This window comes from Rhinatrema bivittatum, chromosome 2 (assembly GCF_901001135.1).
Source record: "Rhinatrema bivittatum chromosome 2, aRhiBiv1.1, whole genome shotgun sequence".
In the NCBI taxonomy this organism is placed as follows: domain Eukaryota; kingdom Metazoa; phylum Chordata; class Amphibia; order Gymnophiona; family Rhinatrematidae; genus Rhinatrema; species Rhinatrema bivittatum.
In genome coordinates, this window is record NC_042616.1 from 655655182 (window position 1) to 655799360 (window position 144179).

At 43.2% G+C, this 144179-nt stretch overlaps 1 protein-coding gene and 1 long non-coding RNA gene across 2 annotated transcripts; one reads left to right on the plus strand and one right to left on the minus strand.

Moving 5' to 3' along the window:
• The first annotated feature begins 36742 nt into the window (after window positions 1-36742).
• LOC115086251 lies at window positions 36743-37924 on the plus strand. The gene is made up of 2 exons (XR_003855187.1): window positions 36743-37187; window positions 37471-37924. It is a non-coding gene; the product is annotated as an uncharacterized LOC115086251 (long non-coding RNA).
• A 7376-nt stretch (window positions 37925-45300) lies between these two features.
• Window positions 45301-119938, minus strand: ARMC1 (armadillo repeat containing 1). The gene is made up of 7 exons (XM_029591387.1): window positions 119589-119938; window positions 93483-93684; window positions 91866-91957; window positions 70588-70777; window positions 58842-58958; window positions 58678-58752; window positions 45301-47485 (listed from the first exon to the last, which is right to left on the minus strand). The coding sequence occupies exons 2-7, from the start codon at window positions 93642-93644 to the stop codon at window positions 47294-47296; spliced, it is 828 nt and encodes a 275-aa protein (XP_029447247.1). The 5' UTR covers window positions 93645-93684; window positions 119589-119938; the 3' UTR covers window positions 45301-47293.
• Window positions 119939-144179: the final 24241 nt, after the last annotated feature.

Genomic DNA, 144179 nt, shown 5'->3' on the forward strand with positions numbered 1-144179 from the left:
TCAGGTTAGTGTGGGGGGAGGGGCACATTTATTTAAAAAAAACAAACCCAAACCCATCCCAACCCTTCAAATTTAGTTGATTACAAACCCCCCCCCCCCCACCCTCCTGACCCCCCCAAAACTTGCCTAAAAATCCTTGGTGGTCCAGTGGGGGTCCCGGGAGCAATCTCCTGCTTTCAAGCCGTCGGCTGCCAGTAAACAAAATGGCGCCGGTGGCCCTTTGCCCTTACCATGTGACAGGGGCTATCGGTGCCATTGGTCGGCCCCTGTCACATGGTAGGAGCAATGGACAGCCGGCACCATCTTAGAAAATGGAACGGTGGCCCATTGCTCCTTCCATGTGACAGGGGCTGACCAATGGCACCAGTAGTTCCTGTCACATGGTAAGGGCAAAGGGCCACCGGCACCATTTTGTTTACTGGCAGCCAACGGCCAGAGAGTGGGAGATCGCTCTTGGGACCCCTGCTGTACCACAAGGGACTTTAGGAAAGTTTTGGGGGGTCGGGAGGGTGGGGGGGTTGTAATTAACTAAATTTGAAGGGTTGGGGTGAGTTGTTTTTTTTCAGCGAAAATTGCTGAGAAAAAAGAAACGACCCATTGGAAAACGAAGTTTTCCATGGGTCGCCCGACCCGTAGTCCAACCCAGCAGAAAAAAACGAAGCACATCCCTAATAATTATTTATGTATTTTTAATGACTTATTGTATTTTCACTGCTTCACTGCAGAGGAAAGAGCGAGTCCAATTAAGTACATTGCGAGCCACCCTCCACCGTGTACCCTGAAATCTATCCATGCCACCATTTTAACTCTTCCCTCTACGCTTACCCCATGACCCTCCAGCAGCTGGAAAATATCAATGTACTTACACTGCCTGATCTTCTTGCGGAGCGACTTCGGTACATCCACAACTCGGACAGGCTAACTAACGCAGGTGCACCCCTCAACTGACCCTGTTCCCCTGCCTGGTTTTTCTTACCAGAACCTATTAAGGAAGGGCTAGAAGAGGTAGAAGAGGAGGAAGATGAAGAGAAAGAAGAATCATAAGAACTGGACTTGGAACGCTTCTTTTTAAGCCGTGATTTCTCACATTTTCTGGAAACCGAGGAACCAGGATCTGCTGCCTCTGCAACCCCTCCCTGAGACACCCCCGCCTGTGCTGCCACACTAGGAACCCCAGCCCTGGATGGAACCTGAGCCCCAATCTGCACCAGACCTGAGCCCCCACCAATGACATCATACTCACCAGGTTGTCCGCTGCCCGCATTCATCCCAGGGGTGTTCGAAGCTCGGAAACAGCCGGTAGTACCCAGTACACTGAGGGTTGAAAACTGAGAGCCGCTAGCAGGACCCGTCTCACTGGGGTTTGGATCTCAGATGCTGCTGGGACCACAGTGGGTACACAATGGAGGGTGGCTCGCAATGTACTTAATTGGACTCACTCATTCCTCCACTTGGCTAGTGTGGTGGGTCATCGTGACCCGGCTCAGTATGGCCCCAGGCTGGCATATGCAGATGCTATTCTGGTGGCCAGTTGGGTTTATGAGGGTTGGTCGTGGCTCAATTATGATGAGCATTTTAGGGACCAGATGGAGGAGAACAAATTTATGACTTGGGGCAGTAGAGATGTCGGTTTGTGGTTGACACAGATGTATGCCAAGGTAGGGTCTTCCGGAGGAGGTGATGGTAGTGGAATGTTTGGCGCGTCTAGTGGGCAGCCCTTTTGGACCGGAAACTGGTCCAAAAGGGCCGCCCTTTTGGACCCGGAAACTGGATGTGGTCACCACCGCCGAGACCCTATCATTTCACCAATCCTCCTGTCGCGAAGATCCAGGGCCATCGACCGCTTCTCTGGCATGATAAGCCTGTGAAGAAGAAGGAGCAGCAGCAACCAAAGCCCTGGGAGATGCCATGACTGCCGGACCTCCTGTAGGACCCCTGGAGAAGAAAGGCCACTGACGAGGTCCCATAGCAAAAGATGGCGATGTCGGAACCCCTCGCCAGGAACCGAGAACTCCACCCCAGGGGGACATCGATGCAGGCTGCATCCCTCCAAACCTCCCCTGGGGACACCCATACCAAGTGGGAGGAAATCCCTCGCCCCATGGCTGAAGAAAAGAACCCCAGTTGTCCCTGGAGCCCCAGAGATAATCAGGTGCCACCCCCCCATGCGCCCGGCCAGTCACCGCCCAAATCCTTCCCTGAACCGGAACTGGGATCACACATCCCAGAAAAACACTTCCCCCTGTGTCCAGAAGGGGCCCACCAAAAACTTGCCCAAACCTCGGAGTCTCTGAGGGTCCTGAGCTCAATCCCCCAGCCCCCCCCCCCTGACCCCCTGGGCCCAGCATTCCCTCCAGGCTCCAACCCCCTTTGCACAGGCAAAATAACGTTTTCCTGTGCTGCACTTCTCCCAGCTTCAGCACCGAACAGCTCCGAGTGCAAAGCTGTAACCGGCACAGCAGCAGGGGAAGACAGAAACTTTGTGAAGGCCAAGAGCAGGAACTCCCGGCAATCGCGTGAGTAGGAGGTGGAGGGCCGCAGCTAGGCAGCGTCTCGGGACCCGGGGAAACTGTGGCGTCCCCGACTTCCTCCGACTCGCAGCGGCTTTAACGCTGCGTCCTGGAACGCAAAGCCCGCCCCTTATTCCCTGCAACTTCCAAACGCCTCGAGGCCCCTCCCCACCCAAGCCGGCCGCTTCGAAACATGGCACGGCCGAGCTGGCCCCGACCTCCTCGTCGCTGCCGCGATGCTCACTTGGAGCCATCACTGACGCTTCCTCTCCCAGCATCGCTGCTTCTTTGGATGCCATCTCAGCGCCGTGGAGCAGGCCGAAAGTGAAGAAGCAGGAGCGGGATCTTGCAGCGTCTGGCACGACCGCAGGCAAGTATCAGAATGCCGCTGGTCGCACCACGGACATCCCACGACTCCTCCCACTCCCATCTACCCCTGACAGAGAGGAACCAATGGTTCCCCAGAAGCAAAAGGTTTGAATTAAACCTCAAGCCCCCCCCCCCCCCCGTCCTACTCACTGCATAAGCCAACAAATATTGGCGGCAGTAGCTCCCCTCTCCTCCAGTCCCCTTTGTCCCATTGGCTTGCCAGGAGGGAGCCTGGCACCATATTACATCGGCCAGGCAGGTATGGGACCTGCCTGACCTTACAGAAAATAGAAACCAGAAAATTAAGCAAAATAGGTTAGTCAGAGATGCTATACAGAATGTAAGACATTAAGAACAAAAGGCAGCCCCTCATCATTACCTGCTTCACTGTCCTCCCTACAAAAATAGCAGGAAAAAAATCCCAGGAATTATCAAATGGATTCTCATGGAACTGGAAACAGAACTAATAAATAATAGAACTTTCAGCCTTATAGTTGTAAGGAAATGAAGAAACAGAGAAAAATAAAAGCAACACAAAATAGTTCCAAAAAAGGCACAAGTGATGCCATTAGAAAAGCACAGGAAATCCATTAAGGAGGTAAGCTCTAATCCCTTTCCCCTCATCCCCAACACTTTTTTATATAACAAAAAGAGAAATAAGATGAGAATTGAAAGAACACCTTTTGGCAGTTAAACTCCATGGACTCATTTACGTACAAATGGACAAGCAGGGCAGCCATGCTACTTTATTCATTGGCTCACTGATGGCGTGCTTGATAAACTTTGGAATTACATTTCTATACTACCATCTAGTGTTATATTCAAGAACGACATGCAAGTATGAGCATCAGTGGCAAATCTATTTCTTTTTCAATATGGATTAGAGATGAATTTTAGCTTTGGTTAAGGCATTGCAAGTTTTGAAAGCGTCTTGAAACATTTTTAGACATATTTGAAGAGTTCCTAAGTGACCTTAATATTATATGTAAGTCTTTTCCATGTGCAATGTTTCAGAATACATCACTTCTGTTTTTTTCTAAGTTACTTTGGAGCTGGTTTTATTGCTTTGTTTTATGATTTACAAAATACTGTATGATGAATAGGGTAACTCAGCAGATGCTTTCAATTTGTGCTGATTTTACTGTTGCTTTATGCAAGATATAGAAATTTACCTTATATGGCACATACAGGATTCAACAAAGCAGCACTTTGTAATCAGCAAAGTTTTTTATTAATTTGTATGGCTTTGTTTAAAACTGGGTAAATCTATCGAAGACAGTGGGGGGGTCACACAAACACATATATGTGCAGATAGCCTCAGTTACTGCACTGAGTGGATCTTTGATGGACCAGTGCATAAACCTCAGATTTAATTTGATTAGATAGCCTTGATTACACATTCATGGACAGACAGGGTCTGTCACATTGACTTGCAACCTTGGTCTCATAATTACACACACATAAATCTATTAAATAAGTACACATATTGATATAGATATACGCACACAGTATTCCCCTAAGGGGGTCTTTTGACCCCCCTTCAGCACCTTTACCTTATCCTCTACCTTTCATAGCTCCAATCTCCTTTCTTAGCTTTCACAGAGCTGGGCCCAGCCTCCTGACCCCAAAGATGGAAGTTCAGGGAGATGGCAGCTTTTTTCACAAAGGCATGCCCGATATCATGTTCCCACAAATGAAAGATCAGAGAAGTAGCAGTAATTGTGGCAGTGCCAGGTTAAATCTCCCAGTTATGCAGATGAAGGATCATTGTATTACTCCTGCCTTCACCTACTGGAAATAGGACCTTAACAACAACTCAGCTATTCTTCTTCTATAAACCTGACAGTTCAGCCCAGCCTCCTACACTGCTCCTCTCTTCTTTAAGAAGGGATGGGAACCCTACTCCTAGTTCCTACTATCATAGCTGTCTGCTTCTAGCTTCTCTTCCTCTCAGTGCCACCAGTCCACTTCCCTGCTACACAAAAAATGTGATCTTGAGCACGCATAAATTATCTTGTTTAGTTTGGAGCAAGGTCTAACACTGCTGGAGCACCTTCATCCAGATTAACAATGTTTCAGTTAAGTAACTCCAGAAAAAGTGAAAGGTATTCTTTTAAAAATGAAACTGGTTATCTGTATAAATGACCCACAAAACAAGAAGGGAGGTGATCTATGAAAGCCGTATTGGTTTCAACAAACAAGATAGATGCCAAATGTCCTTTGTCAACATTTATTGGAGACGAAAAAGTGCCTGACTCAGGTCAAGTTTCGCCACTACCCAAGTGGCTGCCTCAGGGGCTATGATAAAATACATAGATATTAATACGTATATATTTATGCACATACTTACAAAATTAAAAACATAAATAAGGTACATACCTTTACATATATAAATTACTGAATAAAACAACATAATGAGTAAAAAAACATGAACAATAATTGCAAATAAAGTTGTGACACCACATTTAAAAAGCAAATAAAAACAATAACCTTCAATAGATAAAAAATGTAAATAAACCAGCTATCTCGGTGAGCAGGATACACAACTAAAATACTGAATAAAACAGACAAAAAAAAGGGGAAGGTTGCTAATATTGAGCAAGGAACTTTTATAATGGCTATATACATGATATTATAAAAATTAAATTGAAATGCACACATAATACATAAGTAAACCAACAAAGACCCTTAAACCAAAGGTGAAAAAAGAACAAGAAGGCTGCTGAATGTTCATAAGATTACCTGACTTGTTCAAGGATCTGAATCTACAAATATCGTTCAGTTTGCAGTTTTGAAGAGCATCAATCAATTCCTATCTGTAATGGATAATTCAATGTGTATGACTGTAAGTATTATATTTATCAAAATGTATTAATTCTATGTGTATTTTTGTCAATCCGATGTAATTTAACACAGTAGCTTCATTGTCCATTATATCTTATGATGAATAAATACTGCATGCACCGAGCAAGGCTCTCTAGCATGCTATGCTATTGTCAGTCTAACAGCATGTATAAACTCAATTCAAGGTAAGTATTTAAAATCAAAATATATTTATTGGTATAGCTTTATAAAACTAATACTCATACTTCTTTTTTTTTTTAAATCATGAAAATTATATCACAAATTGGTGCCCGATATTAAAGATATGCTGGAAGCGCGATCGCTATAAATAAATGCAGTCTCAAATCTCTAACGGGATATTTAAACATCTTACCGAAGAGAACATCGAAATTAAAAAGATTCTTACCCATTCGATAAAGCCCAGCAGTGTAGTCTCCACTCTTAACATATATTTATGCTCGCTTCTTTCCTATGATTTAAAAGGGAAAAAGGTGCCAAAACCAAGGGAGGCGTGTCCACAAAAATCTCAATACTAAAAAAAGGCAATATTTTAAATTCTAGTTTGTGATTGACAGTATGAAAAAATGTGGCATGTAAAAAATACCCAAATAAATAAAAAATTCACCTTTTTTTTTAAACTTAGACAACTTGTAAAGGTATCTGTCACTCACCAAAATGGGTGTGTCTAAGGAAAATTAGGAAATAATAATACTGTTATTGACAGTGTGAAAAAAATACTGAGTGAAACTTGGCCAACTAAGTGAAGAGATTCGCTGTTTGTTTGTTTTTTTTTTTTTAATTAAAACATACAAAAGGTGCCTATTAATCACAAAAAGGGGCGTGTCTAAAAAAAAAGTGAAAGGTATTCTTTTAAAAATGAAACTGGTTATCTATATAAATGATCCAGGCCCTTCATAGTGTCTGAAATCTTTGGATGGTTTGATTCCTCTTTGGATTAATAATAAAATAAATGTTTCCTTACGTGAGAGTGTTTTACCAGCAACTATGAAGGTGGCAGTGGTGTCTCCACTTTTAAAAAAAGCAAAATTGATATCCATAAATCTACTCTAACTATAGAATGGTTTCAAATGTACTTTTTCTTAGTAAAATCATTGAAAAGGTACTTGGCAGCCGTGCGCATGTTATAAAATCTGGGGTTGGCGCGCGCAAGGAGGTGCACACTTGTGCACGCCGAGCCCTAGGGGAGCCCCGATGGCTTTTCTTGTTCCCTCCGAGGCCACTTCGAAATCGGAGCGGCCTCGGAGGGAACTTTCCTTCTGCCCCCCACCTTCCCCTCCCGTCCCCTACCTAACCCACCCCCCAGCCCTACCTAAACCCCCTTAACCTTTGTTCCATAAGTTGCACCTGCCTCTGTGCAGGCGTAGGTTGTGCACGCTGGCCGAATGCCGGTGCGTGATCCCCCAAAACAGCCGCTGTGCCGGAGGCCTAGGTCCTGCCCCTGTCCCGCCCCTGCCCCTTTCACAAAACCCCGGGACATGAGCGTGTCCCGGGGCTTGCGCACGTCGCTGGGCCTATGCAAAATAGGCTCGGCGTGCATAGGACTTTTAAATCTGCCCAATAGATTTTAAATTTGGAAAGACAACTGAGTAACTTTAAAGAGGCACCTAGTGGATCCTGAACCAAGGAGGAGAGATCTAAATTTATAACTACGCAAAAAATATTGAATGATCTTTTGCATAGAAGAGCAAGGAGTAGTCTTTTCTCATTAAAACATTACTTATTTAGGTATGGTAATAAGCCGGGTCGAATGTTAGTGAACTTAGCTAAGGCACAAATAGTCTCCAAATTTGTGGGAAGCCTGATGTCTCCGGAAAAGGGAATTTGCACCAGAGCACTGGAACGGCCATCGACCTCGTTTGTCTATGGCTAAAATAAAGACCACAAAAGGAGGAGGGGGGACTGGGTTTTTCCAACATATAACAATACAACATTGCTTGCAATATGTTGTCAGAGGGAGAGTGGCTGGGAACATGAGAAAAACTATGTTCAAAGATGTAAGGTTTGCACTTCATGCTCGGAAGGACCAATTGCCTGAGCATATATCTAACTCAGTATTGGTGAAGCTGAATCGCTAGGTCTGGAAATATTTGAGGAGATCCTTGGGTCTCATGTGGGAGGTTTCACCATTTCTACCTTTGGTTCGGAATGTGGATTTTCCTCCAAGCAATATAAATGATTTTTATAGAAGTTGCCTTCTGAGGGTAAAGCTTCTATTAAATGTATTTATTTAGATTTTTTTTTTATTTTCCGCTTTTTGCACTTTTTTAACCACTTCAAAGTGGATTACATGCAGCTATTTCCCTATCCCCAAAGGACTTACAATCTAAGGTGGTCATTTTCAAAGTCTTATCTCGTGCGATAAGCCTCTATCGCATGCGAAAAGTCCCTTTTCGCGTGCCATAGCATGCTGGGGGCGGAGTCGGGGTGGCGTCTTCGCTGGCAGAGATAAGTTTAGTAACGTTATCGTCGCCAGTAGCACCACCTTTCACGATGGAGCTATTGGGTGTGAAAGCCGGCAGCGAAAACACCGTGGTGGTGATGCAAGGGCTGCTGGCTTTCGCAGGCCTGCCCCCCGTTTTCACCATTCTGCGATAGAATGGTGAATCCAGGCCTATGTTTGTACCCGAGGTACAAACTTAAAGTAAAGTGACTTGCCCAAGGTCACAAGGAGCAGCAGTGGGACTTGAACCCTGGTCTCCTGGTTCATAGCCCACTGCTCTATTGATTCAGTTTCAAGCAAGGTACATTCCTTTCAATAGTGTATTATTCACCTCCCTATTAGCTCTAGTGATTACTTCTACAAATTTAAAGTTACATAGGAAAAACGGTGCTGAGAAATAGAGTAGTATACACCTCAGGTCCCTTTCAGTGTTTAATCCATCTTTTCCAGAGTAAGAAAGTATCTATGGCTATGCTATATAAATATTTTCATACAATTATATTGTACCCTTTATTGGATGCATTAGCTCATGTTTGGTGCAAGGATTTGAATACTGAAATATCAGATGCTGATATAGCAGCTTGTAATACAATAACTCACACTGCTGTTAATAGAATAACTATGAGAAGTGCATTTTAAAATTGTTAATAGGATTGTCTACTGGCCTCTGAAGGCCTATAAAGCAAACATTTTGACTTCCAGCTCCTGCCTTAAATGTTCAGTTCTAGATGCCACAATTATCCCTGTCTTTGGGATAAGACAGGGATAATTGTGGGGTAAGACTCTAAAAGATTTTTGGAATAAAATTAAAGTTTACATGAACAAGGTCTTAAACATCACCTTTTTCTGATCTTCTTCATTTTGTATATTGGGCCACTTAAAAAAATGTTCTTTTCTTAAGAGATCTCAAAAATTCACCATGATTAAGAACTACATGATTGCAAAGCAGTCCATTTGAAAAAACGACTGGAAAAGCTTGGTCCCAGTCTTTCTGTATGGGAATCATCTATGACTGAATTGTTGCTTGTGAAGCACAGATCTGAGGAGCCTTTGCACTTAAACTCCTTCCAACGCTTCTGAAAAGTGTGGATGCTTTTCCTTGTTTCCTTGTCTGAAGATATAAAAGATAAACTTAAGGATAAGCTAAAATAACGTTTAACCCCTGACTGCATACTTATCAGTTCATCACCTTCCATATATGTCAATTATGTCAACTATTTTTCTTCTTTTCATTTTCACCACCGCTAGTGGAGGTTACTAAAGTCTACTGGAGGTTACTAGAGTCTCCTTTCCCATGGGAAAAGGACTGGGAGGGATTTGGGAAAGTGTATCTGCTGATGTACATCCTGTTATTTTTGTCTGACTGAAAATTCTAATAAGAACATAAGAAATTGCCATGCTGGGACAGACCAAGGGTCCATCAAGCCCAGCATCCTGTTTCCAACAGAGGCCAAAAACCAGGCCACAAGAACCTGGCAATTACCCAAACACTAAGAACAACCCATGCTACTGATGCAATTAATAGCAGTGGCTATTCCCTAAGTATAATTGATTAATAGCCATTAATGGACTTCTCCTCCAAGAACTTATCCAAACCTTTTTTGAACCCAGCTACACTAACTGCACTAACTACCTTCTCTGGCAACAAATTCCAGAGCTTTATTGTGCATTGAGTGAAAAAGAATGTTCTCCGATTAGTCTTAAATGTGTTACTTGCTAACTTCATGGAATGCCCCCTAGTCCTTCTATTATTCGAAAGTGTAAATAACCGAGTCACATCTACTCGTTCAAGACCTCTCATGATCTTAAAGACCTCTATCATATCCCCCCTCAGCCGTCTCTTCTCCAAGCTGAACAGCCCTAACCTCTTCAGCCTTTCCTCATAGGGGAGCTGTTCCATCCCCTTTATCATTTTGGTTGCCCTTCTCTGTACCTTCTCCATCGCAACTATATCTTTTTTGAGATGTGGCAACCAAAATCATTTGTTGTATGTGTTGGACATCACTATTATTGTTACTTATTTCTTGAAAATACAATAAAGAAAATTATTTAAAAAATGGAATCTAACATTGTGTATCTGCATGTAACAGGGTGTCCAATTCTGCCCCTGTGGGTACTTTGTTATTTAGTGGAATGACATTGTAGCCTCAACAGGTCATCCTGCCAGCAGTGTGAGTCAGCGGTCTCCATACATACCCTTCCCCTGTGAAGTCAGTGTACTGTAGGTCTGTTACTGTAGCATATCACTACCCTATGTGAGGGGTCGGTGTGTTGACAAAACTCCTGGTCCAAAGTGACATAGGGGGAGTCATAAATCAGCATTAGCTCAGGGCGACCAAAATGATAAAGGGAATGGAACAGCTCCCCTATGAGGAAAGGCTAAAGAGGTTAGGACTTTTCAGCTTGGAGAAGAGAAGGCTGAGGGGGGATATGATAGAGGTGTTTAAAATCATGAGAGGTCTAGAACGGGTAGATGTGATTCAGTTATTTACTCTTTCGGATAATACAAAGACTAGGGGGCACTCCATGAAGTTAGCATGTGGCACATTTAAAACTAATCAGAGAAAGTTCTTTTTCACTCAACGCATATTTAAACTCTAGAATTTGTTGCCAGAGGATGTGGTTAGTGCAGTTAGTGTAGCTGTGTTTAACAAAGGATTGGATAAGTTCTTGGAGGAGAAGTCCATTACCTGCTATTAATTAAGTTGACAGAAAATAGCCACTGCTGTTACTAGCAACAGTAGCATGGAATAGACTTAGTTTTTGGGTACTTGCCAGATTCTTATGGCCTGGATTGGCCACTGTTGGAAACAGGATGCTGGGCTCGATGGACCCTTGGTTTGACCCAGTATGGCATATTCTTATGTTCTTATGACAAAGGAGCCAGTGATTCTCCTCTTAGTAAGCATCAGAGGGGCCCTATCCCTTCACAGGGAAAAGCTGGTGTCAGTAAGGAGAGGAGTTTAAGTTTTGGAATCCTACTGGTGTTTGGAACCATCACTTCATAGTGACACCAGTGTTTTTCCTTTCACAGAGAAAGCTCAGAGAAGTTTGAAAGAGAGGATTCTAGAAGTTGTTCCTGGAAGGTCAGAAAGATTGGTGACATGTGTAATAGGTGTCAGAGGACAAAAAGCCTGACTAGTTGACTCAGTATTTCCTTTACTGCCCACCAACCAGCATGCCTAGTGAATGGATATTCTAAATAGCAAGGGACATTATGAGTTCACATTATTCATGATGGCACCAGAGTTGTTGGGAAAGTTGTTCTTCATTAAAACAAACCTCCATCTGCTCTGTATCCCTGAGTTTCCATGTGAGTGGCAGGAGGAATGAGGGCATAGCTACAGTGACCCAATGCTAACAGTTTTTGCCCTCAGTACTTTTTTGTGTTGTTGCTTGTTGCTACTCTTGCCACAGCTGCCTAACCCAATGCTCATGCCCTGCCTGTCTCCTGGTTCAGCTCCTTTTTGTGCTGTTGTATCACTGTTGCTTCCCTGCCTCTTTCATGGTTGTTCTGGGGTGCTTTGGCCCCAAAAACAAAAAAAACCAAAAATTTTCTTCTACCCTTGCTGTATTGTTCTGCCACTTTTACTGTTTGACCTGTTGTCTCCATTCTCATGGTGCCTTGGGAAACTTCTGCCACTTTTGGAACCATTTTAATCCTCATTCGATACCTTGTGGTTGTTGTACTTTGGACATTGAAGCATGGGCCCTGGTTGCTGTAAGAGATGGCACCTCCCACAGGGCTCCACCCTGTGGGGACTTGCATCAGTAGGCTAACTAAGGCAGAGATGGACACAGAGAAATAGCTTTATTGTACTGCAACGTAGATGGTAACCCAAGGAACTGGTGATGAGTCCAGCTAGGCGAGGAGAAACCAGATGGCAATGCTCCATCTGTAGGTTGCAGGGTGGAAAAGGCAGTTCCACAGTCTCACCAGGTCCCAAGAGGGAGATTGGTCCAGTAGTGGTCCGCGAAGTGGGGTAGGCCGAGAACCCAAACTCAGATGTAGAGGCCAATAGATCCGGTAGTGGTCTGCGGTGCAGGGTAGGCAGAGGATCTATGGGGAGAGAGAGCTGAGACAGTGCAAACGCAGAACTGGAGTGGCAGTACTCACTCTGATGCTGGTAGTTGTTGTAGGAGAGAAGCCCCGAGCAGCGGAGGTCTCGGACCAACTAGGCCCCCGAGGGATGGGTACCGTAGGCATCCTGGTAAGAGGTAGGCAACCCCAAAGAATAGATAGGAGCAAGGGAAGGCCCCCGAGGAGCGGGTACCTTAGGCATCCCTGTTGGTAGCAGATAACCTCAGAGGGGAAAGAGGAGCGAGGCAAGGCCCCCGTGGAGCGGGTACCTAAGTCATCCTGGAGCGAGCGTACATAGAGCGGGATCATCTGATAATGTGGATAAATCAGCATGGAGGATTCCTTGCTAACTCATCGTAGGATTTGTGAATGGAGTTTAAATACCAGAGCTAGTGACATCAAGCGGTGCGGACGCCCCCGAGGTTCCCACCATGACGTACGTAAAGGACGGGGCTGCATGCGTGCATGCCCTAGGTGACTCCTGGAGAAAGATGACGAACACAATCGCCCATGCTGGACCAGGGACGCCGGAGGGTTCGGTGTGGAGAAGCGGAGGCAGCCATCTTTCCGAAATGGACTGAGTCAGGCAGAAAAAAGGTGAGCAATAGAGGGCGCAGCCATCTGCAACCGACGGGAGCAACAGTACTCCCCTTCCAAGGTCCCCCCTCAGGGGGCTTCGGCTTACTAGGATGAGACTGATGGAAGTGATGGAGCATAACTTTGTCCAGAATATTGGCCATGGGCTCCCAGGAGCTCTCCTCCAGTCCGTATCCCTTTCAGGAGATAAGGTACTCCCATCGTTTACCTCTCTTGCGTACATCCAGGATGTCATCAATGGTATATGCGATATCTTCTTCTGCATCAAGCGGAGTTGGTTTCGGAGCTTTGCTAGAAAATTCAGACAGTACGAGAGGTTTCAGTAGGGCCACATGAAAGGCATTATGAATTTTCATGGATGGTGGTAGCTTCAAACTGTAAGTCAAATTCCCAAGGTGTCGCGGCAAAAGGTCTGATGTACCATGGAGAAAAACATGCAGAGGGCAGCTTTAAGCGGAGGAACTTTGTACTAAGCCATACCTTATCCCCAGGCTGAAATTGAGGAGCCTTCCTGTGGTGAGCATCATAAGTCTTTTTGGCTCTTACTCCCACCTTGAGGAGTGGATCCTTAGTCTGTTTCCACAGTTGTTGCAATTCCACTGTGGTAGCTTGAACTGCTGGAGATGTTACGGAGTGTGGCAGAGGTAACGGAGGTAATGGTTGGCGGCCATACACCACTTGAAAGGGTGTTGATCCTGTGGTAGCAGCTAGATGTGAGTTTAGGGTGAACTCGGCCCAAGGAAATAATTCTGCCCAGTCACTTTGTCTAGTATTCACATATGAGAGTATGAATTGTTTGAGTGTCCTGTTCATTCGCTCTGTTTGGCCGTTGGACTGTGGATGATAGTCCGAGGTCGGATCCAATACGATGTCGAACTTCCGACACAGAGCTCTCCAGACTTTTGCAGTAAACTGGACGCCTTTATCAGACAGAATGTGTTTGGGCATGCCGTGGAAGCGAAAGATGTGCTTTAACGAATAATTTAGCCAGTTCAGCAGTGGATGGTAATCGTGGCAGGGCCACAAAATGTGTCATTTTCGAAAACCGATCAACAGTCACCCAGATCGTATTGTTTCCAGCAGAAGGGAGTAAGTCCACCACAAAGTCGGTCACGATGTGCGTCCAAGGTTCCTCTGGTACAGGCAGAGGTTGGAGGAGACCCCAGAGACGTCAGGCAGGAGGTTTCTGTCTTGCGCAGGTGGTGCAGGAAGCCACGTAGGCTTGGACATCAGTCTTCATGTTAGGCCACCAATAGAAACATTGGAGCATAGCTAAAGTCCGTTCTTGTCCGGGGTGGCCGGCCAGACGGGACTCATGTGCCCACCTTAGTAATTTCTTCCTCATGCTCAGTGGCACCACCGTCTTCCCAGCAGGGACAGTGTGAGTGTCTGCTAACACCACCTTCTCCGGACTGATGATGTGATGAGGCTCATCAGGTACGTCCACAGTAGAGAAAGAGTGCGAAAGAGCATCTGTTCTAACATTCTATTCTGCAGGACGGTATTTCAGTAAAAAAGTCAAAGCGGTTAAAAAACAATGACCACCTTGCTTGCCGGTGATTAAGGCATTGCGCATGTCGTAGATATTCCAAATTTTTATGATCGGTATACACCGTTATTTGGTGCTGCACACCTTCCAGCCATGGACGCCATTCTTCAAAGGCCAATTTTATAGCTAACAATTCTTTATCTCCAATTCCATAATTCTTCTTGGTGGGAGAGAATCATTGTGAGAAGAAAGAGCAGGGATGGAGAACATTGGCATCACTATATTGGCTTAGTACTGCTCCCACGCCAACGTCGGAGGCGTCGACCTCAACAATGAGAGGATGCTGAGAATTGGGATGATGAAGACAAGGCTTGGTTTGGAAGGCTTATTTGAAAAGCTGCAATGGCCTCAGCAGACCATCAAGATGGATCAGCCCCTTTTCTGGTCAAGGCCGTGAGTGGTGCTGTTAGGGTGGAGTAGTGTTTGATGAAGGTACGGTAATAGTTTGTGAAGCCGAGGAAATGGCGTAAGGCTTTTAAGCCAGTGGGTTGAGGCCACTCTTGAATGCTTTTCAGCTTTTGAGGGTCCATCTGGAAGACATTCTTGGAAACAATGTACCCCAGAAATGGCACGACTACTGGTGAAAAGCGCACTTCTCGAGCTTCGCATAAAGGCAATTGTCATGTAGCCTTTATAGTACCTTTATCACATCAGCCTGGTGAGTCTGGCGGTCCTGAGAGAAAATCAGGATGTCATCTAAATATACCACCATGCACTGGTACAGTAAATCTTGCAGAATATCATTCATCATATTCTGAAACTCCACTGGTGCATTGCACAGTCCAAAAAGCATAATTAAGTATTCAAAGTGTCCATCACGGGTGTTAAAAGCTGTCTTCCATTCATCCCCATGATGGATTCGGACCAAGTTGTAGGCCCCTTTTAAGTCCAGCTTAGTAAACACCTTGGCCCCCTGGAGTCTGTCGAACAGCTCGGTTATCAACGGTAGAGGGTAGTGATCCTTGATGGTGATTTCATTGAGACCTCTGTAATTGATACAAGGACGAAGAGATCCATCTTTTTTCCCAACAAAAAAGAACCCCGCGCCAGCCAGGGACTGATAGGGTCTAATGAACCCTTTTTGCAGGTTTTCTTGGATATAAGCAGACATGGCCTCAGTCTCTGTTATTGAGGGGGTATACCCTTCCCTTGGTAGGCTCTGAATTAGGCTTGAAATTTATTGCACAAAGGTCCTGTGTGCAGGTAATACGTCTGCTGCTTGCTTGGAAAAGACATCCTGAAAGAACACATATTGTGGCGGTAGACCAGGTAGTAAGGGAATTGTTGACATGCAGGACAGTGGTGAACAACGATCATGGCAGCCAGGCCCCCACTCAGAGAGCTCCATGGTGGTCCAATTGAACTGAGGTGTGTGTTCCTGTAGCCACGATAGGCCAAGTACCACGGGGTGAATGGCCTTCTCAAGGAGCAGGAAAGAGATGTTTATTTATTTATTTATTTATTTAACACTCTTCTATACCGACCTTCATGAATAAATTCAAATCAAATTGGTTTACATGTAACAAGGGGTAGAACTTAATCAACCATTTAACAAGAGGCGAAAGTTACATATAACAAGGAGGTAGTAACTTGGAGGGCTAAGTTAGCCGGAGGCAAAGGACAGCAAAACTGAATAAACTAAATAACGAAACAAAGAAACAGAGGCAAAATATCAAGCCTAAACTAGGCGGGGCGCCTAGTCAGGTAAGCAGAGTCCTGTCTGGTAGAAAATGGATGGTTTTGAAAGTTAAGGGAAGGCTTGGAGGAAGAGCCAGGTCTTAAGTTTTTTTCGAAAGGTTAGATGGCAAGGTTCTAGCCTGAGGTCTGTGGGCATGTTATTCCAAATGGCTGGACCCTCTGTAGAGAATGCTCATTCTTTGGTGGTTGATAGACGCGTGGATTTCTTTGGGGGGACTTGCAGGGTACCTTTATACGCTTCTCTGATGGGTCTCAGTGTGTAAGGCCCCAGTGTGTGATGTTCTCAGTGTGTAAGGCCCCAGTGCGAAGGCATATAGGTTGCGTGGTATGCAATACCTCCCCTGGAAGTGGTTCTCCATGTATAGAAGACAGAAGTAGAGGGGTAGCTATTGGTGTAGTGGGAATTTGCAGATGGTCTGCAATTCTTTTTAGCATAAAGTTTCCGCCTGCAAATAAGTCCACGACTGCGAGTGTAGATAATTCAATGCCACCAGAGATGAGAGAGACGGGGAGAGATAATGGAGGAGAAGGTGCAGTTAGACCTAGGAGGAGTCCTCCAGCAGATCCTAGGCCTGGCCTTTTCCCGGACAGATAGGACAGGTCTGCACAGCATGGCCAGATTGGCCACAGTACAAACAGAGTGAGCATCTGCGAAAACGTCTCTCTTTAGAAGTCAGGTGACTGCATCCTAACTGCATAGGTTCTTCTTCCTCCTCACTGGGTGCAGAAGATTGGGCTGAAGTCGTGTGCATGGCTCGAGGGCAATTACCTCCTGTAGGGTGCTTCTTGTGACACTTTGCCTCGAGTCCGATCGCATATCTGCGATCAACTCTCCCAGCTAAATCAATGAGAGATTCCAAAGTGTCTGGCAAATCACAAACCGCTAGTTCGTCTTTTATACGAGTGTTGAGGCCCTCTAAAAATATAGCATGTAGACATCCCAAGTCCCAATGAAGCTCAGATGCTAGTGTCTTGAATTCAATAACATAGTCTGGTAAAGACTTAATTCCTTGTTGAAGGTGAAGAAGAGTAGACCCTGCGATGGTCTGACATGCGTAGTCTTGTAAACAGCAGTGGGAAACGAAAAATGCATACAGCACTGGTTAATAAAATCCCTGCACATCTGGGCATCTCCAGAGAAGCATGTAGGAGCTGGTAGTGGTACAGTGGTGTGGACTGCAACCACTTAAGGAGAGGAATCTTTCTCTGGAACCGTCAGCATATTCAATCGGGCGTTCAACTGGTTGAAAGCGGCGGCTAGTGTCTCCAGTGATTTCTGTTGCTCTGTAATCTGCTGGTTCAGGCCAGGAATGGCCTGTAAGGCTATGAGCTGAGCCAGGTCCATGGAGTTAGCAATCTGTTGTACTTTGGACATTGAAGCGTGGGCCCTTGGTCGCTGTAAGAGATGGCACCTCCCACAGGGCTCCACCCTATGGGGACTTGCAATGATAGACTAGCTCAAGGCAGAGATGGACACAGAGAAATAGCTTTATTGTACTGCAACATAGATGGTAAGCCAAGGAACGGGTGATGAGTCCAGCTAGGAGAGAAGAAACCAGATGGCAATGCTCCGTCTGTAGGTTGCAAGGTGGAAAAGGCAGTTCCACAGTCTCACCAGGTCCCAAGAGGGATATGGGTCCGGTAGTGGTCTGCAAAGCGGGGTAGGCCAAGAACCCAAGCTCAGATGTAAAGGCCAATAGATCCGGTAGTGGTCTGTGGTGCAGGGTAGGCCGAAGATCTATGGAGAGAGAGATGAGACAGTGCAAAGGCAGAACTGGAGCGGCAGTACTCACTCTGTGCCTAGGGTGCCGAGACTTAGGGGGCGCTGTGGCAGGCAGCAGAATTTTGAAAGGGCAATAAGTGCCCTTTCAAAATTCTGCCAGCCTTCGACTCGCCTAGATAGAGACCAAGCGCCGAGATTTAGGGGGCGCCACGGCAGGCATCCAGCTCCCAACGCGCCCTGCCTCCCCCCGAGTGTCACCTCCCGATACCCCCCTAGTGGTCCAGCGGAGGTCCCGGGAGTGATCTGCCACTTCCGGGGCCTCGGCTGCCACTAAGCAAAATGGCGCTGGTTACCTTCAGCCCCCTATCATGTGACAGGGGTCAACCAATGGCACCGGTAGCCCCTGTCACATGGTAGGAGCTGAAGGCCACCAGCGCCATTTTGCTTAGTGGCAGCCGAGGCCTCGGGAGCGGCAGATCGCTCCCGGGACCTCCTCTGGACCACTAGGGGGGGTGTCGGGAGGGTGGCACTGGCGGGGAGGCAGAGCGAGTCGGGAGCTGCCAGCCTGCCGCGGCACCTCCTAAGTCTCTGCACTGATCTTCTTTCTGTGAGTGTGTGTGTATGTGAGAAAGGAATCTGCCAGTTTAAAAAAATGAAATATGATAATACATATACCTGAACTTTTGAAAAGTTGGATGAAAGATAAAATTACTAAATTTTAAGCATCCCTCTTCTGAAAAATAAAATTTAACTTAAAGTGGGTAGAGAAAAATACTAAAGCAAAAAAAATTAAAGTATTTAAAATGTTCATCTCAGCAAAATCACAAATTTAAGATATTGATGCTAGGTGGGGTTTGGTTTGTTTTTTTTTAAGCATAATTTAAGCATGAAGACTAGAATAGAATCTGAAATGGTTTTGCTTTTTTTTTTTTTTTTTTTTTTAAGCCTTTAGAAAATGTATATTTTTAAATGACTTAAGACTGGAATCTTCCCATTTAAAAGGGAAGCCGACCAAGGATGTCTATCTCCCACATGAATAATCATACAACTGATAGTTTGAAGAAAGACACTTGCTTTATTGCCTAGAAGCGTAAAACAAGAGAAGCTATACAGTGTGGGTGGCTGTCCCTTGGGAGGACAGAACCTGAAGGAAGAGTGTCATTTCGCCTTTTGATAGGAATGTGGTTTTCTTATTAAACGGTTGGGAGCATCACTTTCACTTTTAGCAAAAGTGAAAAATGCTGCAAGTCTGAAAGCAAGGTGCTTCTGTGAGAGTGTAATATGTATGTGAGACAGGGAGGGTGCTTCTGTATGTGTATGGTGTATATGTGAGTCAGGGATGGTGCTTCTGTGCATCAATGTGTGTGCGCGAGAGAGATGGAGCATGTTTTTGGCTGGCTTATGGCTGTGAGAGAGGGCATGTGTGTGATTGAGCCTGTTTGTAAGTGAGATAGAACATGTGTGTGATTGAAAGCCTGTGTGTAAGTAAGAGAGAGCGAGAGCATGTGTGATTGAGAGAGACTGGCCAGAGAGGTGACGTGTGTATGTGTGAGAAAGGCTGATCAGGGAGATGACTGGTGTGTGTGTGTATGTGTGTGAGAGAGAGAGAGAGAGAGAGAGAGAGAGACTGGTTGGGGAGAGATTGGTGTGAGAGACAGAAACTGGTCCTGAGGGTATGACTGGTGTGTGTGTGAGAGAGAGAAGAGACTGGTTGTGGTCCCTAAGGAAAAGGTCTGTGAGGACAGCTTCAGCAGCTACTGCTGCTTCTGGTATGGCCTGCAAGGGAAAGGAGTAAGAGAACTGCTGGAGAGGGTAAGTAAAGGTGGCTTTTTAAGTTCATTTTTCTTGATTGACTATCATTTTAATTATTGGGTAGTATGTGATGTGTCTGCTGTTTGAAATATTTTATTGGTGTTTGGTAAAGCTTTCAAAATTTGCATGTCTTTAATTATTGGATATTCTATTCATCAGCTGTTTTGAAATTATTTTATTTGTATGATTTTATAATTATGATTAATTATGTAGAACATATAGAAAGACATGATTTAATGGGACACCGTCAACATGGATTTACCCAAGGGAAGTCTTGCCTAACAAATCTGCTTCATTTTTTTGAAGGGGTTAATAAACGTGGATAAATGTGAAGCGGTAGATGTAGTGTATTTGGATTTTCAGAAGGCGTTTGACAAAGTCCCTCATGAGAGGCTTCTACGAAAACTAAAAAGTCATGGGATAGGAGGCGATGTCCTTTCGTGGATTACAAACTGGTTAAAACACAGGAAACAGAGAGTAGGATTAAATGGTCAATATTCTCAGTGGAAAAGGGTAAACAGTGGAGTACCTCAGGGATCTGTATTGGGACCGGTGCTTTTCAATCTAACTAGATAAACGACGCTTGACCGACGTGCCGCAAATGCGCAGTAGAGATCAGCTCTACTGCGCATGTGCGGGCGAGCACGTCGGTCAGGCAGCGTCAGGAAAAAAAAAACATGGCGGCGGTAGCGGCAGCGGGCGGCGGCGGTAGCGGCGGCGGCGGGCGGCGGTAGCGGTGGCGGCGGGCGGCAGCGGCCAGTAGTGAGGGAGGGAGGAGAGAGAGGGAGGGAGGGACGGACTGAGTGGGAGGGAGGGAGTGGGAGGGACGGAGAGAGAGAGTGGGAGGGAGTGACTGAGTGAGAGGGAGGGACTGAGTGAGAGGGAGGGAGGGAGGGAGGGATTGAGTGAGGGGGAGGGACTCGGAGGGAGGGACTGAGTGAGGGGGAGGGACTGGGAGGGAGGGACTGAGTGAGAGGGAGGGGGAGGGAGGGACTGAGTGAGAGGGAGGGACTGAGTGAGAGGGAGGGAGGAGTGGGTGAGTGTGTGGGAGGGAGGTAGGGGGTGGGGAAGAGTGAGGGGAGAGGGAGAATGAGGGAGAGGTGAGAGTCAGGGATGTAAGTGGAAGGGGGAGAGGGAGAATGAGGGAGAGGTGAGAGACAGGGATGTGAGTAAGTGGAAGGGGAAGAGGGAGAATGAGGGAGAGGTGAGAGACAGGGATGTGAGTAAGTGGAAGGGTAAGAAGTTGTGGAGCAGAGAAAAAGGGAGTGGAGGAGGGCTGAGGGGGAGGGGATGGGATTGAGAGAGGGTGGGGAGTGACTGAGGGAAGGGGAGAGAGGTGGGAGTGACTGAGGGAAGGGGAGGGAGGTGAGAGTGAGGGGAAGAAGGCAGTGGGAGACAGAGGGTGAGTAAGACTGAGTGGAGGAAAGGGGAGGAGTGAACGAGGGGAAGGGGGAGAGAGGGAGAAAAAGTGTAGAAGGGTGCTGTGTTAGAAAATGGACTGAAAACAAAATGTAATGTAGCCCGTTTTAACGGGCTTAACGGCTTGTATATATATAAATGATCTGGAAAGGAATACGACGAGTGAGGTTATCAAATTTGCGGATGATACAAAATTATTCAGAGTAGTTAAATCACAGGCAGACTGTGATACATTACAGGAGGACCTTGCAAGACTGGAAGATTGGGCATCCAAATGGCAGATGAAATTTAATGTGGACAAGTGCAAGGTGATGCACATAGGGAAAAATAACCCTTGCTGTAGTTACACGATGTTAGGTTCCATGTTAGGAGCTACCAACCAGGAAAAAGATCTAGGCATCATAGTGGATAATACTTTAAAATCGTCGGCTCAGTGTGCTGCAGCAGTCAAAAAAGCAAATAGAATGTTAGGAATTATTAGGAAGGGAATGGTTAATAGAACGGAAAATGTCATAATGCCTCTGTATCGCTCCATGGTGAGACCACACCTTGAATACTGTGTACAATTCTGGTCGCCGCATCTCAAAAAAGATATAGTTGCGATGGAGAAGGTACAGAGAAGGGCAACCAAAATGATAAAGGGGATGGAACAGCTCCCCTATGAGGAAAGGCTGAAGAGGTTAGGGCTGTTCAGATTGGAGAAGAGATGGCTGAGGGGGGATATGATAGAGGTCTTTAAGATCATGAGAGGTCTTGAACGAGTAGATGTGACTCGGGTATTTACACTTTCGAATAATAGAAGGACTAGGGGGCATTCCATGAAGTTAGCAAGTAACACATTTAAGACTAATTGGAGAAAATTCTTTTTCACTCAACGCACAATAAAGCTCTGGAATTTGTTGCCAGAGAAGGTAGTTAGTGCAGTTAGTGTAGCTGGGTTCAAAAAAGGTTTGGATAAGTTCTTGGAGGAGAAGTCCATTAATGGCTATTAATCAATTATACTTAGGGAATAGCCACTGCTATTAATTGCATCAGTAGCATGGGTTCTTCTTAGTGTTTGGGTAATTGCCAGGTTCTTGTGGCCTGGTTTTTGGCCTCTGTTGGAAACAGGATGCTGGGCTTGATGGACCCTTGGTCTGTCCCAGCATGGCAATTTCTTATGTTCTTATTTTATTGATTTGTTTCACGAGGAATGGTGAAATTTTTGTTTTTCCATTGTTACACTGTATAGAGTCTGGCATGATGCGTTTTACAGTTCAGTTTTTGTCTGCATATTTCTATTTATACTTTATTTGGCTTTATTCTGTATTTGGTGAGGGTTTGTGTTCTGCATGCAAAGACTGAGATGAAGCATTCTTTTAGCATGTGGTTTTCTGTAGGGATCTGTAGTAGCTTGGCCTGTTCTGTTTCCTGATAGGAGGTGTATTGATATTTTAGATTCTGGTGTAATATTTGTGGTATTCTTTTTCATAGGTAGGGTTGTTATTCTTTGAGTGTTGGCAGATAGTACTGTGTTGATACGGGAGGACCATGCCGAAATATATCATAATAGGTATGATGCCATATGAATTCCAAGATGCAAAGTTTTCTTGTTGGCATCACAACAGTGCATGAAATTATCACAATAACTTGTATATTAATTTTACCTCAGAATGTCATTTTTCATGTAAAATATGTTATAAATGCATAATTTAAAATTGTGTATGGGGAGGGGGCGCCAGACTGTAAGGTTTGCCTAGGGTGCCTAATACCCTTGCACCGGCCCTGACCATAGGCGTCCTGGTAATAGGTAGGCAACCCCAAAGAGTAGATAGGAGCAAGGCAAGGCTCCCAAGGAGTGGGTACCTTAGGAGTCCTTGTTGGTAGCAGATAACCTCAGAGGGTAAAGAGGAGTGAGGCAAGGCCCTGTGGAGTGGGTACCTAAGTCATCCTGGAGCGAGCATACACAGAGAGGGAGTGTCTGGTAACATGAAGAGATCAGCATGGAAGATTCCTTGCTAACTCGTCGTAGGATTTGTGAATGGAGTGTAAATACCAGAGCTAGTGACATCATGAGGTGGGGACGCCCCCGAGGTTCCCGCCATGACGCACGTAAAGGACAGGTCTGCGTGCACTCGTGTGCCTTAGGCGACTCCTGGAGAAAGATGGCGAATGCAATCGCTCATGCCAGACCGGGAATGCCAGAGGGTTCAGTGTGGAGAATCGGAGGCAGCCATCTTTCTGAAATGGACTGACTCAGGCAGAAAAAAGTTGAGCAATAGAGGGTGCAGCTGTCTGTGACCGACGGGCGCAACAGTGGTGTTCATGCTACTGTTTGTGCCTTGAACTATTGGTGCCTTGGGGGGTCCTTTTTCTTTTGGTGCTGCTTTCCCCATTTCATGCCTTAGAGTGTTTCTGTTACTGTTTGTTCTTTTTCACCCCTCTCACAATACTTTGAGGTGTTGATACCTTGGATAGGGCTGCTTTGCCCTGTCAGGCTACCTTGGACTATTCATGCCACTCTTGGGAGCCAATATAATAAAACCTGTACTAAATCAGAGTTAAATTTTAGTGCAGGTTTTATTTAAACCACACGATAAAGACAGGGCAACCCACAGGTTGCAGGAAGCTAATAATATGCAAATAAACCTGGAATAAAAAAAAGCATATTAAGCAACTTTTCTCAGTTATTGGCCATTTTGCATGCCATTAACAGAAAATGTGCTCTAAAAAAAATGTTAAAAAATTAACCAGGCAGCTGAGTAGGCTGAAACCCCCCCCCCCCACCCCTTCCCTTCCTCCCACCTTCAAAATTAACTGGTACAGGTTGGCCGAGCAGCAGAACCTCCTCCCTCCCACCTAAATTAACCAACAGTGCCAGCCAAATAGCAGAATCCCCTACCTCCCATCTACCTTCTAAAAAAATTAGACGGACTGAATGGTGGAACCCCCCTCCCTCTCACCTTCAAAATTATTAACCAGGCTGAGTGACAGAACCACCCAGCTTCCTTCAAAATTAATTGAGCTTAGCGGGTCAAACCCACTCCTAACCCATCTGCGTTCATTCAAAAAAATAAAATAATCATGAGCCCTCCAAATCTTCCCTCATCCCCTAAGATCCTCAGCCTGAGAAGATCTTACCTCTTCGGGTAGGATGGCTTCCTCATTGGCTGCTAATTGGTCCCTCTACTGTCAATTGTCAGTGAAAGAATTCTGAAAGGACGTCCTTCTGAAATTTTTCACTGGCAGCTGAGAGTGTAAGTTCAGCAGACAGTGAAGGAGCGAATGAATTATTAGCCTATCAACACATATTAATTTATTTGCTCCTTCACTGTCTACCGATTGGTCCCTCCAATGTCAATGGTCAGTGAAAGGACCAATCCCCTTTCAGAAGGCTGTCCTTTCAGAATTCTTTTACTAACAAAGGGACCATTCTGCGGCCAGTGAGGGAGCAGCTCCACCCTAGGAGGTAAGATCTGCTCAAGCTGGGGTTCCCTGGGGTGTATTGTTTCCCCCATTGATTTTAATAGAAAATGAATGATCAAATGATACTAAAGAACAAATAATTTCTTTGGCCACAAACTCAACAAAACAAATCACTGAGCCAAGCTCTAATGAATGAATGAACCAAACCAAAAACTTTTTTCATTCACATCCCTAATGGCCATGAAGCCAAAAATCATTTGACAACACTTCAAAAAAAAGATTAGAGTGATGTTTTCCTTTTCTTTTTTTGGCCTATAGCACACAGACATAAATCAGAAGAGAAGCAATGAACTCAATACATTTAAGCTATACACACAAAGGCACATATATTTCATTTTTCGTTTCATTTATTAAAAATTTATATATTACCAATGCATAGCCCAAAACAGTTAACAAAATAAACATACATAATAAAAGAACATAAAACAAAACAAATCTACAGACAACATACAGCTGCCTCATAACGAGACAAAAAACATCCATAACTCAGGAAGCCCTGATCACAATGAATGTGCTAAGCAGAACAGATGGGTTTTCAAATTTGCTTTAAATTACTTTATGCAGATGATTACTCTCAGAACCAGAACAGCTATTGAAAATGCAAACTCTCTTATCAGAGACAGTTGAGCCTGGCAAATGGTTGGAATTTCCAATAGCCCTCTTTGTGAAGTGCGCACTGCGCAATGCTCATGTGGGGTTGTAAATACTCAAGAGAGCATTCACCCAATGGCATGAATCCACTGCCAATAATTTGTGCACCAACATTGCAATCTAATAGAAAATCTTTGATTGAATTGGGAGTCAATGTAAATGACAAAGCACAGAAGGGATGTGCTCTCATATTGATCATCCAGTGATAAATCACACTGCTGAATTTTGCAATAACTGTAGTGCTCAAAGTGCTTTAGTTGGGGGGCAAATAAATAGAGCATTATAGTAGTCATTTATAGATATCATTGTTCGAAAGTCAGCCACACTAAGTAGAGACTTCAAGCCGCATGCCAGATAGAGCTTGTAGAAGCCAGCACGTGTAAATACTTTAATTTGCTTCACAAACGTCAAGGCAGAATCTATGATCATGCCAAGACTCTTTACTTGTGAAGATGATTGAATTCTTATATTATCAATTTGAAAAGAGGTGGGACAAATCAGTGGATCTCCATGATGGAGAACCAAACAATCTCTGTCTTTGCAAAGTTCAGAGCCATCTTATTTTGTTGAAGCTTTTGTCTTTCAGCAAAAATGCAACAGGAGATTCTGGGAGAACTCTCCTCCCAATATGAATCAACTTCTACATAAAATTGGATATCATCTGCATACAGCCAGTGCCCCGAACAGAGGCCTGCAGGCAGTCTGTAAACTGGCACCAGGTAGATGTTAAGCAAGGAGGCAGAGTGCTGACCTCTGCGGAACACTGGAGGTAAGAGAATACCATGCAAAGCACTTTTTCCCAATACATTCCTGCTGTTAGTGGTCTGATAAATAGGAATCAAACCAGGCCAGAACAGTACCTGGTACTCTACATTCCCTAAGTCGATACATCAAGATTCATGGTCGACAGTTTTGAAAGCTGTGAATATGTCAAGGGTAACCAAAACATATCTTTTCCCAGCATCCTTACCTCTCTTCAGTTCAACTATGAGGGACAATAATAAAATGTCAGTGCCTAAATGTTTTCTAAACACAAACTGAGCCCAGTCTTACACCTGACAGTCCTGTGGGTTCTTACTAAGAGGGTTGTTCCATTTTCAACAAAGGGGGAACAGAAGTAGTAGAGTGTTGGGTTTATCTTCCCCATGTAGGAAACTAGATGGTAGTATCCCCAGAGTAAATAAACATATGCCACCATTTTAGAAGTGAACTCTAGTTATTCATATTAGGAACAGTACGTCCTTATATTGGCCTCTGTTTGTCTTTATTTCCTAGAGGAAGATCTTTGGACCTTTAAGAATGAGGCCTGGGTATGTGAAAGTAGAAAGGATGCCTTTGCCTATCTTTAAGATGCTTGCTTGGAGCCCTTTTGGTTTAGTTAAAGAAGTTATTCTAGCTTTCCTCTCGCTATTTTTGGTTACCCTTTTCTAAGGTTTTAGTTTTTCTATTTGACTGAGTACCCTATGTTCCAGGGACTTGGTCACAAGTAGGGATGTGAATCGGGCTTCAGACTATTGAAAATATCGTCGATATTTTCAAAATCATCAGAAATCGGGGGCTCCCCCGAAACGATAGGAAAACCCCACGATATTGTTCGTGGGGGTTCTCATCGTTTTGGGGGAGGGCGGGAAAAATGGCACACAAAAATAACCCCTAAACCCATCCCGACCCTTTAAAACTAATCCCTTTGCTTCCCCCACCCTCCTGACCCCGCCAAAAACATTTTACAGGTACCTGGTGGTCCAGTGGGGGTCCCAGGAGCGATCTCCCGCTCCTGGGCCGTCGGCTGCCACTAATCAAAATGGCGCCGATGGCCCTTTGCCCTTACCATGTGACAGGGTATCCGTGCCATTGGCCAGCCCCTGACCCATGGTAGGAGCACTGGATGGCCCGCGCCATTTTTAAAGATGGCGCCGGCCATTGGCAAGCCCCTGACTCATGGAGGTGTCAGGGGCCGGCCAATGGCACGGATACCCTGTCACATGGTAAGGGCAAGGGCCATCGGCGCCATTTTTATTAGTGGCAGCTGATGGCCCAAGAGCGGGAGATCGCTCCCGGGACCCCCACTGGACCACCAGGTACCTGTAAAATGTTTTTGGGGGGGTCGGGAGGGTGGGGGAAGTAAAGGGATTAGTTTTAAAGGGTCGGGGTGGGTTTTTTGTTTATCGGCTCGGGCGCAGCAGATAAACAAAACCGCGATCGGGCCTGATGAAAAAAAACCCACATGTGAATCGGAACCGGAATCCGAACCAATTCCGGTTCTGATTCACATCTCTAGTCACAAGTACCTGGCAAGAATCCAACAATAAACAGATCCCATGATGCTAATGCTCAGTAATAAGTAGTGTCTTTCCCTATGTCAACTTGGTTAATAGTTTATGGACTTCTCCTCTAGGAAATTGTCCAAATCTTTTTTAAACCCAGCTATGCTAACAGCCCTAACCACATCCTCAGGCAATGAATTCCAGAGCTTAATTTTGCGTTGAGTGAAAAAAAAACATTTTACCTGTTTGTTTTAAATGTGATACATGTTAACTTCATGGAGTTTCCCCTAATTTTTGTATTTTCTAAAAAGAGTAAATAACTGATTCACATTTACCCATTCTAGTCTATTCATGATTTTATAGACCTCTATCATATCCCCAATCAGCCATTTCTTCTCCAAGTTGAACAGCCCTAACCTCGTTAACCTTTCCTCATAAAGAAGCTATTCTACCCCCTTTATCATTTTGGTCACCCTTCTCTTTACCTTTTCCAGTGCAACTATATCTTTTTTGAGATGTAACCACCAGAATTGCACACTCTAGGTGTGGTCTCACCATGGAGCAATACATTCTTTTTATTCTCCATTCTTTTTCTAATAATTCCTAACAATATCAATATTTGTATGTATATGCTTCCTTGTTATGCTGCCACCCTGTGTCATCTTACTGATATACTACACAGCTTGAGTTCTCTACATGTTGTAGAGCTCTCTCTCCAGACTGGTTATCTTTTGAATGTTTCTGAGCTTATTATTGGATCTTTCCTGTTTTGCTTATCTTCCTCTTGCTATGCCTTTCTCCTCGTCCTATTAGTCTCTTGCTGCTAGGAATTCCTGATGCTTCTTACTTCCTGTAATTTCCTTCAATTGGAACTAGGCTATCTTCAGGCTAGTAGCTAATCCTGAACCTAGTTCCAAAGAAGCATCACTTTTCACCATTCATATTCTACAGATTCTACTTCTGCTCCAGTTGTTTCTGTTGGACTACTGAGCTTCCAGACAGAACTTATCACAGCTGTGACAGTCTTATCTGTGCATTACTCTTGATGCCTTCTCATTCTGTTAGTGTTGAACTGTTCATCATTCTAATAAATGTCATTTGGTATTCAAGGACTGAGTTTTCTCTAGTATTTGAATTTAGGAATAAGTTTAACTAAGTGCTCAAGCTAAAAGTATCGAGGGATGAGGGCAGTACATCATTAATAGTTTCAAAGAAGAGTCCCAGATGATTCTTCCTTTCTAGATGCTTCACATATCAGATGCCTTTATTTCTAGCAAGATCTTTATATATACACACTGCGAAGGCAGAACAAATTATTTTAATCAGATCAGAGCCAAGAAATAGACTGAAAAGGTTCACATTTATATTTTTCTGAAACATTGAAAAGATAACATCTGAAAGGCTTATAAAATAATGATTTTTTAATGAGGTTCATTATAATCTTGGGGTGTCTCATATCCAATCCTTGAAGTCCACAAACAGGCAAGGGTTTCCAAGTAAACAAAACATGCAAATGAACATTCCAGAAACCAGGACTAGAACCAATTTTATAATCTGTTTGAAAAGTAGGATAAAAGAACATCCAGCCAAAGAGAAGGGTGTGGATTTTCCCCCAATAGCTTGCGTTTAGTGTCATATCTATAAAGATTTTCAGTACATGTGTACTTGCACAGAAATGTATGCTTATATCCTGGAAGGTAGGCTCCATTAGTTCTCCATGGAACTTCCTGCATGTTAATAACTTGATGGTTATCAGATTTCCTTTAAATTGGCTGCTGTTGCAATGGAGGTGGACCCTTGGCCTGGCGCAGAGTTGGTATGACCCTCTGGTTGGACCCAGAGAGCATCTGCTACCTGGAGGCAGAGCTCACAAGGAGATGGAGGCAAGCTGGAGCTTCACCAATAGCAGTCCGGGGTTTCCGCAGGTTGAGCCCTTGGGTACCCGGACCGCCTGGACTTAGGTGGACCTCTGGAGGTCTCCCAGAGAGATGATGGAGTAGACAGGTGAAGATCAGGCTTGGAGAAGTCAGAGTAGTCAGGCAGGCAAAGGTCAGGCTTGGAGAGAACGACGTAGTCGTACAGGCAGAGGTCGGCTTGGAGAGTTCAACATAGTCAGGCAGGCGGAGGTCAGGCTTGGAAAAAATGGTGTAGTCAGACAGGCGGAGGTCAGGCTTGGAGAGGTCAACGATAGGGTGTTCAGGAACTAGGACACAGCCGAGAACCAACAGGAACAGGAAGAACCTTGATGAAACGACAAAGACTGAAGTGAAGACTGAGCCCTATTGTATGGCTGAAGGTGGAGACGCCCAGATGACATCACAGGAAGGACTAGGAGGGCTGGCCCTTTAAATCTGGTGAAGAGACGCAGCCACGCACCTAAGGAGGAAGCAGGAAGGAGTGCAGGACTTTGGATAGTGGCACTGCTGAAGACGCCAAACAGGAGGAGGAGGAGCAGACCGTAGGCCAGGCCCGGATGTGGGAGGCGATTTCCTGCCACACGAGGACGCTAAGAGCGGCTCTCCCTGCCGCGAACCACTGGCGTCTGTGGCCTCCAGGCCGCAAGAAGAGGAGTCTGATTGGTGGCCCCTGCTGCAGGAAATTCCAGTATCAGCGGCCCAGCCGTGAAGGAAGGTAAGATGCTGCCCGTGGATGGGGCCACGGGCAGAAGCACAACAGTACCCCCTCCTCAAGGCCCCCCTCCTGGGGGCTGTGTTGACTACTAGAGTACCGAACAGTCTCATGAACATGTGAATCTGGAGATCGGGGTTCTGCAGGGAGAAGGAAGGACATGGAGATTTCGGATCTCGTCTTCCTTGAAAGCCAGGAGGGATAAAAACTCCTTCATGGCTCGATTATGCCTTTCGATGAGGGCTTTATGTTCAGTCATCTTCTGTCTCAGTTGAGCCTCCAGTTGGTGAAAAACTGCCTTCGGAACATCCATTCGAGGTGAACTGGATCTGGATCTCCTGAGTTTTCTGAGATGGAAAGGCATTGGGCATGGCGGTAGCCACAGTTACAGATGGAGGAGACTCAATTGATTCCCGACAGAATTTGGAACAATGTGGTCCCCACTGGATCAGGTCGGCTGATTCCCAATCAGACAGGCTGATGCTTCATTAGCCATGGTAGGCTCAGAATAACCAGGTTTACTGCAGTGGGTAGAATATAAAAGAAAATAAGTTCAGAGTGGTCTAGACCGATTTTTATAGTAAGGAGTTGGGTAGCTTGGGACACCACTCCTGGGAGGGGGTCCCCATGGACCGAAGAAAGATCCAGTGGAGGAGTTACTGGATATATGGGAATTTGGTATTGGTCCATGAGGATCTGCAGAATGAAATTGGCCCCTTTGCCAGAGTCCACAAGGGCCTGAGTAGCAAAGCTGAAGGAGGACGTCTCCACCAAGGCAGGCAACAGGAACAATGGTGAGGTCGTGGTAAGTCCCAGTGTTATTGTCTCAGGAGCCTCTTGACGCGAGATCGCGTTCCTCTTAGGGCACTGGGGCAACAGATGGCCCGAATTCCCACAGTAGAGACAGAGGCCAAGTTGACAATGACGAGACCATTCCTCATCTGGAAGGCGGGTATAGCCCAGCTGCATTGGTTCTTCAGAGGAGTTCCCAGAAGGCAAGGGGTGATCACCGGAAGGGAGTAAGTCCCTGAGGCGATTCTTCGGGGTAGTGCGGTTCTCCCAAGATCGTTCTTGGAGATGCCTATCAATCTTTCCAGTTAGATCAATAAGGCCTTAAAGGGAGGTAGGGAGTTCTCATACCACCATCTTTTATCCTGGAGGCCAATCCCTCCAGGAAAATAGCATGCAAGCTGTCCCCTTGCCAATTCAGCTCCGTTATATTTGGGCAAATATTCCCTATATTAACTAATTATGGACTTATACTCTGATTAAATAATTTTTCTTTTCTATTTTTGTGGGGTAAAAGCTGAGAGAGGAGGAGAGGGAATTTATTCAATTGAATAATATCAATGTTTATGTTGTCTAACAAGTTAAAGAAATTTCTGACTTATAATTCATGTTTAATAAGATTTTGGGGTTTAAAACTTTTGAAAGTGCTGCCAGATGGGTGCCACTATGTGATTTTTATCATAACCTTATGCATGCTTCCATCAAAACAAATAGGACTGTAACAAGAACTGAAGACTGGACTCAGAGAAAGATTTCTAAAAATGAGGTGAAGCCATATCGGCACATCTTTTATTACAAAAAGAAAAAAATACAGGATAAAATGTATTAGCTATAAAGTAAAACAAAAAAAAAAAGCAACAGAATAAAAAAAACAGGTAAGGACTATTGCTTTAAATAATACAAATTATACAAATGTTTATGCACATGTTAAGGTTATCATTAAAGAGTACAGTTACAAACCATGAAAATGACACTGTATATGTAATGAAGCTATAAATACCCAGAAAGAAAATGATTATTTTCACTTGATAAATTATACTATTGTTCTAGAAATTGATTTGCACATTTGCCTGTGTTCATAATAAAAGCCGTAATGTTTATTTAGTTTCTGTCTTGTGACCAACAATTTAGTGTTACACATCTGCTGTAGATTTAAATATGTATTTTATGCACCATGGACAACCACCTAAAAACTATCATTTAATATACATTACAGTGTTGTAAATCATAATAGCATTGTTTAGCAAAAGGAAATGTTTTTAATAGCACAGCACCAGATATCTTAGAACAAGATTTAATCAACCTTAGGTGTTAATCATGATCAGAAAGCCTAAGGAGAAAGCTTAAAGATCTCAATATAGAGGTTGATATGCAGATGCCAGATAGCCGGATAAGTCATTTATCCGGCTATCTGGTTAGCCGGATAAGTTGTGGGAGGGCATTGGATTGATCGGGGGGGCACTACTTAGCCAGATATGTTATTCAGTTAAGTAGGGATATGCAGCCTAGATGGATAACTTATCTGGTTAAGTTAAATCTGCTCAATAGCAAGCTTATCCACCATCTAAGTAGTGATTTCTTTGGGGATATTCAGCAGCATAGCCATGCTGTTGAATATACCCATCTAAGGCCTGGATTTTCCATTCTCGCAGAGAAGGGTGACTCCCACAGTAACCGGGGACGGGGGGGAGAAGGGGGGGGGCGGGCCTGCGAAAGCCGGCAGCAATCGTACCACCGCGGTGTTATCGCTGCTGGCTTTCGCACCAAAATAGCTCCACCTTGAAAGGTGGTGCTATTGGGCGCGCTACTGGCGGCGCTAAAGTGGCTTACCTTATCGCTGCCAGCGAAGATACTGCCGCTTCCTCCGCTCCCCACCCTGACTCTCCCCGACTCCGCTCCCACTTGCTATCGCACGCGAAAAGTCCCTTTTCACGTGCGATACGGATAGAAAATAACCCCCTAAGTTAGCCGGATTTGTCTATCTGGTTAACTTAGATGACAGGCTAGCTCTTGAATATCTACCCTTCAGTGTTTACTATCTGTAATTGAAGATTATAGCATTTTCTCTCAATTGTCCCCTTCTGTTAACAAAAAAGGATCTCCCAAATTGCAAAATACAGTCTCACACTACGAAAAACAATTTCTAAAAGTCTTTGAAGATTGATTGATTTTACCTCAAACATCCAAAATGCCCTTATACATTTGCTTGCCTTGCTGGGCATCGTTTGCTGCATACAAACAATTACATTTAACCTTAGGCCAGGGGTAGGCAATTCCAGTCCTGGAGGGGCACAAACAGGTCTGGTTTTCAGGTCATTTGCAATAAATATGCATAAGATATATTTGCATACAAGGGAGGCAGTGCATGCATATATATCTCATCCATATTCATTATGGATATCCTGAAAACAAGATTAGTTTGTGGCATTCCAGGACCGGAATTGCCTATCCCTACCTCAGGCCTTAAATCTGGATTTCTGAGAAGAGGGTCAATGAGGTGAGACATGCAGTAGTTATTTGTGAACAACTTTTACACTATGTTACTATTGCACTCTAAAATAAGAGATAGTTTCATGATGCCATTACATTTTCTTTATATTTTCAGGTCAGTCTCTGAGAAAACACACACACATATTCATTTTGTAGTAGAAAATTGCTGGTCACTAGAAAAGCTTATATTTGTGTGCAAAGGTTTTAGCACCCCTGACCAAACTATCAGGCCCTTGGACGTGCGTTTTTCCTTACCCCTTATTCAGTAAGGGGCGGAAAACGTGCGTCCAACCCGCGGCACCTAATAGGGCCATCAACATGCAAATACATGTTGATGGCCCTATTAGGTATTCCCGCGCGATACAGAAAGTAAAATGTGCAGCCAAGCCGCACATTTTACTTTAAGAAATTAGCACCTACCCAAAGGTAGGCGCTAGTTTCTGCCGGCACCGGGAAAGTGCACAGCAAAGCAGTAAAAACTGCTTTTCTGTGCACCCTCCGACTTAATATCATGGTGATATTAAGTCGGAGGTCCCGAAGGGTAAAAAAAAATAAAAAATTTTAAATGGGCCGGCGGCTGTCGAGCCGAAAGCCGGACGCTCAATTTTGCCGGTGTCTGGTTTCCAAGCCTGTGGCTGTCAGCGGGCTCGAGAACCGACGCCAGCAAAATTGAGCGTCAGCTGTCAAACCCGCTGACAGCCGCCGCTCCGGGTCAAAAGGAGGCGCTAGGGACGCGCTAGTGTCCCTAGCACCTCCTTTTGCCCGTTTTTACCGCACCACCTAATTTAAATACAGAATCGCGCGCAGAGGCAAGTGGCCGTCCGTTCATCCACTCTCCCGCGGACTTTACTGAATCGGCCTGTATGTCTCAGTGAATCCCTAACTGAATACAATCCAACACAACCTCTACATTCTACAAAGTTAAATACAATTTTAATGCAAAATTACTATTTGCTGATTTTAACAGACTAAAAATAATAAAACAATGAATATGGCATGCAAAAATTTGGACACCCTTTCAATTGATTATTTCTTTTTTGATAAAGTTGTTAATGAGGCCCAAATATTTGATTTACTCATTAGCCTTCAGTTATTCAAATGAAGACAAATGGCCAGAAGTTGTTCTCTTGGCCATGTGAGCTGAAAAAGGAGATTGCTGCTGCCTACTGCTTCAGTGGAGAGTGAGCGAGAGAGCATGTGTGGGAGACAGCATGTGTGTGTGAGAGAGAGAGAGAGAGAGGGCACTTGTGTGGGAGACAGAGCATGAGAGCATGTGTGTGGGACAATGACCCCACTTCCTCTCTGCCTGCTAATTCATGGCAATTTTAGGCATCTGGAAATCAAATGTTCCCAGGTATGGATAACAGGGAATGTTTTAAAATCCTTATTAGTTTTAATTATTGGGAATTATTCGATGTGTTATTTGAAATATTTTATTGGTATTTGGAAAATTTGTATGTGCGTTTTAAATTATTGAATGATATTGTAAATAAGTGAAAAAAAATACTTGCATTCTGTATGCCTGGTTGAAAGAAATCCCAGATATGCTGCAGTGTTTAAAAACAGGGAAAGACGGGCTGAGAGAGCCAGCTTGTGTTTTTACCTCATCCATGCCTGATTACCTTCTATGGTTCTGAAAGGACAGTAGAAAGCAAGCTTTAGCCACTTCAAAAGTCAGAACAGAAAGGATTCAGTTCCTGTTATTACAGAAGAAGCAGGACTCACTGATCAGCCAGGTCTGCAGGGAAGAGAAAAAAAGAAGTGACATCAGCACAGATCTCCAGTAATGTAAATCACTCTGAGAAAACCAGTGCCAGCCTAGATGTGAACAAGCATTGAGCAATCCCCTTCATATAATTTTTATTTCAAAACGAAGCTTTAAAAAGGTTTTAGAAGATAAAGTTGCCTGATGTTTCACAGGATGCAATTGGAGACAATACAAATCTATGGGAGGTCAAGGAGCTGCACCATTCAGCTGGCACCACAAGGTTCCACGTGTCGATAGTTCCCCTGTGACCGGCTAATTTGCATGGATGCTGATGTAGCTGCAAGAAAGCCTCATGCTTAGTTTTGTTTTTTTTTTGGGGGGGGGGGTTTGTAAAAAGGCCATGGAAAAATCAAGGAGTACTAAACCCGGAATGATTCAACAATGTACCCATAGGTGGCCCAGTTTGTGTGTAAATTTGCCTCCGGTAGGAACTTTCAATTTCCAAACGGCCACACGGGTCCATAAAATAGTCATACGAGAAGGGAACCCGGGTTGCCCTGGGGAACCGGAAGTCCCCAGTGTCTGTCTGTCTGTCTGTAAGGTACCTGAAAAAAAAAAAAGAGAAGGAAAAAAAAATTCTACTGTGGTAGATCGGTTAGACAAATTTCTTTTTGTGATCAAATGCATTATTTCTTTTGATAACTGCTATCTGTGAATTGCAAGCACATGTACCAGGGATTTTTTTAATTGTTTTAAACCCTAATAAGAAGAGTTTTGGTTTACAGATGCTGCACAAGACTACTATACAACTAATTAATTTACAGTGTTAAGTTAAAATACTGATTTGATTGCTGAAGAATGCATTTACTGGTGTTGAAGTTTAGAACTTGATGGCAGTTAAGGGTTAACAGCAGAGATAATTACAGGAGAGAGGAGGGGATCGAGCCAGAGAGAGAAGAGAGAAAGAAGAAAAAAAAAAAAAAAAAAGGACATTGGGCTAGCCTGGGTAATGAAGACAAAGAGAGAGAAAAATTGTTTCGTTTGTTTTAACAGAACATTATTGAAAGTTAGTTGATGGTGTGCGTATGTGAATAAAGATAGAATTGTGGCTGTTTCACAGAAGTTGAAGTTTTTGTAGCTCCGAGTTTCTGCTGATTAAATTTACTCTCCAAGGTCCTTGCTAAAACTGTCTGTAATCTGACAAAGGATTGCTACTTGCAAAGAAATACCAGAACCAAGGGTCCCTTACAAATCATTTAGTGCCTTATGATGCAGGCTATTTTTAAGACATTTTATAGCAGCAAATTAATTGTTACAGTACAAAGTGGAATGGTGGTGCGTCCCACTGCGCGTCAGTACGTAGTGCGTAGGCATTCAATATGGCTGTGCGTTTCATGCTGGCATTGCTAATCAGAAGTTTTAGTTTTCTCATATCTTCTATCCCAGTGTAGTAGAACTTGGGAGAAGTTTCACGAAAGTTCCAGGGTGTCTAGGGAGGGGGTCAGTAGCCCCTTCAGCCGGAATATGCTTGCTCAGCAATGCTTAGAACGCATGTGTAAAAGATAAGAACTGTAAAGTGCTTAAGAGTCTGTTCCTGAAGGGGAGGGGCATGCAGTTGTACTAAGCCGTTGTCTTAGCTGCATCTTGCTGGCAATAAAAGTCTATCTTCACGGATCAGTTGTCTGGGCCTTCTTACTGACGAAAAAGAGACGGTTACAAGTTGACTGTGTTTCATAAGAGTTTAGCACTGTGTTTATCAAAAGTTCTAACTGGATGATATTAATTCTCAGACATCTGCCATCTTAAGGAGGTTATAAATGAATCCAGTAAGAAGTGTTTAAGGATATATTAGCGCTATATGAGGAACTATTTTCTGTTTTGTGACATCATCCAGGGCAGTAATCCTCCTTGTGGGAAAAAAAAAAAAGGCATGTGCAGAAAGAGACTGGTCTTGTGCAGAGGTAGGGGCTTACAGCTGGAGCTCTGCCTTGGAATCAAGGAAAAAGGAGAAAGCCCTGTTTGTTTGAGACAGAAATAGAGGGAACAGAGAAAGAAAATCTATCATTCTTAAAGCCCGAGCAAGTCAAAGACTGGAGGAGATTGTGAAAATAAGAAAATCCACCGTCAAGGTAAGAAAGTAATACAAAGTTTAAAAAAATAATCAAATGAACAGGAACACGAAATTTTATTTACCTGTTCTATTCAGGAGTGATTTACCAGTTAATGTGTTACTGGGGAAACTGTAGTCAAGATTCCAAGCAGAAGGGGAGAATGAAGTCCATGATTGTGGCATTGCTCTAAATCCAGTTAGTCCCAGAGTGAAACTTTTCTGCCAGAGGGGACAAAGGGGGAAAAAGCTGGACTGAACAAGTGAGAAGTGATTTTATCCTATTTTGTCTTCTATATACTTAGATGTAATTCCACTGAAGAAAAATCAATGTTTTGAGCCAGTGTTACTGTTTTGTGAACAGTCAACAGACTTTTAAAGGAGATTCGAAATTCAGACAAAGTCCTCTCTACACAAGGAAGGAGTGGGACATTTTGGAAGAGTGACTGGAAAAATAATTAAAATATTGTCTGTTCCCACAGGAAGATAAAAGACCAATAGTTAAGGACAATTGCTTATCCTTTTATTAGTTAGAATTTCAATAATGGTAGGTTCCTGTTGCACACAATAGGACCACACTGTTAGATTGCCAGAAGATATACGGTGAGAGGCAGATAGTTTCTCTTTTTTATTTTCTTAATGTTAAGCCAATAGGTTGTTCCTACCGTTCCTGGAAGGCGACCAAAGAGAAGAGGACCAGAGACACAAAAATAGGAGTGCTTCGCTCTCAATCAATGCCACAAGCACCTATTTGGAGCATCAGAGACAATACACCCTGCATCCTACAACTGTTTGCACTCTCACAACAGTCTAGGACTGGCCAGATACTAGTCACATTCACTCAAAAAGAAAAGAAATACATAACAGAATTACAGGAAGAAAAATTATACTTATATAAGAAAAAATGTTCAAAGAAACTGCAAGCTAGAGAGCAGTTCAAAGCATCAAGTTCAGAGAATGCATTGGTGTTAAGTAAAATACAGTACAAAGAATAAGAGTGGACAATATTGTGACTTACCTGAATAACTATTTGAATGCATCTTGCTTCTTTTAAGAGAGACTTAAAAGGAAATGCTAATTACCATAGTGACTTAGTTGGTAGAGATTGTTCTGAAAATTATTCTCTCTCAATTACAAAAGATTTAAAGTGAATTGCATTTACCTCTGGTACACAATAGCTGTTGAACCTGGTTTTAACATCATTGCCAGCTGGTTACATTTTTTATATTTGCATTTCATAATTATCACAATAAAGCTTTTATTAATTTTAAATTATTCTTTCCTACATAATATCTTTCTTACTCCCTGCTTCCCCTCCAAACCTCCGGGAGATCCACTGGCTGGGTGGGATTTCCCATTTCTTTTAAATTACCCAGTTGGGAAGAAGGTAATGTGTGGAACCTCTTTAGTTGCAACTCGACCCCAGTACCATTGACCTACCCCACCATCCCTTGGAAACTCAAACCACTGTAGCAGAAGAGAGTCGCCATTTCTACCAGTTGCAACTAAAGGGGTGCTACATTATTCTATTCATTAGTTCTGATTATTTTATTGGTATGGTTTTACTAATTTTATTGTTTTATGCAGAATGGCAATGCTTCTGTTTTTCCATTGTTGCAGTGCATATAGAATTTGGCTTGTTATAGTTTCTAGTTCAGTCTTTGTCTGTACATTTCCATTTATATTTTATGGTCTCTTTATTCAGTATTTGAGGGTCTATCTATGTTTTGCATGTGTCACTGAAGTGAGGTATTCCAATAATATGTAGTTTTTATATAGGGATCTAGAGCAGCTTGGGTGCTTCTGCTTTCCTAAAAGGGGTGTTTTAGGTCTGGGGAAATATTTGCAGCGTTAACTTTCATAAGTAGAGTTGTTGCTGTTTGAGTGCTGGCAGTTAGTGCTGTTTTGATATAGAATGTTTAGTTCATTGTAATTCTGTTTTCTTTTGGCTCTCTGAGGGTCATGCCCAAAACGCATTACAGTAGGCCTAATACCACATGATTCCAAGTGTATCTTGCTTTTTTGCAGGATTTTCTGGTTGGCATCACAGCAGTGTATATAATATACATATTGTAAGATACCTGAGATGACTGTGCTTTGAATGCAATTTTTCATGTAAAAGGTGTTATTATAAATGCATTTTTAATTGTGTATGAGGAGAGTGTTATGGGATTGGGGTGCAAGGCTGTAAGGTTTTCCTAGGGCATCTAATACCCTTGAATTGGCCATGAGCATTGCTGTACAAACATTTAAGAGAGTCTCCCAACTCATGGTGTCATGTGTTGTGTAATTGGTGAGGGCGCAGTTTTTCTACTTGGCCATAGATGCCACATTGCTTGGCTAGGCTCTGACGCTGAGGCAGGAAACAGTGTAGCTGCCTAAGGTTGTCTCTCTCCCTTCGGGAGACCTCCCACTGCTGCCCACCGCCAGCTTCTGCTCCTTAACTGCAGGATCCCTAGTCCTCGGGCCACAGCAAAAAAAAAAAAGTAATAATTCAAGGCTTACAGCCTACCCCTCCCTAATATAAGGAATGTCTCCACCCACAACAACAGGGAGTCAGCCCATCGGGTCCCTGTTAACCTGGTACTTTGCATGCATCCCCCTAACAACCAATGTGAGTAAAAAACATTTTTTTAAAGAAAGTAAATAGGCTGCTGCTACTGCCCCTGCACTTTTTTTTTTTTTGGGGGGGGGGGGGGGAAGTATGTGAGTCATCCAGTCAGATCCTGTGAGTATGTGTCACTATATATGAGTAAGCATGTGTGACTCCATGTGTGAGAAAATGTGTGTGAGACTGAGCGTTTGTGTGTGTCAGCATGTGAAAAAGTGTCAATCAGTGATCGTGTGTGTGCGTGACTGGGTGAATGTACGAGTCACTCAGGTGTATGGCTGAACATGTAAGTGTGTCAGTGAGAGAGTATGTATGTGTTAAATGTGTGTATATGAGAGCAAGATGAGAAAGTCTGTCCACATCCCTCACTCCTGACCATCTCAGGACTTTTGGAATCAAAAGAAAAAGTTCTGAGGCATTTTATTTATATATTAATTTAAGAGTAGGGGATTTTTTTTATCTTTATTGGTTTAATTGTTGGGTGTTTGATGTGTCTGCTGTTTTGAAATATTTTATTGGTGTTTGGGAAAATTTTTGAACATTTTATATGAAATTTTAATCTCTAATGGAGTGTCACCTAGTGCTAGTGCTGTTTGCAAGGGTACTTACCCCTATTTACCCATTATACTCCACGGATGATTTCCATCCCCTTTCCTATACTTTTTCCTTTGTCTTTTTTGAGATGGGGTGACCAGAACTGACACAATACTCAAGATGCGGTCACTCCATGGATCTACACAAAACCATTATGATACTCTCAGTTTTGTTTTCTATTCCTTTCCAAATAATTCTTAACATTGTATTTGTCTTTTTGACAACCGCACACCGAGTTACTGTCCACAAAGACTCCAAGGTCTTTTTCCTGGATGGTGATGCCTAACATGGAACCCAGAATCATGTATTTGTAATAGAGATTATTTTGTCCCTATGTGCATTACTTTGTACTTGTCCTTATTAAATTGCTTCTGTCATTTAGATGCCCAGTCTCCTCTTTTCATGAGATACTTCTGCAGGTCCTCACAATCCACTGCTGTTTTAATGACTCGAAATAATTTTTTTTCATCTTCATATTTAGTCACCTCACTTGCTGCTCCCTTTTCCAGATCATTTATGAATATGCTAAATAGAATAGGTTCCATTACAGACCCCTGAACACTCCACTGATGATATTTCTACATTTGGAAAACTGACCATTTAGTCCTACCCTCTGTTTCCTGTCTTTTATCCAGGTACCAATCTATAGTAGGACACTTCTTCCGATCCCATGACCTCTCAATTTCCTGAGGAGTTTCTTATAAGGGACTTTGTCAAAAGTCTTCTAAAATTAAATACACTGTATCAATTGGCTCACCTTTATCCACATGTTTATTCACATCTTCAAAAAAAATTAGTAAGTTGATAGAGCGAAACTTCCCTTTGCAAAAACCGTGTTTGCAAGGGTATAAGCTGAATAAGCAACTTGGTAATTTATGGAGCGCATGGGGGAGGGGGGGGGGGCTATCATATTAGAAACAAGAGGATGTGCTTGGAATGTGAAGACCTGTTAGAGGAAAATTGATGCACACCTGTCCATTATGGCACAGGACTTGTTTCTAAATGTGCTAAGACTGGCCATCCACCGTGCCATATTCCAACAGTAATAAGGTTGCAGCTCTATGGGGAGGGTCCCGGGGAAGCTGTCGGCTACCCAGGCCCTTTGGTGGGTATCCAAGCTGGATAGAAGGGGGTTTGTTGTTTTAGGGGGGCAGTGCACGGTATCACTGGTTCGTTGCACCTAGACGCTAGAGGCTGTTTGCCATCATAGGCCGCGGGGCCATGGTTTGACAGTAGACCGGATGTCCCCTTCATGTGGGTTGTCGCCTTGCTTTGTGTGTAGTGGGCTGACTGGACCACCTACGGGGAGCGAACGCCTCTCACAAGGATGGGCTTTGCTTGGCAGCAGCGAGCCCTGAAGCCCAGAGGTGATGCACTGCTCACCCGTTGCCAGTTGTTATGGCTCGGGTATGCAGGTCTTTACTGTAACCAATTTATGTAAAAATAAAGTGGCGGCCTATTTACTACAAATTCTTGTTAACTCAGATGTGTCGTTTATTGTGTTCGGCATTAATTCTCCCCTCCCTGAACATGCTAGTGACTAATTGGTCACGGCTGCCCAGGTTATTGAATTCTAAGATTCATATTGTTCCAGATGTGGTGAAGGTCATACAAAGGAAAATTAAACAAATTCTTCTGATACGCCCTCAAAGTGTTACTACTTGGGGGTACGTTTTCTTTAAATTATCCTTGTGCATTATTAAATATCAAGCAGCAAAATGTATCTTTTGATCCTCCTCAGTTTACAGCTTTTTAAGTACTAGACTTGAGACTAGCTGGTTCCATCTCTCGTGACATCTCAATGCCCCTTTGTTTCCAGATATCAAACAATTCCTCAACAATGTTTTGATTTCCATAGAACATTCTCCCTCATTAATTGTAAACTGGTCATAGCAGCAAGTTGTATTATATTTTTTTCTTGATGCATTTTTCTGTGCAAGAATGTATTTGTGTTTATTAACCTTTTAGATGCTGCTCATTGAAGGAATTATTTCCTGATGCCCCTTTTTACATATCTTAGTTAACTAGACCCAAATATAGTATAAATATGGTATAAAAAAATTTGCAAGTAATTAAAAGTATATGAAAAAATGTTCTACTTGTGGAACGTTGGTACCTAAAAGGTTAAACAGATAAATAAAATAAATAAAATGGGCACACCTGAGGAAATGTTCTATTGACCAAGCGCATTCACTAACCCTGCAAAGATTTTGTTTAGGTTCACAAAATATTCTTGAGTTCATATCAAGTCATATCCACCTCTCCTTCATTTTTCTCCCCTTCCTCCTGTTTTGAAATCACAGTGGAGAAAACTGCCCATCTTCTCTTCTCCGCCAAACCCACTACTTGTTCCTATGACCCCATTCCTACCCAGATTTTCAGCTCTATGTACCCTACAATCATCCTTTCCTTCTGTCATATCCTCAGTTTATCACTTTCTATTGCAATCATTCCTGCTGCTTTCAGACATGCTGGGGTCACATCACTCCTCACTGTAACCTACCTGCCCTGCTATCAATTCCATCTCCCCCCTCCTTTTCACATCCAGACTACTCTCTGTTCAACTCTGTCCTGACTTTTCTACAAAGCAGACTGATTTTTTGTGTGCATTTGTATAGCAAGAAGTGCTATAATAGTAGTTAAGATTTCATAGTTTGATTGTAGCTGCGATTCATCAACTTCCTTTCACTAATGATGTGGCACCCTAAGGAATAATTTAGTTTCAAGTTTTTTTGTGAAATATGCGAGATACATGCATTTACACTTTTTGTTTTACACAGCAGACTCACAGGCACATTTCTATTTTGGAAAATCCAGATAGGACAGCTGCTTTTAAAGAACAATCTTTATTAATACTATAGTACAGTACCTGAATGTAATCCACTTTGAAGTGCTGAAAAAAGTGTGAAAAATGGAATATAAATCTAAATAAATAAATGCTCTTGTTCACCAAAAAAGCATCCATAGTATGAATATTTTGATAGCTGGATGCCAGTTTTAAAATATAGAACTGTAGTCCAGATACATAGTATATTTTGCCTTATGCCCAGCACAACAGGAGCAATGCCAACACTGACTTGTCCAATCTTCCTTTCTTTTTTTTTGAAATTTTTTATTTATGCTCTTGCAGAACCAAAGCTATAACAAGCTTACATAGAAAAAAAAAAAAAAACCAGGCAAGTACAGATACAATATGCATATTGCTCTGAATACAGTAGTAGGATAACAGGCCCCATACTCGATCAGTATGGAACAGATTACCTGCCAAGGAACAAATAAACTGTTATTGCACTACCAATTGTCTTGTCATCATTTAAACGTATCAATCAACCTGAAGCTGAGCCTTATTCTCCCTTTTCCCACCTTCCCCCCCCCAACCCCCCCCCCCCCCCCCTTTTCCCTAATGCATACAAACTCAGCTAAATACAAAAAAGGGTCATTGCTGTGTAGTCTTCCACACTCGGTAAGGTTCCCATATAGCAAAAAATTTATTAACTCGATCATGTTGTACAGCAGTAAGATATTCCAACTGATAAACTCTATCTAATCTAGCCAGGACTTGTGATAGAGTTGGCGTCTTCTCAGCCTTCCACCGGAACGCAATTTCACACCGAGTAGCCACAAAAATTTGCAAGGCCAGCCTCCGCTGTTTGTCATGCCCGACCCCCCCCAACCAAGCCTAGTAAACAGCCCCTAGGGTCGAGCGGTATGTCCACCCCCAGGATCTTAGATGAGTACCGGGTCACTTCAGCCCATAGACCCTGAACCGCAGTACATAACCACCACATATGATAGAATGTGCCCTCCTCCCCACACTGACGCCCAATCTTCCTTTCTATTGCACTGAAAGAGGCAGGTGGGCCAGTATGTTGCATATAACTTGGATTCAATGATGCAAATGTTTTAAACAAAAAAACATTCAGAGTACCTTTCAGAGATTTTTGTACGCATGCTAAATTCAGTGTGGGTAATGTATAATAAATTCCAATAAAGAAACCTAATAAAGAATACATTTTAAAAAGGTACTATTACCATGGAGCTGGACTAAATAATCAGTCTTACATTTGGGCAATAGAAAATGGTCAAGAAAGGAGGACAGAGGCTGGGAACAAGATTATCCATTGGCCAGGAGATAAGGAAGATGGCACTGGGAATTTGGAAATTGCCTCAATTTCATTCAGCTTCCTGGATTCATGGTCTGCCCCTCAGTTGCTGGTCTTGATCTTTCCAATTGTTCAGCTTCAGTGAAGGCAGAGCCTGAGGGCTGATCAATCAGTCAATTACATTCTTTAAAGATAAATCTTCAATCAAATTATTTTTAAAAGCAAGAAAATAGAGAAAAGCTAGAAAGCTATAGTATTTACAAATTTATTGAATTTGCACATTTCCAATGATATTAAATGTTAAACGCATTAGAAGCCAAAAAGCATGTTCAGAATAGGCTGATCATTATTGAACTTCTGATGAATCCAGCAGATTCCAGAATGCAGATTAATGTTTTCTCCTATATTGGCTTCCAAGCAAAGGGTCAGTCTTGGTATCAGAATACATTTTAGTTCACTTGCTCACAAACTCTTGGCATGAATGTACAAATTTATGCAGAAAGAACACCAAAACCAGAAGTTAAAGTATACAGAACATAGACATAACAGATACAATTTTAGTTATAATATATTTTATTATACACAAAATTCAAAAACCATTTACAGATGTCTTAACTGTTCTACAAAGCTGTAATATCAGCATGAATGCACACTCCAAGTCTGAATACACAGAAATGTTTACAACGGTTAGTATCTACTGAACCATAAATACCCAAAGAAGTGTAGTTATTTAATAAATTGATGTGCAATATTGCAAACAAATCTTAACACAGAAAAGTAAACTTTGCATTCATGGCTATACACAGGACCTTTTAAAACATTTAATCATGACATTCTAGACAGCCGTAAGAAGAAAACCTTCTTAGCTTTTTTTTTTTTTCAAAGCAATATATGCTTTTTTTACATGCCTGTTTTTTTTTCAAAATATAACTATTAGAAATTAAGTAAAAACACATACAGAAAACATTTGGTGTACAAATGACCTAAACATCCAAAAATAATATGCTTGAAAAGTGAACTCAAAATTGTTTCAAGCCTTTTGCAACAATATTACACAAACAAGCCAGTGTAATTAATGTAAGGGCCAGCGCGTATTCTCCACTGTCAAAAAGGACAGAAAAGCACCTAAGTGAAATTTATCTTAGCTCCCAAATTGTAACAGCTTTAGCAGCTACAGTTAGTAAAACAAATTAGCTTTATAAATTAAGTTTCATTAGCAGAGAAGCCTCAGTGTTAGAGGAATACTATATAGCTATACCACAAAGGTACAACTGAAGAACTGTAGCAGTGTTTTAATACTAATAACTTTATAGAAATGATAGTCCTTACAATTCTAATTTATATATTTTACTGAGGCTTCCATAACAATTCCGTAACAGCAGTAAAAAGGTGGCCAGACCAACACACCTTTACATCAATGCTATTCCCTAATAATGAGGTAAAACCAGCTGGTGTTTTGAGACTGAAACCCAGTATCTACTGCACTTTCATGAAATGAGATTGGTGGAATAAGGCAACATGGAACCACCACGTTGCAACTGAGGCACAAATTTCAGTCAAAATATGGAAGTTTAAGTTCAAATGATGAGTGGAACTACTGCAGAGACATTAAGATTTTCTTTTCTTGTTCAATTTTAAATAAATATTAGTTTTCCTTATTATTAGTAGACTTTTGCAAAGGGTGAATGACTCATAACTACGGCAAATGAAGGCCACTTAAAGCATACAAAATAGCCTTAACCTGGTAATTGGCCTGGCTAAATAGCAGTAGATAGTAACCAGTAATACAAAAACTGTAAGCAATTCAAGATGGTGGCTAGATGCATTCTTCTACAGCCGCTTACTGTCTGTATGAAATAACTTTCTTCCTAATTAATCTCAATTACCTTTAAATCTCCAAGAATTCCAGTGGTTAAGGGAAGAAAAATAAATATATACCTAGGGGCTTAACTCTTTACTTGCTGGTTTATAAAGCTGCCATAGTGGGAATTCTTACATCTTCTTCCATTGGTTTCAATGGAATACAGACATACTATATAGTGAAATTACAAGCTGACGGCCCTGGTAACTTTGAACAACCCAGGGGGGGGACATGCTCAAAAGATTTAATCCAAGGCCTGGTCTGCAGAGATTCTGTTTTTATTAATGTTCTGCTCCAAGAACATACAAGATAAAATTCTGGTATTGTAAACAGAACTTTAAAAAAAAATTCAAAGTAAATACATTTTGTTCTTGGAAATCATACAGGTTTGAAAACTAAACAAAATAATTTGTAAAATGAACCAAGGCAAAAAAAAAAAATAAAAAAAATTAAATCATCTTGATCCATGCTCATCTAGAGCTAATAATGATTGTTTATCTGCTCATAGGTCCTGAGAAAATGTGAAAAACAGGCTGTCTAATGTGCTCCTGACAATGTCTAAATTAAAGCTCGATGTGTATTTCGATTTATTTTTAACTCTTAAGCTGTTGCAAGGGGCTACAGTTATCCTATATCACATTCATTTGCTAGAAAAGTTGTAAAGTCCTGACAGCATAAGAGTTAATTATGGACCCTTATGGAAAAAAAAAACAAAAAACACTTAAGCAAGTCAATAAAAAATATATGAAAAATAAGGAAGCAATTTCATTTCAGGCCTTAATCATTTAAACAGCCTGACAGGCTAAACATTTGATAAAATGTAAAATGCAGCACAAATGTGTGTGTGATCTAAAAAAATGTTCTGCAATCCTTTATTGCAAATTGCACTGGCAGTTTACCACACCACTGGAAAACTGGCCCCCTTTTGGTTTACACAGTCACTTAACCCCCAGGATTGATCACCAGTAGAAAGACCTTGACAGAAAGTTTGTAGCAGTGCTGAACCAGCTGGTGCCACCCTCCTGGTGGGACCCAACACGGGACATGGCTTTATCTTGTTCCTTTGAAGGGCTTTCATCTTCTGGCAAATAATCGGGCAAATCTGTATTCAGTTCAACCTCCACTGGAGTATCTTGGAAAGGAACCAGTAACTAATAAAACAGAGAGAGCCAAAGTTACAAGAAAACAGGAACAAGTGAAATCTCTTACTCTATCTAGAAACAACTAAATACAAACATAAAATCCATGCTGTGGATCACTGCGGATCTACTTTATTTATAAAATAGTTTTAGAAACTTCCATTAACAGCATTTCTTAATCAAGTTGTTTTTGCTATATACAGTGAGATTAAGTTTAGAAGAACATAAATTTAGCTTGGTTCTTCAAAATGTCAATATGCTTATTTATTGGTTCTATTGCTTCAACTATTCTTAGGTCTCCTTTATTTTTGGCCAATTCCTGCCCCTCTCCACAACCCCCCCCCAAAAAAAAAATCCAATATATTTTGCATTTTAACACTTTTTGGTGGAAAGTATAAATACCATTTTATAAAAGCCAAACGCTATTATTAAAATGCTCCTTTCAAAATCCTTTCTTCCATGGTTTGTCCTCTAACAATGCTTTATATGTATAACAAAGTTGTTTCCCTGTAACTGGTATTCTCCATGGACAGGAAAATAATCAGTCACACAGGTGGATGAAGTCATCTGACAGTGCCAAAAATGAAGCATTCGCTAACTTGAGTTAGAAGCCCTTTCTTCTCATGCATGATTGGCACCACACAGCAGTATACCATAAAGCCTCCTCAGCCATATATCAGAGCTTACATTAAAAAAAAAAAAAATTAACTGCAAAGGAAGATGGTAGCATGTACCTGACTGAATATCCTGCTCTCCATGGAGAACACCAGTTACAGGTAAGCAACTTAGTTTTCTCTAGGAATAATCAGTCGCACAACTGGCGGCTCCCAAGTTAAGGGTTGTCTTGAAGTTCCCCTAGCCATATTCTTTGAAACAGTATACAAATAAAAGTAGTTTGGAGGATGGAGATGAACACAATTTTAAGTATTAAAAAGATTTCTTAGTACAGTCTGACCACATTTATTGTCATGTCAAGAGTCAGTATCTAAGCAGTAATGAGAAGCAAATGTATGGACTGAACGCTATGTAGCCACTCAAATCTCTTCAAGGAAGGCATAAGAACATGCCATGCTGGGTCAGACCAAGGGTCCATCAAGCCCAGCATCCTGTTTCCAACAGAGGCCAATCCAGGCTACAAGTACCTGGCAGAGTCAAGGTAGGCTATAGAAACTGCCATGGTTCTTACCTGTGCTTGAACTGTATCTCGTTTTGCTGTACCTAAGCAGGCTCATCTTTAAACTTCTAAAGATAGGTCTGCTTTGGTACAACAAAAGGATACACAGTCCAAAATCCAATTTGCAATTATATGTTTTGTAACTGCTAGTTCTGATCGGTAGGATCAAGAGAGACAAAAAAAACCAGTTACTACTTACCTGATAATTTCCTTTTCTTTAGGACAGTCAGATGAATCCAGAACAAGTGGGTTATGCAGCTCTACCAGCAGATGGAGACGGAGCAAACTGACATCACACTATATATATATATACTCCTGCAGTGACATCAGCCTGTCAGTATTCTCTTCAAAAGCAATTGTGGACAGACTAGAAAAGTTGATTAAACAGATAATCATTTCAATACTCAGCCAACAGGCAACACTGAGCTGAGACAAGAATGTATTAACACTAGTCTAGGGACTGGACTAATGCTTACCAGTAATTCCTGTAACATGCAGGCACATAGGAGGGCCATAATACAACCAACCATTTAGCAGCCAAGGAAGAAAAGATGAATTCATCTGACTGTCCTAAAGAAAAGGAAATTATCAGGTAAGTAGTAAATTTCTTATTTCTTAGCATCCATTCAGATGAATCCAGAACAAGTGGGATGTACCCAAGCTATTCCTGAATAGGGCGGGAAGCTGCCCGTGGTCCAATCAAAACCACATGTGCAAAGGCTGTGTCCTCCCAGGCTTGTACATCCAGACGATAAGGGAGCCAATTTCACTTTCGCTCATGACACTGCCTGAGCCCTGACCTTACTTTGTAACTGCTTCCCAGCATCAACATATGCAGCTGTAACTATCTCCTTAATCCAGCGAGCTATGGTAGCCCACGAGGCTGATTCTTCCTGCCTAGTACCACCGTGAAGGACAAATAAGCAATCAGTCTTCCACAAAATGCTTCGTAACCTCCAGATACCTGACAATATGTCTCTTGACATCCAAGAGTCATCAGACGAAACTCCTCTACATGTCTCTCTGTCCAGAAATGGCAGGATAGGAAAGAAAGAACAGTGTGCAGCTATACCACCCCTGGAGTCACCTGGAGGAATGGTCCTGGCAAGACAAATTAAGAACTAGCTAGTGTGATATTAAATTGCTTGTGTTGGGAAAAATTTTTTATCTGCTTAAAGTAAAATACATTTTTATTTCTTATTTTTTTTAATTTGTATTTTTTTTTAATTTTTATAAATGTATAGGTTTATGGATTTATTTTAAGAGAGGAAAAGACCTCAGCACTGGTTCAGAATTTAAAATGTTTCATTGAGACAACACCAGTTGTTGCAATCATAGGTCTGAAAAAACATCTCCCTCTTGCCTTAATTTGTTTCTTTATTGTTTGTCTTTAAAATGTGTATATTCATTTATCATGGAAAAATATTTCTCCATCTTCATTTTCTATACAGAAATAGTTGCAGGAATTCCTTTGATCCTTTTAAGCACATCCTTTTAATATCATCATGTTATCTCCACAAGTTAACACAAAGCATCAATATGACCGAAGGAAAACAGTCAAAGTTTTTACTTATTTTGTTGTTTCAAAAATTCTTGGAAAACAGTTCTTATTGACGCAATTCAAACAGCTTCTTCAATGTTTAAAAAAACTCACAACTTTTGTGAAGCACCTAGAAGATGGCTGCTCTGTTGGGTCGAGCTTCTATACTTTAATTCGTGGGGGCCATCTCTTCCAAATAAAATCAAATACTTTCCTCTGCCAACTTTTAAGTATAGCGGAAGAAATAAAAATTGGGTGAGAGGAAAATAGATACAATAGCCTTAGGAGCAAAGACATTTTGACAATCACTATCCTCTCTAACCAGAATAGGGACCTCGCCCCCACCGCTCTATCTACAGAATTCACCAAAGGTATATAATTTAAAGTGAATAAATCCTCATTCTTGGTCCTATATGTATACCTAAATATTTTATGGAAGCCTTCACCCATAGAAATGGGAAGCATTTCTTAATCACAGTCTTCTCATCAGCCACTAAATTAATATTGAGAAACTCAGACTTTTGAAAGTTAACCTTAAAGCCAGAAACTCTGCTAAAGGTTTTTAGCTCATCTTCCACTGCAATCAGGGAGGTCCTCGGATTTGTTAAAGTAAATAAAATATCATCTGTGAAAAGAGACAATTTAAAGTGATTAGACCCCAGCTTTACACCCGTAATGAGAGGAGTATTCCGAATTCTAAAGGCAAAGGGTTCTAAATAAAGAGCAAATAAAGGGGACAGTGGGCATTCCTGCCTTGTCCCCCAGCTGATCAAGGATTCCTTCCCATATTCTCCATTGACCTTTGCCCGCAGTGAGTCATAGTCCTAAATAAAAAAAGCTAACATACAAGATCAAACGCCTTTTCAGCATCGAATGAAAGCAGCGCAGAGGGGATTTGCTCCTTATGGACCCACCATATCAGGTCAATAATCTTCCTAACATTATCAGCAGCCATGTGCTGGGGCACAAATCCCACTTGGACTAAATGGACCAATTGTGGTAAGTATTTATTTAATCGCATGACCAACATTCACACCAGGATTTTAAGATCTAAATTTATGAGTGAGATAGGTCTAACACACCCTCACAGGAATGGGTCACTTCCAGGCTTTGAGATCACAGTTATAACTGCTACATTGGATTGTGTCAGAATAGCGTCCCTTGTCGAATACTATTTAATAAAAAAAATAAAAATAAATCAAAGGTTCCGCCAAAATCATGGAGAATTTTTTTTTTTTTTTTTTTTTTTTTTATAATAAGCACTTGATAAGCCATCCAGGCCCGGTGCTTTACCAAGCTTAAGAAGTTTAAAGGTTTGAACTTTCTTTATAGTAATAGGAGCATCCAGCAATTGTTGTTGATTGGCAGAAAGAAAAGGCAGCACCACCGTCTGGAGATAAATTGCAATATCACTATCCGTTATAGAATAATCTTTGCTCTGGAGTGTGGCAAAAAAACTCCATGAAGCATGCTTTTATCTCGGCAGCTTCCGTATGGAATTCCCCTCTTGGATCCTTAATTTTTGATACAATGATCTGAGGAATTCAGTGTTTCAGTTGCCGAGCTAAGAAGCAGCCATCTTTATCGCTGCCTTCATAATGTGCTTGTTTAGCTAGATCCAGGGTGTGAACTAAGGGTTATCATTTAATCTGCCCAATTCGGCTCTGGCCAGTTGTACTGTTATAAACACGCTGGGACTGTGTACACATATGTTGCTGTGAGAAGTGTGAAATTGAATTTAATAAGGCTACACGTTCTCTTTCTCTGGTTCTATTACAAGCTACGGCTCTTGAAATAAAAAGACCCCTTACAACTGCTTTAGAGCATTCCCATATGACCCCCAGAAATAGAATAGCCTGAGAGTTTAACTGAAAGTACTCCTTTAAGTGAACCTCAATTGATGAGACAAAAGCAGTATCTGAGAAGGGATTTGTTTAGTCGCCACTGCCTTGACCTGCGATCTGCTACCGGGTGACTAACGTCAAGTCCTATTGAAGCATGGTCGGACCAGGTAATTGAACCAAGGTCCGCTACCCCAATTCTGGGTAGCAGGGTCCTATCTAGTAAAAAAAAATATATTCGAGAATAGGACGCATGTGGTGCAGAGTTAAAAAGTATACGACTGGGAAGTTGGTGCAAAGTGACAACAAGCATCCATAAGGCCCCTGTCCTCCATAAGGGATAACAAAATCTTTCTTGGGCCGGGCAAGTTTAGAGTATGTTTGTTAGAGCTATCTAAATCGTGCTTAAGTGTGGTGTTAAAATTACCCCCTAAAATAATAAACCCCTCACCATGGAGATTAAGGAGATTGTGAATTTGTAAAAAGAAATGAGACTGACCTTAGCTGGGTGCGTACAAGGAAATAAAGGTAAAGATATCCCCACTAAAACGTAGCTTCACAAGTACATATCTACCTCCCGGGTCTGAAACCTGTAACAGCAAGTCATGCACTCACCAGGCAGAGATAAGAATGCCCATACCGGCATATTTTGCATTTTTCCCACTGGCAGTAAAAATTTATAGAGTAATCCCTAAAATTTAATAAATGTTTGTGGCACTTGCGAAGATACATTTCTGAATAAAGGCAACTGTAGCTTTTTGTGCTTATAAGCTGCTTATGTAAGAGATACTGTTTCCCGAAGATGTTGAGGCCCTTAACATTCATGGATAAGATGCGGATCGAATTGGGTATAAGTATTTAGCAAAGAGAATAACGCCATTGAAGATTGGGAAATATAACTGAGGCTTTCTTCTTAGTATATTTATGTCTTCAAAGTTCTTAACCCCGACAATTGCTAAATCCCACTCACAGGAAAAGAGTAACCCCCCCCCCCCCCCCCCCCAAGATATCCATCCCCCTTCTCTTTTTCGTTTGCCACTTCCACTTGCAAACCCTCTCCATGAATGGGGTGCCCCGTGAAGGAAGATCTGTCCCCAACCCCAATCCCCCCAAGTAAATGATTGCGTATTATCATAAGCTGGAATATAAGAAATAACTGCAAACCCTTCATGCAGGTCCCATCAGACATAGTAAATTCAACTGTCACGATTAATATCTTCAGCTTACAAGTCCTCAAGGCACACTGTTTTGGGATACCACTCCAAACCCTTGCTGAGAGCAGACCCAAAAGCATTACATTTTAGAAGTATTACAGCTACAATCAGCCTTGGTCAGAAAGTTGTGCTCCTGAGTTATCTTGCCTGCGCAGTCTGTGCCTCCCTTGTCCTGCTCGCTGCCATTCTAGGGTCAGATCCACCGCCACCGATTGTGAAGAAGGCAACAACAAAGGTTACCATCAAGACCTGCTTGTTTGAAGGCTTCGGCTGCTTCTTCTAAGTTCTTAATGTGGTATAAAGTTCCCTTAAACTACAATATCAGGGTGAAGGGAAACATCCATCGATATTTAGTATTAGCGGCACAAAGGGCTCCAGTTACCTCCCTCAAATCGTAGAGTTTTTGCAGCGTACTTGGCACAAGGTCACTGTAAATAGACACTTCTTGACCTTTCCACGACCAGCAGTGTTTTTCTTTTGCAGCACTCAGAATAGCTTCTTTTTGTTGGAAGCTGTGTAGATTAATCGCTATGTCCCTGGGCTTGTTGTCCTTGCAAGGGCCTAAGGCCCTGTGCACCCGCTCAATTTTAATAGTAAGATTCGTCTGCAATACTTCTCCATCGGGGTTGCTCTTGTTAGTCAGGATATATTTGCAAAGCTCCACTGCCACTTCGGTACAATTTTGGAAATCCGATGTTTCAGGTATCCCGCGGATCTATTTTCAAGGTCGAGTTTGTCGGCCAGGGTATCAATCTCTGCCATTAAAGTCTTAAGCTGGCCTGCTAGAACAGACAGCGTCGCGGCATGATTCTCCACTCTCGAGTCCATATTATCTACTCAATGTCCCAGGGAGACCAAGTCTTTTTTAATCTCTGTTATTGAGGCTAATAATTCAGATATATGTTGCCTCATACCAGATCGTAGTTCGCTGAACCATTCCCTTAGTTCTGCTCGGGAAGGTAAATCGGCTAGCTCTGGAGTGTGATCCAATGCAACAGGGGAAGCTGGTAACTAGGCTTGCATAGCTTGCTCACTCGGGCCTTCAGTCCCCGAATTGCCCTGCTCACCGATTCCAGTAGCTAATTCTGGCAGTAATTTGCTAAAAGCAAATTGTTTTAGATCTGCAGTTCTTTTTCTAGTAGCCATCGGGAGCTTCCAAGTTGTCGGTGTCTAAGTTCGCCAAGGGAACATAAGAAATTGCCATACTGGGTCAGACCAAGGGTCCATCAAGCCCAGCATCCTGTTTCCAACAGTGGCCAAACCAGGCAACAAGAACCTGGCAAGTACCCAAACACTAAGAAGATCCCATGCTACTGATGCCAGTAATAGCAGAGGTCGTTCCCTAAGTCAACTTGATTAATAGCAGTTAATAGACTTCTCCAAGAATTTATCCAAACCTTTTTTAAACCCAACTACACTAACTGCACTAACCACATCCTCTGGCAACAAATTCCAGAGCTTAATTGTGCGTTGAGTGAAAAAGAATTTTCTCTGATTACATAGAAACAAACATACATAGAAATGACAGCAGAAAAAAGACCAAATGGCCTATCCAGTCTGTCCAGCAAGCTCTCACACTTATTTTCCCATACTTATCTGTTTCACTGACCACCAAGTTCAGGGCCCTTATTGGTACTGTTTGATTCAAATTTCCTGCCACCCCCTGCCTTTGATGCAGAGAGTAATATTGGAGTTGCATCAAAGGTGAATCATAAGGCTTAATGGCTAAGAGTAGTAACCGCCACATCAAGTAAGTTACCCTGATGCTTGTTTACCCAGACTGCACAGATCAATGCCTTGTTGGATGTTGTCTGAATGTAAATCCTCTCTTCCACATTTCCCCTGCCTTTGAAGCAGAGAGCAACGCTGTATATGCATTCAAAGTGAAGTATCATGCTTAATTGATTTAGGGTAGTAACTGCCACAATAAGCATGCTACCCCCATGCTTATTTGTTTACCCAGAGTGTGTAATTCAGTCCTTGTTGGTTGTTGTCTGAATGCAAATCCTCTTTTCCACATTTCCCCTTGCCGTTGAAGCAGAGAGCAATGTTGCATTAACCGTGTGAAGGCTTATTGAGTAAGGGTAGTAATCACCAGGTAGTAGCCACTATTCCAGCAAGCCACCCTCATGGCTCTTTCTCTTCATTTCCATCCTCTAGCCTATATGGATCCATAGTGTTTATAAATTGCCCTAGGTCACAGGGAGCGGCAATGGGGTTTGTAGCTTACTGCTTTAACCATTAGGCTACTCCTTTTATAAAATTGTTTAAATCTTCATTGAATCTTGCTAGCATCATGGATAAAGCTACCACCTATATCACATATTTATCTAATCTAAGTTCTAAATTTAAGAGCCAAAATCTTGGACGCCATGCTGCAGCGCACATAGGGGCAGTTTTTCAAAGGGTTATGCGTGTAAGATACACCCCCGAAAAGCTGCCCCTGCCTGCACTGAGCCTATCTTGCATAGGCTCGTTGGCGCGCACAAGCCCCAGGACGCGCATATGTCCCGGGGCGTGGCCTAAGCCTCCAGGTACAGCGGCCATTTGACATTGTGCCCAGGATTGCGGGCCGGCCATCGACCGGTGTGCGTAAGTTACACCTGCCTCCAGGCAGGCGTAACTTCTTCAAAGGTAACGGGGGGGGGGGTTCTAGGTAGGGCTGGGGGAAGGGAGGAGAAGGTGCAGGGGGGGGGGAGAATGGAGGCAAGCTGCGCGGCTCGGCGCACGCAAGTTGCACAATTGTGCACCCCCTTGCGCACACCGACCCTGGATTTTATAACATGCACGCGCATGTAATAAAAAAATTGGGCGTAGATTTGTTCCGCCGGGTTGCGCGAACAAATTTGCGCCCACACATTATGTTTTAATTGTTTTAAAACTTATTTTAAATGTTTTAAAACTTATTATGGGGCAGTTTTAAAACTGCCCCATAATAAGTTTATTTGGTTAACTACATCTGATAATTAACAGAGTCTAGACATAGGACTTAAATTTCTTCCTTTCTTTTCCAATTTGTCCAAGATTTTCTTAGATCCTGTAACTTTATGCTACCCTTCCAGCTCATTAAACAAATTTAACAGCGCACTGATCACCCCTTCTTTTTTCCTTCTAGAAGCCCATGCTATTAATATACTTATTATCACTGCCTTTAAACAATCCCAAATACTGTAAGGCAGTCCTTCGTCTGTATTGAAAACTTCTAAATACTCCTGAATTTCCGCCTTGGGGATAAATACCTCCAATACTTGAATGTAATCCACTTTGAAGTGTTGAAAAGCGGAATATAAATTTAAATAGAAGGAATTATTCAACCTCTGGCTTCTACGGTGGAGCCCCTATAATTTTACATATATGGGAGCATGCTCTGACCAAATCACGCCTTCTATGTCAGCTGCTAAAGTTTCCCCATTAGTGACATATCCACCAGAAGCAAGTCTGTCCCATAAGGATTAGAATAAAAAGGTATAGTCCCTAGGAGTGAGATTCAAAATATGCCAAATGTCAGAAATATCACAGCTTTCAATTTCCTTCTTAGTTTCCTACCCCAGTTGAATTGTCAAAATTAGGTTTAACTGTCAATTTACAATTTCTACCCCTCCCTCCCAAACTAATAATTCCTTAGTAAAAGGTACAAGTTGTCTATAGTCTGTTTGAAGAAAGTTCCTTGATCCCAATTTGGTGCATATATATTTGGAATGGTAACCATCACTCCTTCAAGTTAACATTCAAAATCTACTGCCCACGCACCATCCCTCTTAACATTTAACACAGTAACCCTACCCCACAGCATTTAATTTTGTATACAATTACAAGCCAGAGCAATCTGAGTAAGAGACCTTCCAGCAGCAACGAGAAGCGGCAGAGCAGCTTAGACCCGACAAATCCAATCCTTGCTAACAAAGTCAGTCAGCAAATGGGCAACCTAAATACCCGGATGTTGAGACATCACTCGAGGGAGATGCCCCCGAGGTTCACGCCAATGTTGGAATAAAGACACGGGTAGCGCACGCGCGCACCCTAGGAAGCCCTCAGGTGAATCATGGCGGAAAGCTTTGCCATAGCCGTTCCAGGGACACCGGAGAGAGCGGCAAATAGATGCGGCGCTTGCCATTTTCCCGAAGCTGGTGGAGAAAGCGAATATTGAGGTGAGGCATGTGGGACGAAGCCGTCTGAGTCCAACGGACCAACACTTCTGCTCCAGAAGGGATGCCATCTCCAGCCACAGGTGAACCGATGGGGTAAAGCTGAACCTGGAGACCATCTGCTGGTTCGGAGAAAGGCGCAAGAAGCACCAGGGATAACTACATGCTCCACAATGCTTAGGACCCATGTTTACCCAAGTAAAATCACAATCCAATTATTGCTGCCCTCTTCCATCCCTACTCCACGCATGTAAGAATATTTGTGCTGCTCAGAAAGTACCTATGGTATCGCAAAACCTGCATGGAGGCTCATTATTGCCCTCCCCACATAAAACGAACACCAACTGAAACAATACAGTAGGCACAAGGAACTTAAGCTAAGAGATGATTTTCCAATAAATTGTTAACCAGACAAGTGAATTTTTCTGCATGACCCTACAGATGAGAGGAGACATATCAGAGTGTGCAGTGCAAAGACAGGATGGAATCATTTGGGACATACTACTTAGCATCATGCCATTCATTAGTGTTACAAAAGATATCAAATTCAGAAGCCCAAATTGCATAAAAGAGTATCCAACTTATTTGTAGTGACTTCTATCTTTAAGAATAGTTGATAGGTTAACAACAGATGCTAATGAAGGCAGTCTAAGCTTCTTTAGATCATTCAGTTTTGGAAGTACCATCTCCAAAGAAATTGTTCTAGGATTGTCATCAATAGGCCTTTACTGGATGTCCAAACAAATGCTTATTTAATAATTGTTTTAAATATGCGGAAACCTAATCACTGGGAGCTTGATCAAAATGGGTAACATTTCACAGAGACCATCAAACAGATGACCATGATTTACCATCCTGCACCAGATTTCAATCTGTGATCTAGAGGTAAAAAGTTCTGTATCCCTGTTCAATACATTGAGTTATAGGGTCACCTCACTTATACTAGTGTAAGAAAAGAAGGATACACTGACATGAGAGAAAAATAAATAGCCTCTCTTGACAGGATATGCCAAGGAGTCTACTATACACCCACTACTGGTTCCTTGGCGTCCCTAAATGTGAAATTTAGTAATATATGTGGCCCACTTATAAGGAAAATAATTACAAAAAAAAAACAAAAAAAAAAACTAGTCTAACATAACATTTACACTCTGAAAATTCTCGATGGCAAGACTGATGGACCTTCTTAATGTACCTTCCGCCCCCTCTCCCCCCACCCAAAAAAAAAAAAAAAAAAAAAAATGAAGAGGCAATACATTGAACACTATAAAAGTTGTCACTAAAGCTTACCTCCTCTCCATTTTCACTTTTTATAACCTGCTGTGCTTTCATAACTTTGGTTGATGCTATCGCTGAAGCCAAAGCCTAAAATAAAATAAAATAAAAATAAAATAAGTTTCTTAGTATGACAACTTGAGAGCCAAGACTGGAATTACACAAGTTGAACAACTTACCTCTGCTTTTAAATCTGACCTAATTCGTACCACACACCTCTGAACTGCCATTTGAAAAGTAAAGCTAATAACACCTTTAATTTTCAATAATGCATCTTCACAAAGGCTTCGTCGGGACTGAAAAATAAACAAAAGAACACCAAAAGTACAGCTAACAGCGATGTTTATGTACATTAAATTAAGCAATTTCCTACAAAATGGTGCTCTCTTTTCATAACAAAAAAGAAATATACCCTTGCTTACATTTTAAAAAATGTTACATGATGGAATCAACGGTGTAATCAGAAGGAAAAAAAGTGAGGGATACAAAGACCATTTGTTCCATCTGATGTGCTTGGTAGTCCCCAATGATTACATTCTGACTGCAGTGCTCCCTGTTTAAGTTGTCACTTATCGGACACCTTGCATCCATACTGACAGAATGCATCAAAGCAGCTGTTGTACCCTTTGGCTATTGTTAGTGGCAGTTTATCGACTTAATGCTTCCACTCTGAAGTCAATGAAAGCCTAATGTTTAGGTTGCAGAAGGATTACTGCACACAAGAGACAGCGCAGGCAATGAAATACTATTTCTGCACGACACTGCACATACACCAAATAACACTCTGTAAACTGGATTGCACAGAGATGACAGCTCGCAGGGTCATCAGCTGGTCCAGATTCTTCATCAGTAAACAATCACAGAAAGAACACAAAACATAGAATTACATTCAGAGAGACTCCAGTGGTAACAGGTCCTAATCTCCAGCCAGATTACTCTATATTTGTGGGATTTTATCTATCATCATTCATTCAACAGCACCTTTCCATGTGAAGACAGTCAGAGCTTCATTAGCAAGTATATAAAATACACTATAATATTCCAGTCCCATGGTTCCCCCCTTCCTCAGGTACACACCATTTCTGACGTTCTCCATTGATTTAGTTATTTGTCACTGCATGAAAGTTATTCAAGCATTCTAAGTTTTTATATATTATCATGTGTGGAATGATTTACCTGTCGATTAGAAGCTGTCAATTCTGCTTGAGTGAAGTTTTACTTATACTGCATTTTTTTTTTTTTAAACATACACTTCAATGAGTTTGGTTCTATATAGCATCTTTCATCAAAAGCAGTATCTCCATATTCTTTACAATTACAGCCCTTCAGAATCATGTATGTAAGCCACCTCCGAAATGAACTTCTTAATAGAACATTCCTTACATCAATTAGCTGTTTGGTAAACATGAATTAAATATGGCAAGGACACCCAGATTACAGCAGAGCATTGATGTTTCAAGAGATTTCCTGTCTCATAGCTCTGGGATTTATTTAAACACAGATCTTGATCGCAGACAGACACATCCAGGCTCATGTGGTCCGTTCACTTTCCCCTACCTGCTTCAATCTTTGGCTTTCCCCCTCCCAAGTAGAATTCTCTGTGCCAATCTCATGCCTTCATGAATTCAAATATTTTTGGTCCCATCACTTGCACTGGGAGGCTGTTACATGCATCCATTATTATTTCTGTAAAGAAATGCTTCCCCTAAATAACTCTCGAGTCTACTCTACTTCTAGCTACATAGAGAATTCAGCCACATAGGCAAGTTAAGGTGACTTGAGTTTTTAATATGCTTTGGAGACAGAATTCAGAAGAGAAAACTAGCTGTGTACACTGTGCTTTATTTATAGGGACGGTAATTTTCAAAAGGGCTTTCGCAGGTAAATTTGTGCTTTACCTGCAGAAATGGCCTTTTAAAAATTGTGCAACTGATATTTGCATAAAATTATGCAGATACCCATGACCCGGGCAGCCGCGACTGTCTGTCGCCAAGGAAGGGGACACAGTAATACGCACCCACATACACAAAATACTATGGAGACCATATATGGAATACATTGGCCACAGCTTTATTACAATAAAACAGTATACCCAAGCCATATCATAGGTAAGCTAGCCGAACGTCCTCCCCTATACAGGTAGCACGTCACCTCCGGCCCCGGGCCTGCCACAACCAAGCAAGGACCTGCCTTCCGATAGGTAATTACAGGGTGTTCCGGTCACCCGCCATGCCCAATCGAAAGGTGTGGGCATCTGGTCTGCCGCCATGCCTGGGCCAGTGGGCCCTGGTGACAGACAGCCCCCCCTCTCATCGAGTCATGCTGTGCAATGTCTCCAACTGGCAACTGCCCTCTCGGCTCGGGTACTCCCACCCAGTTGCAACAAGAGGCATACAGAAAATTTTCTGCTAACATCGAATCTGACTAACCTGCTAACCCTCAGAATAACATAAAAGGCGGGGAGGGTTCCCAGCGAGGCAGCAGCGTTGGAAGCAGGGAACAGAAGGGCTGAAAGCATGGCATGCCGGCCAGATGTTTCCCAGAACGACTGCCCCATGAATTGTCCCAAGTTGCCCAGACACGCCTCCCCCCCCCCCCCCCCCCCCCGCGACTGGGTGCCCCCACTGAGACCTCCCCCCCGCAGGCTTCGAGCCCTGCGCTGGCGGGGGGGAGCGCCGTAGGCATGCTGGCAGCGTCATCGGCCTGCTCCGATGCTGCGTGTACAGCAACGACGCCTGGCACACCGGAAGGGGCCGCACCCCCGGCCCCCCTCCACAGTGCTCCCAGAGCAGCTCCGGGTCATCAGTGGCGCTCGCGTATGCCGCGCCTTTGTAAAGGGGGGGGGGGGGGGGGGAGTCAGGGTAGGATTGGGACAGACGCGCATACTTTTGGATTTTAAAAAGCGTGCGTGTATATAAATTCTCTCTGAAAAACTACACCCACCATACATTGGGTCAAGAGTATTTCCTGATGCGAGATATGACCCCAAGAGAGGCATGGGGAGTGTCCATGGGAACACACAGAAAGTTGAGACGATACCCTCGACGAATAATGAATAGGACTCACTGGTCGAGGTGACAGTCCACAAAGAACCGCAGCCGACCTCCGACAGGAGGATCTAGCGCCAAGGGTATAGCTGATTGGTTTATGCTCCCTCACAGCCATTCAAAACCCTGTAGCGGGGCCCGGCTGGGGTGGCCCCTAGAACTCACACATTGAACATGGGCACAGGAGGCTGGAGGACAAAATTTCCTCTGGCGGTAAAGCACCTCCGCAAGCCCTGTTGCAAGGACTTCCTGGCAGAGGACGGTGGGTCTGATGTACTGGAGTGTCTCATGGTGATCCTTCAACTGAGCCACAGCATCTCCAATTGTGTCACCTTAAAGGTTCTCACCAGTGCATGGGAGGTCCGCGAGCTGCTCCTGGACTTCTGGCCGAAGATCCGAGGCTCGGAGCCAGGCCATCCTGCGGATTTCAATGCCTGCCGCTGCCACCCTAGCAGACATTTCGAACACATAGGTGAACAGTGCATCTTCTTCACTGAGATCACCCAGAGACACCAATGGAGGGCCCCTGCCCAGACCTATAAGTTTGAGCATCGCAGGCAAAGAGGCCCCGAAGAACCCAGAACCGGACCGGGGAACACCGGTCGTGGAACCAAGGGCATCAGCGGCGTCATGGGTGGCACCGGCCCTTCCTCCTCTGAGGAATCCACAATGGGAATTACACCAGACGGAGGAGGCAACTGTGGCCGCCAGGGCATCGATGGACCCCCCCCCCCGGGTACCGGCAGCAGCTGCATTGGGGAGGACGCCAAGATGGACATAGAGGCTCTCCAGCAGCAGCAGTGCCAACACAGAGGGTGCAGGCTCCAGCACTGGCGGCTCAATGCCCTGAAGGCTCAGACCACCGCCAATTGCACCCTACGATCCAACTCCTCATGGAAGTCCATTGAGGAAAAAATGGACGGAGGAGGGGGATGCATCACCAGATTTCCCTCAGAGCCCCGAGGGAGAATGGTGCCCAGCATCGGCATCTGTGGGGAACAACTGGGACTCCCAGGTTTGATGGAGGGTGGCATCTCATCTCCACGGGATAGCTTCGGGGGTATCACAGCCTGCGCTGGTGCCGACCGAAGCCCAGTACCATGCGAGGACGGCAACTGGTGACAATACTTCCTTCGGTGCTCGTCCCAGTCTTTTCCCAGTGCCGAGGAGGATGGAGATGATCCCGATGTCCTGGAACGCAACAAATACCGATGATGGCCAATCCCTGGCCCCTCCCGGGGGAGGGGGGTGGACAACAAAGGTTCGATGTCAATCGGGTGTCCCCGCAGCCTCTTGGAGTCGATACCTCCGACGCCGGAGTCGAAGGTTCAGATTTTTGGAACCAAAGAGTTTTTCCATCTTATCTAAATGGGTGCAATGGCCTTTAGGGATCATCTGGTGGCAAACACCCCCCCCCCCCCCCCGGATGTTGTGCAATGCCCCCAGGCAGAGGATACAAACCTCATGTGGGTCCATGAGGGTCGCGAAAACCCAACAGCATTGCAAAAAATACCAAACTGCCCACTAACTAACTGGTAGGGAGAAGAGGGACCCCGGCGCAGGCAAAGTCAGAACCGACCGAAATTTATTAAAAAAAAAAAAAAAAAAAGACTGATGAAAAGAGCAGAGCTCCACAACCTCGAGACAATAGCTCCGTAGTAAAGAAGAGACTGAAGAGGGACCCCTCATGGACAGTGGCATGCTGTGCATGCTCAGTGTGCCAATCAAAGTTTCTAGAAACTTTAACATAAGTTTCCATACTGGGCTCCATCTGATGATGTCACCCATGTGTGAGGACTAACATTCTGCTTGTCCTAGGAGAAACCAGACTCTGAACACTGGAATTCTGAAGAAACAGCACACACATACACACTCTCACATAGGCTCCCACTCCCACACACTCTCTCTCTCAGGCTCCCATTCTCATATGCTCTCTCTCACATGCAAGCTCTCATGCAGGTTCCTACTCCGCCGCGCATACAGGTTCTCACTCTCACATGCTGTCTTTCACACGCAGGCTCCCATTCCCCCTCACAGATACACACAAGCTCTCACTCTTACATTCTGTCTCACACACAGGTTCACATTCCCACAAACACACAGGCTTCTTACATGCTCTAATGCAGGTTCACACTCTCACAAACAGGCTGCCACTTCAACACATATAAGCTTCCTCACCCACACGGTCTCACTCCCAAATGCTCTCTCTCCCTCTCTCACACATACCCCCCACCAAGGCAGACTCCCATTTATATACCATCCCACCCCACTGCAGGCTCCCATTCACACCAACACCCATCCCATCCCACTGCAGGCTCCCATTCACACCAACACCAACATCCATCCCACCCCACTACAGGCTCCCATTCACAACAACCCCATCCCACCCCAGTCAGGCTCCCATTCACACACACCAGGCAAATTTCCATTCACACAAACACACACCAAGGAAGTCTCCCCATCAGGAGCAGAAGGGGAAGCCCGTTCTGCTGCTCTTCCTCAAGTGCCAGCCTCTGCGCTATACAAAACTCTTGCAGCTAGCACGAGATCAGCATAAAGGAAATGCTAGCCGCAAGAGTTGCCCAGTGGCCCTGCAACAAGGCCTCTCTTCTCGGGCCGCTGGGCCTGAGCTCAAAGTGGGCGGGCCATGGCCCCCCCATGCCTACTCCACTGCTACAAAAAGTCTCCAATCATCTCTTAACCAATAGAGGTTAACCTCTAGTACATAGGGGACAGATCTCCTGCCACAAATTTCAGATTTCCTAAAAGCAGGAGAAACAAGAAGTTTTCCCATTTGTCTGTTTTCCAATCGTAAGGCATAGAAAACCCAGCATAGAAACAGATAGCGAATCTGTTAGTTTTCTGGAGTCTACATGCATGATGTTTAACAGATGTATCATTTCCTGTTCTACTGTTAAATCAGAAAATACACTTATCTACTAAACAATCGCCCAATTCTCATTAAGCATGCTAGATTTTACAGTGTAAAATTTAGGTAACCTAGCCTTCCTTCAGTCTTAGGGGTTGATAATTTTGTTATTTTTATTCATGCTTTCTTCCCTTTCCAAATAAAATTGGCAACCATTCAATTTAACAGATGACAATCTTTACGTTTTAGTCTTAGTGGTAACATCATCTCAGGATCACAACAAAACACGGCTGACAAGAAATCTTCCACCACTGTAAAAATAGAAACCTTATTTTCACTAGGTAAAATCCATATTGGTTTCCTCCATTCCAAAGCAGTATTGCCTACTTTGAGGAAGATATTTAACAATCTCAGAACAGTCTTTGCTGAGGGGCACTTCTGAGCAGCGACCAAGATGGCTGCTTGATCCAGCTGCTCTACAAGATCTTACTTGAATATGCTACTCAGCCCTGGTTACCTTGGCATGAGTCTTCAAATTTTTGAATCTACATGTGCCTGGCTATGTCTGGGATCAAACCTGGGAAAATCGAGGCTGCCTTTGTAGCAGCTGCCGTTATGAAACGCTCTATGCAGGACCCACCCATCTCCAGACAAGTCAGCCTCTGCAAAAAACATGGCATCGACAGACCTAATCCTGACTGAGCTTCGGCGTTTGAAGGACATGCTTCAAAGCAACAAAGACTCTATGGCGGCCATCCGCTCAGATCTTTCAAAGATGTTCCAATAATTGGTTTCCTTTACTGCACAGCTGGAGGATGCTGAATCCCAAACCGCATCTTTTGTTGGCGATGGCCCTGCTCCCACAACTCACCCTGAAAGTGGAGCATCTCCAAAGATATCTTGAGGATTTGGTGAATCACAATCATTGTAGTAATGTTAGAGTCCTTGGCATCCCTGAAGGCTTGGAGGGGGCTGATATTAGGCAATTTCTATTCACTATTGTCCCTGCCTGTCAGCAACTAGTTTGATTTACCTTTTGAAATTGAGCGTGTTCATCGGACCCTGTCCAGAACTCTAGATACCTGAGGCCTATTATTTTCAAGTTACTGTGCTACCCGCAAATTTGGAAGTGCTCTCGGCAGCCTGGGCTAAATCACCTGTTTTTCAAGGGTACTCCTTGCTCTTTGTACCTAACCTGGCAAAAACCACAGCAGCAAAATGCAAAGCCTTTTTGGTGTTTCGACCTCGCTTGCAGGCATTGGGTGCCAGGTGCATGAATTGCCATAATCAAACTAAGACCTTTGAGGTGCCCGACAACCTGGCTGCATTCTTTTCATTGTTGGAAACTACGCAGGAGATGGTGACCTGACTTTTTGACGCTGCAGATGCCTTTTTGTTTCGTTCATTGTTTGCTACAGCAAATCTGGTTATGAGACTCCTTTGAAGTTAACTAACTGGTTCTCCTCTGCTTCTGTACACTGTATTTGGGGGAAGCTTCATTTTTTCTATGACACACTTGAGTTGCAATTTTTCTAACTTTTACTAACAAGTGTGGGCAAAATCTTTCCCACTTTGGTTCAGTTGGGTCTTGTCCAGTTTCTGGTACTGCCCTGAGGCCTATTTCACTTTTATTGCCATAAGTTATGGTTACAGTTCTCTACTTTAGTCTTCACTATGTTGCATGTTTTTTCCTTTTTGTCTCTGTTTTTTTGAAGGGCTTCCTGCTTTTTTGTTGGGACATTGAAGGTTTTTTACTTTATCATGAATGCTGTGCTCTTTTTTTTTTTTTTTTACATCTGTTTGGGCTATGGCTTGTTTCTGCTTTACAAGTCATTTCCCTTAATGTTAATGGTCTCTCACACCCCATCAGACATAAGAAAATATTATCCTATTTAAATTCCCTACATGCTGATGTGGCCATGCTTCGGGATACCCATCTCTCCTCTCTGTAATCTCTCAAATTGAAACAAGCATGGGTGGGGGAAGTTTTCTTTAGTCTTGTGCAACATAAGAAGAGGGGGATAGCTATTTTATTTCATAAGAAGTTGGATATTCAGGCTTCCCTCAAGCTGCAAGACCTTGAGGGTCGCTGGATCCCTGTGAAGGCCACCCTTGGGTCAGAACAATTCCTTTTTTTCAAATTTATATGCCCCTAATGATGATGACCCTGTTTTTTTGGGTTTTTTGTTTTGTTTTGTTTCAGGTTGTTTCTTCATAGATCTTGGGTAAAGGATCCTCCTGTTTGGTCACTGGGGGTGAGTTTAATCAATCTTTAGATCTTATCCTGGATAAACAGTTTTCTGTTAAAATCTCTTATATTAAGGCCTATAAGGTGCTTCACAGCCTTATGGATGCTGCTGATTTAGCAGATCCCTAGCGACTGCTGCACCCCTCGGCTAAAGATTAAACTTTTTTTTTCTCCTCCTCATTCCACGTATTCTTGTATTGATTTTTGGTCTCAAGCTCCCTGATATATCCTCTGCAACCATACAGCCTACATTACTGTCAGATCACTCAGCAGTTTCATTCTCCCTAGCCTTGTCCTCCACTTCAGTAGAAGATCGTTTGTGGCTGTTTAATCTGATTCTATTAGAGGATGCTGTCTTTCTAGAGTACCTTCAAGGCAAAATTGTTGAATTCTTCACCCATAATGATACTCCAGATGCTACATCTCCTACGGTTTAGGCTGCCTTCAAGGCTACTATCCAGGGGAGATCATTAGCTATAGTGTTAGTGTTAAGAAAGCGCAAAGGGCTAAGCTTTCTGAGTTACAGGTTTCTGCGGCTCGACTGGAAAAGAAGCATGTATCTCATCCTTCCCCTGCTACCTTACTCCAATTGCAGAAAGCACATTATAAGTATAATAAGCTTCTGAATTTACATGCTGGAAAATCTCTTTAGCCAAAAGGCTCAGTATTATGCCGAGAACAATGTGCGGTCACTTATTGGCTAATTATTTGAAAAAGAAACGGGAAAAGAAAAGGATACATATGATCAAGTCCCAAAATGGAGACTCTCTGTTGTCTGATACAGATATACTGCAATCTTTTACTGATTTTTATGCTGACTTGTATATGTCCGACTCCTCCTCTTCTGTATCTTCTATTAATGCTTTTCTTTCACAGTTATCTCACCCCACAATGGACCAGTGAGAGGCTTTGGGTCAACCCATTACCCTGGCTGAAATCTCATCTGCTCTGGCTGCTCTACTCCAGGCCCTGATGGCTATACAGTTGATTTTTATTGTGCTTTTCAAACATTGCTTGCTCCCAGTCTTCTTCACTGCTATGCTATCTCACCTTGCTTCCAACTCTTTCGTTTCAGAACTTTGTTTAGTGGTGCTACCCAAGCCAGGGAGAGACCCACAGTTAGTGTCTAACTATCAACCTCTCTCTCTTCTAACACTGATTACAAGTTATTTGTTAAACTTTTGGCTACTAGATTGGTGACAGTTATGGGGGAAGGCTTATCCATGCTGACTACTATGGCTTTATTAAGAATCTGCTCATTTCTAACACCTGGATGATTTTTCATATCCAGCAGCTGGCTAAATCTTCCTCATTCCTGATTATAGCTCTCTTTGGATCCTAAAAAAGCATTTGACAGGGTTCAGTGGCTTTATCTACTAGAGGTTTTGAGGTGGTTTGGCTTTGGTACCTCTTTTTGTTTTGGATTCAATTGCTTTATCACTGCCCTTCTGCCTTTTTATATCTCAGTAATCGGATTTCTCCCCACTTTACATTGCATAGGGGCACTAGACAGGGCTGTCCTTTATCTCCTTTCCTTTTCAACCTGGCTTTGGAACCCATGCTACTGGCTATCCATAGAGATCCTGCTATTGAAGATATTGATCTTGGGTCAACAATATACAAACTCTCTGCTTACACTGATGATGTTCTGCCATTTATTGCTAATCCTACTACTTTTCTTATCTTTTCTCTCTTATTTCCAAATACTCTATCTCTGGTTATTGTGTAAATTGGCATAAAACTGAGTTACTTTCCTTAAATTATCTTGGAGCTTGAGTGGCTTACTCGTTTCGCATGTTGGACAAGGGTCTTAAATATTTGGGTATTCATTTTTTCCTGGAGTTGACCACTATCTCCAATTGTGAGATGTCTCTTTTGAATATGTTGCACGATTCTATTTTACAATGGTCTCCCCTTCATTTAACTTGGCGAGGGCATCTTGAAAATGGTGTGAGCTCCGCGATTACATTTTTTTTTCTCCCATGGTCCCAGTTTTTTTTTTTTTTTTTCATGTGATTTCTATAAGCACGTGGATCGTTTGCTTATTCTGTTACTTTGGCACCAAGTCTCCTCGTATTGCTCTCTCCAAACTGAACGCTGACCAGAGTTGGGGGCGGGGGGGGGTGTGTGTGTTAATTTTCCAGATTTTTATAGTTACCATCAGGCATTTATTTTACAACAAGGTTATCAGTGGTTCTCAGATTTCTTATCTTTATCTGATCTACCACAGTGGGTGTAGATAGAATGGGGATTTGCTTTTTCCCTTCCCCTTGGCGACATTTATAGGGATATCTCCCTCTCACTCTCTTAAGACTTATCCCATCCTTCATGGAATATGATCATTTGGTATCCTCCTCTTCCCTAGCCTGGCATTTCTCAAAGCTAGTGCTGGTCTGGTTTCATCTGCACATTTCTCATTGGAAACTATGGCAAGCTAGTGGTATTTGGTTTCTCTTCCATCTTTTGCGGGACCGTTCCCTTTCTTTCCTTCTCTGATCTGAGGGAGTCTCATTCTTTACCTCATTCTCAGTTTTATGGCTGGTTACAGCTTTGAGACTGTTTAACTCCTGCTTTGCTCACACAATTTCATTTACCTGATTTTCCCAACTTGTATGCACTTTATCGGGATTTTGGTCTTGTAGGTCATTTGGCCTCTCGGATCTATAAATCTCTTCTCTTTTTTCTGCCCCATTAGAGCTGCTATCCTATTGGAGCTCAGAAAGTACTTGTTCTTCTTATGAAGTAGATTGGGGGTATTTTTGGTATTCCCATTGCGTATTTCACTGTCTTCCAGTTTAACTCAATTTTCTTTTTTTTTTGTTCCCAGAGGGTGGTGTGGACTCCTTGGAAGTTCTTTCGAGCTAGCCCAACATCCGCACATAACTGTTGGTCCTGTTCCTCTCCAAAGGCCACACATGTTATTTTTTTGTCCTACAGTGTTTTCTTTTTGGCAACAGGTGTGGGTGAAAGCTCTGGAATTTGTTGCCAGAGTATGTGGTTAGTGCAGTTAGTGTAGCTGGGTTCAAAAAAGGTTTGGATACTGTCTTGGAGAAGTCTATTAACGGCTATTAATGAAGTTTACTTAGGGAATATCCACTGCTATTAATTGCATCAGTAGCATGGGATTTTCTTAGTGTTTGGATAATTGCCAGGTTCTTGTGGCCTGGTTTGGCCTCTGTTGGAAACAGGATGCTGGGTTTGATGGACCCTTGGTCTGACCCAGCATGGCAATTTCTTATGTTCTTATGATAATTTCTTGGATTTTACATTTGGATTCCCCAGTTACTTATCGCATAGTTATACTTCGGGAGGCAGCTTTGCCCTTTTCCCTTCCCTCTCCCCATTGTAAATTACAGGATTTTTTTCCTTGTAGTCACAGTTCATTTAGTTTTGTACTTCTAGAAACACAGTGATTTACTCAATGAGCATTTCTGGTGGAATTCTATCTGCTTGTATTGTAAATATGAGAAAGCTGTTACTATTAAGAGTTATCATCTTGCCTCCTGGGCTCGGGTGTGGAAACCGCTGATTATTTTGACTCTCTGGGTGAGCCAAACTGATATACAACTTATTGTACCACTATAATATGTTTTTTCTGATTGATCTTAATTATTTGGATAGGACGGCCTTTAGTGTTTTGTATTTGGTTTTGTTTTTCCTTATTGTGTGTCTTTGGTTTTATTCTGTTTTCTTGAGTACCAATATTCTTACAAATAAAAAGATTGGAACATAAAAAAAGAAAAAGAACAGTCTTTGCTTACCGTATCATCAAGGCCATCTATGTGTAAAACCACTGTTTTGGCACGTTTATTTGTAGTTCCCAAGAAAAACTGGGCTTTTCGCCTTCGGGAGTTCATCTCATTCATACTATCAGCATCCATGGTATTGGAAGTCTGAAGGATATCATACACCTCAGAAGCTAAAAGTTTTGTGTCTCCTGGGGTGGTTGACCTGAAAGAAAAATAAGGATGTGAGTTCATAAATAATAATAGAATTATCAGTTCAAACATTTTCAATTCTCATCATCTTTTGCTCGGCTGATGTGTCATCTGTGCAGGCAGGAATTGTTCCCACAATGGGCAGACAGCTCCCAATCAGGAACAGAAGGCTCCACAATGTCAGATTATCCTATTTGACTCATCCTTCATTTTACCAATTCATGGAGGTGCAAGACATGTCCACTGCACCATGATTAGAATATATCTAAAAACATGTGCATATGATCTTTCTACTAGAATTAAACTTTAGAAACCTATCTTGAGAAGAATTATGCAATGCAATTCTAATCATATACATTTGACAACTTACTTTTAAGCATAGTTATGAAATCCTGTTTTAATTATGAAAGCAATAAAACGGCACAATTAAACACCAATATCCCCAAAAGAAGTCAACTTTTTTACATGCTGATAGCTTTCAGATATTGTGTGACAAAGTTTTTGGGCAATGATTCTTGAACAATGTTGGCAGCTACTGAAGCATTTGCCCCACAAAACCAGAAGAAAAACTTTAATTAAAAAAAAACAAAATGGGAACTGCACTTAGGCCCTTTTGGAAACTGTCCTTTTAAAGCCCTAAGTATCAAAGATTTGTACTCTAAGCTCATTTCTGTAATTCCTTGTAAGATTTTGGTGTGTATGATACATCTTTGCATTATATAGTGCAAGATAAGCATAAAATTAAAGACTATAGCATTGTGCAAAAGCATATTAATATAATTTGATTAGAAGAAATAAAAACATTAAAAAAATGAAGGCATCTAAGAACCACAAGGCTCATCTAGACTGCCCATTCCTGATGTAATTAATACCTCAGAGTCCATTTGATCATGGGGTTTTACCCTCATTACCTGCACTTATTCCAAGCTTTTTTGAATTCCATTACTGTTTTTGATCTTTGCCACCTCCATTGGGACACCATTCTATGCATTCATCCCGATTTATAGGAAACATTTTTTACTTCTGAGATGCTCATCATTAAGGAATACTATAATTTGCATCCAATTATCCGAAAGGAAAAGCACAAGTACCAAAATATGTGGTCATATGCTCTGCAGAAATTCAGACAACACCTCGTGTATAGACAACTTTCAGCTTGTAAAGTGGAGGAAGTAAAATGTTGGCAACGAAGAAACCCAACAGACTAAAAGGGAACAATCTCATCTACTGGGATCTGGGTTGTCCGCTTCACCTGCAACTGTGTATCGAAACTCCTCCCCTCATGGGGATAACTCAGTATTGAGCCTCTTTCTCCAGTCTCAATTATACTCCAACCCTAGCCCCTAAATCTGCAAGAAGTGCTGGTGAATCTTCAATGATTCAAACTGTGGTGACCTGGACAGTTCCAGATATGTTTATTTTACAATTTCAATTAAAAAAAAATTAAGTTTAAGCATTTCTTTAAATGTTTTACAGCTATAAAGTAGTAAATAATACAATTTAGTGATAATGATCAATGTCTTTGTTTACTTTTCCCCTTAATTGTGGGATTGCCCAGAAAGACAGTATTATAAAACATTTTCATCAAAATACAATCATATCAAAGCTGCCATTTTAAAGTCCAGAGGAAAGTTTATCTTTCATGATTACTCACTGAAGCATCATAATGTCTTACACCTCAGTGTACTTGCAACACTACTAAATGATTTTCCCCATCCTTTGCTTCTTGGTCAACAGGAGCTCTCCTTCCAAAATGAAGGTGCAAATTATAGATTTGAAGCACATAAAACCTAGGAAGAGCACTGGAGACCATATTTACATTGGATTCTCAAAGGTAGTGGTATTTATTTTATTTATTTAAAACATTTCTATCTCACCTCCCCAATCCATATGGGTCGCCCAGAGCAGAGTACAATAAAATCACTAATCCAACTATACAGTATGCATGCAAATCTGATGCACATTCATTAGGGAAAACCTGATCCATTTGCAGCCCTCGAGGACTGGAAATGACCACCACTATCCTATGGCATTAGGCTTAAAGATCTAAATATGAATACCCCAGAGAAGAGGACAGGATAATTAAAAGGCACAAATAATGTAAAACAAGCGAAAAAGGTGGTCACAGTATAACTATCCAGACAGATAGACTCAAGAGTAAAATTAGAAATTACTTCATCAAAAAATGTGATGGATGCATGGAATGGCCTTCCAGAAGAGGCAACAACATTAACAGAATTTAAGAAAGCATGAGATAAGCACAGAGGATCCCTAGTTGTGAAGAAGTGAAAAGAATGATCAGCAATGATTATCTCTGGTCGAAGGCATTGTCCAGGAAAATAGCAGGCAGACCGGATGGGCTTTCTGATCCTTACCTGCCATCAGATAGTTTCTAAAAAAGTACTTTTTCTTTTCTTAATATTGAAATCAGAAGAGTGAGAGACTTTAAAGCAATGGTACTATTCATTATATTTGAGTAAGACAGTAAATATTACAGTAAACTACATAAAACTTTCTGCAGAAAAAAGGATTAATACAGCATATCAGGTAGGTTTATCAAGTAACTACTTCATATTTCAAAGAATTTACTCTTATGCTTTATTAAATAAACAAATTTCCCCCTCAAATGAAAATGAGAAAAAAGCATTATGTAAACAATCCTTAGATTTAGAAAGGTCACAGAAAAAAAAAAACCCTTCATATCAGACTTCACTAGGGAATTCTATGTATCTAAGGATCTCAATGGCTCAGTGGACAAATGGCTAATGGTACTGTGAATTTCTTCCCACAGGTTGTGAGTTGCTGCTTATTAAAGGCACTTATTGAAAACATGATAAACTGCTATTTCATATATTCTGGTTTAAAAAAACCCTCTATTGCCACTGGAGAACTTTTGTTTTATTGGTTAACTATAACCTTGCAAAGATAATGGCGTTCGTTTAGTTTGTTAAGACTTTGTTGCAGAAGAAGTAACCATCTGAAAGCTTATATACGAAATCCCAGAGGAACAATTCGTTTTGTATTTATATTTCATTTTACTGAATTCACATGTCTTTACATTTCCATTTAGTGAACATTAACTATCTGGGAGAATACCATCATCACATCACACAACATTTTATCTAATGATACAACAAAAAAACTGCAAAGACAACATTTGGGATCATAATTTATAGTTTTCCAAATTTACTGAAGTTTTCTAAGTCTATTACATTTTTTCATTTGCAACAATTTAATCTCAGTACAAGCCTACTCTATTCCAATGGTTCTCAACAGGTGTGTCAGGATATACTGCTGTGTCATGGGGAAAGCAAGAGGCTGCTCTCTCATTAGTCTGGGTGGGAGTCAGCCAACTTCCTCTTTACTAGTCCCAACAGGATGCTGCTCTTTCTTCCTTTTCCTTGCCCAGGGGGAAGGCTGTTCTCTCCTCCTTCACCCAACTCAGAGCAAGACATTGTCAATTTCTGCTCTTCTGGGCCTGCTGGGGCTCCAGTTTTATCTTCCTTGTCAGGCCCGGAAGCGATTTTGCTAAAGCTGTCTTCAACCCACGAGGCCAGAGATGATGCAGACAACAGGAGCACGAGGGAGAAAGGCAAGTTCTCTACATACACATGCTGACTTCTGCTGCTATTACCTCCTCTTTCCAGTGCTTACTGCCCTCATATGCTGCCAGTAAAGAGAGAGGGAAAATCTGAACTGGTCTGGAGGTGGTTCTGCTAGCTTGGAGCCAGGAGGAGGAGGAGGAAATGTAGATGGTGCTAGGCAGGTAGGGATAGGGGAGAGAATGTGGGTGCTGCTAGACAGAGGGTAGAGGAGAGAGGCAGTGTGTGTGCTGCTAGGCAGGGAAGGTTGGGGAAGAAAGAAGGAGAAATTACTATTTACCTGATAATTTCCTTTTCTTTAGTACAGACAGGTGAATCCAGAACCAGTGGGTTATGCACTTCTTTCAGCAGATGGAGACAGATCAAAGCTGACATCACAGTATTTATTTATTTAACTTCTTTTACTATACCGACACTCAAGGCCAGGTCTTATCGTACCGGTTTACATTAGAACATGGGGAAACCAATTAACGTATAAGTAGAAATGAGAAGTTACATTAAAACAGGGAGAGTAAAAACATGGATGTCGGAAGATAGGACAGAATTAAACTATAACAGAAATTGGAGATCGAGTAATCAAACAATAAGTTAACAAAATTAAACTATACATTAACACAAAACAATAAATTAGTAATGCAGAAACATGGATTATAATCAGCGGATATATACATGGTATGTCTGATGGGAGGAGTGGCGGGGGATGAGGGGGAAAGGGAGAAGGTTGGGAGTGAGGGGAGGGAAAAAGGGTGGGTTGAGGGGTGAGAGACAGAGTTGGTTGAATGGATTCCTTCAACGGTAGGCTTGTGTGAACAGCCAGATTTTAAGTTTTTTTCTGAAGGTTAAGTGGCATTGTTCCTGGCGTAAGTCTTGAGGAAGCGAATTCCAATATATATCAGCCCACCAGTATATCAGCCCACCAGTATTCTCTGCAAAAGCCAGCTATGGACAAACTAACAAAAGGTTATTAACAACCACTCCAGCACTCAGCTAACAGGAAACACTGAACTCAGTCAAGGAGTACAATAACACTAGTCTAGGGAGTGGACTGATATTTACCAGTACTCCCTGGAACACGTACCCATGCAGGAAGACCATAGCACAACCATTCGGCAGCCAAGGTTTGGAAGGTGGATTCACCTGTCTGTACTAAAGAAAAGGAAATTATCAGGTAAGCAGTAATTTCTCCTCTCTTAGCGTTCAGACAGGTGAATCCAGAACCAGTGGGATGTATCAAGCTACTTCCGAATAAGGCGGGAGGCTGCCCACGGTCCAGTCAAAACCACATGTGTGAAAGCTGTATCCTCCTGAGCCTGCACACCCAGGCAATAATGTTTGGAAAAGGTGTATAGAGAAGACCACGTCAAGGCTTGGCAAATATTGACGGGAGATAATATAACCTCCGCCCATGACACTGCCTGAGCCCTAATGCAGTGATCCCCAATTCTCCTGGGGGCCCACCAGCCACTCAGGTTTTCAGGATATGCAAATTTATTGTGGATATCCTGAAAACTCGACTGGCTGGTGGGCCCCCATGACAGGGTTGGGGACCACTGCCCTAGTGGAATAAGCCCTAACCTGACTAGGTAACAGCTGGTCAGCATCAACATATGCGGCCGTGATTATCTCCTTAATCCAGCAGGCTATTGTAGCCCACGACGCTGGCTCGTCCTATTTACTTTCACCATGGAGAACAAACAGGCGATCCGTCTTCCTGAGAGGTTCAGAAACCTCTAAATACCTCAAGATATGCCTCTTCAGATCCAAGGGCCGGGAACAGGCGATAGCAGGAAAATGGACTGATTCAAGTGAAAATCCAAGACCACTTTTGGCAAAAAGGAACAGTAAGCTATATTGCCCCTGAAGTCACTCGTTCCCGGCAAGTCAAGGCCTGCAGTTTCAACTCACAGAACAAATTGCCACAATAAACACCGTTTTCAAGGTCAGTAACCTCAAGGAAAGGTGGAGGAGTAGCCTAATGGTTAGAGCAGTGGGCTATGAACCAGTAGACCAGGGTTCGAGTCCTGCTGTCGCTCCTTGTGACCTTGGGCAAGTCACTTTACCCTCCATTGCCTCAGGTACAAAACTTAGATGGTTAGCCTGCTGGGGATAGGGAAATACCTATAGTACCTGAATGTAATCCACTTTGAAGCGCTGAAAAAAGTGCGAAAAGCATCTAGATGAGCCGACAAAGGTCCGCCATTAGCCTGACATCGGAAACAGTCAAGAGCCGCCACCTGTACTTTTAATGAATTAAGGGCTGTCCCTTTACGCAACCCTTCCTGCAAAAATTCCAAAATGAGTGGGATCTTAACCAAAAGAGGAAGAAACCCTTACTCTTAACACCAAGCCTCAAACACTCACCAAACCCACACATAGGTTAAGGAAGAAGAGAACTTTCTCGCTTGTAGCAAGGGGGCAATCACTGCAGCAGAATTTCCACACTTCAGCAACAGAGCCCTCTCAAGGGCCATACCATAAGACAAAATAGAGTTGGATCTTCATGAAGAATAGGCCCCTGTCATAGCAGATCCCTGGACACCGGAAACCAGAGGGGAGAGTCCAAGAGCCTTTGCAAATCTGCATACCATGGTCTCCTGGGCCAATTTGGTGCCACCAGAAGCACCATCCCCCTGTGACTTTCGATCTTGCGAATCATCCTGCCCAACATGGGCCATGGGGGAAGCATACAGCAGCTTGCCCTCCAGCCACTCCAGAATGAGTGTATTGATGCCCAAGGACCTTGGCTCTATCCTGCAACTAAAGAAGTGAGGACCATTCGCATTGTGAGAAATCGCCAGCAGGTCCAGAAATGGAAGGCCACAGTTATCTACTATTAGCTGAAATGCCTCATTTGACAATTTGCATTTTCCTGAATCCAAACTGTCTGCTGAGAAAATCAGCTCTTACATAGTCTTTTCCTGCCATATGCGAGGCTAAGGTCTCCTAAAGATGTACTTCCACCCATTCCATATGTTGGTCCATTTCCTGCAACATTTGCTGGCTCCTGATTCCTCCCTGCCAATTGAGGTAAGCCACTGTCGCTGCATTATCCAACATTATCTGGACCACTAGACCCTGCAATCGATCACCGAACTGCAAGCATGCCAACCAGACTGCACAGGCTTCCAGCCAATTGATGTTTCAGAGAGACTCTTCTGCTGTCCAGCACCCTTGCACTGTCAGCTCCTGACAGCGAGCTTCCCAACTCTGAAGGCTCGCATCTGTTGCGAGTACTAGCTAGTCCGGTGATCTTAGGGAAACCCCCTTTCTTAGATGCTCCACGTTTAACCACCACTGCAGTTGAGTACAGATCTCCATTGGCAGATGAAGCCGAATCGAAAAGTCCTGAAACTGTGGGCTCCAAAGAGCAGAATGCGCTGAAGAGGATGCATATGCACCCTCGTCCATGGCCCCACCTCCAGGGATGCCGCCATCAGAGCACCTGTAGTAACACCACACTGTCAGGCTTATTATGTTAGTCAATAAATGCACCTGCGCCATTAGCTTCTGAATAAGGTCCTCCAGCAGGAACACTCTGCCCTGTTTCATGTCTAACTGAACACCAAGATACTCTAGTCACTGTGATGGCTGAAGATTGCTTTCGGCCAAGTTCACCATCCAACCTAGCTCTTGCAACAAGAAGATCACCTTGCGCGAGACCCAGAGGCTCTCTTCCAGACTCTTGGCCCGAATCAGCCAGTCATCCAAGTATGGGTGTACAAGGATCCCATCCTCTCTCAACTCCGCTGCCACCAGCACCATAACCTTGGAAAAAGTCCTGGGAGCAGTGACCAATCCAAAGGGCAGTGCTCGAAACTGATAATGATGTCCCAAAACCGCGAAACACAGAAATCATTGATGCTCTAACTGATGGGAATATGCAAGTACGCCTCAGACAATTCCAGAGACGTCAGGAACTCCCCCCAACTGTACTGCCATTATCAATAAGCATAAGATATTCCATGCAAAAATGAGTCACATGCAAATGATGGTTGACCCCTTTGAGACCCATGATGAGAAGAAGTTAGCCCTCCTTCTTAGGCACATTGAAATAAATGGAGTATCGGCCCATATTTTCTTGACACATGAGCCCTGGAACTACAGCCTGCAGAGTCTTGACAATGTACACTCCATTGCCTCTCTCTTCTGTGGAGAGTTGAAGGGAGACACCATGAACATGCCCAGAGGAACACTGCGAAACTCCAGTGCATAGCTATCTCTTATCACCTCCAGAACCCACTGGTCTGACGCAATCTCAACCCACCTCCGAGAGGCGACCTCTTATCTCCTGTCCCTGGGGGTGGGTCAGCACACCTTCATTGGGAGGCTTGGGGTGCTCCACTACCAGAGTCTGCGCCCCATCTGGGCTGCCTGGAATGAAAGGACTGAGACCTACCCAAAGGTTGAGTCCTCTGAAAAGCTGCTCCTCTCTATAGGGTCGAAAACATCTGAAACCCATAAACCCATAGTACGACCTCTCATGCTGAAGAAGCGTGGCACCTGCTTCTTATCCTCTGGTAAACAAAGAACCTGGGACTCACCCCACTCATTGGCAATATTCTCCAGCTCACTTCCCAACAAGAGTGAGCTTTTAAAGGGCAACTTCAAAAGGTTAGACTTCAAGTTGTATCGGTCAACCAATTTCTCAGCCATAGCTGATGCCTAGCTGCTATTACCAAGTGTGTGGGAATCCGCCGCCTGAGATCCTGACTTGTCAAGATTGACCGGGTCTGGAGATTGCGTCTGAAGAAAGGACTACATCCCTTGAAAAAAATTCTACCCAAGAAAAGGCAGAGGGATCCAAGCCAAAACTAGAGGGCATCAGACCTGTGCCCACTGAACTATCTTGCCCCACTGACAAACTAGTTAGGGGAGTCCCAAAAATCAGGCAATACCTCTGGAAGCTTTCGTCATTCTTGCATCAGGCTGGGAAGAACCAGGCTTAGTAAAATCAAACTAAGCCTCTAAACAGCACTAACACAAGTTAGAGGGAACGCCAGGTTGGGATGCCCAAATATGACAAGCCGCACACAGGGCAAGGCACTTAGGATTCTTTGCAACGGGCGCCATTTTGTCAATAGACCCCAACAGATGTCTAACAATAATGTGTCCAGCTGTGTTCATGCTGCAAAAAAACTAGGCGCTCAACACTGTGCCTTGATAAGCGACAAACTGAGCTCCCACTAGGACACTCAGATGTGCGCACACAACTGGGCGTCTTGTAAGTACTCCTATGTGCCCAATTAGGCGCCCATCCTGGATGTCCAACCGAGCGCACAAGCCGACAGAATTAAAGAGGGCAGTCTTGCGCACAGAAAAAACGTGCGAAAATACTGCTGTGACCTACTATTCGGAGAACAAGACAAGCCTAAGAGTGGTACCTAGCCAAAAAAAAAAAAGGTTGCTCAACCCGTCAAGCTGCCCACGTTCCCTAAGCTTCCCCTGAGGTGGAAATGATTGTTGGATCCCTACTTAAAATTATCCTTCCTCTTTCTTTCCCCCCCCCCCTTTATCTGAGCTCAGCCAGTCCCTACTGAGTACAAGTTCAGTCTCCAGCTGCAGGGGGAGAGGGTAAGGACCTTCACCACCGTGCTCAGCCTCCTGCACCTGTTTGCCTTTCTACTGTTTTTTGGGGGTTTTTACACAGCTAAGTCCATGCTGGATGAACAACCAGCTATCAGACCAAGGCACTCATCTGAGGGATGGATCCAAAGAAATCACCTCAGGAATTCTCAACTGAAGGAGGGACCATAAGGTATCACCATAGAAGAGCAGTCCAAATAATTTTTCAAAGAAAAAGAGAAGAATTTTTTTTTTTTAAAGCATTCCCCAGTAGGGAGATGCATGTCCACCATCTGGTGGAGACTGAGAATACTGGCAGGCTGATGTCACTGCAGGGGTATATATACACCATGATGTCAGTTTTTCTCCGTGTTCATCTGCCAGCAGAGGTGCATAACCCACCGGTTCTGGATCCACCTGTCTGAATGCTAAGAAATCAGGAGTTTCATGGATGATATGAGGGGAAAAAACAGGGTCTGGCCAGGCTGCTGGGCATGAAGGGATGGTGAGAGATGCGTAATGTGGGCGCCACTAGACAGGGAGACATGGGAAGATAGGGTTCAGGAGTTTCCTGGGCAGGAAAGTGTGGAGAGATAAGGGATTGGGACTGCTGGACAGGCAGAGATGCGAGGAGAGAGGGGGTGTGGGGACTGCTGGGCAGTGTGAGAAGAGAGGTCAAGGAGATGCTGAGCATGAATGGGAGGGAAAGGAGACTGTAGGTATGCTGGGCAGCGAGAGGGACATGGGAGGAAGGGTGCATGGAAAGTCAAGCAGGGGAGAAAGAGAGCACAAAGGGGAGGATCTAGAGGATATGGTCAGGAATACAGGAGTGTGGAGAATGACTAAAAGGGAGCAGCTGGGAAAAATGAGGGATGATGGGGCATGATGACGTACAAAAGCTATTTGATACCAGTTTTGGAAATGTGCATATCTTCTACCTTGGTACTTTGTATACAGTGGAAAATTGGAGAAATAGAAAGAGAAATACATTTCCTCCTACACTAAGCAAAGTGCCTTTCTGGGGTTTCCATTCCAGTTTGTTTCTTTGCAGTATGGTGTGCGACTCCGAGGTAAGGTATTTTATTAGCATAAGAAGGATCTGTATTAGTCTTATTTGTTGTGTATTCTCATAGGATAGGCATTGCTGATGGGTTGCTGTCTTTTCATCGGTAAGGCTATTGCTGCTTCAGTCCTTGGAGTTTGTGCTGCTATGGTATAGCAGGTTTGCTACTCATGTAATGAGTGGGGTGTTTTGGTTTTTTTTTCAGGTTGTTTTTTTTAATTATTTTACAGTGTGTGGTAGTAGAAGAAATTTGTTCTATTGATACTGAGATGACACCAGAATCAGACAGATGATCTTTTTTGTGTATACAATTGTATGGCGAAATGTCCTAGTTCTGCTCTGCACCAATTGCTTGGGAGGGGGGGGGGGGGGAGCAGTTTCTGTGGATGCAGTCATGTGTTCAGTGTGTCATGTATGCAAGTATCATCCGCCTAGTGTGTCCTGACAGATAAGGTTGAGAACCACTACTCTAGTCCACTAAGTATGTATTTATAGGAAGAAACTATCCTGCCAGTTATCAAGAATGAGTTTTAAGGCCCAATACCTATTAAGTTATTACAGGCAGAAATATTTTCTGCAACTGCAATCGATTTCCAAATAATAATTTGAAATGGAAGTCTTGAGATACCAATGAAAAGCTGTGAGCTAAATCCAAATAAATAATATAAATACATAAAATTGGATATTCAGTATATTCTTCATCTTCCTCCACAGCCCCATCCAAAATTTCCTTACATGGTTACAGAAATGTGTGTGAAAATGTCCCAACCAATATTTATTATCTTCCTGAGCACAGAGTTCAAAGATTAGTTATTGGAATGACGACACCTCCATGAGCAAAAACAAACAGAGAACATTTGCGTAAAGGATGATTAAATTGAAACCAGCAATGACTTGGCCCAAAAAAATAAATAAAAATAAAAATAAAAAAAATAGCCTGTTGTGCAGGTTCCATATACACCTCTACATCAGACCTTCCCAAACCTGTCTTGGTTACCCCACAGCCAGTCAGGTTTTCAGGATATCCACAATGAATATGCATGAGAAATTTGCATGAGTGCAAAATTCCCAGATGTCTAAAAATTGGCACCTGCAACTGACCCAAAGGGAAAAACTGTCACTGTGGAAGAAATGCTGCCACAAGCCAGGGAAGAGCCACTGCAGCCTAATGCTTTTCCCTTTCCAAAGAGAAGAAAGGCTACAGAGAGGAAGGAGACATAAAAAGTGGAAAAAATAATAAAATATTAAACACAAAAAGAAAGCAAAAATAGAAATAAAAATGGAGCAAGTTCAACAAAGCAAAAAAAAATTCTTAAAATATTTTTGTCCAGGCTCCTACAAATTTTGGTTGGCACCCAAGTTTCAATATATTTGTAACAGTTGCTGACAGCAGGAAAGAATCAACTGGCCCGTCCAGTCTGCTCAGTTATTCCTGTCCTCACGATTGCCTATAGAATATCAATCCATATTCAAGATCTTTTTTGCTGTTCTCCATTGTGCTCCACTCTCTTTGTGTGGTTGAACATGCACGATCCCTTTTTTTCATACACTTTTAGCACCTCTCCCCTGCCATGTCCAACCACAAGGTTGCAAAACGATACAAACAGCCTCCAACATCAGCACAGCTGTTACCCAAACATCTAGCCTCTTTAGTTCCATACATGGTCTTACGCGATGGCATCCTGCCACCACCTACCTACTGCACCAATTCAGTCAGTGCATAGCCTGCTAGATAGAACTGGCTATGTGAGCACCTGTATTTATTTTAGGACTTTTAATTCTTGTTAGAGAAGATAAGGCCATTGCGGAAAGATTAAGTGATTTCTTTGCTTCAGTGTTTACTGAAAAGCATGCTGGAGAGATACCCGTTCCGAGGAGTTTTTCTATGGGTGATGAATTCAGATCAACTGAACCAAATCACGGTGAACCTGGAAGATGCAGTAGGCCTGACTGACAAACTGTAGTAAATCACCTGAACCAGATGGTATACACCCCAGGGTTCTGAAAGAACTAAAAAATGAAATTTCAGACCTATTAATAAAAATTTGTAACCTATCATTAAAATCATCCAATGTACCAGAAGATTGGCAGGGGTGATCTGGGAAACTATAGACTGGTGAGCCTGACTTCAGTGCCGAGTAAAATCATGGAAACAGTTATAAAGAATAAAAATCACAAAACATTTAGATAGACACAGTTTGATGGGACACAGCCAACATGGATCTAACCCAAGGGAAGTCTTGCCTCCCATTTTTTTTTTGAAGGGGTAAACAAACATGTTGACAAAGGTGAACTAGTAGATGCGGTGTATTTGGATTTTCAGAAGGCATTCGACAAAGTCCCGCATGAGAGGCTTCTAAGAAAACTAAAAAGACATGGCATAGGAGGAGATATCCTTTTGTGGATTACAAGTTGGTTAAATGACAGGAAAGAGAGAGCTGGATTTTCACAGTGGGAAAAGGTAAACAGTGGCGTGTTTCAGGGATCTGTACTTGGACTGGTGCTTTTTAATATATTTATAAGTGATCTGGAAAGGAGTACAAGTGAAGTGATCAAATCTGTGGATGACACAAAATTATGCAGTGTAGTAAGTCTCAAGCAGATTGTGATGAATTGCAGGAGGACCTTGCAAGACTGGAAGATTAGGCTTCCAAAATGGCAGAAGAAATTTAACGTGGACAAGTGCAAAGTGATGCATATAGGGAAAAATAACCCTTGCTGTAGTTACACAATATTAGGAGTTACCACCCAGGAAAGAGATCTAGGCATCATAGTGGATAATACATTGAAATTGTCGGCCCACTGTGCTGTGGTGATTAAAAAAGCAAAGAGAATGTTAGGAATTATTAGGAAGGGAATGAAAATGGCTATGTATCCTCCCTGGTAAGACTGCACCTTTAATACTGTATGCAATTCTGGTCACTACATCTCAAAAAGGTTATAGCTGCACTGGAGAAACTACAGAGAAGGGTGACCAAAAAGATAAGGGGCATGGAACGGCTGCCCTATCAGGAAAGGCTAAAGAAGTTAGGGATATTCAGTTTTGAGAAGAGATAATTGAGGGGGAATATGATAGAAGTCTACAAAATCATGAAAGGACTTGAACAAGTTAATGTAAATCGGTTATTTACTCTCTCAGATATAATAGAAGGACCAGGGGTAATCCATGAAGTTAGCAAGTAGCTACCGTATTTTTCGCTCCATAAGACGCACTTTTTTTCCCCCAAAAGTGGGGGGAAAATGTATGTGCGTCTTATGGAGCGAATATAAAAAAAAAACCAAACAAAAATCTAACAAACCCCCCCCCCTGACTCCCCCAAGACCTGCCGACTTAATTTCCTACAACCCCCCCCCCTCCTGACCCCCCCCCCAGACCTGCCAAACGTCCCTGGTGGTCCAGCGGGGGTCCAGGAGCGGTCCGGGAACGATCTCCTGGGCGTGAGCTGTCGGCTGCCAGTAAACAAAATGGCGCCGACGGCCCTTTGCCCTCACTATGTCACTGGGACCGACCGCTGCTATTGGTAGGTCTCAGTGACATAGTGAGGGCAAAGGGCCGTCGGCGCCATTTTGATTACTGGCAGCCGACGGCCCAAGCCCAGGACACCGCTCCTGGACCCCCGCTGGACCACCAGGGACGTTTGGCAGGTCTTGGGGGGGTCAGGAGGGTGGGGGGTTGTAGGAAATTAAGTCGGCAGGTCTTGGGGGAGTCAGGAGAGTGGGGGGTTGTAGGAAATTAAGTCGGCAGGTCTTGGGGGGGGTCAGGAGGGTGGGGGGTTGTAGGAAATTAAGTCGCCAGGTCTTGGGGGGGGGTCAGGAGGGTGGGGGTTGTTAATTTAAAGGGTTGGGATGGGGGTTTTTTTTGGGGGGGAGGGGTTCCCAGAGAAAGAAAAGTTTTCTGATCTGGGGAGTGGACCGAAATGGCCCTCCCCAGACCCAAAAACAAAATGGGGAGAAAAAAAAAAAAGCTATGCACTCCCCTAATTTGCTCCATAAGACGCCCAGACGCAGAGCCGGTTTAGCACAACTTTTTTTTTTTTTTTTTTATTTTCCCCATCTGAATCCTAGGTGCGTCTTATGGTCAGGTGCGTCTTATGGAGCGAAAAATACGGTAATTTAAAACAAATAAAAAAAAAATTATTTTTCACTCAGTGCATAGTTAAGCTCTGGAATTCATTGCCAGAGAATGTGGTTACCGCAGTTAGTGTTACTGGATTTAAAACAGGTTTGGATAAGTTCCTAGAGGATAAATCCATAAACTGCTATTACGGTAATTAATAAGCAATAGTAGCTTGTGATCTATTTAATGTTTGGGTACTTGCCAGGTACTTGTGACTTGGATTGGCCACTGTGGGAAACAGGATACTGGACTTGATGGACCCTTGGTCTGACCCAGTATGACATATCTTATGTTCTTATGCACTTGCAGCCTGCCAGACAGACCCAGCTTCTAATTTTTTGCAATTAAGTCTCCTACATGCTTATCCAAACCTTCCTGAAATCCCTTACTGTTTTAGCCTACAACACCCATTCCATACATCAATCTCTGTTTTGTGAAAAAAATACTCCTTTAAATTCTACCCAAGTCTACCTCCTTGGAGTCACATTATGACTCTTTATTCTAGGACCTCCTTGCCACTGAAAGTTGCTTCTTGTGCACCTTTAAATATCTTTCAGGTATTTGAATGTCTCTATAAAACAAACTTTACAAGGGCCTCAGACATCATCTTTCCTCCTCCTTGTATTCTTGTCACAAATCATACAGCAAACATCTGGCCCTATGAACTACATTCAGAAGACATATCTGTTATCCAAAGTTTTCTTTCTAGACCCTATATTTCCCATGAAAAGCCTTATTTCCTCCCAATAGGTCTAAAAAGCAGCGATTTAACACTGTGTTGGCGTAGTCCTAAGAAAGTGAATTCCTCTCCCAAAACTCTTCTACTCGTTCACTTTCCGGTCTCACAATCTCATTTATGTCAAATATTTTTTGCATTTTTCCTCCTCTTCCATATAAATAGCCATCAGTTTAATCTCACTTATTTATTTTAATTATATAAGAACCATCTCCCAAACCCACAATCCCTGAACTGATTCCACACCATTCTCCAGGAAAAAAAACAAAACACAAAAAACTTGCAAACAACTATTGCAAACCGCATAACGAGACTATACCATCCCTCTCAGTTTTCAGCACATCACTAACACACTATGGAGATAATTTTCAAAGGAGTTAAGTGTAAAAGAGGCATATATGGCAACAATTTTCAAAAGCCCTTTTACACATATAAATGCTTTTGAAAATTACCTCCTATGTTTTAGATGGACGCTTATCGATTTAAAGAAACTTAGTATTAGTGATCCGTTTTGTTCTTGTCACTCCTTGGTCCAAGCTTCCTAGATACTTCTCATTTATTGGTGTTGTACCCATTGCATTGTCTCGGGTTAGACTGTTTCCTAGTTTGCTGACCAAATTGGTGCAGCTTATGCCTCACAGCGTGGTTGCTATTTTATCTATATGAACAACTAACGCACTCACACACATCTTAACCTACATTTCTCAAATACACATTTTTTTTTAATAAGACTACAGATTATATATATATATAATGTAAATGTAATATTTCAAAATTTATACACCACCCATCCTGTATAAGGGGACAGTGAAATTCACAACTCACAACCAACATTAAACAGTAAACATAGCCTTACAGATAAAAACACATTAAAAAAAGAGCAAACTAAATTAAAGAACAATCAGAACTAATTAAGTAGAAAGTGAATTGAAAGAACCAAGCTTTTCAGGTTCTGTGAAGCAGAACATAGCTTCCTGTCCATCTGCTAACAAAAGGCTTCTGCATGTCTTCTGTGCTCAGCCCAGACCATGTCAGAGCCCAATAGGCCAGTGGAAACCATGCACGCCCTGTCAGTTTTCTCTTTCCTAACTGTAATGTGTAAAAAAGTAAGTGAAAGGCAAATTAATAGCCAATCACTATAAAGTGATAGTCCAATAAAAGTTTAAAAAAAAAAAAAAAAAAAGGCATGAGGGTGCCAAAAAACTTTTAAAATAAATGTAGATCTTCTCTCTCATATGTATTAGTAGAACCTAACATTGCCAGGGAGTTTCCTAAATGACAGGATTTGCTGTAGCATGCAGTCCATGCCCTCAAAGCATGAAAAAGCATACTCCGTGGAATGGTTTGAAAGCAAGTCCCCATCTCAGCTCCCTCTCTCCATTCCTATGTGTGTTTGTGCACAGGGTGATGGCAAGTGGTTCTGAAAGAACAAACGCACTTTGCTGAAAAAACAAGCCCAAAATACATGAGATTTAAATACTTTTATTAGAAAGTATTTATACACAGAAAACACTTTAAAATTACCTTTGTGGGAGCTATGGAGGAAAAAACGGCACAATCACATTGCAAATTAAGGCTCTACACTTAGTTCTGTGAAGCCTAATATCTTTGTTATGCATCGCAGGTCAGCAGGCCCTGTCCCCCACGCCCCAAAGTAAAAAGCATATCAGGCACACTGCCTAGATCATCCACCACTCAACCCAAAAGCATTCAAACAAGTTGCAGGCTACAGCGGCCTGAGTAGTCACCTTCCCGCCACATCCCCCCCCCCCCCCCCCACCCCACTATGGAAATTCCCATCTTGGCTTTGGGCCATCTCCTAACCCCTCTCTCCATCCACCCACAAACACCAATTTTTCCTCAGCCCAGGACTGGACAGGTGGGGGAGAGGTACCTCCTTCTCATTTGCCCCCTCAGCTCCTGAACAAGCCGCCTCGCTCTCTTTTCCATCTGTCCCTTGTGCCACCACCGTCTCTCTTCCCTCTCCTCTGTTTTTCTCTTATCCCTCCTTTTTTCCCTCCTCTGTAGCTTAAGCAGCTTTTGGCCCTCACCTCTCCAAAGGCAGAGGACATTTGCCACTAGACTGCCTGAGGTGCAGAAGTTAGAGTAGCTGGTAGTTGTTGCCGGAGGTCTGAGCTATGGCCCCTTTCGCTAATCCCATGCTTCTGGTCGCAACATGAGAGAGGAGGCAGGGGCAGGGCCACAAGAAAGCAGCTACTGAGAACTGTGCTTGCTAGGGATGTGAATCGGGTGATCGATCGTCTTGATCGATTTTGGCTGGAGGGGAGGGAAATCTGATCGTCATGGTTTTTGTTTTTTTTAAATCGTAAAAAAACGTAAATCGGGGGAGGGCGGGAAAATCGGCACCCTAAAACCCACCCCGACCCTTTAAAATAAATCCCCCACCCTCCCGAAGCCCCCCAAAGTGTTTTAAATTATCTGGGGTCCAGTGGGTGGGTCCCTTTTGCCCTCACTATGTCGACATAGTGAGGGCAAAAGTAGCGCCGGCGCCATTTTGAATATTGGCAATACAGCCCGCGTGCAGGAGGTCGCTCCCGGACCCCCGCTGGACTTTTGGCAAGTCTTGTGGGGGTCAGGAGGCCCCCCCTCAAGCTGGCGAAAAGTCCCTGGGGGTCCAGCGGGGGTCCGGGAGCGATCTCCTGCACTCGTGACGTCGGGTGACAGGAACCAAAATGGTGCCGGCGCTACCTTTGCCCTGTCATATGGTAAGGGCAAAGGGCCACCGGCGCCATTTCTTTTAACGCAGCCGTAGCCCGAGAGCGGGAGATCGCGCCGGGACCCACCCACTGGACCCCAGGTAATTTAAAACATTTTGGGGGGCTTCGGGAGGGTGGGGGATTTATTTTAAAGGGTCGGGGTGGGTTTTAGGGTACCGGTTTTCCCGCCCTCCCCCCTCCCCCGATTTACGATTTTTTGACGATAAATCGGGGGAATTGTTATTGTATCGCGGCTCTATTTTTGATGATTTAAAATATATCTGACGATTGTTTTAAATCGTCAAAAAACGATTCACATCCCTAGTGCTTGCTGAGGTCCCATCCTCTTTCCTCACAGTTTCCAACCACAGCAGCCAGAGGTGACAAGAACAGCAGGGCACGAGTCCCGCCCATTAAGCCCAAAAACAAAGCAACTAGGGGAAAAAAAAAAAAAGCAGCTACCTGCAAGTTACAAACCCCTCCCCCCCAAACTCCCGGTAAATAAGTGAGGTTGGCAACACTGGTTCCTTTCAGCAATTCAACGAGAAACAAAATGGTGGCTTTCAAGTCACTAACTAGAAATGTGTTGCACTGGTTGCTTAGTAACTGGTTCAAAAACTGATTGGTCAGTAAGAGCATCCACATCAGCAGGTCCCTTTTATTGGAGGGCAGACAGAGAGACAGAACCAGGTTTTATTACATAGCACTTCCTAATCATCTAATAAAAAATTAGAGAAGTAAAATGTTGGTGTGTTTAAAATGCTGAGGAATCCATAGGGGATGTATGTTAGGACTACAGAAAAAAAAAAAAAAAAAAAGATTAAACTTCTAAAATAGTGATCACCTAAGAATACACAAAGCTAAAATGTAAGGAAAAAGGAATTATTACAGTAAGATATTCTCTTTTACATACCTACAAGGCTTGCCTTGTAATTAACTACATATTAATTCCCCTAATCTTCTTAGGTAGGCGATAAATTGAAGGAGCTGATTAATGCACCAAATTTAGTTCAGCTTCTTAAACCAGACAGGCAAAAGGAGACTGTATTCTGAAGCTCTGTGAGCTGAGTAATTGGACTTTGACTTCATGTAATTTGCCATTCCATAACAAAAGCTATTTTCGTATATTGACTCCCCGTCAAGATTTGTAAACTTCTTATACTAAAGCATTATCACTCAAAAAAAGAAAAACTAAGAACTTCCACCTTTCCTGCTCAATAAATGTCACTTTTACTCTGAACATAATATTCACTTGCAGAACATTTTTGTAAGACATATCATCATCATCTAATTAATTCCTGTTATAGAAGTAACTCACACTTTTATAGTCCACAAGGACATATTAAATCCTGCATACTACTAGTTCTGATATTTCAATGGTTTATGAATTCAAATTGCACGAGTCCCTTTTTTAGGTGAAACAAAAACTGTGTGTCAAGTTCAATTTTCTAAAGCTTATGCACAGCCAAATCTTTGGAAAATTCATGGTAGTCCAATAAAAGGCATTACAACCTACAAAGAGTGCAGTATTCTCCAGGACCAACAAGATTATAAGAACTCTGCATATTGGTATTACAGATGTTGCCCCCTACTACTGCCAATTCTAAGCTGAGTTATAGGAGTCCATTATAAAGTTTGAAAGGTAAACAAAAATTATCCTCTCCCAAAATTTGGAAGTACTTAGCTTTTTTAAAGTCTAACTAAGATGAACCTAACTTTGAACAGAGAAATGAAAATCAGATACCTTAACTTTGTCAAGATTCAGAAAAGTAAAAGCTTTACCTCGACAGTAACAATTAAAAAAAAAAAAAAAAAAAAAAAAAAAAAAACTGGCACCACCAAATCCTAGGAGTGAAACAAACAATGGATTCCAAAGAACGGTCCCCGAACGACAAGCTTCTGTATGACCTGAAGCCCTTTAAACCTTCTGGCAACATCATTAGTTATTTAACACTTTGCTCCCTTTCTACAAAAGAGGTTTTACGTACAAATTCAAGTCTATCTGGGTTAGTAATATGCTTGGAAAAATCCTCTCTTAACTCCGAAGCAGTTTTCTGGCATGGTCAAATAAGCTGGTGTCAATCAGCAGTAGTAACAAAAACTCTTTGAATACAGAATGATTTTAGGTGCTAAATCAATTAAGATTTCCATTTCTCATTTTGATTTATTATTTACATTTCTTAGACAGAGTGCTTAAAAAGTTTTTTAAAAACTGTTTTATAATGGCGGGAGCAGTTAAGTAAGTTGTGGTGACCCTCCTCAGAACCCCAAGCAGGTATGAATACAGTTTGAACGGCTGAAGAGCAGACCCTGAGAAAGAATTTTAGAAATGGGTAGAGCCATAGCAGGTGCAAAATGTGTCCTAAACAATGCGCAAATATTAAAGCCATGGAAGGGAAGAGCTTGTAAGTAAGCCAAAAAGGGAGGCAACAGAGTCCAAGAGAGAGAAAGATGGCATTCTGAAAACTTATACTGCTGTTTTTCAGCTAATAGCTCTTAGAGCAGACACGACGTCTGTGTTGATAAAACAGTTCCAGAACTGACAGGGAAAGCATGGTTTCCTTGGTCATCAAAACTTAGTTGCAGCAAGAATTCAGAATCTGCAATATGTACTACATAACTCAAAACAATAAAGCCTTGGGCCTCTGCATTACTGCTATGGCCATGATGGCCATTTCTAACACAAAGCAAGGTGGAGGTTCAGATTAGATATATGATGGAGACCCACAGAGAAAAACAGGAAAAGTCCTTGCTGGATTTCTGAAAAAGAGGGCTATGACATTCATGATCACAGGATCTTGACTAAGAATCATAGTTCCACCGCAGTTTGTCAATGTGTCTGCTGGAATACCTATTGTGAAGATCAGAATATACCTATTTATTTAGATTAGTGGAAGAAAAATACATCCCACAGATGGAATCTGTTTTATTGATTTGGTATAACATTGTGAATTTTTTTCTATAAACTTTTAGTCACCATTGCCAATTCAAACTTCGAGCAAGGGTGTGTATTTACTGCAGACTAGCCTATTCCAGCATTTATCTCCATTCTGAGAGATTTTCATGTCTGCAACCAAGTTTGAATCGGGCCCACAAGGTAATTTTTTTTTGGCAACAAAACTTGGCAGCAATTGAAGTAATGTTAGAAATGAAATCACTAGATTGTAAATTAGTAAGCTCACTAAATTTTTTTTATATCACTTATATTAGAGCACTCAAGAACTTAATATTCTAATAAATATTAGAAGATGTCAGCCTACAGCAATTAAACTGACTTTCAAATTTAAAGCCATTAGACACTTACTTCTGTACTACATTCTGTAAACTCAGCATCATACCCAATTCACTCTTCATCTTCTCTCTGTTGGCACGGCATTCTGCTAAATAGCGAAGCCCCTAAAGAGAGAAAAACCATTGCAATGGTTAGTATTTCCTTTCTTCCGTGTAGCTGCAAACAAAGAATAACAAATGCCATTATTAGGCGACTAATGTACCGTAGCTGTTAAATATCGTTGACTATATGCAGAGGGTAGCCTACTGGTCAACATGGGCATAGCCCATAAAATTCAGGTCTTGTATGGGGCACTGATCGTGTGAGCTTGGGGAACCTGAGACTAATAGAGGAAATGAATATTTGCACTATGGCCTGCACAAATCTCATTTTAAATTTCTCTTATTTTGTGAGGGTGTGTTGACGGCACTACATACTATAATGTGGTCCAGAAATATACATACAAAAGAAAGATTAGCTATTTGAATTACCAAAGCACTGGTCTCTCAAACTGAAGCTATTATTTGATTAGTTGATAATTGGAATTCTTGCCCTTCACAAGCTATAGATGTAATAGCCTGGGGACATTCTGCCCCACCCCATATCCTAAGGAGTTCAAAACACACACAAAAAAAAAAAAAGAAAGGGCAGATGCTAGAAAGGCAATGGCACAGAAACTAAGTGAAGATAAAATCAAATTGTGCCTTCATTTAAATATATATAAGCCTAAGATAAGGGGAAAAAAAAGATTTTTTTATGAACATAAGATATTTAGTATTGAAAGAACAGAGATATTAAGAATGTTTAAAGATCTTCAAAAACCTCCTTCTAAACAATTGGAAACTTCCTCCACTCAGACACCAACAGTTAAAGCTTTTGCATAATTCTTTTTAGAGAAAAAAAAAAATTAGAAGATTAAAATAGCATTGGTTTGAGAGTAATATCATTGAAACACAAATTCAGCTAAACCCAGATTTACAGGCCATGTCTTTTGCCAAGTTACGGTATCTACCGCTGAAGTTAAGCTTATTAAAAAGACCTCACCTTCTAGTAGTGTATCAGATCCTGGTCCAACTTGGCTTAAGAGTTCAAATCCCACTACTGCTCCTTGTGACTTTGGGAAAGTCACTTTACCCTCCATAGCCTCCATTACAATCTTAGGGCCTGATTTACTAAAACTCTGTGTCTACAGAGAAAATGCTTGGTAAATGAGGTCCTTAAGATTGTGGGGCAGGGCAAAACTCAGAGCACTTGAATGTAATCGGCTTTGAAGTACCGAAAAGCAAAATATAATAAAACAAAACATATGGATAGCTTGTTAAACCTTCTTCATCTTATCACTAAATATCTCATTACAGGAGAGTGCTTTCACCAATAAAATTGAGAGAGGCAGCGATTCCGCCACATTTTAAAAAGTTAAATTTTGTTTAGCTAGCATTGAGTAACTGAGGCCAAGTTTACCTTAGTTAAATTGGTAGAGCAAGCTGTTGCTGGACAGATGTCACAGATTCTATTTAGATTCCTGCCAGGTTGGATTCCCAACTGGCTATAATATTTTAAATGACCTTAATTGGCCTAATGGATGATCTTAACTACTGTGGATGCACCGAAAGCTAAAAAGCGCTACACTGGCGAAATCATAATACTCACCAACAAAGCAGAATAAACCACCTGAGGACTGGGATGATCCAAAAACAAAATAAGGCCGGGCAGACATCCCTGATCCTGTACAATGGCTCGTCTATTTAAGGGGTCAGCTGCTAGATCCCGCAGCTGGTTAACAACTGCTAGTGCATCAGGCTCCCCACTCATGGTGAACAGCTTTTATTCTCTATGCCATATGCAGAGAAGTCTGTTAAAACAAAAGGAAAAATAATCATATTAGCAGCATCCGCCAGATTACTGACAAAGGTATGAAACTAAATCCCAGCATAGATCAAGGGGAAATTGCTTAGTCACAGTGTACGTCTCCATTCTGAACAGGCGCCACAGTGCAAGTCATAATATCTCGTCAGAGCAGGTATCATATTAAAAAATAATAATAAATAAATAAATAAAAACTGGTCACTACTACTAGACTGACTAGGGAAGAGGGTAACAACAGAAGCATGAACTGCACGGAGATTAAGTTTGTAGCTGAACTCAAAATAGAGATTTAATGTTGCTAAGTATACAGTGATGCATCTTGGGAACAAGATGTGAAATTTGCATCTTCAAGCAGCAAAGCTATTACAGTTTTTGGGGTAATTTAGTTGGTAGCAGAATTTTGGAGCAGCAAAAAGGGCCCCTCTAAAACACCTCCACCGCTGCCTCACCCCGTCTCCAACGTGAAACAATCGGATCGGGCAGGGATAAACCAAACCCCTGCAAGATCTACTTGGTGGCAACACACGTCCTTAACCCTGGGCAGCAAGAGATGACGTCAGGATAAATATGACTCCTGCTGCCGCCCACTCCATAACTGGCGACCTACGAGAGGAGGAGGATGCAGTGGACCCCATCCTACTGGGGCCAGAAAAAAAAAAAAAAAAAAAGGCCTAGACCCTATGGGGGGGGGGGGGGGAGAGAGAAAGAGAGTGTGTGTCAGTGGGGGAGGTAAGAGTCTATCTGTGGGTGTGCCAGATCCTGTGTATGTGTGGGTGAGAGGCTCTTTGGGGGTGGGTGGGTAGCAGCCAGGGTGTGCATAGGTGTGAGTGGCTGGGTTACAGCCCGAGTGTGTGCGTGCGGGGGGGAGGGTCTGTGTGCATGGCTGAGATCCTGTGTATATGTGAGAGGCTGTTTGCATGGTGATGAAGGGACAGAGTCTTTGTGTGCCTGGGTGTGATGGCGAGAGAGAGAGAGAGAGAAGCTGGAAATCGAAACATCCCAGGTATGAAGATCGGGAGATTTTTTAGCTTTATTATTGGATATGTCTGCTGTTTAGAAATATATTGTGGGAAATTTTATATACATTTTTTGAGGTTTAATTATTGAGTTTTCTAATCAGTTTTTAAATATTTATTCCTTTTATTAGTATGGTTTTACTTTTATGACTGATGTATTATATTTCTTTTTTTGGTGTTTGTTGGTCTCTTATTTTACCTTTGGTAAGGCTCTGTGTTCTGTATGTCTGATCAAGGTGAGGGATTTTGCTGTATATAGTTTGTATGGATCCATAGCATTCCTTCTTGTTCTGTTTTCAATAAGAGGTGTATTGGTCTTCTAAGGTCTGATGTAATATTTGCAGTGCTGCTCTTTCCTGAGTAGGACTGTTGCTGTTTGAATTCAGGGAGTTTGTCTTTCGGGGTAAACTGTATGTTTGACAGGCTGTGATAATATTTACATTACCAGTAAAAGCTATCCAAAACTACAGTACAAGAGTTATTGAGACGTCTTTAGATGTGAATGTCTCTGATCTGACATCTGAAGAAGGGACCTATGTAGTTTTATGTAATTTTTGTACAAAGTTTTTAGGTACATGTATTTTTTTTGTTTGTTTTTATTTTACAGGTATTTTAGGCAGGTCTGCTTGTTCTGTTTTCTAAATCAGAGGTATGTTAGTGTTTTCAAGCGTGATATATTTGCAGTGGTGCCTTTTCATTGGTAGGGTTGTAGCTCGAGTGCTGGCAGTTAATGCTGTTTTTGGTATGAGAAGATTACTATATTGTAATTGTTTATTCATGGCTTTCTGAGGGGCAAGCCCGTACTCATTACATGTTACAATAGGCCTAATTCCATATGGGTTCCATGTATCTTTTGTCTCTAGGGGAGAGTGGATTTAGGGAGCGAGACTGCTGAAGACCGAGGAGGGGGAGAGGGGATTGTGGGAGCGATACTGAATCCCCTGCTATACATGTCATTGCACACTGAGAAGGAAAGCGGTGGCAGTGTTTATGGCCTGCCCCTGGGGTTCCCAGTGGGCAGGAAGAATCAGTGAGGCCAGGCATTAAAAGAGGAAGGTAAGTCAGAGATGACTTTTTTTCCTCTTCCATCAGCTCAACCCTCTTCTCTCTCTTTTTACTGAGAAGAGAAGAGGAGAGTGAGTGAGTGAGAACTTACTTGTCCCCTAGGACAGCCACCCTTCCCTTCCTTGAGGAAAGGGGTGGCTGAGCTGACTGAAGGGGAAGGTCTCACTCAGCCTCCTTTACACGCCCCTTCACATCACTCTGCTCCCATTCCCTTCTCACTAAGAAGGAAGGGAGTGAACGAGTGAGCAGGAGGAGAAGGGAGTGGGAGAGAGAAGGAAAGGGGAGGGGAAGGGAGGAGGTGTGAGTGAGGAGAGAGAAGAGGAAGGGTGAAGTTGAGGGGGAGATAAAGGGGAGAGGAGAGAGAAGGTAGGAGGTAGGGTAGGAGAGGGAAAAGGAGGAGGAGTAGAGGAAGGGAGAAGGTATGAGGGATATAAAGACACAAGGAGAAAGTGTGGGGGAGAAAAGAGAAGAAGGAGGTGGTGAGTCAGCTGTTTTGAAATATTTTTTTAGCATTTTTTTTACTATTGATTGATATTTTATATTTCTTGATTGTTTTATGAAGAAGAATGGTTATGTTTCCATTTTTCCACTGCATACACAGCTGGCTTCTTGCAGTTCCCAGTATAGTTTTTGTCTGCATTCTACTTGTACTTTATGGTCTCTTTATTCTATATTTGGTGAGGGTCTGTGTGTTCTGCATGTGTGACAGAGATGAGGTATTCTGCTACTGTGTAATTTCAATGTAGGGGTCTATAGCAGCCTGGCTTGTTCTGTTTTCCTAATATTGGTATATGGGTGTTTAGGGCCTGGTGTAATATTTACAGTATTGTTTTTTCATAGGCAGTGTTATTACTGCTTTTGAGTGCTGGCGGAGCTGTTTTATGGGGGAGGTTTACTATATTGTAACTTGTAATTCAGTTTACTCATGGCTTTCTGAGGGCCAAGCTCACACCAACGCACTGCACAATAGGCCCAATACCACATGGGTTCCAAGTGGCTTTCTGGTTGGCACCACAACAGTGCATGTAAATATAATGTATGAGTGATGTAAAATCTGGTATTACATAATTTTTAATCGTGTATGAGGAAGGCCAAGGGCTGGAGTTGTGCGCAAGGCTGTAAGATTCATTTAGGGCACTTAATACCCTTACACCAGCCCTGATAACCACACATACAGCCACATCCTTCAGCCACCTCCAACTTCCCTAGGGGGGCAAATGCAGGGGAAGGTTGGAAGGCAGGTGCAGGGTCCCTGCTAGCTTCCTAAAAATATTATTAGCACTCTACCTACTACTCCTCTGGGAATCCTGACCCCACATCCTCCCTATCTCTAGCACTTCAAATAGCCAAAGGGGGATCCCCCCCTTTTTTGCTTTTCATTGATTTGACCTGTGCCGGGCCGTGCCAGCTTGGGGGGGGGGGGGGGGCACACTCTTTCCTTGCCTCAGGCAGCAGGCCGTCTTGAACCGCCCCTGGCTGGTAGTTAAAATTATGATTTCATTGTTCCATTCTAATGTATAGCCCATACAGTTTCAGAAAGCTCCTCCTACTTAGCCCACAATCATTTATTTAGCAGCTTTTATATGTCACGGTGGTTGCTTCTATCTACATTCCTATCAAAATCCCATCATACTAATAGATGTGAAGCACGAACAGAGCATGAAAAATGGAGGAAAGGACACCAGTATGAGGTGGGGAGGGAGGGTTCTTAAAATAATTGATGTAAAGAACACTAGAAACAAAATGTTAGGACAAAAAAAGGAGCATGCCAGGATCATACAAAATCAGAAGCCCATAGGTAGTACCTTCCACTTCCAAATATTGCAAAAGCAGCAGAACAGCACACATCTGAAAGTGTAAATAACCGAGTCACATCTACTCGTTCAAGACCTTTAAAATCATGAAACATCTCTATCATATCCCCCCATCAGCCATCTCTTCTCCAAGCTAAACAGCCCTAACCTCTTGGGAATTCCAATTCTCTTTTTGCCTGCCTTATCAATATTTTGCATCTAAATTTCCAGTGCTTATGCTTTTCCCTAACTTATTTAGCTAAATCTGATTGCGCCATTAAGCTGACTTATTCAGCTAACTTTAGGACATCTAGCTAACTTTAAGGTAGCCGGCTATATTCAATTCTGCAGCTACATGATTGAATATACCTCCAAAGTTTGCCGGCTAACTTTGCTATCAAGACTGTGGCTGAATATGGACCTCTGTTATCAAATTCTAGAGAGAATACATATGGTAAAATTGTTCTTACCTGATAACATTCTTTCCTCGAGTACTGCTAGACCAGTCCTTACACTTGGGATTTTCCCTGGTCCTCAGCTGGCACAGAAAAACAACACCCTTTTTCATGACCACACACTTGGCCATAAAAGAGGGAGTGGTTGTAGGCCCTTGCCAGTAGCCTACTGTTAAAAGCCACTAGACAAGGACCCCTCCTTACCCATTTTTTTCCTTATATGTGCTCTTTTTTTCTTTCACCCCTCAAGATTATGCCCCCTCTCAGGGGAGGGTGGAGAGGGGAGAGAAGAGAGGAAGCGTGAGAGCTGGGTTCTCTCATGCATCTCGGCTTATGGTCCCTGTGTTCCAGGGTGGGGCTTAGACTACTCTAGCAGGATTCAAAGAAAATTATCAGGCAAGAACAACATTACCTTCCTTTTCCTCCTGCTAGACCAGTCCTTACACTTGAGTTACAAAAGCTACCTCTAAGCTGAGTTGAAGGAAGATAGGGTTGACTTAGGGACCCAAGCTGAAGGCAGCATCCTTGGCTTGTACATCCAGCCTAGTATTTGGAAAACAAGTGCAGGAATGACCAGTGGCAGCCCTACAAATTTTGCAGATGATGCTCCATCCACACACTACAAGGATGCAGGCGCCACTGGTGCTTGCCTTACACCGTGAATGTAGGCTGAAGCAACTGCATTTATTTCCCGATCTAGTTGGCATGGCTTTTGTGGCCCAAACAGCACAAACAACCTACATGACTTCCTGAACGGGTTCTTTATCTTAAAATATTTTAATAGAACACAACACACATCCAGCAGGTACAGTCTTTTGTCCTTATCCCGATATTCCTTTCTTTTAAAGGCTGATTGTACACAGTCTCATTTAGATGGAAGGGAGACACCACCTTCAGAAGGAAATTCTAGTAAGAAAAGGGTAATACCCTTGTACAGGTCCTTGGTGAGGCCTCACCTGGAGTACTGGGTTCAGTTCTGGAGACTGTATCTCAAAGGAGAGAGAGACAGGATGGAGGCGGTTCAGAGAAGGGTGACCAAAATGGTGGGAGGTCTCCATCAAATGACTTATGAGGAGAGGTTGAAGAACATGAATATGTATACCCTGGAGGAGAGGAGGAGCAGAGGTGATATGATTCAGACCTTCAGATTCTTGAAAGGTTTTAATGATCCATGGTCGTCAAACCTTTTCCATTGGAAACAATTTAGTAAACTAGGGGTCACGATTTGAAACTCCAGGGAGGAAGTCTTAGAACCAATGTCAGGAAATATTTCTTCACTAAGAGGGTGGTGGATGCCTGGAATGCCCTTCTGGAGGAAGTGGTGAACACTAAAACTGTAAAGGATTTTAAACACTGTGGATCCCTAAAGGCTAGAGAATGGGAATAAATAAAAAAGCTTGGGGGTTACCTGCATGGAGCGGCAGTTACTACCTTGGGAAGCTTGCTGGGCAGACTGCATGGACCATTTTTGTCTTTCTGCCATCATTTCTATGTTACTATGAATGAGGGCACCAATTGGAAGGTAACTGAGGAGCAATTCTAAGTAAGGTTCCCTACATGAGAGGGTCTGTAATTCTGAAATGCGTCTGGCAGTACAGATCACTACCAAAAAGGCAGTTTTTAAATGTCAGCTCCTTAATGAGTGCTTGTTTCAAGGGTTTGAAGGGAGCCCGTACTACAGCTCAGAGAACCAGGTTGCGATCCCACTGAGGAAAAAAAAATTAATAATAATTAAAAATAAAATTGGTCTGAAGGATAAATATATACGCTTCACTCCTTTACAAAATGCACTATAACCTGGTATGCAGCTACCTTTGATGTGTCTCCTATAGCAGGATATGGTTGCCACTTGTACCCCTAGTGAATTAAGTGCTAAGCCTTTGTCCAGGCCCTTCTATAAGAAGACTAGGATTCGTGAGAAGTCTTATGCTCCCAGTAGTAAATAGCCTCCGATCTCGAACATAAATGAATGAGGCTGAACACTTACGTGCTTTCAGCATGGTCATCACAACTGCCTGGGAATAACCACTGGCTTGCAGCCAAAGCAATTTCAAGATAGAGGTATTAAGACAAAATGGAGATGGGTATTCTATTGGTATTGGACCTTGCCACAGCAATCCCTGTTTTCTGGGGAGTTGCAGTAGGGTCCTCACTAAGTGCCTTTTTAGGACTGCATACCAAGGTCGCCTTAGCCAATCCGGAGCTACCAGTATCACCTGAAGGGTGATCTTCTGCCTATCAAGAGACAGGATGGAAATACAACAGAAGCCTACCCTTTGGCTAAGGTCGGATTAAGGCATATATCCCACTAGATTCTTCCTCGTTCCACCAACTGAAGAATCTGTCTGCTTTGGTCTTGGCTCGGGATGCCATTAGGTACACCGCTGGTGGCCCCCATTGTTCCATTATCATCTGAAAAGCCACTTGGCTGAGCTCCCCTTCTCCTGGGTCCAGGCAGTTTCTGCTGAGATAGTACCCACTTGAACATTTTCCTTTCCTGCAATGTGAGATGCAGGAAAGGAAAAGTAAAGGAGCACTTGCAGCCCTAGGGCTGCAAGTGCTCCTTTACTTGTTCATATATTCCACTGCTGTGGCACTGGTCTGAGAGAATTCTGACTGCCTTCCTCTTTATTCTTAGTAGGAAAGCCTGAAGGGCCAATTTGTTAGCCCTTAATTCTAATATATTTATTGGCCATACAGCTGCTTCTTCTGACCAGATCCCTTGGGCCAGATGGCCCTGGTAATTTGCTCCCCACCCAATCATGCTGGTGTCTATGGTTAGAACAACCCAGTTGGGTGGTTCTAGGTCTACCTCTTTTATGAGGTTAGAGGGATCCAGTCACCAGTCTAGACTTTCTTCTGCTACCAGGAGACACCCAGGTGACAGTCAGTCGTGGGAGGCTAGAAACCAATAGGCTAGTGCCAACTGTTACAATGGATGCATATGCACTCTGGCCCAGGAGACTAGATCTATAGTGGCTGTCAGCAGCCTTAATTTGGAGATAATCCCATAACCTGAATAAACCTAGAGCGGGTAAAATATTTATTTGCTCTATTATTTTGGCAGCTCTCTTGGATGTCAGGTCACATGTCCTTCTACCATATTGAAGAGGGTGCTTAAGAACTCCAGTGAGTGAAAGGGTTCCGAGTTGCTTTTTGCATAGTTTGTCATCCAGCCCAATCTTTCTAGAAGGTGAATTATCATGGCCAAAGTCTCCAGTTCCCTAGGTGTTTTTTGCTCCAATGAGCCAATCATTCACATAAGGATGTACCATTCTCTCCTGCTTGCGTAGAGCTACTGCCACAACTACCATACCATTGGTAAAAAGGTCCTTGGGGTAATTGCAAGGCCAAAAGATCAGGCCTAAAACTGAAAGTGATGGCTAGGTTGCAAAAGTGAAGACGACTTTGAAAAGAAGTTCTGATCAGTACATGGAGATAGGCTTCTTCCACATTCAATGACAACAAAACCACTCCTTTTCTTACTGCCACTATGATAGAATGGAGAAACTCCATTCTGAAGTGGGGTACCCTCAGAACTTATTGACTCCTTTTAGATCTAGGATGGGTCAAAATGTACCATCCTTCAAAATAAATTGAGTATGTTCCTTCCTGGGAGGGACTGGGATTATAACCTTTAAATCTGTAAACTTTGAAGGGGGGGTGGGGGAAATATGTGTCTCTCCTGGTACCAAATGCCTTTATATGGATGCATACTCTCTTAAAATTATCTCCAGGACTCACTGGTCCATAGTAATATGGGTCCACTCTGCATATTACCACAATAGAAATTCGCTTATTGAGAGACTTGAGGATATCATTGTGGAGGGCATCCCTTTCCTGCAATAGCAGATAGACCTAGGGGGGAGACCCTTTTGGCCCCTCAAAATGCCTGGGGATTTACCTTGTGTCACTTGTGTGAGGCTGCCTGACATTTTACCATTGCATTGGTACTTGAAATGCTGATGCAGAAGCCCCTCGAATGCCTGCCTGGCTGCTATCCTCTGGAAGTCTTTGGCTTGAATTCATCCAAATCCTTTACTAATTTTTCTAAATCTTCTCCGAATAGGAGTCCCTCTCTGAAGGGAAGCTTACAGAGTCGCAACTTGGTTGCAAAGTCCGCTGCCCAATTTCAGACCCAGAGAAGTCTCCTGGTTGCAACCTCCAAAGCAATTGACAAAAGGATAACCTAATCAGGTTTTACATTGAGCCTGCCAAGAATGTAACTGCCGACTCCAGATGTTCAATTTGACTCTCCGGAAACTGCTGTACCCAACATAAGGCTGCCCAAGCTACACAGCCTCCATAAACCAACATCTTAATCGCATTGACTCCTGTGACAGAGGCCTGTTTTAGCATCCCTTCTATTTTCCTGTCCTGAGTCTCCTTCAGGACTTTGCCTCCTTCTACCAGGATGGTGGTTCTGCTGATTACTGCTGAAACCAGCATGTCAACCCTTAAGATTCGCAATAGCCCATTCTTTCCCCTGCAGGGAGCGGGTACAATTTTGTTACCCTACCTCCTCCGAGACCCCACTCTGTCAACACCATCTACTATAAGGCTTCATGCAAGAGAAAGGTTCTTGAAGGTTTCCCAATTCCATGAAGGATGAGATCGACTTCCAAAGTGTCTTCTGCTTTAGTGTCTGAAATCTTCAAGGCCACATGGCCACTATGAGGAGGGCTGAAAGCTCCTCTTTCCCAAATAGCCTTACTATTGACTAAATATTCCTACTCTGAGGAACACTGAGCTTGGGGGGGACACACTAAACGTAGATTCCTCAGCTGACCTTCACTCTTCTATGGAGTCTAGCATAGCAGTTAATTCTGGCGATAGTTTGGTCACAAAGGAGTCCTTCGGGCATTTCGGAGTTCCTCTCCTTTTTCCCCCGTTGACTCCCCCCACCCCCCCACGTCTGGGGATTTTAATCCAGAAGCAGTGCCAGGCTTTTCCACAGCACAACAAAATCTGGTGCATTATTAGCAGAAACACCGGAGAAAACTGTCCTCGACAAGCTCCTTGAAGGTCCAGCCCAATGCCCTGTGCAGAAACGATAAACAAGCCTCCAGATCCTTCCACGCTGTCCCCTTCTACCATGGGTGCTACTGGGATTAGCTGGCCTGGAAGCAGTAGTTTCTCCTCTCCTGGAGTATTTGGGGGCTAGGCCAACTCCCAGGCCAGCCCCCTACTGCAGCCCTTCTCCTCCTCGGTGTGTGTGTGTGGGGGGGGGGGGGGGGGGGGTTTCTTCACGAAGCCTATCTGGAAAGGATGGGTCCAGGTCCCCATCACGTGTAGGGAACTCTGATTACTTTCCATGAAGCACAGACCATGCACCCACAGTCACGTACCATTTTTAAATAGATATATTTTTTAAACCAATGGTCTGCCATGCTGGAGAACATCCGAAGCTGAGCTGACAAACTCAGTGAGCTGCACACGGCTCTTCTCTGTCTTACTCAGGTCCTCTGCTAGCCACACTACTCATCACCTCTGGGGAATCCCTTCAGGCCTGCTGTGGCTCTACTCACTAGTTCTCTGGCTCTCTCTTCTTTTTTAAATTATCTTTATGCCTCCTGCAAAACTGAGGAGGCATCAGCATTTAATCTCATTTATCCGATTTATATTCTGCTTTTCAGCACTTCAAAGCGGATTACATTCAGGTGCTGTAGTTATTTCTCTGTCCCCAGAAGGCTCACAATCTGTTTATACCTGAGGCAATGGAGGGTAAAGTGACTTGCCTAAGGTCACAAGGCGCAGCAGTGCTATTTGAACACTGGTCTCCCTGGTTCAAAGACCACTGCTCTAACCACTAGGGGAGAGAGAAGGGGGAAGGGGAAAAGGAAGGGGGAGAGAGAGTGAGATTCTTTTAAAAAAAAAAAAAAAAAAGGGGGGGGGGGGGGGAAGGAGCACCAGATCCTCTAGTACCCTCCCTAAGGGTCCCCACTAAGAGGGATCCTTAGCTCCCTAGGGAGACAGGGATCCACTCCTCGGGTGCCTTCTATCAGATTCTGTCCTGGAGACAGCTCCCACTGGGGAAAGCAGCACAGAGATTGTTGCTCCAGGAGCTAAGATAACTTTATCCGGCCAAGGTCACACCCTGGCTCCGAGACATTTTAAAATCCGTCTACACTTGTCCACAGCTGCAGGAAACAAAGACTACTGGTAAGGGCTTACGACCACGCCCCCTCTAGGGTCAAGAGCGAGGTCATGAAAAAGGGTTGGTCCTCTGTCTCCAGAGGGGGTGCACAATTGTGCAACTTGCACACGCTGAGCTGCGCAGCCTTCCTCCGTTCCTTCCGAGGCCGCTCCAAAATCGGAGCAGCCTCGGAGGGAACTTTCCTTCCGCCCCCCCCCCCCCCTTCCCCTATCTAACTCGCCCCCCAGCCCTAACTAAAACCCCCTCCTGACCTATATCTGGAAAGTTACACCTGCGCCGGCTGGCTGCCAGTGCGCCATCCACCAGCACGGCGGCTGTGCCGGAGGCCTCGGGCCCGCGTCCCGGGGCTTGTGCGCGCAGGGGCAGATTTTCTCGGGTTACGCGCATAGCCTTTGAAAATCTGCCCCTAAATAAAGTGGTAGGTAACTAAACTTTCAGTTTGAAACAGCCTTTAATAGTGTTATGTACATTGAGCCTGGCACGGACTACTGTGGCCCAAGTGACTGTTTGCTCATTACCCATTCACCATTTATGACGCCAGTTGGGACATTGATGGAGTTGTTTGCCTGTATTACTTCTTAGGGGGATATTTAGAGTTTATAAAGTCACTGTTCTTGTCCATTGTTTTACATCTTCTGCCAAATAAAAAAAAGCTGTGATACTCATGAATGAACACTAGTCACTGGCAGACTATCAGCAGTTAAGAACGTAGTATTGAGGCTAAAAAAAAATAAGAAAAACAACAAACCATTAATCTTTCCCCGAAAGAATTATAAAACCTTCTACACAGTCTTTAAAAATAAATAGATACAAGATATTATGCAATTGTTGTGGTAATTCTATTTAGGGTATTTTTTGATGCTGCAGTTTCATTCACGACTACTTAAGATTTTGCTCCTTTTTAACCCTCACTCCCGAGCCAGCACATCAACAGTTCAGAGTGAAGTCACAGACCACAGCTCCTTCTGGAACCCCAGTATATATATACCCCAAGTCCAGCCGATGTGTGCCAACTCTGTGAGATGGCTTACGCTCTCTCCCTGGGGCCAGCATAGACTGGTCCAAAGAGCAGAAGTTGGGCTTGGGAACCAAGCCCAGATATCTCGCTTGATAGCATATAGCACTGCCACTGAGCCAACCCATATTTAGAATACTTCTCACATAGGTACATTGAACACACAAAAAGATTTTCTAGTTTTAATTATTTAGATTTAATACATTATACTTTGTTTTGAAATGTTACCATCCTGGGTCCTTTGTTGGAGTAGGGCAGCATATAAACCAAACATCTACTACAGTAGCATATACATCAAAAACATCTGATATAATACCAAATATAATAGCATATACAATAATTAAATTTAAAAAAAAAAATCCTTTGCTTTCTCCCCCTCTCACAAGGTAAAGAACAAAATTCCTGTCATTTCCACCTAAACACTACATAGAAAAAAATTCTTGCAACCCTTTTGCTCACCCCTAAAGCAGCAGCTCCTTTTGTTATTGCCCCTTCGAAAGTAGCTACATCTTCCGCATTGGGCCAGCCCTTGTAGTCGTCCTGTAATAACATCAGCAGGTAGGGGCGTGGCCAGACCAGACATGCAGCACAGCATGGCAAGCAGCTAAAAGCTGGCAGCATTGGGGGGAGGGGAAGCACCAGATGGAAAACAGTCTCTTCCCTCATAGTAACGCGCAGCTCTCTCTTGAGAATCTAAACGGCCCTTTTTCTGCTGTCATGTTTCTGTATTTCTAAGGAAGTGATGGCAATTATAAAGCTAAATCAATTGAGCGGCTGGGCAGACTAGATGTATGGTCTTTTTCTGCCATCAGGCTGCTTTTTAGAAACATATCTTCTATTTTGGCTCCACTGGATTTATAGAGGTTCGGCCACTGGACCAGAAAGATCAGAATTCCAACTTGGGTTTCACCAGAATGCTTCTTATTGCTCTTTATGCAATCACACCAATCAGTCATGCCTGTTCCAAAAGTGCAGCCAGGTCACGGCTTGTTGCTTCTGGAACACCTGCACCCCTTCTCAACCTGACTGCCTAAGCCTGTCATTTCCTTATGGGAGGTAAGTTACTTAATACATTGCTCCTAGTGGTCAGAAAACACAAAGAAAGATTTAACTAACAAACATTTTCAATGTTTGATCCCTGGGCATACAAAACCACTTGTAGATGTTGACCAAAATTTTCCATAACTGCATAGAATTTCTTCACTGTTGCTTTTTATAGCTGCTGTAACTTCTTCCTTGAATTCAGAACCATATGTGGGTTATTCCTGTATACATTGCTTTTATCAAGATTCCTTAATCATATGGATTGTGATCTGGAGAATGTCAGGACCATCCAGTTCCAAAGCAACCAAGATACAGTATCATGAAAATACTCAGAGGAAATCCAGAATGCATTGGGCATATGCCTGCATACATCATTTTGCTGAAAAAAATGCTTCCTCAAAATCAATATCCATTCCTTAAAGAAATGGAATAATTTGGTCTTAAAAACTTTCAGATGATGATCAGCATTCATTGTACAGTAACAAAAGATCGGTCCGACAATTCCTTCTATGGAAATAATGCACCACATCATGCATTTCTGAGGATGTAAAAGGAGTCTCAATTTTGTGAGAGGTTGGCGAGGCCCCTATGTGCATGTTCGACATTTTCATATATCTGTTAAGGTGGAAATCTACTTCATCAGCAAATCAAATACTTTGAATGACAACCTGCCAGAAACTGCTAGACTAGATCACAACAAAGTCACTTGTTTTTGTCATTGTTGCTAAGGAATTGTATGAATGTATGTATTTGTCAGGACTGTGAATGAGTGCTTCCTGTACATGTACAACATTCTCTGGCATTCTCACCATCTTCTTCAAGCTGACAACACCCTGCTTCCTGTGGTAACTGCAGTGAACCTCTCCAAAATGTTTTCACTAATAGGTTTATAGCTAATCTGCTTGGAGATTCCCTACACTTTAGTTTTGCTAGAAGCTCATGCTGCATTTGAATAACACTACCAGTCTGATAAAACGTTTTCATTAGACACACAGACTGCTCTGTTGTAAATGCCATTTTTTGTTTTTATTGCGTTACAGCTTAATGAAGCTACTGCCTGGGGGCAGTATTATACAATCTCACGTCTCGCATATTCAAATGACACCAGGAAATGCTGTAACATACTTCAATAAATATAAGCAATTAAGAACAAGCATTTTTTTTTAAACCCCACAGATCTTCCCTACAATCTACCATTTTATCACCAAAATAACAATGCAATATACTTGTGAATTTCACCTCCTGGAACACATTAAAAAATGAAAATGGATCACAAGTGCAACATACTGCTTTTATTTACACTGTAACTAGAGTGATCATATAGCTGCAGTCAGGAAGACAAGATGAGCCAATCCTGGTTTTACCTCACTGCGTGCATGGAGATAGTTTCAAACTTTCCCAGGTGAACTCTTAAGCAAATTAGGACTATATCTCCATGCATGCAGCGAAGTAAACCAGAAAGTGAAATGGTCAGCACATGCTCAGTAAACCATGAAGCAAAGCTCCGGCTCTTTAGGAGCTGCTCCATTTGGGCATCTGCTGCTGATGTTGCCCATTTGTGGAGACTGCCTATGCTGCTTGTCCTCAGAGAAAATCACCATAATACATATCTACAGTGGTTCCCAACCGAAGAGTGCAACCCTGACAGCACTATACTCCCCCCACCCCCCATTCGATCTAGAGAAGCCTGACAGTCTAGACCCCAAAGTGTTTTCCTTTCTTATAGCATCAGCTGGGATGAGAACAAGATGAAGTCAATCCCAAACCCAGATTCCTGAGCAGTCTGCCTTCCTTTTCTCTTTTGCCCCTAGATCTTCTGGCTGATGAGACTCTGTAGGTATGGTAGCAAAATTAGTAAGACCAGCCTGTGTGGAAATCGCTCAAGGCTTAGGGTGGCAGATGTCGACCTCAGATGGGCACAGATGTTCTCAGCTGCTACTACTAGTCAGGGGAATAGAGAGAAGATGGAGATATAAGGAGTAAATAAGGTGGGAGAAGAGAGAAGAGTACAGAGTCAGGGTACTACCAGGAGTGCATAACAGAAATTGGGAGAGAAGTTATTTGTGGTATTCAGTGTGACAAAGGATTAGAACTACAGATTTAGGGTCATATTCACAAATTAATTTCTCTCATGTTTTCCTTTATAACCACATGAATAAAGCCTCACACCTGAATGAATATATATATACACATACATACACCAAATTCAATTTTTCCTTCTTGCCATACATAGATGGAAAACTGGAGAAATAAAAACATGATCTCATGACTAGGAATTAAGACAAAATTTTGCTCTAATTTCAGCTCAGTACATCTAACCTTTGGCTATACTCCACATGCTTCGATTTATTCAACTGTAACAAGATAAAATGCTCTGAGTGTCAAAGTCTGACAAGCAAATTTTATCTACACTGCACTTTCAACATTGTCTGCGACCAGAAAAAAAAAATGCAATCTAAGCATGAAGTGACAATGTTTTAATTCAATGTAGGACCTAGGCTTAAAGTAACTGAGCAACTTTTTTTTTTTTGGCAAAATCTTTATTGAACAAAACATAAGTATACAAACGTAACAGACAGCTAGTCTGTCACAACTAAGTGAACCCTTATTTTAACCAGTTAGTATATTTCGGTGAACTGGGGGAGGATACCATTCAAATTCAGCTTCTTCTCTTGAGGGGTCTAGAATGGCCATCTCCCTGAAAGACTTTATAACAGCTCTCTCCTGAGAGTCTGTTGGCAGCCATTGATGACGTTTGGATGGTTAGGATGTAGTTGAGGAGTTTACTTGTATCGTATTTTTCAGGCCCAGTCATTCAAATCAAGTTTACCCAGCTTAACGATCCTGACCAGGATCAGGAGGATTTTTCTTCCAGTCAACTCACTAGTTGGTTGGGATATTCCTCTGGGTTGCTTTTGGGTTTTAAGATTTTTGTGTTAGGAGCCTTGTGAGACATTTGGGCGAGTATGCAGTGGAAGTTTGCACCTTGACATCTGAGCATGATTGGGGTGAAGACAGCCAAACTGCCATTTTCTGGCAAGGATTATCTGGAAGAATAAAAGATTCCTCCATCCCTAGGAGCACTTTTTGCCTTGGCTATACAGGTTGATCTAAGATTCCAGGAACAAGCTTGAGAGAAGACGTCCTATCGATCCGGTCACATGGCTCCTAAGCTTTTTAACACCCTGGAGCCAGTGAGGACTGTCTCCTTCAAAGAACCCATGCAGTTGGACAGCACACGACTCAGTAGAACACTCTACCTCTGTTTCCACTGTGCAGCACAGAGAAATTTCACTAGCGACTGTCTCCAGAAACAAGGAAATTCCATGAACAGAAACAAATCTGGAAGACAGTTTTCAACCATCTAACTTCCTCCCCACAACTGATAATACTGGTGTCTCTAGCCTTCAGTGAGCACTGCATTCAAATTCAAGTCCTACTAGACTCTGAAGCCGGTGACAATTGTATTCAAGAGTCCCTCTTATGCCAGTGTGGGTAGAGTTTTTTGCTCCTGCACTTGGGTGGTCAAGATGACAATGGCTCATTGTGGAGACATGATCACTGAGCTCATGGCCTCAGCAGTTTGTTGTGACCACACCCTGTGTTATTTCTTCCATCTATGGTGAAATCGTGCAAGGTCATGTGTCTATGGCCACCCTGCCTATTACCATGCAGATTGATTCTCATTGAGAAAACCTCCAGTTTTATGTGCTACTTAAGGCAACCAATCCTCTTGTATTTGGACTACCCTGGCTCAGACCCCTTCAATCATCTACTGACTGGGGCACCTTACAAATCAACCCTTAGGGTGCTTCGTATCAGGAGCATTGTGCCATCTTGTCTTTGCCTCCGGCTACTGTGCTCTGGATCACCTTGTTGGAATGTTCGAATCTGCCACTCCGGTACACATCATATTCTGACCCATGCTATGAGCCATGACCTAAAGCCTTAGCATCCTGCAAATCTACTGACTGTCCAAAATCATTGAAGTCCATCATTGCAGAGGTAGAGGCCACTGCCTAGATAGTAGGGGCTTTCATCATGCAACACAATGTTCTTGTCCATAGAAAACAACCAGTCAGTGGATGCTTCTTCAGTTCAGCCCAGAAACAAAGAATCCCTGGACATCATGTTGAACCTCCAAAGTCACCTGATGGTAAAGAAGAACCATTGGTATCTCACCAAAAGCTGAAGTTAAGAGGTTTGGGGAGGGACAGCCCCAGAAGCAGTTTTACTCACCCAATGGCCACAGAGGTGACCTGTAGCTGGGAAGGCGCCAGCTTGCCTTGACCTCCGTAAGTATAAACATGTGCCACAGGCCCCGTGGCAGGAATCCTCATAGCAGGTGCCTCCTGATGACATCAGGCGGCAGGGTATTTAAACCTTAACCGCAACTCCTCTTCCTCGCCTCAGCAACAGGTCTCTTTGCCTTCATCCAAGCCTGCCTCCAACCTCACCTTGCCAGCCTGCCTTGCCCAGTCTCTGTCTGTCAGTCTTACCCTTGTCCTTGGAGTCTTGCCAACTCATCTCCTGGTCTTGTCATTTCTGTTGCCCTGTGTCTTGCCTGTTCTGCCAAGTTTCCCCAGCCCAGCCCTTAGATTTGGATCCCGACTTACTCTTTGTCGCTGCCTTGGATGTGACCCTAGTTTTGGACCTTGCCCACACCTTGTCAGCCACCCACCCCAACTCCCAGACTGTCCTGCACTCTGCCTTAGCCTGGCTCGTTCCAAGGCACATTTGCCAGTTTCTGCACAGACCTTGGGGCTCTGCCCGCGAGGTAGTACCAACTATGCAGCAGCAAACAGGGTTTATGCTCAAGCCATTCATAACAAAATATACCGTCTCCCAGGGATATGACAAAGGAATCAGTCACCCCAACACTTGGGCCCTGAAAATTAACTCTTTCCCCGCATAACAAGGATTCACACCCTGGGGAAAGAGAAAAAAGGAAGAGCTAGCCAGGGTCCCTGCCCCAAAGAATTATGCAATATCTGCTGAGATAGGGGGTTACACAAAGAAGAAAAAGTAGATAAGATATACCAATACATCACCAAGATGAAAATGTCTGGAAAAACATAAAAGTGTGTGTACATAATAGAAAAATCAGACAGATAGATCTAATTTATTTTGTTTCTTTATCTCCCAGTATGCCTATACTCCTTCCCTCCCCCCACCCAACCTCAACACACGCAAGTCAACCACCCCATACATACCACACTACCCCTAAACATACAGAACTCACCTGAACCTCTGCTCCACATATCCCATGATTTACATCCATATAGTATGGTATTTATTTTATTTAAATTGACTTTTAGCCTGCTTAAGCCAATGTACTTGGGGGGGGGGGGGGGGTTACTATAAAACATTCATAATACATATAATTTATTTATTCTGCTGTTATTTTATCAAGTCATTGAAAGGAATAGGATTTTACATAATAAAACATAAAAGTAATTAACAGAATAGAAAATAAAAAGTTAAAGTTAAAACAAATAGGACAAAGCAATTGAAACAGACATACCAAATCACAAAAGATCTCTCCTATGCCATATTGTGCGAGTCTTATTATCCTTTAATGGGCACAAATGCCCGATTAAAATGAGTGCTCCAATGCTTTGATCAACTTTGCATTAGAGATAGCATTTTATCTTGCTAAAGTAGATTCAAAGGGGGAACATTTTCAACCCAATCAGGCAAAATACATTTCCTGGCTACAAGCAATGCTAGTTTAAGAAAACATGAGATCTCTTTAGAAACAGAGAGACGGAGGGAGGAAATATACCCAGCAATAAAATAGATCCCAAAAAGAGTACCTTAACCCCCATAGTTTGGGGAGTGTAGGAATTGCACCTTCTTAAAAATTAAACATCTTAGGATGTGAGAAAACTGTGAACAAGTGTACCAGTCGCATTTTGTATCTTTTTAAAATTGTCAATTTCCAAGCCTGTTATTTAAGCAAGGAACTTTAAGTACTAGTTTTTACTAGAGATTTGGGGGTGCTTTGAAACTATTGCAGAGCTGGAGGTAGCCAGGATCTAGTTTGAGCCAGTATCTCCAAGCACATGTCCTACCTGGCTGATACTCAGTCCTATGAGCACTGAGCATCCTACCTGAGTTCTGCTTCTGCTATGGTGAAATGTCTAAAATATTCTAACTGTTAGCAATCTCAACTCAGCTAGTAGAAATGCAAACCACACAGACCAAGTCATTGAAGATGAAAGTAGGAACTTTGATATCAGTGTTATCATCCATCTGGGGACCAATGACCTCGATAGAAATGGTACCCCTGAAGGACAAATGATTTCCAAAATCTAGGCAAGATAAGACACACGGCATAGACTATTGCCTTTTCGGAAGTATTACCTATTCATGGAAAGAGAAATGAAAAGCTATGCCATATAAATAATTTCAATTCCTGGCTCAAAACCTGGTGTACAGAAAATGGTTTGGATACATTGGAAGCTGGGGTCATCTATGGAGCAGTAAAAGGCTATATGGTAAGGATGGCCTACATTTGTCTGTAGCAGGAAGGAGGATGCTAAGAGAGAAATTCATATATTATCAGACATTTAAACTAAAGAATGGGGGTGGTAGGACATGGCCAATGAAACTGACATGCTACCCCCAAGCAATACAGGACATGGGAGTTGAAAATAAAATCAAATCATCTCAAAAAAGCAGAAAAGATACCTAGGAAGTGCAACAAATCAAGAGAGCAAAATTGGAAAGCTATGACTACAAATGCTTGTAGTTTGGGCAATAAAATCCCAGACTTGCAGGCCCTAACGGTGGAGGCAGACTTGGACACTGCTGCTGTTATAGAGACATGGTTCACAAATTCTCATGGATTGGGTTACAGCCATTCCGGGCTATAAAGAAGGACAGAAAAGGGGTAAGAGTAGCTCTATGTCAAAAACAATATCCAAGCTACTGAACTGCAAGGAATGTGGGGTAGAAAAGCAGCATTATGGGCCATCCAAAAAAAAAAAAAAAGAGATAATGGTGCATCCATTTTTACTGGTATGGTTTACAGGTCTCCGAATCATATGGAACAACTAGACAGAGATCTGGTTGAAGACATCCGAAAGGTGGAAAAGAAGGGAGATGTATTGATTGTTGGAGACTTATCTGCCAGACGTAGACTGGAAAATTCCTTCTGCAGAATCTATCAGAAGTAGAGAGAGATAGTGGATGCCCTGCAAGGGACTCTCTTCAAACAAATGGTAATGGAACCCACGAGGGAGGGAGTTATACTCAACCTAGTGCTCAATAACGGGGATAATCATCAAACAGGTATAGTCTGACATTGCAAATAGGATACAGAGAGTTCACACGAAGACCCAAGTTTTGCATTTCAAAGATACGGACTTTTGTCAAAATGGGGATGTACCTGAAGGCAGAACTAGAAGACTAGGAGAGGTACTCAGTTCATATCTGTCCATTTTCCATTTAAGTCCCTTGCATACCATATGTCGCAAAAGGAATGGTTATCTATGGCCTCTTCTATTTCAGACATTTATTTCAAGTATGCACAAAGTTTTATCGAGTTTACAAAAGCTTACCAGTCTCAACCTGAAACTACTAAAAACTGGAATGGAGGGAAAAAAGCTATCATAATTAAATCCATGTATTCAGCCATCAGCTGTAAGGTAAAAAACACACAACATGCAGACAGAGGAGTGAGGCATGGATGTAACCTGTGCCGCACCCTCAATATCTATAACAAAAATCTCCCTACAGTACTAGAGAGCTCCTCAGCCCCAGGATTAAATTAAACAACTCAGAAATAAAGTGCCTGCTGTATGCAGATGGCTCAGGTCATTTTATCCCCTACCCCAGAAGATTTACAAGAAACCTAACCTGCTGCAGACCTATTGCAAATCATGGGCCCTATAACTAAACCTGGAAAAAAAAAAACCCGAATGCCCAGGAACATCCCAAACTCTCCAACATAAATTCAAATTCTCCCTAAACAAGAAATTGAGTTGTATATACCTTAGCCTAAGATTAAGTGCATCCAGGGCCTTATATGCAACAAAAGAAACTTTGGGACAAATACAACTTCCCAGCAAAACTACAGTTAAATGTGCATGATAGCACCATTCAGCCAATCCTCTCTCTCATATGGAAGTGAAGTCTGAGGTTTACCCTTCATCCCAAACTATAAAGAATGGGACTGAATCCCCAATAGACATCCTACACCTCCACTCTTGTGTCTAATTGAAGCACCTCTAATGATGGGTGCAGAGCAGGAATAGGGGCTTCTGCTTTCTACACCGCATAAAAAATAAAGAAATAAATAAAAACCAAAACAACATTCTGCCATCATGTCAGCAGCAGCAACACAAGCTTCCTCCACTATCACGTACTCTGTGTGAAGTAACACAGAATGCTTAAAAAAAAAAAAAAAAAAAAAAAAAAGCCTACACACAGCATTTATCTAACAAACCTGCCATATCAAACTAGCACCAACACCAGGAACTCAAAATAACTTCAACACAGGCTACAATGAAAATAGTGTAAACTGACCTAGATTATCAGTATACCTCCTACAGGGGCTGAGGTATTAAAACCTATGCTAAAATTGGAGTTAAAGTTTGGCCTGGGTTTTACTTAGTGTGCAGTAAGCTAATGGGACGCAAATCAAACAGGAGTATAAAAAACACGCTAAATGAAGAGTGCAGAAGGCATTTGACAAAGTTCCTCATGAAAGGCTTCTAGGAAAAAGTAAAAAGTCATGGGATAGGAGGCGAAGTCCTTTCATGGATTACAAACTGGTTAAAATACAGGAAACAGAGAGTAGGATTAAATGGACAATTTTCTCAGTGGAGGGGAGTGGGCAGTGGAGTGCCTCAGGGATCTGTATTGGGACCCGTACTTTTCAATATATTTATAAATGATCTGGAAAGAAATACGAGTGAGGTAATCAAATTTGCAGACGATACAAAATTATTCAGAGTAGTTAAATCAGAAGCAGATTGTGATAAATTGCAGGAAGACCTTGTGAGACTGGAAAATTGGGCATCGAAACTGCAGATGAAATTTAATGTAGTTAAGTGCAAGGTGATGCATATAGGGAAAAATAACCCATGCTGTAGTTACACAATGTTAGATTCCATATTAGGTGCTACAACCCAAGAAAGATCTAGGCATCATAGTGGATAATACATTGAAATCGTCGGTTCAGTGTGCTGCGGCAGTCAAAAAAAGCAAACAGAATGTTGGGCATTATTAGAAAGGGAGTGGTGAATAAAACAGAAAATGTCATAATGCCTCTGTATCATTCCATGGTGAGACCGCACCTTGAATACTGTGTACAATTCTGGTCGCCGCATCTCAAAAAAAGATATAGTTGCAATGGAGAAAATACAGAGAAGGGCAACCAAAATAAGGGGAATGGAACAGTTCCCATATGAGGAAAGACTAAAGAGGTTAGGACTTTTCAGCTTGGAGAAGAGATGGCTGAGGGGGGATATGATAGAGGTGTTTAAAATCATGAGAGGTCTAGAACGGGTAGATGTGAATCAGTTATTTACTCTTTTGGATAATAGAAGGACTAGGGGGCACTCCATGAAGTTAGCATATGGCACATTTAAAACTAATCTGAGAAAGTTATTTTTCACTCAATGCACAATTAAACTCTGGAATTTGTTGCCAGGGGATGTGGTTAGTGTAGCTGGGTTTAAAAAAGGATTGGATAAGTTATTGGAGGAGAAGTCCATTACCTGCTATTAATTAAATTGACTTAGAAAATAGCCACTGCTATTACTAGCAACAGTAACATGGGATAGACAGTTTTTGAGAACTTGCCAGATTCTGATGGCCTGGATTGGCCAGTGTTGGAGACAGAATGCTGAGCTTGGCATGTTCTTATGTTCTAAAATGCAAGTTAAACTGAAAAGTCAGCACTAATGCGGAAGAGAGCTTTAAATGATCTTTAAAATAGGAATAAGTGCTTGAAGTTGGAAGGAGTATCACCAAAAAAACCTTCATGCAAGATTAGCACTGGTCATCCCGGCTTGGGCACAGTCTCACATGCAAGACCATTTGGGCTAGGCATGCCAAGTGAAAGCAAAGGGTAAGCTCTCTAGGGAGGGTACCTACAGTTAGTATGCACTTTGTCGCTGTGCATCTCAAATGGCTGTAGTTACCTATTCCAGAGAGCTTACCTTTTGATTTCACTTGACAAAATGGCCTTGCAAGCAAGATTGACACTGGGCATCCTAACTTGGGCACAATTTTGCATGCAAGTCCATACCACCATATTCCTGGTTTAATGCACTTACATGAATTTTCAGGTTAACTCCTTGGCCTGAGGTAGAGTAAAAGTTAATTTACATTTCTGGTGACCATGATAGCCTATTGTTGTGCCCATGTGATAGTATCTTTCTACCAGAATGGGTGCAAAAGAATAACTCTGGCTACTAGAAATGCAAGCTTACTCCACCTAAGACCAAAGAAGGTGTAAGCTCTCTGGGGCTGGCACCTATAGCTGAACAAAAAAATATGCTTCCCAACCGAAGTATTGTTCAGCTGTAAGCACCCGGCCCAGAGAGCTTACACTGGAAATGTAAATCCTCCTGGATCTGAGGTGGAATGCCACACTGAGCACAACAAAATACATGCGCCACCAGAAATGTGAGTTTACTCCACCTTAGACCCAGGAGGTAAATTTCCAATGTGAGCTCTCTAAAGCAGGCACCTGTCACAGGTTCTCTTTGTTTTCCTGAACAGATAAACAACACCACACACACATATGTAGCACCAAAGTGTGTACTGTTCAGCTGTTGAATCCCAGCCAGACAGCTGTGCTTTGTTCATCTAGCCTTAGGTGTGTTCCCCAGAGAACTTATTCTTTTATTTTTACTTGCCATGCCTTGTCAAAATGGCCTTGAGTGGGAGAGTATGCCCACAAGTTGGGCTGCATAGCACCAATCTCACATGCAATACCATTTTGTCAAGGCATGGCAAGTAAAATAAAAGAATAAGCAATTTGGGGTGGGCACAGTCAGCTGAACAGTGTGCACTTTGCGCTGTGCATCCGACTTTGACATCCTGTTCGGCTTTAGGTGCCCGCCCCCCCAATTTATGTAGTGTTGAGCTAGCTGTTTTTGTCCACCCCAGAGAGCTTATGCTTTGCTTTGCCATTCTCTGCCAAAAGGGCCTTCAATGCAAGAATTTGCTCTTTGGAGTAGGCACTTACAGCTCAGTGCATCAAAGTGTAAGCTCCTTGGGGTGAGTATCTACAGTTTTTATTTATTTAAAGTTTTTTCTATACCGGCATTCGCGATGGATATCGCATCATGCCGGTTTACAATTAACAAGAGGAGAAGGAACAAACGTAATAATAAATAATAATAACATTAAACAAGTTAGGAACTAAAAGGTTGCAGTTACAATAAAACAAGGGAGTTACTCAACTTGGAAACAGAGAAGTAAGCTGGGATTTTAACAGAGAGGACAAATATGCAAAAAATGGCATTTGCGACAATTGCAACATTAAAGAATTATCCTGTAGATGTGGAGTTATTAATTGTCATGTTTGGCATACAGTTAAACTGTATGCCAAAGTTGGATGCACAGTACTGGTGTGCTGTTCAACTGTAGGTGAAAGAAATTAAACTGGGTCTGAGATGGAATAAACTCACATTTTTGTTGGCCAAAATTATTATATTGCTGTAGCCAGTTTGGTAGAAGCAGCTAGACACTACCACACTGGGCACAGCAATAGTATAATATGGCAATCAGAAATGTGAGTCCTCCTGCTTTGACCTAGGAGTAAAATTGTCAATGTTAAGAAAATATGCTTTAAGCTGTCTGCCCTTTAACACACCTCACTTCAATACTGAGGAATAGTTAATGCTTTCTTTTACATGGGATTTGCATCCTAATCTTAATGCTGGATTTTACTCCTGTTATTTTTTAGGAGTTAACTCTGGTATGTAACAGGGGTATTAACTAATGTCAGAAAAAAACCTGCACTAACGTGAACACACTTTATTACATCAACCCTACTAGGAAGTGCAGATTAGAAAAACAGAACAAGCTAATCAGCTATAGATCCACCCACAGAAAATAAAAAACATAAGATATTCCATAATAGGTCACACCAAAGGTCCATCAATCCCAGAATCCTGTCTCACAGTAGCCAATGCAGGTCACAACCACCCAGTAGGATCCCAAATAGGTCCAATCTTTCTTACTCATAACCAAGAATAAAGCAAGGACTTTCCCCAAGTCTACAGGGCTAATACTGATTTATGGACTTTTCCTCCAGGAATTTGTCCAAACTCTTTTTAAAGCCAGCTACTCTAAATACTTTCACCACATTCTCTGGCAACAAATTCTACAGTTAAATCTTGTACCAAGTGAAAAAAATACTTTTTCCTATTTGTTTTAAAATGTACTACCTATTAGCTTCATGGTGTATCCCCTATTCCTAGTACTATTGGAAAGGGTAAAGAACCATTCCCTATTTTCCCATTCCACTCTACTTGTGATTTTATAAACCTCTATCATAGCTGTACATGCTAGCACAAGACTTCACCTCAGTCCCACATGCGTAAACCAGCAGACCCTCACCAAATTCTGAATAAATGATCTCAAACTACAGATATGCAGACAAAAACTGAAACCAGACTCTGAATATAATACCAGATTAATAGAAAAAGAAATTATTTCCTTGAGAGCAAAATACAAAAAAGACATCAGGGATTTACATTCCCAAATATGACAGTGAAAATTCGAAGATCTCTCACAAAATCTGAGCAGGAAAAACTTTGTATAGTCTTGGGAAAATGAAGAGAAACAACTATTGCAACAAAGTATGCTACCACAAGGCTAGAAATGTAATTTGGCCAGGACAAAATGGACCAAATCCTGAGGGGTATCGTTTTATTGTACTTTACATAACCTGGAATTTTACAGTACAGTTTATTTTTCTTCCCCTTTTTATATGTTAATGTTATGTGTTTCTTTGGCAGAAAGTTTTTTCACCTTAATTTTGCTTTCTTGTTGTCAAATTTCTTGTCTTATTATTCATCAATGTTTATAAGACCACTTACATATATCATCAGATATTCAAATCTTAACTATCCCCCCCGACACTACCTGTGTTTCGTGGGAAACTACGTCGGTAGGGACCACACATCTAAATCAAAACAAATAGCATATTATATTTTCATACTGGGCAAAATAAAGGGAGTAAGACATGTGCTACTTTGGCAATAAATGTAAAATTGTCCTGCAAATAAAGTTATCTGAATCCTGGTAGCCCCTCCTCTGCTGGCTGAGCATGCGATAGTCCCAGAAACTCAAATCCCTGGGATCAGGGTAGACTTACCCGTCCGGTACACAATAGCTCGATTTGTCCTGGCAACCCGGGACACCTCCCGTGAGGCCCGGAATCTGTCAGTTCAAGATTTCAGAGTTTGCCCTGCTGGGGTCCCGGGAGGGAGGGAAAGAAGAAGAAAGCGCACTCCAAGGAAACTGCAGCACTCCTCCAGCTTGCCCGATCCCTCTCTCCGTGAAGACAGCGTGGCTCAGATATATCCCGCTCTTCCGTCAGCAGCAGCCACCTGGGAATCCCTTCCTGTAAACAGAACAGCCCCAATCCCGCTGACCTCCATGCAGGAACTCACCGCACCGCTTCTACTCTTTTCTTTCAAGCTCTAGGGGAGAGAGCAATAAGCTCCGCTCCCATTGGTCCAAACAATAAAGATGAGTCCTGATTGGTCAACTCTCTGCCTGCCGCTCCTGCAAGGGTGGAGGGAGAGGCAGCTGCCCTTTTTCTTAGCTGATGTCACTGCTAGTTCAACTTAACCCTCTAGATGCCTATGTGATAAGGTGTTGGTTTTAGCACGCGTTTTTCTGCGGTTATGTAATCCTGGTATTTTAATAGGACATTTTTTGCATGGAAAAAAATGAGTAAAACCTGTACTAAGATTAATGCAGCTGCACCCAGATCTCCATGTTAATGAATGTGACAGGATAAACAGTTATGCAAATTTTCAGATAGGGTGAAGTCGTTTTTTTTAATATGATTTTATTTTAAAAGCCATTTTGTGCAATATTTTATTCAATCGTCTCTACCATGTAGACAGGGGCAGACTACAGGCAAATACCAGCCCCGGGGATTTTTTTTTTTTTTTTTTTCGAAACTCTCTCACAGGGTATCTGTGACTCAGTAGTGAACTTTCTGTGCAGACAGTACTTGCTTCAACAACTCCCAAAGTCACATCAAGCTAATCGTTGAAAGGAACACCTGGAAGCTGGCAGAACTAAGACAAAACAATCTCCAAATAAGAATTCACATTTTTCCTAACAAAGTAGAGCACATCCTAGACCAAGGACGAGCAAACTGAGCTGCAGCCACCACTCCATCCATGTAATCGATTGGGGCCTCCATGTTTGGTTACATCTCTTATATATCCTGGATTCCTGGTCTGGTGTTAAAGTCTTTTGCCAACCAATCAACTCATGAACCAGTTGCCAAGTAATAAGACGACCAGACTGCCAGCCAGAGACACACACACATTTGTTGTGGTGCTGCTTCTCTTGTGCTCATTGACTACCCCCTTGCCCCAGAATTGCTGCATCATTATGTAAAAGTCTATGCTTAGTGCCAGCCCTTGTTCAACCTGCAGCAGCCTTCCCCTTTCCCATTATTACCCCCTTTTTGGCACCCTCATTCTCCAAAAGATTCACCGTTTCCTCAAAGCTGCCCTTCAAAGCTCAGCCCAGCCACCTCAGACAGAAGTCTCAATAGCACTGCGCTCACCCTGGTGCACCTTTTATAGCTTGTCCATCGGGCCTCGCAGTCCAAGACTTAAGAAAAATAAAATGTAAGTCATGGCCATCCCTGCCGTAGCCAAGACAAGGACCATAACAAAATAGCTCCAAATCAAATTCTACTCTCCCACAACGTGGCGCTAGGGCAGCCAGGACTGGTGCCAGATTATTAAGCAGCCTACTCTTACAGCCTTGCAACCCCCTGCCCCACCGTACATACACACGCACACAATTAAAAATTAAGCATTTGTAATATAATTTAACATGAAACAAGGACAAAGTACAGTTTTCTGAAGTAAAAATATCACAACATGTATACTATATTTGCATGCATTGCTGTGGTGCCAACCAGAAAACTCTGCAAAAAAATTTAAAAAAGGCACTTGGAACTCACGATATTATGCCTATTTTAACACATAGTGAGTGTGGGCTTAGCCCTCAGAAAGCCATGAGTAAACTAAATTACAATTACGATATAATAAATCTCCCATACAAAAACTGCAGTAACTGTCAGCACTCAAACAGTAACAACCCTACTTATGAAAAGGCAACACTGCAAGCCCTAAAATATCAATACACTTCCTATTAAGAAAACAGAACAAACCAAGCTGCTATAGATCCCTACACAGCAACACAATAACAATTCTTCACCTCTGTCTGAAACAGGAAGAACACAGACAGATTCTCACCAACTACCGAATAAAAAGTGATCATAAAGAATAAACAGAAATGTGCAGTCAAAAACTGAACTGGAAGCAGCAACAAGCTAGACACCATATAAAAAAAACAGAAATATTACTATTCCTGATAAAACATCAAACAAAATGTAATAGTAAAACCAAACTTTAAAAAATAAAATATATTTTAAAACAACCGATGAATAAAAAATCCAATAAATAAAAACAAATTTTTGTTAATTATATCTTTATTAAAGTTTAAAATTGATCCAATAAAATAAAGCAATGACGATTGCAGTTTCGGCAAAAACAGTTTCAGCAAAAACAATAATAATAGTAAATATAACTACATCATCAAACCTACAACAATGGGGGCGATATACAAGAAATTACTTTACATAAAAAGTAAGAAAAAGGAAAATGTATCAAAATTCTCATTTATCTTGACTAACCCTAGATTACTAAGTTTTCAACCCATGCTCAGTATTCTTATTTGTAATAAAAGTTTCTAAATGCAGTGGGTCTGTAAATACAAATTTATTAGATTGATAAGTTACAAAACAACTGCAGGGAAACTAAAAAAAAAGAAGTGCCTAATGTAGTGACTTTACTGTTTAGTGATAGGGAATGTTTCCGACGAGCCTGGGTAGGGCGGGAGACATCAGGAAACACCCATATCTTTTGACCACAAAAGAGAAAGTCTCTCTTTTTAACTAACTTAGGGCTCATTTTCCATGCCGCTCGCACGCGATAAGGGTCCTTTCGCACGCGAAAAGTCCCTTATCGCGTGCGATACCAGGATGGGGGCGGAGTCGGCCCCAGAAGAGGAGGAGTCGGGGCATCACCGAGGCCGACTCTGCGCCGATGCCGCGGACAGCGAAAAGGTAAGTGCCTTTTCGCGTCAGCTTTCGCTCCCAATAGCTACACCTCCTATGGTGGCGCTATTGGGTGCGAAACCAGCAGCGATCGCACCGCGACGGTGCGATCGCTGCTGGCTAGCGCAGGCCCTCCCCCCGTTTCGGCCCCCCGCCCCTCATCTTCTAAAGTATCGCAGGCCTGCGATACTTTAGAAAATGAGGCCCTTAGGCCTGGATTTTCTTACGGCGCACCCCTTCTTGAATCCCGCAGTTTTATCACTGCCAGCTTTTGCACCCAATAGCGCCACCGTGAAAGGTGGTGCTTTGGGCACGGTGATAACGGGTCCTACCTTATCGCCGCTAGCGAACTTTCCGCGGCGTCCACCCCGATGCCGCCCCAACTCCTCCTCTTCCAGTTCCGACGCCGCCCCGATCTAGCTATCGCACGCGAAAAGGGATAGAAAATTACCCCTTAGTAAATACCAGATTTTTATCCTGCTCAGCGCAGAATAATACTATTAGAGTTGTCCTTTTTGAAATTATGTCTCAGGATGCTCCCAAAGATTATCTTGGCCAGAACCTTTCTGCCTTGGTAAATAAAATAATTTTTAAATGACTGGTAAACTATCTTCAGAAAAGCCTAGATTTTCTTTCAAATATTTTCTAAAAATTTCATTTGCAGGCAATAACTTTGTATACGGGAAATTAACAAATTGAAATTCTTAATCCTAGCCAGATTTTCCAATGCCTCTAAATTATTATGCAATATTCAACTGTCTTTAATATATGCAGATTCAGCATTTGACAATAGAGAAACCTGTGAAGATAGAGCAGAATTAGATTTTTCAAGGTCCTGCAGCCTCTTCTCTTGTGACTGTAAAGACGATCTGGTCTTGGCCAAAGCAGAATTGAATTGTGAGATGGATTGGGACACTTTGTTATCCAATTTGGTAATCAATTTCCACAAGTCTTTAAGTGACACAGAAGGTTCAAAAGAAGTTGGTCCCTCATCTAATATATTAGTTCCAAATGTTGACTGAATATCAGAAACAATATTAGAAACAGAAGGGCCAGTAACAGATTTAGGTATTGTATCATTTGAAGCAGTATTACTTGCTTAATAACCAGAGCCTACTACAGCGTCACCAACTTGTGGAAAAACCAATTTTTCAGCCAAGATGGTACAGGCTGAGGGTTGAGGAGGAAGTCTGCAAGTTTCTGGACTCAAGGAAGTTCCGAAAAGGGAGCTTCCAATGCAGTCACTCAGGTACAACTCACCCACTTACTGAAGTTGGTTGTCCATTGGGCCTCGCACTGCTGGAGTTGGAGACGAAGAGTAGATTTTAGATTTCCTTTTTCTTCCCATCTGAACAAAACCATGCACCCCTTTGGCGTGCGTGGCTTCGGCAGCACTCCAACGGCTCGCGCCGTAAGCCAGAAGAATTTATTTAAAAGCCAGGCGCCACCCGATGACATCAGCATTCCAAATGGGGAGGAGTGTCACTGTGGTGCCCTCCGATGGTTAGAAGGGGTTACCAGCCGGGCCCTCAGTCTTGCCAGGTACCTCTCTCTCAAAGACTCCCTAAAAACTTAAATTAAAAAAAAAATGTAATGTTTTGAAATTATTTTGTTTGGGAGACACATCAAATAATATCCAATAATTAAAATTAGTAAGGATAAAATAATATCCCATGCTTTCTATACCTGGGAATGTTTGATTTCCAGTCATCTTAAGATTGTCTTGGATTTGCAGGAGAAAAGAAATATACAGGCTTTCACCTTCCTCACACACATACATGCACAAGCTCCCTCTCTCTCACACAAGCAGGTTCCTTCTCACTCCCACTTTCTCTCCGATATACAAGCAGGCTCCTCCTCTCTCTCTCTTTCTCTCTCACACACACACACACACACAAGCAGACTCCTCTCACTCTTTCTCGCACACACACACACAAGCAGGCTCCTTCTCTCTCTTGCTCTCGCTCTTTCTCTAACACACACTCCTACACACAAGCAAGCTCCTTGCTTTTCTCTTTTTCTCTCTCATACAGCTTTGTTCTCGCTTTCTCACACACACAAGCAAGTTCCTTCTCTCTTTCTCACACACACACACAATCAGGCTCCTTCTTACTCTCACACACACACATACACACACACAAGCAGGTTCCTACTAACTCTTACACCAAGCACGTTCCTTCTTACTCTTACACACACACACAAAAGCAGTTTCCTTTTCACTCTCACACCAAGCAGGTTCCTTGTCACTCTCACACCAAGCAGGTTCCTTCTCACTCTTACACACACACACACACACACACACACAGACAAAAGCATTGCCTTCTCACATACACATATAGCCTCATTTTTTATTCAGCCACTGCCAGTCTCTCTCAGTTTATTTTTTGGCTGCTGCTGGCCTCTCATTTTCTGTTTTGGCCAGCTCCAGCCTGGGCTCCAACAGCAACCCGTAGCCTCTCATTTTTGGTTTTGTCCGCCTACGGCCTGGGTTCCGATGGCAGCCCACAGCCTCTCATTTTCTTCTTTGACCACTGCCAGCCTGAGCTCCAACAGTGGCCAACAGCTGTTTTTGTTTGTAAGGTTTTGGGTGGACCCTTGGACACTGTGGCAGCTGACCATGCCCACAGGGGGAAGTCCTGTGAGGGGACACAGGTCAGGCTCCGCTTTGGGACACACAAAACAGAGTTATATCTTTTATTAGACAGAGTTGAGAAGCCACCAGAGGTAGCAGTAGTGAGTAGAGATGAAGCCCGGCTGGGCAAGGGTTCTTCAGGATACTGGAACAGCGATTCCCTCTTTGGCTGTGCTGTAGTGGAGAAAACTGAGATAGTGAGTACAGTGGAGCATACACAGAGTTCTGGTATAGAGCCTCGATGTTTGATTACTCACACAGCGGTTTCTCTCGGAAGGTAACACAGAAGCTGGAATAGAGGCAGGCCCTCGAGGAGCGAGTACCTGGTTCCAGGGAATAGCTCTGAGGAAATAAAGTTGGTAACTCACTGATGATGTAGGCAGCGGTTTCTTCCAAGCAGAAGAGATAGGTTCAGGCAGCGAGTCAGGGAACATGGGCCCGCGAGGAGCGAGTACCGGTTCCTGATAGTGACCTGCAAGAAATGAGAGAGGCCCCCGAGGAACAGGTACCCCGTTAGGATAAAGTCCAAAAGTTGGAGAGGCAGAGTAGCTAGGTACGGAGAGTGAATCCCATCCATAAGGAGTTCCCTTGCTAAGTCGATTAGCTAGCAAAAAGTGTAGGCTTTTGTATCCGGGATGCGTGACGTCATCACAGGGGGACGCCCCTGAGGTTCGCGCCAAAGAGAGAATAAGAAGCAGGGCCGCGCGGCGCGCGCTCTGTGGTACCTGGACAACATGGCAGGATGCAGCGCCCAAGCCGGACCGGGGACACCGGAGAGAACGGCAGGCAGACGCCGCGGCAGCCAGATGTCCATCAACCGCAGGAGGAGTCGCAAAAAAGGTAAGGTGGGCAGAGTGGAGACATCGGGCAGCGACAGTCATAACAACAGATGTCCATCAACCGCAGGAGGAGTCGCAAAAAAGGTAAGGTGGGCAGAGTGGAGACATCGGGCAGCAACAGCCTGCAGTTTTTCATTTCCTTATATTGCCACCGCTGGCCTGGGCCGCAGTGGTGGCCTGTAGCCCAAAGCATCTCATTTTCTTTTTTCGCTGCCACCAACCTAGTCTCCGACAGCGGCCCACAGTCAATCATTTTCTTCTTTGGCCGCCACAGGTCTGGGCTCTGGCGGTGGCCTGCAGTCTCTCTTCTCCAGTTTGGACACTGCTTGCTGGATTCCAGCAGAGCCTTTTCTGGGCCATTCAGCAGACCACAGGGACACAATAATGGTCATGCTACTTCCTATTACCATGTGACCAATTCGACTGGCCCACCGGGGGATACCCGATCCCCCAATAGACCAATCCGCCCATGCATGTAGAACAAATTATTGTGATCATACCCTTGCTACCCCTGCCGCACCTCCTGCCACGTGCCTCTTGCAACTCTGTAAATTTTTGTATATAATCCTCCCTTGTTGAATCATTACATTTCATTTCCCCCACACTACCCAAATCACGCAAGTAAGAGACATCGGAGTAATCCTCGACAACCGTCTGGCATGTTCTTATGTTCTTATAAATGAACATCTTTCACAGAAGGCATCTCTAAAAGATTCTTTTCCTGGGAACAAAGGACATGAATAGGCAAATAAATAGTTAAAAGATTTGACAAATAAGAGTGCCCTCCATCTTTAGTTCTTTGAACACCAAAATCAGTAGTTTAAAACAGATACACTGTTGGGGAGGCCACCAATGCAATTCACACAGGAGGGAAGTAATATGATCCCGAGGTCGACCACGTAATACCAGGGGCGTAGGGTGACTGCAGAAGTTGGTGGTGCACCAGAAAATTTGTTGCTGTTATGTGCCCTTGAACACAGTCCACTCTCTTACATTACCTTGTGAGCACTACTTTATTTTATTAATTAGAAATTTTTGTGTTGTTATTTCTGATAATTTGTATTCTTATTATGTTATTTCTTGTTAAGATTGCCTATGATATGTGATGGAACATGATTTATGTTGCTATATTGAAATAATTAATAAAGAGATAATTATTAAAAAAAAAACCAGTCAAAACAAATTACACACAATAATTAAAACTAATAAGGTGTCAAAAATATCCTATTTTTCAATCCTGGGATCTTTTGAGTTCCAGTGACCCTGAGATGATCATGCATTAGGGAGGTAGAGCTGCACAAACTATCTTCTCTCTCTCCCTCACTCACACACACATACTAATACATTATTCTTTCAGACACTCCCTCTCTCATATACATGCCAGTTGTTATGTTTTCGAGGTGTTTGGTGGATTCTTAGGGCAACAGTGATGGAGTCTCTATCACTGTTGCCCTAAGAATCCACCAAACACCTGTGGAGGAGCCCCGCGGAGAACTGTAGCACCAGGCTAAACTCAGATGCATAAAACACAGAGATAATAACTTTATTATGCAGCTAGTAGAGAGGAGTTTCTGTAGGATCCTCGGCAGAGGAGACCCGTCCCACAATGGTGACGTAAGGCTCCAATGCAGGTATTCAGTGAGGAGCTGTAGGTGAGACAGACTGGAAATGTTAGTACTCACTCTCTTGTAGCTGTAATGTTAGAGTTCCCAGCAGACAGAAGAGTTGGTAGCAGGCACCAGGATAGACAACGCAGGCCCTCGAGAAGCAAGTACCTGGATTCAGGATAGGCACTTGTAAATAAGCAAAGGGCCCCCGAGGAGCGGGTACCCAAGTTAGTAGAACCCCGGAGGGTGTAGAGAGCTTCCAGCAGTAGTGAGAAGTGGCAGAGCAGCTTAGATTGGACTAATCCAATCCTTGCTAACTCAATGGTGGTTAGCAAATGGGCAGGCTAAATAGTCGGAAGCAGTGACGTCACTTGAGGGGGACGCCCCCGAGGTTCGCATCAGCACTGCAATAAAGACATGAGGCGTGCGCACACGTCCTAGGAGGCCCTCAGGTAGAACATGGCGGGACGCCGCGCCATAGCTGCTCCGGGGACACCGGAGGGTGCGACAAGGAGACGCTACGGACGCCATTCTCCCGAGGCTGGTGGAGAAAGCAGAAATAGAGGTGAGGCATGTGGGACGAAGCCGTCTGAGTCCGACAGACGCAACACCAGTGCTTTCACACACACTCCCTCTCGCTCACACACATAGGCTCTGAAAGGCACATGCTCTCATACATGCATAGGCTCTCACAGACACATAGTCTCTAAACACAGACACACACACACACAGCCTTTCACACAGACATACATGCACACAGACTCTCACACATACAAGCTGTCATACAGACATATACACACACACACAGGCTCTCACACAGACATACACACACACAGGCACACAAGATCTCACACAGACACATGCACAGGCTCTCATATATACATGTTCTCGTATAGACATATACACATACCCACCGGCACTCACACAGATAAACACACATACATGCACACAAGATTTCACACAGACACACATGCATACAGGCTCAAACATACGCTGGCACACAGGGGCTCACATATACAGGCTCTCGTACAGACATAAGCACACACCCACAGACTCTCACAAATACATGCCCACAAGTTCTCACACACACATGAACACAGTCTTTCATTCATACAGGCTCTCATAAAGACACACAAACTCTCACATAGACATAAACACACACACACCCACATAGCCTTCTCTGCACGTCAGCCATGGTGGGATGGCCTGCACCATGGCCCCGCTATCCTCTTCTTTACTTTGGGCTGTGGGAAGATGGGCATCGCCACGGCCCCGCTGGCCTCCTCTGCACTTCGAGGCACGATGGGCACTGCCACAGCCATGCCAGCCTCCTCTGCACTTTGGGTGCCACGGCCCTGCTGGTCTCCTCTTCATGCTGCAGTGAGATGGGCGCTGCCATGGCCCTGCCAGCCTCCACTTCAGGCCAAGCAGGTTGGGCATCGCCAAGGCCCTGTTGGCCTCCTCTGCAGTTCAGACTGTGGCAGGATGGGCATCGCCATGGCCCCGCCAGCCTCCTCTGTACTTTGGGCTATGGCAGGATGGGTTCCGCCACGGCGCCGCTGGCCTCCTCTTCACTTTGGGCCGTGGTGGAATGGGCATCGCTATGGTCTTGCCAGCCTTCTCTGCACTTTAGCCTAACAGCCTCTTCTGCACTCGGGTCATGGCGAGATGGGCATTGCCACGGCCCAGCCGGCCTCCTCTGTACTTTGGGCCGTGGTGGGATGGGCACTGCCATGGTCCCACTGGGCTCTTCTTCACTTCGGGCCGTGATGGGATGGGCATCACCACGGCCTAGCCAGACTTCCTACAGTGGGAGGGGTGCGATTTGTGCGCACCTGCAGGAAAAGTTGTTCACAAGCACACATGTGCAGCTTAGAGCTGCATGCGTGCGCTAGCATAGAACTGTTCCCGCACATGCGTGCCGCTTAGAGGGAATATTAGTGGTGGGCAGCAGCACTTAATGATTCTAAGGGGAGAGCCAGAGAAGAAGCAATGGCTTCACCAAGTTGGTGGTGCACGGCACACCCCATTTTAAAGTTAATGGTAACTGTGCACCACTGTGCATATGGATGCTATACCCTGCATAATACCAATCTTGCAGCAGAATTCTGCAAATTATCTGCAAAGCATGAATGCTAGATAGAGGTAGACCCACATACAGACTATTGCAGTAATTGATTGATGAAAGTACAAAAGATTGTACTAAAGTGCGGACGTAGTGTCCATAACTTAAAAAAACATGCTCTTAATATCAATTTTAATTGAGGTACAAATTTTAGATTCTCATCAAATAATACTCCCAAATTCTTTTAAACAGATTTTACAGGTTTTTCTATTCCATTCACTTTAATCAGATGGTAACTCAAGTCTAGAGGAGACTGAGTCCTACGATGGAAACACACCGCTTCAGTCTTCAACAGATTTAGATATAAATTCTTTTCTTGCATCCACATATTAACTGCTGTGACACTATCAGAAATGTGACATAACGTTGTAGGCAAAGAGTCAGCAATTGGGAAAAATAACTGTAAATCATCATCACAGAGCCTAAACTCTATGCTGAAATTATCTAACAGCTGACAAAGAGGAGTCAAATAAACATTGAAAAGAGGGGCAGACAAAATTGAACAATTCCCTTTGATCCTAATCTGTTTTCTTTTGTTTAATTATGATTTAAACCGACTGTAAACAGACCCTGATATACCCAACTGTCTTAAACGCCAAAGAAGCACCTCATGGTTGATTGTATCATAAGCAGCCAAAATATCTAAACAAATGGCAATAACTTGCCCTTTCTTATCCAGTTGCCACAGGAGATAATCCAAAACTGTGGTTTTGGTATGGTGTGGTGTGGTTTTGGTGGAAACCACATTGAAACTTGTGTAAGACTGTATTATCAGTCAAGAACTCATTAATTGTTTGTACACCACTTTCTCTAGTAAGTTCCCTAAAGAAATTAAATTAGGAATTGGTCTGTAACTCTTTGGATTGTTTAATGGAAAAACTGAAGATACTTTTAAAGTTGCAGGTACACAAACCTCAGAGAGGGACTGATTACATAGAACAGTTTGAATTTCCAAGAAGTTTTGTTTCAACAAATAAATAATTGAAAAAGGACATGGGTCCAAAGGACATGTAGAATTTTTTAACACACCCAAATAATCTTCCGCCTTTTTATCCCAATTGGCACCAAAGGTTAGTTTCTACAGCTATACCAATGGGTTTTGAGATTGAATTTGGACTTGATACCAAACACAGATCATGATACTTTACTGGGAACATATCTGTCAATTTGGAAACCTGTGACGTACATTCCACAGCAAATTCCTCTGAAGAAAATTGAAAAACATTTATGTTTAGCATCTGAGTCTTGAATAAGTTTATGTGCCACCGCAAATAGCTCCTTTAGTCGATTAAGACAGACGGAAATGAAAATAAGCCTTTCTAGTAGATTCAAACAAAAGTTATATTCCCGACGCATATCCGAATATTACATTTTTCTTTCATCAGGCTTACTTTTTCACGTTTCTTCTGCTGGTGATCTGAAGTATACCAAGGAATACACTTGACCAACTGAAAATTTTTAATGTTTCAGGGGCCAATTTATTTGTCAGATAATATCTGGCAGAAAGAACCAGTCAAAAATGTAGCCGAGTCCTTATTTACAAAATTTGAATTCAATTGCCATTCATCCCTAAAACTAGATAGATCAATTGGACCTCGTACTAATTTATAATCTGGCTGCCTAACATAACACGTATGATCAACACCCTGAGAAAAAATAAAGGATATACAACTGTATTGTTAGACATGTTTTCAGTATTAATTTTATTATTCCTGGGAATGTTTCAGTAATTATTACAAAAATAACAAAAATGATATTTACCTGGTAAAATTAAGAGACTTTTTTTCCACTGATTTCTCCTGTTTGTGTTCTTGCTGTAATAAACGATACATTCCTAGGAAAAATAAAACTAAAAAGAAGGACCCCATATATTGTTAATGTTGGGATTATGAATTATCTATTTGTTTTTAGATGTCTCTTTATAGTATTATTATATATATTTATTATTATTGCCATGTATAATTTCATATGATGTTTTAGGATTACTGTATGTTAACCTCTTTTTATAGTTGATAGATGAAAATCCTATTGGTATTTCATTTGAATCCCACAATTTGGGGATTATACTTGACTCCAAACTCAGACTGAAGCCCCAGATTAGTTCTGTAGCCAAGACAGCCTTTTATAATCCATGGCTGATTCTGGCGTTATAAACAATTATTGCAAAAGATGATTTTAGAACAGTTGTCCAAGTTCTGGTGTTATCAAAGCTAAACTATTAAAGAACACCCTACCAGCAGGAAGAAGACCCACACTGTGGCGGCAGTCGCTAAAAATGACATACTGGAGGAGTTCCCACTCCCAGACAGCAAGAAGAGGATGGCCCTGCATGGTGCCTGAAAATGATGTGCTGGCAGGATTCCCATTCTCCAATATCGAGAAGTAGACCTTGCGTAGTGCTTGAACTTAACGTGCTAGGTTCCCCCCCCCCCCCCCCCCCCCCAGGTACTTATTTATTTGTATAGTTGAAAATTATTTATGAATCGCTTTCCAGATTGTTCTAAATCGCCCAAAGCTATGTACATAATATATAAAAATAAATATATAAAACAGAACACCAAAACACAAATGTAAAATACAGATGAAGTACACAAAAAATTCCCACTTCTGATTCCCATCACAGAACACCTATCTAATGTTTATTTTTTTCTGTAATTTATAGAAACAAAATAAACATTAAAAAAAATAATAAAAATGAAATGGGGCCTTCTTGGGCCTACCCAAGCCCCATCCCACTCATTCCCAAAGTGCTGGGGCCAGGAACCTCCCCAGCACCCATTTTCCTGATCAATGTGGGTCCTCTGTGGCCCAATACCTTTCTTGAGGCCTAGGCCCAATGCTGAGGCCCAGCCCAAGGCCTGGTCCTGGCACTAAGGCCTAGGCCCATTCTCAGGGCCTGGCCCAAGGTCCAGCCCTGTCACTGAGGTCTTGGCCTAGGCCAGACACTAAGACCCATTCTGAGACCCATTTCTGGCCCCGTGGTCTAGGCCACTAGGTCTTTAAAGCAGACTCATCATTTTTTGAAGAATCAAAGAAGAGAGAAGACATCAGAGGCTCGGTGGAGAGACCAGGCCTAATGCTGGGAGCTGGCATTGTGCCTATTCCTCGGCACTATGACCAGATGTTATGATCGGTGGCCAACAGATCACCCTATGGCTCATACTTCTAGGCCCGTCCCCAGTGCATGGCAGGGTACCACAGACGATCCCATCGGGTCGGTCATTCCTTGTTGCATTGAGTTGCTGCCAAAGATTCTGATGCGGATGGACATCACCTACTTGCTAAGCGTTCCCCTAAGTGCGCATGTCTCTCTGTGAGATTTAAAGGATCCGCTGCAGGAAATCTCCAGTAGCCCCTGCTGATGATATCAGACATGCTGGCCTATAAAATGCCCTTACTCTCTACAGCCAGTGCCTCAGCAACAGGTCCTCCAGCATCTGTCTTTGTTTTCAGTTCAAACATCCAGTGACTTCAGACCCAGTATTCTTGTCCTTGTCTCCAGCCTGTGTGATTCTCTTTCAGTTCCAGTGTTCTTCAGTGTCTTTGTTTTTCTGTTCCTGTGGTCCTCATCCTCTCCATCAGTCTCCATGATCAGCTCTTCGGTCCTTCGGTGTTCCTTGCCTTCCTGCCAGCCTATCTATCCCATCTTCCCTTGGACGGACTTCCCAGTATTTGACCTCGGCCTATTTCTTGGATTCTGCTTGAACTCTGCCCGCCCTTGACCCGAGCCTGCCTACGACTTCGTCTTCTCGCTTCTACTTATTCTATGGATCTTCAGTTCTTCGGCAGAGGCCCCATCTAAGATCTACCAGCCCCTGGCATCCGAGGGCTCAACCTAAGGGGAACGTGGGCTGGTACAGGCAAAGTTCCACTTGTGCCTCTATCTCGTCAGAGTCCGCCTGCTGACAGTGAGGACCTGCATTTCTCCTTCCTGCAGGTTGAGCCAACTTCACCTCGATCCAAGGGTCCATGCTCGCAATACCAGGCCTCAGGCTGGCCCCCTACATTGGGGCTAGGCCTTGGATTTTTCAAAATAAACAAAAGTAAAACCAATGAAATCTCATAGTTTTATTTTTTCATTACGTGTTGAAAATGACATGAAATGAAAAAGAAAATGTTGTTGACCCTCCTCAAATACAGAATAAACAGATCATAAAGTATAAATAGAAATGTGCAGACAAAAACTGAATATAGGACCTGCAATAAATTAGACTTTCTATGCAATGTAACAATGGAACAACAGAAGCATTACCATTCTTCATAAAGCATCAAACAATAAAATCATACAATAAAACCATATTAATGAAAAGAATAAATATTCCAAAACAGCTGATGAATAAAATAACATCCAATAATTCATTTAGTTTAGTTTAGTTTATTAATCTTGCTATACCACCTTTCCAAAAAATACAAAGCAGTTTTCAAATACAGAAGAACAAAAATGAGTATATACAGCATAAAGTTAAATGCTTTTGACAAGGTCAGCAATAACATGACAATGGCATAATACAAGGAGCAATACAACTAATTAAAACATAAGTAGTGAGATTCGTTTTCAGTTTTTAATTTTTCCTGGGAATGTCAATGTTATAACCAAAAACATCACTGGAAAAATGGCTTTGTTGTAACAAGCAGGAGGAAAATCAGTGGAAAAGTAATTTTTCCCCCTCACTTTTTTTATTATAACTTTGAAACTCCTAGGAAAATTTTATAAAAACTGAAAATGAATGTCCCTAAACTTAAGATATCAGCAAACAATCTGGTATAAATTTATATTAAGAGAACTTTTACAATTAGGTAGACAAATGTGAAACAATAAAATCAACTAATACTAAAAACCTATAAACAATCAGGTTTTAATACCTTTCTTAAAATTAATGTAGTTCTTCTCATAGCAGATGTGCATAGGCAATGCATTCCATAATAATTGGGCTTGGTAAGAGAAAGGCCTGAATGCTATCACCAAAAAGGACCGGTACCTGCTACCTCTGATCTCGGAACTATTGGACCATTTACAAGGGGCTAAACTCTTTACCAAACTAGACCTCAGAGGGGCCTATATTCTTGTCCGCGTAAGACCCGGGGACAAGTGGAAGACCACCTTTAATACCAGGGATGGCCACTACGAATATCTAGTGATGCCTTTCGGCCTTTGTAATGCGCCAGTAGTCTTCCAACACTTAATGAATGAGGTCTTTCGCGACATGCTCTACACCAGTGTTATCGTCTATCTCGACGATGTTCTAATCTTTACCAAAGACCTCCTGTCCCATCGCCGTGAGGTCCGACAGGTACTTCAATGACTCCGTGATTACAAACTATTTGCAAAACTAGAGAAACGTCTCTTCGAACAAGAATCTCTCCCATTCCTGGACTTCATTGTTTCCACTATCGGTTTCTACATGGACCCTGAGAAAGTTGCCAGCATCCAGAATTGGACACAACCCTCGGGAGCCCAAGCACTGCAGCACTTCCTGGGGTTCTCTAATTTCTACCAACAATTCATCCCTAACTATTTGTTATAGACCTGGTCCCCAAAGGGGAGGAGTTAGCAATCTGTTATAGATCTGCTCCCCCAGAGGGAGGAGTTAGTAATCTGTTATGAATCTGGCTGCTGGATTTATTTATTTATTTATTTATTGTTTTTGTTATACCGAGTTTCATGATAGGCATCACATCAACCCGGTTTACAAATAACAAGGAGTGTAAAGCATAACGTAACGTAAAAAACAATATTTTCAATAAGAACCTTGAACTTTAAATACAGTGAATCAGAAAAAGGGAGAGGGAAAGTTACAAAAAACAAGGAAAATAAACTTGGGATGGAAGGGGAGAAATTGAACAGCACAATATTTACATACACAATGGATACTCCCATTGAAGGAGGCATTAACAATCTGTTAGTGATCACCCCACTAGGGGGCGGAGTTAGCACTCTGTTATGGATCTTGCTAAGGAGGAACAATCTGTTAGTGCTCTGCTCTTCCAGAGGAAAGGAGTAGCAACTGTTATGCTATCCCACGGGGAGATAGCTATCTGATATGGATCAGCTTCCGCAGAGAGAGGCGTAATGGTCTGATGTGGGTTGGCTCCCACAGAGTGGCAGATAATAATACCGCTCTATTAGTGTAGGAAATAACACTTAGTAGAAATAGTGAATCCCTGGGTCGATGGCAGATGACAGCGCCCTCAAGTGGAGATCCTGAGAGGGACCACCGGGTAGGCTGGAGTATTGAGACAAACACAGTTAAGAACAAAGAACATGCCATACTGGGTCAGACCAAGGGTCCATCAAGCCCAGCATCCTATTTCCAACAGTGGCCAATCCAGGCTATAAGAACCTGGCAAGTACCCAAAAACTAAGTCAACTTAATTAATAGCAGGTAATGGACTTCTCCTCCAAGAACTTATCCAATCCTTTTTTAAACACAGCTATTCTAACTGCACTAACCACATCTTCTGGCAACAAATTCCAGAGTTTAGAGCTTGAGTGAAAAAGAGCTTTCTCAGATTAGTTTTAAATGTGTCACATGCTAACTTCATGGAGTGCCCCCCTAGTCTTTCTATTATCCGAAAGAGTAAAAATCCGATTCACATCTACCCATTCTAGACCTCTCATGATTTTAAACATCTCTATCATATCCCCTCTCAGCCGTCTCTTCTCAAGCTGAAAAGTCCTAACCTCTTTAGTCTTTCCTCATAGGGGAGCTGTTCCATTCCCCTTATCATTTTGGTAGCCCTTCTCTGTACCTTCTCCATCGCAATTATATCTTTTTTGAGATGCGGCGACCAGAATTGTACACAGTATTCAAGGTGCGGTCTCACCATGGAGCGATATAGAGGCATTATGACATTTTCCGTTTTATTCACCATTCCCTTTCTAATAATTCCCAACATTCTGTTTGCTTTTTTTACTGCTTCAGCACACTGAACCATGACTTTGTAATTTCCTGAGGAGTCTCTCATGGGGGACTTTGTCAAATGCCTACTGAAAATCCAAATAAACTATATCAACCGGCTCCCCCTTTTATCTACATCAGGGCTTAAGAACATAAGAACATGTCATACTGGGTCAGACCAAGGGTCCACTAAGCCATACTGGGTCAGACCAAGGGTCCATCAAGCCCACTGTTTCCATCAGAGGCCAATCCAGACCATAAGAACCTGGCAAGTACCCAAAAACTAAGTCTATTCCATGTTACCGTTGCTAGTAATAGCAGTGGTTATTATCTAAGTCAACTTAATTAATAGCAGGCAATGGACCTCTCCTCCAAGAACTTTTCCAATCCATTTTTAAACCCAGCTATACTAACTGCACTAACCACATCTTCTGGCAACAAATTCCAGAGTTTAATTGAGCGTTGAGTGAAAAAGAACTTTCTCCGATTAGTTTTAAATGTGCCACATGCTAACTTCATGGAGTGCCCCCTAGTCTTTCTATTATCCAAAAGAGTAAAAATCCGATTCACATCTACCCATTCTAGACCTCTCATGATTTTAAACATCTCTATCATATCCCCTCTCAGCCGTCTCTTCTCCAAGCTGAAAAGTCCTAACCTCTTTAGTCTTTCCTCATAGGGGAGTTGTTCCATTCCCCTTATCATTTTGGTAGCCCTTCTCTGTACCTTCTCCATCGCAATTATATCTTTTTTGAGATGCGGCGACCAGAATTGTACACAGTGTTCAAGGTGCGGTCTCACCATGGAGCGATATAGAGGCATTATGACATTTTCTGTTTTATTCACCATTCCCTTTCTAATAATTCCCAACATTCTGTTTGCTTTTTTTACTGCTTCAGCACACTGAACCGACGATTTCAATGTGTTATCCACTATGACGCCTAGATCTCTTTCTTGGGTAGTAGCACCTAATATGGAACCTAACATTGTGTAACTATAGCATGGGTTATTTTTCCCTATATGCATCACCTTGCACTTGTCCACATTAAATTTCATCTGCCATTTTGATGCCCAATTTTCCAGCCTCACAAGGTCATTTATAAATATATTGAAAAGTAAGGGTCCCAATACAGATCCCTGAGGCACTCCACTGCCCACTCCCTTCCACTGAGAAAATTGTCCATTTAATCCTACTCTCTGTTTCCTGTGTTTTAGCCAGTTTGTAATCCATGAAAGGACATCGCCACCTATCCCATGACTTTTTATTTTTCCTAGAAGCCTCTCATGAGGAACTTTGTCAAATGCCTTCTGAAAATCCAAGTACACTACATCTACCGGTTCACCTTTATTAGATTGGAAGTAGAACCACCAGAGGTGGCAGTAGTGAGTTGATATGCCCAGCAGGGCTGAAGTTCCTCTGATACTGGAACTACGATCTCGGAGTTGCAGAGCTGTAAGGAGAGACTATAGGTAGTGAGTAGACAGGGTATGCTGGGCATAACCAATGGTAGATGATACACTCACAATTGTAGATCTCTGTAGTGTCTTCTTTATGCAACAGAGAGTCTTCAGTGTGCAGGAACAGGAGCCGCAGGTGAGCACTGGTTTCTATAGGCAGTCTGAAATAGAACTAACAATAACTGTGTATGGGATGGCTTCTGGAATAGAAGAGAGGCTAGAAGAGATTTAGGAACATAGGCCCTCGAGGAGTGTTCCCAGTTCCTATCTGATAATTTGTAATAGTAATCCATAATATATAGGTATGCGATATCTTCTGAGGAAGAAGAGAGTATGAGAAAGGAATTAGGAATATAGGCCCTCGTGGAGCGAGTACCGATTCCTATCTGCAATCTGCAATGGTAGCTCACAATCTCCGTACCTTCGATAATGTCTTAGACTGAAGGGAGCCTGAGATTAGGAACAATGGCCCTCGTGGAGCGAGTACCGGTTCCTGTCCATAATAGGAGTCACTGAGTTCACGTCTGCGATCGCCTCCAGGCAATAGGAGTCTTCTGAGTCTTCGGGAACGTAGGCCCTCCTCGAGGAGCGAGTACCGGATCCTGTCCAACAATCTGAAATCAAGAATAGAGAGAGCAGAGCCCCCGAGGAGTGGGTACTCCTGGTAAGTTTGAAAAGGCCAAGCAGTGGGGAAGAATTCCCCTTGCTGACTCGGAACGTAGTTGCAAGTAGCGTGGACTGCCGAAGCAAGTCCCGTTGGAGTTCCTTGCTAACTCGCTTGTAGTTAGCAAACAAAGACTTTTTAAATTGAAAACGGATGACGTCATTACGGGGGGACGCCCCCGAGTTTCGCGCCCTTGCTGGTACAAATTCTGGAGTGCACGTGCCCTTACGTCACCAGGAACATGGCGGATCCATAGCATCAAGCCAGCCCGGGGATACCGGGACTAAGAGGTGGGGAGAAACCGTGGCTGCATCTGTCCATCTGAACCGAAGGGAGTCACCACAAAGGTAGGGAGGGTGGAGCGAGGGTGAGAATAGGCACGGACGCAACACTATTCTTGCATAGTGGTCCCACTCACTGTGCTAACCAAGAAGGGGGCGGAACCCAAGAACTGGCCACCAGAAGCTACTACCGCCTTTGAGGAACTCAAGCATGCCTTCTTACAAGACATGTGCCTTCGTCATCCTGACCCTTCACGTCCCTTCACTGTAGAGATCGATGCTTCTGACTTGGCAGTTGGAGCCGTATTAAGCCAGCACGTCAGAAAGGGAACCACAGTATCGGGAACAAAGAACTTCTTGCCATCAAAATGATGTTTGAGGAGTGGCGACAATGGCTTGAGGGTGGGTGGAAATGGAGAGCTAGATCATAGAGGTACTCACTGAAGAGTAGTGCAGGAATCCTCCTGGTAGATGGTGAAGGTGGGACCTGAGGTCTGTGATGCAGGACAGTCTGCGCAGGATAGGCCCTCGAGGAATGAGTACCTAGAGGCACAGATGATCCTGTAAGAAAAGAGAGACCCCTGAGGAGCGGTTGTCTAGTTAGTGGTAGAAAACCCCGAAGGGAAGATGGAAGCGAGAGGCCCCCGAGGAGCTGGTGCCCAGAGCTTCTTCCGGAGCGAAGGGTCTAAGCGGCAGCTTAGAATGGTCAGAGCAGCTAAGCGAAGTTTTTGCTAACTCGTTTGTTAGGAGCAGAGTGGAGGCTTAAATACCCGGAGGTATTGACGTCATGCAGTGGGGACGCCCCCGTGGTTCCCGCCATGACGTGTAGATAAGCATAGGCAGCGTGTGCGTGCGCGCCCTAGGAGGCCATGGGAAGGAGAATGTTGGTCGGGGATGTCCATGCTGAGTTGGAGACGTCATGGGCAAGATGGCTGCACCGGAGGCAGCCATCTTACCCATGGAGGAGGAGAAAGGCAAAAAAGAGGTGAGGCAGAGCAGTCGCAGCCATCTGCGACCGACGGACGCAACACTGCTGTTAATCAATAAGGAATGGTAGCTTGGGATCTATTTAATGTTTGGGTACTTGTGACTTGGAGTGGCCATTGTTGGAAACAGGATGCTGGGCTTGATGGACCCTTGGTCTGACTAATATGGCATGTCTTATGTTCTTATGTAGTCCACTTGAATGCATGTGGAGGTTAACACTAGCTAGATAATGCCCATCTCACATACATGCCCATTTACTAAATAGTTAATAGTTAAGGCAACACAAGCCACTTATGAAGCTGCACAGTAAGGAGTTTCCTCTTTGGCTCTTGCTGCTCTTCCTTGAAAACATCCAATTAGCTTTCCTTTTTAATGCCTAGGCCACATGATCTTGCATGTAAGAAATTTGCCTAGTTGGAATGGCCAATAGCACTTTTGCATGCAAGGTCATGTGGGTCTCAAACCTCAAACCTAGTGAAATAAGACAAAAAACACACAATAAAAAGACTCAATCAGAATGTAAAGTTTCAAAATATGTGACCAGTTTATTAAATAACATTTATTGTCACAACATTGAAAGTTATTCAACATCTTTGGTAATCATATTCTGCAAGGGCAAGATCTCAAATAGCACATGACAATGTAACTGTGTACATGTATACACATTTTGTGTATACATGTACACACATTATTACAAATGGCAACACTACATATACATATTTGCCGATCCTTTGGCAAAATGATTACAGCAAAGAACCTAAGAAGTGGAAGTAGAAACTCAATTTCTACAGTACAGCTCTAATGTTACAGCTGAAGCCAGCACAACAATGTGATGGCAAGAAAAGCCCCCAACAGTACATGTTGAAAGAGTGCACTCAAAGTGGACAGCAAAGGGCCATGGCAGCAAAGTCAAAGAGAAGGCTCTCAACAGCCCATGTGTTGTGGATGTGGACCCTTGGGCCGAGGGGGAGTTGGCGCTACCTGTGGGGAGGAGCCCCACAGATCCCCACAGTCAGCAGACAGAGTTGGTGGAAGCAGAGGCCCAACTGGAGCTTCGCCAATACCAGCACACATTTCCCTTAGGTTGAGCTCTTGGATGCCAGGGCCAGCTGGTCTTACGTGGGGGCCTCTGCGGTGGTGGAAGTCCAGGCAGGCAGAAAACTCTGCGGGCCAGCATGCTGAGGGGTGAGTGGAGGGGCAACCTGGGGTCGAGTTGTGATTAAGGCAAGCAGAACACAGTAATATCAGTATAAAAGGCCATGATCGGAGGCAGGCAGTGAGAAGTAAAGTTGGAGTCCAAACAGTGGTCGAGGCAGGCAGAGTATGTGCAATGTTGAGGTCCAGTCCAGAGTCAAAGCTAGCAGATCAATCCACAAGGAAGACGAAGAGGAGGAAGACAAGGACCCCAGGGACAAGAAGACACTGAAGACAAACGAGAGGAACTGACCACTGAGGAGGAAATCCATGGACAACCAGAGGAGGGAACCATGGACAGGAGACAGGGCCTCAGGAACCTCGGCTAGCAGGATCCAGGAATTGAAGAAAGGAATGCAGGCAATCTACTACTCCCTATGGCGTCGACTCATTGCTAAGGTGAGGAGGAGCTGCTGAGGTGGCCTTAAATAGTCCTCTGCCAATGAACTCATCTTGATGCATCCTGGGAGTTTTCTCACCGCGGGACCTTTAAGAGGCCCGGCATTGGCATGCGCACACACTTAGGGAGGAACAGGAACAGTGTTAGCGGCCAGGCTGGAGCAGGGGCCTGCCGCGCGGGCAGACCCATTCGGTCCAACAGCGGTGGGAGCACCAAGGAAGACTGGCTGCACGCGGGAAAGCACTGCGAGCCCCGGGGGAGGCCTTCCCCAGCATCAGAGCTGGTGGTAAGTGTGGCAGTCCGTGGGATCAGCGCACAGACCGACAATCATAACACCATGTTGAAAGATTGCACTTAAAAGAGACTGCAAAGGGCCACAGCAGGAAAGTTGACAAAGCAGGCAGCTGGATCAGGACTGGAGAGTGCAGCATGGAGGCAGCAGCAGGTTGAGATGAGATGAGACAACAGCAGGACCAGTAGATGAGACATAATGAGAAGAAACACCAGCAGGACTTTGACCGGAGACTGCATAAAGGAGGCAGAACTATGGGCAGAGCATAAAGGAGGGCATAAGAAGGGTGCAGCAGGACAACACTGGCAGACAATAGACCATCCACATCAGCAAGCTGGCACAGGAACTCTGTAGACAGGACGGACCCAGCAGGCTTCTTCCATCTAGCCATTACAGGAACTCTGTAGACAGGACGGACCCAGCAGGCTTCTTCCATCTAGGTGGCACAGGAACTCTGTACAGAGGACAGGCCTGGCTTGGGTGGAATTTGCCCCTCTTTGAGTGGAATTTATAAGGGTTGGTTGGCACCAGTTGGTTTCATGGGCCTTTTCCTCCCCGGGGCTTGGTGCTGGCTGAGGTGGCATTTGTTTAGGAGGCCTATCCCTGAGCTTTCCTGAGAGCAGGGAACTGCTTTTCAGAGTGGACTCCTATAAGGATGGTGATGAGACAGGTGCAGGTGCTTGCAAATACTGAATGAGTTGTATGATGGCTATTATCAAATTATTGATGGAGGTTGAGACGGTGGTTAAGCCCTATTTAAGGGCTGCTTGCTGCTGCACAGCCTGGGTGTGAGCGACCTGAGCCTTCCTCAAGTGGACCATCTCTACTCATATATGATGAAGTTGCAGCCCATGCCTCCTTTCAGTGCGGTCTAGTGTGGCCTGCACTGTTGGATCCGCTGAGGTGCTGTCTGTAGCTCCAATGCTGGCATCACTGGGCTCATGCAATGAGCTGGCTGGCTCTCTTGTACATCTCTCTGGTACGTGGTGTGCTGGAGGCAGGTGGCAACTGGGCAGTTTCCTCCATAAAGCCGGAGAAGTTTAGGCTGGCATCAAGGGATAGGGGCTATCCAAGAAGCTGAAATAGCAGCTGCTGCTGCTTCTCCTCTTCCTCGTTCCACTGTATCTCTGCATCCAGTTGAAAGAGGCTGCTGAGACTTGGGGGCTGGTCTGCTGGTATATGAGGCTTCACAGCTGGGGCCAGGGGTTTCCTGGGTGAGAGCTGTGGAAACAAAGAAGAAAATATAAGAATGAAGCTAAGAAGTGCACATGTACTGTTTTGCATAAAATGTGCACTTTGCATCATTCAATGTAAGCATCCCATGCAAATAATTGTGGATATCTGTGGCAGACTTGACATTTATAGGTGATGTGACTTACTGGCCCCAGGTCCGATGTCAGCTTTTCAATCAGCTGCTCCTTCATCGGTGTCAGGACGATTGGGCAAGGGGCTCTTCCAACTGTCTGGCACATGTTTGTTCCTGCTTGCCATCGTATTCTTTAACTGTGCCTTGACTTCTCTGTAGTGGTGGGCCACCTGCTCTCCAGTCCTCTTGATTCCATTTCGTTGGGATATGGCTGATTCAATGGTCCGCCATATCTGTCCTTTGGAAGCCTTGGAGGTAGTCGAAACCCAGTTGCCGAACAGCAGGTGGTAATTCTGAAGAACGCCAGCAATGAGCTGCTTGCTGTCCTCCACGCTGAACGTGTAAGTGCATAGATGTGGACGGGATGCTGTTTGCCTGCCGGAGGATCAGGTTGCCACTTCCACTTTGGAAAGGTGTCACTCTCGCTCCCACTCCCTGCTCCCCTCCCTTCCTCCCTCCCTCCCTCCTGCACCTGCCTTGACAACTCCCCCACCCTCTGCTCTCTCTAGCTCTACCCTGCCATCTTCCTCCCACCACACACTCACCTGCCTAGCCCCTTACCCCTTCCCCCTCCCACCTCCTCCAGTCCCTTCCCTCCACCTTATCTCTACTCCTACTGTCCCTACTAATCCTCCTCCTCTAACCATTCCTGTACTCCTCCTGCCCTCTTCATCCCTCCTTCTCTCCTCCTCTCCCTTCCTCTCTCTCCACGCCTTCCATGTTCCATACTCTCCTGCTCCACACCACTCCTCCACCACTCTTCTCCTCCATACAAAGGAACAAACAGACAAACAAGACAAATGCACAAAAACTTCCACACACAGATAAAGACAAGAGCCAAAGGTAA

What these genes read in the sequence shown, in the direction of transcription:
- ARMC1 (XM_029591387.1), bottom strand. Translation starts at nt 93,644, where the DNA reads ATGAGTGGGGAGCCTGATGCACTAGCAGTTGTTAACCAGCTGCGGGAT. An exon ending in TAGATGGCCTTGATGATACG is followed by an intron (nt 58,959 to 70,587) that starts GTAAGCAAAGAC and finishes TTTATTTTTCAG; the next exon opens with TCCCGACGAAGCCTTTGTGA. An exon ending in AAAGTGAAAATGGAGAGGAG is followed by an intron (nt 47,486 to 58,677) that starts GTAAGCTTTAGT and finishes CTGTTTTATTAG; the next exon opens with TTACTGGTTCCTTTCCAAGA.